At 40.4% G+C, this 144,179-nt stretch overlaps 3 protein-coding genes across 10 annotated transcripts; 1 reads left to right on the top strand and 2 right to left on the bottom strand.

Moving 5' to 3' along the window:
• Positions 1-51,568: 51,568 nt before the first annotated feature.
• Sat1 (spermidine/spermine N1-acetyltransferase 1) lies at positions 51,569-54,649 on the bottom strand. Of its 3 annotated transcripts, none has more exon segments than NM_001281591.1 (6): positions 51,569-52,095; positions 52,349-52,389; positions 52,484-52,585; positions 54,003-54,086; positions 54,197-54,248; positions 54,464-54,649. In NM_001281591.1, coding segments are annotated over 6 exon segments (516 nt in total). In that variant the 5' UTR covers positions 54,530-54,649; the 3' UTR covers positions 51,569-51,924.
• Positions 54,650-54,666: 17 nt separating this feature from the next.
• Positions 54,667-121,565, top strand: Acot9 (acyl-CoA thioesterase 9). 6 transcript variants are annotated; one of them, XM_005077975.4, is made up of 16 exons: positions 86,192-86,407; positions 91,448-91,545; positions 92,685-92,711; positions 93,628-93,673; positions 95,754-95,924; positions 96,183-96,220; positions 102,618-102,701; positions 103,045-103,148; positions 113,086-113,162; positions 118,069-118,136; positions 119,251-119,362; positions 119,518-119,608; positions 119,778-119,863; positions 120,407-120,494; positions 120,636-120,786; positions 121,403-121,565. In XM_005077975.4, the coding sequence occupies exons 1-16, from the start codon at positions 86,388-86,390 to the stop codon at positions 121,489-121,491; spliced, it is 1,350 nt and encodes a 449-aa protein (XP_005078032.1). In that variant the 5' UTR covers positions 86,192-86,387; the 3' UTR covers positions 121,492-121,565. The 6 variants fall into 6 exon arrangements, with proteins under 6 accessions (XP_040600090.1, XP_040600089.1, XP_005078032.1 ...); XM_021231757.2 differs by having other exon boundaries at positions 120,377-120,494; XM_040744156.1 differs by lacking the exons at positions 86,192-86,407; positions 92,685-92,711 and adding an exon at positions 54,667-54,785 and having other exon boundaries at positions 120,377-120,494.
• Positions 121,566-125,823: 4,258 nt separating this feature from the next.
• On the bottom strand, positions 125,824-127,143 carry LOC121139929 (E3 ubiquitin-protein ligase RNF168-like). Its single transcript, XM_040743948.1, has one exon. The coding sequence runs from the start codon at positions 127,141-127,143 to the stop codon at positions 125,824-125,826; it is 1,320 nt and encodes a 439-aa protein (XP_040599882.1).
• Between the last annotated feature and the right edge of the window lie 17,036 nt (positions 127,144-144,179).

Below are 144,179 nucleotides of genomic sequence, written 5' to 3'. Positions count from 1 at the left end.
CTAAGCACTCAGCTGAACTCAAGAAATCCAGTGACAGAGAGGAGGACTGATAACCAAAGGGATTATGACTGGGCTGGTTTAACCCCCAGAAACAGCTGACCTGACAAGGGTTAACTCTTGAATCCCAGGCTGATTCCTGGGAATCCATCGTGGGGCTGATCAAGACCCCCTGAATGGGGGTGTCAGTCAGGAGGCCTAGGCAATCTATGGGGCCTTTGGTAGTTGACCAGTATTTATTCCTGGCATACAAATGGACATTGGGTGCCCATCCCACAATGAGAGATGCACTCTCACCCTGGATTCTCGGGGGGAGGTTCTAGGCCCTGTCCTGGATGAAATGGCAGACTATGGACACCCCCATGGAAGAATTCACCCTCCCTGGGGAAAGGAGGGAGTATTGGGTGGGTGATGGGAGGAGGGGAGGGAAAGGGAGAGGGACGTGAGATTGACATGTGAAGAAACCTTGTTTCTAATTTGAATTTAAATTTAAAAATAAATATTTTTAATAAAAAAAGAAAAGTTAAATGAATAGTAAAAAAAAAGAAGGGAGGCTATGACCTGTTGGTGTGTTTCCCTTTAAGACCTGTCTTCTTAGTCATTTATAAACAAGATGTGAGACCTACGAAAAGCTTGTACCTCTTTTGCTTCCTTCTTTCATTTTATTGCAGGAGTCTCTCTGCAATAAATACGGCAACACCAATGAGAATGGAAGAGAGATGTCACTGGTAGACTGAAGCCAGGATAGCTGAAAAGCCTTGGTATGGAGTGCAGTTTGCAATCTCATTTTATACTCCAAAACTGCAAGGTAGGTCAAAGAGACATTTTACAGAAGCTTACATGAGCAGCAGCAAGTTGTAAGGGACAACAGCCTATTGCTTTGGCTATTTCTCCAGGTCATTTTGTGATGTCATGCTTTTCAAATAATCAGTACAAACAGTGCTTTAAGTAAATCACTAAATAAATTAATAAATCAGCATCTATTTTTATTTAAGCATATATAAAGTATGACTAGTGCTGATCATACAATAAAGTGTTCTTTATGTAATTTTTATTGAGCTAAACTTATAGATGCTTTTTTCTAACTTATTCTACTTCAATTTTCCCTTCATTCTCTTTTCATTTGTTGCTTGTTTGCTTGTTTAAGACAGGATCTCATGTTTCCCAGCATAGCATTAAACTCACTATGTAGCCAAAAGTGGCCTTAAACTCCTGATTCTCCTGCCTCCACTCCGTCAAAATTGGGATTAAAGGAAAGCACTACCACATAGAGTTTATGGGATACTGGGAATCAAATCTAGGGTTTTGTGAAAACAATTTCCTAACAGGACTATATCCCCAACCTATTGTTAATTGCTTTTGAAGTTAGCATGCAAACTTATGGTACTTTGAGAGACATGTCTGTTATCATAGTTTGTCATATTCACTCACCTCCTCATTTGGCCCCCACTCCCTGTCCCTCTCGTGGGTTCCCTTCCTTCCACCTTCTGCTTTCAGGTCACATGAATTTTGTTGTCCTATTTTTTCTCTCCCTTCCTCTCTTAGTATCTCCTCTTCCATTCTCATGGTCTCCTTTCTACTTTAGTGACCTATACACACACAAAGACACAAATCTTGATTCCATATTAAGACAAATGTGGGCTTTTTTTCTCTTTTTGAGGCATACAGTCCTTTGTAAAGAAAGCAGGCTCAGTCTACTGTGTTAAGTCTCTTATGTATAGGTACCACACCATTCATGTAAGTTCAGACTTTAGGTTTACTTAAGGAAACACGTTGTGGGGTATTTGATCTCACTGTGAAATTCCAAGACTGTGTTAATAGAATTAACCTTGGATCAGGGTGGGGGTGGAGGGGTGGAGCCACCAATTAGTTGGCACTTGATCACATGCATAAATGTTGACATTAAAATTTTGGAGCTCACATCTATGTCAATGCTTACATATGTGTGACATTTGACTGTGTTCAGAACTTGTATGTGTGTCGACATCTTCATATGTGTGAGATGTGACCATGCTTGGAATTTGCTTTCCTGTTAGCAAATGCATAGCCACTGATACATGATTGCTATTGGAACTTGCCCTCTTTCGTGTATCTGGGCTGCAATAATATTCCTCCACAGGGAATGGGCTCCCAAAGTCCGTTTGTACACTAGGGACAAACACTGGCTCCACGGTTAGAGTTCCCATAGACTACCCAAGCCTCCCAGCTGGCACCCGCATTCAGAGGGTTTGGTTCAGCCCAATGCTGGTTCCCCAGCTTTACGACTAGGGTTTCCGTGCTCTCACTAGGTCAGGCCAACTGTTTCTTTTGGTTTCTCCAGCACAGTCTTGGCTCCTTTGCTCATCCCTCCTCCCTCTCTATAACTGGATATCAGGAGTAGGGATCAGTGTTTAGCTGTGGGTGCCTGCTTCTGCTTCAATCTGCTACTGGATGAAGCTCTAGTATGGCAACCAAGGTAGTCATTAATCTCATTATAGGGAAAGGGCATCAAAGGTGGCCTCTCCAGCACTGCCTAGATTCTTAACTGGGGTCATCCCTGTGGATCCCCTAGCATTTCCCTATTTCCAGACCTCTATCTAAACCTATACTGGCTCCCTCTATCAAGGTATCTCCTTTCTTGCCCTCCTCTATTCCTTCCATGTCTCGGTCTTCCTGATCCCTCTTGTTTTCCTCCCTTCTCCTCTTCTCCCCTTCTCTTTTTCCTCCCTCCTTCCCCTCCCTCCATGCTTACCCAATTTGCTCAGAGATTCTTGTCCCTTTCCCCTTCTTCAGGGGACCATGTGTTTTTCTCTTGGGGTTGTCCTTGTTTCCTGGTGGTGTGGATTGTAGGCTAGTAGTCCTTTGCTCTATGTCTAAAATCCATATATGAGTGAGTGCATACCATTTTTGTCTTTCTGTGACTGAGTGACCTCACTTAGGATGTTTTCTTCTAGTTCCATCCATTTGCCTGCGAATTTCAAGATTCCATTGTTTTTTCCACTGAGTAATACTCCATTGTGTAAATGTACCACATTTTTTCCATCCATTCTTCGGCTGAGGAGCATCTAGGTTGCTTCCAGGTTCTGACTGAGTTTTATTGGGATTACTTACTGGATATGGGTTCAGGGTTACTTATAGTAGCATAAATGACTCAAAGACAGCTACATTACCTAAAGCCTACCCAGCTTGGGTGACAGTTCACAAAAGCTGGAAACCTGGACCTCACTGTACAATCTGCAGGCAGCTTGGCTGACCTGAGATTGTCTCTCATCCATTTTTTACAGACTATATTCCTTTGCAGAATGAACATCCCAGTGTATCTGGTCAGTTTTAGAAACATCTTGAATTTTTGTTTACTTCCTGAGCTCCAGTAACAAACTTCCCCCACAGGATGTAATATTTTACTCAGAGAAAATTGCTGTGCCACATCATGTGATCACAATTTCCAGCAAATTCTTGGATTCTGGGTCTTGTAGATAGTTCAGCATGGAAAGGTGCTTGCTAAGGTGATTGCTGCTTAGCCTAATGCCCTGTGTTTGATCCCAGAGTCCCATGTGGTGGAAGGAGAGAAACAATTCCTGAAAGTTGTTCTCAAAGCTCCACATGTATACAGCAGCACACATGCACACACACATTTACTCACATATGTATGTGAATGTGTGTATTCACATATAAATAAATGCAAAATATAAAATAAAAATAAAACCTTGGGTGCTAAGTCTGTCTAGGTGACACCTGCAGATATAATGAACATGGGCTACTATTTTTGTTGCTGGAGAAAGAAACATGTTATTTCTCCCCACCCCTGCCAGGCTAGAAGAAGAAGATAAAAGAGGAAAGGAAACCTGTGTAGAACCAGAAAAAGAGGAGATGAAGCCTGTGTCTTATTTTTACTCTGCTGGTTCCATTACGTGCCTTTTCCTATAATGAAACTAAGCCATGAAGGCAATTATACCATTAGTCCTGTGAATTACATTTAACAAACAGCCTGGTACAATGAGGCTTGTATAACTTATACCATCTTTCCTTTCCTAAAAATAAAAGAGCTATTTATGTTTACATTAAATATTTCCAGGCCAGAAGACATCAAAAGACAGTTTTGTTCATTCTCTTTTAACAAAAAGAAAGTAGTCTTTGAAAGACACAGAAAATTCTAAGCACCCTTGTTTAGACCAAATTAGTTTTTTGTGGGTTTTTTTGCCCTGATTCTCACAGAAGAATCTTTCCTCCTTCCCCCTACACCATGAAGGCAAGCTATTAGGGCTACTTTATAAGTAAATAGGTCATAAACTGCACTTCATTCAGGAGTGATGTGTTTATGAAAGCATTTATTTGTCCTACAGATTGAGCACTGGTTCATAATCTATTTGTCCTACAGAGTGAGCACTGTATCATTTCAAATATTGTTCTCAGCCGAGATCAGAATTCAAAAAGAGTACACATTGCATAGTTTGTTTTAAGCACAACAGGGCAATTGTTTCTAGTTTTTGTTCCTTTTAGTGATACTGATTGAATCCAAAATCTCATGCATGGTATTCAAATGCTTTCCAGTAGAACAATATCCCCAGTCCTAGTTTTTAATTTTAATTTAATTTAATGTGTATGGGTGTTTTGCCTGCATGTATGTCTATGCACTCCATGCGTGCCTGGTACCTGCAGAAGTCAGAAAAGGGCATCAGATAGAACTGGAGTTAAAGATGGTTGTGAGCTTCTATAAGGGTGCTGGGAATTGAACAATCATCATCTGCAAAAGCATCCAGTGCTCTTAACAACTGGATTCTCTCTCTCTCTCTCTCTCTCTCTCTCTCTCTCTCTCTCTCTCTCCCTCCCTCCCTCCCTCCCTCCCTCCCCCCCTCTCTCTCTTCTAGTTTTTGTTTTATAATGATGCTATGAACTTTTAGAAGTCTATGTGAAGTCATATACCTGGGAAGACAATGTAGGGGTAAATGTCAGGAAAGGAGTAAAGAAGGAACTTGATTGGTTGCAATTAAGCAGCTTAAAAAATTAAAACTGAACAAACAATTTGAAAAGCATTTTCAGAAAAGATACACAAATAACTAGTCAACACATGAAAAGATACCATAATTATTCATCAGGGAGATGTACGTGAACCACAGTGACATGTCACTTCACACCATGAGGACAGTTAAAATAAAAAAGAGCATGTGGAAAACTAGTCTGTTAGTTCCTCAAAATGTTAAAGAATGTGGGCCAACTGGAAGATTCAGTATGTAAGAATGCTTGTTATAAAAGCCTGATAACTTGAGTTCAATTCTGGTACCCAAGTAAAGATGGAAGCATAGAATGTAGAACAGACCCTACACATGTGCCATGGTATGCATGCAGGCAAACACACACACACACACACACACACACACGCATGCACATGCGCACACACACACACATACGCATCATAACAGTAAATCAAGAAATTTTTAAATGATAAGTGTTAAGTTCTATGACACAAAAAAATCTAGTCTTAGGTAAATACCAAGAGAAACAAAAGCAGAGCTGGCAAGTGGGGTAACTGACTAAAAGCACTTGTCCTCGAGCCTGATGACCTAAGTTTTATTTCTAGAACCCACATAGAAGTAGGAGAGAACTGACTCCTAAAATTTTCTTCTGACCTCCACAGCCATGCCTGTGTTCACATATACATACACCATACACATTCATCATCATCATCATCATCATCATCATCATCATCATCATCATCATCATAATACAAAACCTAAAAAATAGTAGCATGTTTACACCAAAACTTACATACAAACATTCATAGAAACAGTACTCAAAGTAGCCACATAGTGGAAACAACAAAACATGTGTTAACTGATGAAAATAGATAAATCAAACATTTGCAGAGAATAGAATATTATCCAGTCATAAGAGGAACAAGGTACTAGTACATATGCTCTATCAATGACACTTCAAACATGCCAAATGAGGGTCAGGTATGGTGGCAAATGCCTTTATTCCCTGTATTCCGGTGGCAGAGGCAGGCAGAACTCTGACTTCAAGGCCAGCCTGGTTGCAAGCTACAAATAATCCTATGGAGCTGGGGAGATGGCTCAGGGGATTCAAAGGGTCCAGATTTTCCCCCAGAACCTCCATAGTCTTCTCACAAGCATTTGTAACTCAAGTCCCCAGAGGTCTGACCTCTTCTTCTAACCTCTGAAGACACTGTGTGCATGTGGTATGCAGATATACATACAAACAAAACACGCATGCACATAAAAGAAAAACAATTTAAAATAAATAAACACATCTTTAAAACACTTAAAGACTTAGTTTTTATAGATGCCAAAATGAAAGAAATCAACCACCCCCCCCAAAAATACAGAGACTGTATGAAACAATTCATTTGAAATATCCAGAATAGACAAATCCATGGGGACAGAAAGGAGACAAACAATTACTTAAGACTCTGTGGTGGGAAGGGTTGTGAAGAGGGTAGAGCTCATCAAGGACTTCAACTAGTGAAACAGAGTAAGGGGCGTCTTATAAGCTATGTGTGGTGGTGCACACGTGCAATCCCAATGCTCCACAGGTAAAGTGGTAAAAAGTTCAAGGTCATTCTCTGCTACAACCCAGTTGCCGTTTCCTCCCTCCCTCCCTCTGTCCCTACCCACTCCCCTCCCTCCTTCCCCCTCCCTCCCTTCCTTCCTTCCTTCCTTTTTTTAGAAAAAAAAAGAGCAATGAGGTCGGGTGAAGGCTCAGTGAGTAAAGGTGCTAGCTACTAAGTCTGACAAACCAAGGCTGTGAGGCTGTTTGATCCCTAGAATCCTCAAAGTAAAAGGAGAAAATGAACTCCTCAAAGTTGTCATCTAATGAACTGTGACAGGCCACACCTTACACACACACACACAATGAATCAATCAATGAATGGGAAGAAGGGACAGAAAAGAAAAGAAGAGGTAGAAGTCATATACTGAGGTTTATTGCAAAAATGACTTTTTGGACCAACCTAATCCATAGGACAGGTAGTTAAAAATGACAGGTGAGAATTCACAGGCTGAAATTGCAGTCTACTTCAAGAATTTCTATGGAAAACCGTTCACTTGATTGAATCAGGCCCTCTTAGATGAACTCAATTAACCATAGACTTTAATCACATCTATAAGATAGCCTTCATAGCAGTACAGAAATTAAAGTTTTGTTTTTGTAGGGGTTTTGTGGTGGTCGTCATTGTTGTTTGTTTTCTTTTTTGTTTTTGGGCAGAATCTCATTATATATCCCAGGCTAGCCTCAAATACACAATCCCCATTTCTTAGCCTTCTGAAAGCTGGACATCACCGTGGCTGACTAGATTAGTGTTTAATTGAATACCGGAAACTGGTCAAGTTGACTTATGAACTGGTCATGGGGAAACAGAAATGGGGAATGGCTCTTTTTCTTCTTTTGTTTCCCTGCTATCACAGATGGAACGAATGACTGTTTTTGTTTGTTTGTTTGTTTGTTTTTGAGGCAGGGCTTCTCTGTACCCCTGACTGTTCTGGCACTAGCTCTGTAGATCATGCTGGCCTAGAACTCAGAGATTCACCTCTCAAGAGTGCTGGGATTAAAGGCATGTGCCACAACCACCCTGCTAGAGAATCATTTCTTAAGGTTTTTGGGGTGAAGGTTATGACTGTATGTCCCTAAATAAATTGAACATAAGTGGTAACATTGTGTGGTATGTGAATGCTATATTAAAGAAGTTTCCTATTTAAAAATGTGTTTTCATGGTACAGAAGTCAAGTAATAAACAGAAGCCAAATGTCCATCACAAAATCAATAAATAGGGCCAAATACCCCATCAGGTAAGGGCACATGCCACCAAGTCTAATGACATGACCTCAACACCCAGAAGGAGAGAACTAATGCCCACAAGTTGTCCTTCAGCTTACCCGTGTTCTACGGCACATCTACACAACTCTATACCACATGCACACAAAATGAGTAAATACAGATACAATAAAATTTTTCAAATGAGTGAATGTACATGTTAGCACATATGCACAATAGAATACTAATCTTAAGACAGGAAGAATTCCTATTCCATACTAAAAAATGAATGAGCCATGAGAACATCATGCCAATTCATAAAAGAAGTAATTCTGCCATGACTGCACATATGTGGGGTATCTATCTGAAACTGTCAAATTTCAAAAACTGAAAGTAGATGGTAGTTCCTAGGTACCCAAGTGTGGAACACAGAAGAACAACTGTTCAGTGAATACAGAGTTTTAATTTTACAAAATGAAAAGTTCTGGAAATTTGTTGCATGACATTTTGAATATTATTTTTTAAAAAGAATTATTTATTTTTATTTTGCATGTATGGGTATTTTGCCAGTATGTATGTCTGCATATGTACCAGCAGTATTCAGTGCCCACAGAGGTCAGAAGAGGATATCAGATAATCTAGAACTAGAGATCAGACAGCTGTGAGCTACTATGTGGTTGCTGGTAACAGAACCAGCAACCTGTACAAAAGCATCAAGTGTTCTTAACCACTGAGCCATCTCTCAGGCCCAGGAATATTCTATTACACTAAACCAAACAATAAATTGCTTAGTAGGCACAGGGTCCTAGGTTTGATGTCTACCCCTCAGGAAAATTGTTGCATCTATACAGTTTATGTTACCTTTTATTTATCACAAAAAAAGACTGTGTCATATATATATGTATATATATATATATATGTGTGTGTGTGTGTGTGTGTGTGTGTGTGTGTGTGTGTGTGTGTGTGTCATTGTCATTGTAGGTAGTCTCCAGAACAAGAGGGAAGGATTTCCTTCCAATCAAAATATTCTGAGGTATTTCAAGCTATATTTGTTCAATTACTTATTTCATTGTAGCCTATTTAATTTCATTAATCTGTTTCTAAAAGATGATAGAGACATTTGAATATAACATATATAACATAACAAAAACATGGGTTTTAAGTTCATTTATCCTCCACTTTTCTAAAATCTGACTCTGTGCCCAAACAAATTCTTGGGCTGTCTGGTCCTGTTCAGACTATAAAGAGGGGCAGCCAGCAGCTGACCTTTTTGGAATGAGGAAGTATTCAGCTCTCTTTGACAATCCACTTCCTCTTTTGTTGCCACTCTACCTCTTTGTCCTGGTAGACAAACTTACTCAGAGGGATAGGCAGCTCAAACTGCTGAGTCTCAGCAGACCTGCCTGGGTCCTTCTCCTTTGTAATTGCTGCTCTTTCTTTGGATAATGCCTTTGTCTGGGTCTGGTGCTACTCAATGAGCTGACTCCTACTCAGTGATGTCAATTTTGAGTTGTCTCAGTTTAGGAGAGGCCACTATTTGCATCCTGCTTGCAGAGCCTAGTGATTCTGTCAAACATGAAGCAATTCGCAGGACAGCCAGTAGCAAAGAATGGCCCAGTTGCGAGTGTCAGGGATACTAAGACTGGGCCCAAAGGCTTTTCATGGCTAGCTACTGTCTTCTGGGTCATGACTTGAAGCCACCCTTAGCTGAGTGGGTTCTCACCAGTCATTATGAGAAAAATAGTATAAAGATAGACAACCTATATATAGTGAGGGTTCAATAAGGGTAATAAAGTTTCTGCATGCTTTATTCTCCTTATTGAACTTTCACTATATATAGGTTGTCTGTCTTTATACTATCTCACCTTACTTTCTCCATGTACAATATACTAATGAACAACACTAATTTCTAAAATGCAAAGATTAGAAACCTTGCTGATGAATCCTCTCCCCTTAAACAGTGCTGGGGATCTAGTAGAATACAATAAATATTCTTCCTTCAGATGCATAGGATAATTTTACACCAATAGCAACTTGGCCTCCAGAGCATGCCAACTCCTCATTTTCATCTCAGTCTTTATGCTTCAGATCCTCTCTAAATGCATCCTTCAGATATTATCTGCCTTCACCAGGCAGGAGGAGGAATGAAACACTTGATGTGGATTCTTAAGGGAAACCTGTGTGTATGTATGTGTGTCTAGATATTTGTATGTGTAACCTGTTCATACAGTACTGGAGGGGGTACGTAAGACGGCATTGGGCTCCCCTGAAACCACAACTAGAGATGGTTGTGAGCTACCTGACATGAGTACTAGGAATTGAACCTTGGTCTTCATTAGCAGCAAATACTCTTAACTGCAGAGCTATCATCCAGAGCTCTCATCCAAAATGTTTAAGTGGAAAAGCATAGAAGTAAGGTAGGCTAATCCCAGCACTTCGGAAGTGGAAACAGGAGGATCAGGAGTTCACAGTCATTCTCCACTATGCCATACATTTGAGGTCAGATGAAAGTTAAGTTAGCCTCAGAAAAATAAAAATCACATTTTTTCTTATTTATGGATCCTAGATATCATACAGATACATGAAATAATATATACATATATATGTGGCATGAAAGAAGAAATGAAAGGGTTTAGGAAAAGATAGGGCGCTACCAGGAAGAAAGGTATAGGAATGTAAAGGTTGGGTCTATGGGGATAGAATATGCTCAAGGTACATTATACAGTTATATGAAAATGTCCTTATGAAACTCAGTACCATGTGTAATGAGCATATGCCAATGGTAATAACAATTAATAATTTAAAACACATCAAGAATCATATAAATATAAGACAAAGTAAGTTCCTATTAATAATTCTGAGATGAGAGCACTATAATTCATCACAATTAAGTGTTGTATCTAATATCATGAAACTAGAAAGTGACATAATTGAAACAAAATAAAGACTTTTGTGATTACAAATACAAGATATTTTTCCAGTGAACCATCTAGTTGTTTGCTTTTTTTGTAATTAATCCTTTGGGGAATCAGACAAGCTAGGCAAATCTTACAAAGTTTGTAACCTAGTAGTGGCTTACAAGACAGAATGTGCTAATAGTGTAGTAGATGTGACCCGTCACCATCCTGGAGGTCTAAGTGTCCCTTTCCTACAATTGAACTAATTGTTCAAACACACAGAGACCTAACTTATCAGGAAGTTCAGCTCCATGTTAAGTTTCTCAGCTTCCCACCAAATTGTATTTAGGAACCCTGGTTTTGATTTGACCTGAATGAATCAATTCTGAATGGAATGTGGCTATTACTATCCAGCTACTACTAAAAATTAGCCATTGCAAGGGCAGATGTCTGAGGTTACCATTGCTGATGGACTCACAGACTCAGCCATTATTCCAAAGAGAGAGAGTCCCATGCCATACATAGATGCTTCCCACCTTAGAGATATACCACCAAACCTACAGGCAATAAAATTGACCACAGCAATTTTTCTGGTTACACGTTTTTGTAAGACCTTGCTAGTCCTCTCCTCCCTTGCTGTTGAGAATGGCCTTAATAATTGCCTCCTAATGCAATGGTTCTCAACCTGTGAGTCGCAATCCCACTGAGGTCAAATAAACCTTTCACATATGTCAGATATCCTGTATATCAGATATTGACATTATTATTGATAATAGTAGCAAATTACAGTTATGAATCAGCAATGAAAGTAATTTTGTGATTAGGAGTCACCACAATATATGGAACTCTATTACAGGGTCATAGCATTAGGAAGGTAGAGAACTACGGCCCTAATAGATTAAACCCCCCCAAAAAATTGCATTATTTCTGAAAAAGAGGTCATAACCTTTTACCTAGTTGTTCTGCTTCTTAATATGCTCAGATCTTAATCACCATGCTGTGAGAAAGGCTAGACCACAAAAAAGTCACTTATAGGTGTGCCATCATTATGTGGTATACAAATCTAATACATAGTTGAGCGGATCTTGTACTTATTTCTTCTGGTAGTACAGTGCCTTCTAGTCTTCCACCAGAACACTGTGAGCCATGAAAACTCTTTCTGCCACACTGTGAAAGAAACAAACAGCATCAGAACATTTTTTTGAGAGAGGGTCTCAGGTGGCTCAACCCAGCCCTGAACACATTGTATAGCCAAGGATGACCTTAAATCCCTGACTTCAAGTGGTGAAATTACAAAGTGTGCCACCATGTCAAATTTATGAGGTGTTGGGGATTGAACCTAGAGTTTCATTCAGGCACTCTACCATGTGAGTAAAATTCAAAGAACTCAAAAGGTGGCTATCTTTCTTTGGTATGACAAACACGTTAAGTGACAGGTCAGAGATGATTAGATTTATGCTTCCAAATCTGGTGAAAATTTGTTTTGCAGCTGTAGTAATCGGCCCACCCTCTTTCCGCCTATGAGAATTTGCACCCAAACATTCCTGTCTTTATTGTTATAGGTCTGGTCAAAGATTAACATTAAAGCAATCTTTCTGGCGCCTTGTAGGGAGAATTTATCAGCTCTGTTGTTCTAAAGTAGCATTTCCTATCTTGTATGAAAGTCACAAGTCATGAACACTCTTGCAGGCACTGGAACATTGTATTACCTCCTTTCCCCACTGCTTGATATGTGGAGAGATTATCAACTGCCTAAGCATGAATCACAGATTTAAAAATTAACAATGTTCGCCATATGATATAGTTCCATATCCACGCACACACACACACACACACACACACGCAAATGTGTGTATTATTTTTCTTTAAAAACAATTTGTACATGAACATACAATGCCATATTTTTAATAAGCAAAAAGGGACAAATGCCATGATCCTACTAATGGGAGAAACCCAGACTAGTAAAACCGATGGAGACAGAGAGAGGAATGGTTCAGGCTCAGGGTGGAGCTCTGTAGGTATAGTATTTCCCTACTGTGCTGGAAGCCATGGCCTCCAGTACCACATAAACCTGGCATAGTTGTGATCTCAGCACTTGGGAGGTGGCATCAGGGAGAGCAGAACTTCGAGGCTACATAATGAGTTCAAAGTCAGCCTTAGATATATTACACACAATATTTATAAAGAGACAGAGAGAATGTTTATAAGATGGATGATGCTGATGTGAATGTACTTAATTTCAGCCTTACTACAAAGGGAGGAGCTTAGTCCTATCTAATTTGATATGCCATGCTTTGCTGACACCCATGGGAGGTCTGCCCCTTGCCAAACAGAAACAAGGAAGAGTAGATAGGGGTGCTACAGGGGAGTCAGAGGGAAGGAATGGGAGGAGAGGATGGAGGGGAAACAGCAGTCTGGATACAAAATAAATGAAAACATTTAATTAATAAAACAAAGTGCTTACTATGGGAGGGCTGAAGAGATGGCTCAGTGCTTAAAAAGCAATTGTTGCTTTTACAGAGCACCCGAGTTCAGTCCCAAGCACATATATGGTGGCTATCAACTCTCTGTAACTCCAGTTCTAAAGGATCTTACACCATCTTCAAATCTCCACAGGCACCGCATACAAACATACATGGTGGCAAAAAATACCTACACATAAAATAAAAATAAATAAATCTTTTACAAACAGTAGTTACTATGGGTCCGGGGATATGGCTCAATAGAGTACTTTACTAGCATGTATAAAGCCCAGAATTCAATCCTCAGTACTGGTTTTATTTTAAAAAGAATTTACAATGGCCAAATGTGGTGGTGATACCAGCATTCATGAGTCTGAAGCAGATGGATTATGAATTTGAGGCTGGCTTTGGCTGCACAGTAAGACCTTGTCAAATAACAAAAAGTGACTAAAATGTTAAATGTTAGGTTATGTGAATTTAACAACATAACTTAACAAAGTTCAGCTATTTTTTTAAATACCATTTTTATGGAGTGTTAGAATGGAAGCCAGAACATTATGACTGATGACCGTTCCACCACTGAGCTACACCCACACAGCCTTCCCCTGCCCCCCAGTTTTTACACAGTCTGTTACTTCTAAATATCACCAAGGAATTATGCAACCCATGCCTGAAGATCCTTTCTTGAAGAAGCTACACCAATGCCTTCTAGACAGTTTCATTTCTTCCTCGTGAGACTTCTATGGAAGGGAGAGAAGGCACATGCTCAGTGAACCACTTCTCTCTCTCATCTCATGCTGCTCAGAGACTTTGAGTTGCAAATTCAGCCCTCATATGTGTGTTCAGTTCCTGGACACTGAAGTAGCAAGGACGTTTTTTGCGTTCCAAAATACAACTTGTGTTCTTTTGAGGCAGCAATTGTGAAAGTTTTGCTTTCTTTGTTACTCCATTGACCATTATTTAATAGAAACTAGACATGAAGACCTGAGGACACTTGTTCTATTTATTCACTTAGAAAAAGTAACTTGGGGGCTAGTGAGACAGCTAAGTGACTAAGAGCTGATACTACTCTTGCAGAGGCTCTGGTCTGAGTTCTTGGCACCCACATCAGGCAGTGCATAGCCACTTTTTAAAATCTAGCTATAGGGGATTCAATGCCCTATTCTGGACTTTGCAGGTACCTGCACTCTGCACATATACCCCTACACACACACACAAACTCACACACACACACTTTAAAAATAAGCAGGAAATGGTAAACCTATGCGTTTTATCCCATCACTGGGAAGGCAGAATCTGGTGAGTGAATTTCTGTGAGTTTGAAGCTAGCCTGGATTACATAGTGGATTCCATGCTATCCAGTGCTATCTAGTGAGTCTCAAAATCTATGAGGCAACCATTTTTTAAAAAAGAAAGAAAAGGTGAGTTTTAAGTTTTTATTTGGGGGGAGAGGTATTTTGTAACTTGAAATTTTTCCTTATGTTCTTCTGTTTAAAACTATATCTAACTATTGGGACAGAGCAAAGCCACAGTGTTTAAGAGCTAGTATTTCTCTTGCAATGGACCTGTGTTCAGTTCCCAGAACCTATTTCAGGTGGATCACAGCTTTCTGTAACTCCAGCCTCAGCAAATCTGACACTGTCTGATCTTGAATATCCATGTACATGTACAAACACACACACAAAATCAAAAATAAAAAGTCTTAAAACATCAAATCATTCTACTATAGTGTGATTTAATGAGTTAATTGCATTGCTATACATAAAATAATTAATGACTTAAAAAATAGAAAGGAAGAAAGCTTAGGCCAAGGCCATCACCAAATGTTGCCCCTCCTGACTATTCCTGCAGTTTTGGCTCTGTCAACACATTCCAATTCAGGTTGACTCCTAAGACACAAGACTTCCTCTTTGTGTGCTATCCGTGCTAATTCTAGATTTTTTGACCCTGTTTTGATGGGAACCACCAAAGATATTTGCCCACCTTCTTTAAAGACAAGACTACTGAACTGGAAGCCAGAAGGTCTGTATTTATGTCTCAGCTCTGCCTCTCAACTGCTGTGACCTCAGCAAGTCCTTTTCCATTTTCCACTCACATGTCTCCATAGCCTCGCTATGCATTCTGTCTGCTGAGAATGGGTTCTGAATTATACACTTAGAGAATGTATGTGCTCCTATCTTACACCTCAGATTAAGCCTCAAAGTCATTCAATCTCTAACTTTCCATTTTGCCACATTGAGAAACGTAGGCCTGGATATCTGGAATAAAAGAAGTCAAGCAAGCAGAATTATGGGTAAGCACCAAGACTATGCTCCAGTTAGTGGGAGCAGGCAGGAGAGTCAGGCATTGAAGCTTGCCAGACATGTTATACAACTGTCATGGATTCTGTAAGAACTGGAAGCAACCTAGATACCACTCAACTGAAGAATGGGTAAAGAAAATGTTTACAAAATGGAGTACCACTCAGTGGAAATAAAAAAAAACAATGGAATCTTGAAATTCGCAGGCAAATGGATGGAACTAGAAAAAAACATCTTGAGTGAGGTAACCCAGTCACAAAGAGACAAACATGGTATGTACTCACTCATATATGGATTTTAGACATAGAACAAAGGATTATCAGCCCACAATCCACACTGCCAGAAACCTAGGAGACAAGGAGGACCATAAAAGAGACATACATGGTCCCCCAGAAAAGGGGAAAGGAACAAGACCTTCTGAGCTAATTGGGAGCACGGGGGTGGGGGTGAGTTAGGAGAAACAGAAGTGGAGAGGAGGAGGAGAGAGGAGAGCATGAGGGAGCAGGATGATTCAGTTTGGGGAAGAATAGAGGAGAGCAAGAAAAGGGAAACCATAATAGAGGGCGCCATTATAGGTTTAAAGAGAAATCTGGCAGTAGGGAAATGTTCAAAGATCTACAAGGTTGACCCCAATTAACAACCTAAGCAATAGCGGAGAGGCTACCTTAAATGACCTTCCCCAGTAATGAGATTGATGACTACTTTATATGCTATCCTAGAGCCTTCATCCAGTAGCTGATGGAAGCATACAGACACCCACAGCTAAACCCTGAACCAAACTCTTGGAATCCAGTTGCAGAGAGGGAGGAATGATGAGCAAAAAGGTCAAGACCAGTCTGGAGAAACCCACAGAAACAACAGATTTTAACAAGGGTGAGCTCATGGACCCCAGACTGATAACTGGGAAACCAGCGTAGGACTGATCCAGACCCCCTGAATGTGGGTATCAGTTAGGAGGCCTGGGCAGTCTATGGGGCCTCTGGTAGTGGATAAGTATTTATCCCTAGTGTGCAAATGAACTTTGGGAGCCCATTCCAACATAGAGGGATACAACCTCAGCCTAGACACACAGTAGAGGGCCTAGGCCCTGCTCCAAATGATGTGACAGACTTTGAAGATCCTCTATGGAAGAGCTCACCTTCCCTGGGGAGCAGAAATGGGGAAGGGATAGGGGATTGGTGAAGGGAAGGGGAAGAGTGGAGAGAGAAAGAACTGGGATTGACATGTAAAACAAGATCGTTTCTAATTTAAATAAAATAAGAAAAAGAATATAACAAGAGAATGTACCTCAGTAGCCAAACATTTGTTTACTATGTGGAAGGCTCTGGGCTCAATCACAGCACTGAGGAAAAAACAGAAAGAAATAAAGGAAGGAAAGAGAGGAAAGAATGAAACACGACCCAAGAGATTAATAGGCCCTCAGATTTTAGCACAACTGACTCCATAAAACTCAGTCTGTCAACTGTACCACCTGCCAAAATGAAAATAAATTGATCAAAGTCCATATTTCTAGGAAAGTCGCAAAATACACTAACCTTGCTTTTTGGCTTCTACAGTTTCACTTTGGCTAACTGTTCTTATTAACTGAAGTATGTCAATCCAGGAAATGGGGTTTTGCACTTAAAAGCTCACCATGCGAAAGGCTCAGGGCTGCATTGGAATTCCAAACACACCGTGTAGTCAATAGTGAGTTGACAAAGACTTTCTTTTGGCTTAAACCCTTGTCTGGGCAGTCATCTCTAGTGGATACCCCACAACAGGGACAGGATAGGATAGGATGGGATGGGATGGGATGGGATGGGATGGGATGGGATGGGATGGGGTGGGGTGGGATGGGATGGGATGGGATGGGGTGGAGTGGGATGAGGTGGGATAGGGTAGGGTAGAGTATTATAGGGTAGGGTACAGTGGGTGGGATAGGATAGGATAGGATAGGATAGGATAGGATAGGATAGGATAGGATAGGATGGGATGGGATGGGATGGGATGGGATGGGATGGGATGGGATGGGATGGGATGGGATGGGATGGGATGAAATAGGATAGGATAGGGTAGGGTAGGGTAGGGTAAGGTAGGGTAGGGTAGGGTAGGGTAGTGTAAAGTAGAGTAGGGTAGGGTAGCGTAGGGTAGGATACGATACGATACGATAGGATACTATAGGATATGATAGGATAGGATGGAGAAGAGAATTTAGTACGAAGATAGTCCAAGTTGGGATACATTATGGAGATACCCTTCTAGACTGTTTGATAACTTTGAGGAGGGAAAGGAGAGAAGGGCTTTGAGGTTTAAGACATCTCCACTAGTTGTATATTTTCTAAGGCTGCTGTTGTATCTGAGTTAATTATAGTTAAATGTAGTACAATAGCCCTAACTATTAGTTACAAAGAAAAAGTTTGCATCTTAAATAAAACTTTACAAATAAGTCACCCAGAGCTAATATGACACCTCCAAAGACGTAAAGGATTCAAGTTCTTCCTACCTTCCCACACTGTCGTCTACAGGGCTGGTACTTACTCCTTAAAGCTTAAATCTAGTTACTCAATGTCTAGCCATCCCATCTTACTTCCAAGCAGAAGAATGGAAGAAATACTTGTTATTTCTCTTCCAAGATGTCTCCTAAATTCCACAAAATACTTAAGGTTAATCATTGACTGTAACTTAACCTAGCTAAAATGTAGTAACATATATATTGGTTTTGCCAGGAATCAATATACTGAGTGAAGACCTGGGATTCTTTTAATTTAAGGAGACAATGCAGAGTAGATGTTTTTAGGTAGCTATAGCCTGTATCACAAGAATATGATAGCCTACAAGGTCTGTTCAATGGGAAATCCAATTCACTTAAGCATATAGGTAACAAATGTGTTTGTGGTATTCAGTCAACAAACTTTTTATGAGTGCCAACCATTACACTGAAGATCAAAATGTAAGGAGGGCAAGACTTTCAATCTTCAAAATCTCACAGTGAAGAACATATCTAGTATTTCTGTCTTCTCAAGACTCCTTTACCCTTCGTCTGTTTTCACTGAGAAACACATTGTGCATATTCCCACTGAGTATCATCCCTAAACTCCAAAGTCAGTTTCCTCTGAATTTAATCATGGTCAAAGCTGGAACCACGGTGGACTTTCTGCTTCTCTGGACCAAATACATTCCCTGTAGGCTCGGGCTCTTTGTGATAGGTTGTGTCATGTGCACCCACACATCCTATTTAATTAGTTATTTTTCCCAAAGGTGGAAGTTATTGCACAAAGGAAATGAGGATGTCCTGACTGTTTTTCATGGCCATCAGTTCTATTGTAACCTGCGAGTGGCTTACCCTTGCAAGTCTATTGGGGTAAATTTCAGCTATTCCCAAATGTGGACCTTTCTTTATAGTTTATACTTCAACAGTACTGCTTCTACTCAAGGCAGATTTGGGCCACCTAATATGACTCTACTAACTGATGTTCCTCAGGCTGCTGTGACACCCTCACAGAAGGGAAATCTCTGTCATAATTTGTGGGGGAAGAAAGGAGTTCATGACATTTACACCACACTGAGAACCAGAACATATATAGCATGCAGGGTGAATATCCATTGTTTCAAACTGATGGGAGCTGTTTTCCCAAAGTTTGATTCAGTACTAAGAATAGAGCAAGAGAAACACCGACCCAGTGCCTTCAGCTGAGAAATGAATTTCATCAGAGTCATGGTTATTGTCCATTGTTCCCACTGGTTATGCTAGTTGGGCTGAGATCTGATTTTTACTTTAATTCTCACAGTAGGCATTATTACTTCCCTTTGCACAACTTTTGGGAAAAATCAGTATGAATCAGACTTCGTTTTTAGCTTCCACCAAAGTGAAACTTTAAAATTACATAATGAAGGCCTGGCTTGGTGATGCATGTCTCTAATCCCAGCACTCGGGAGGCAGATACAGAGGCAGGCAGAGGCAGAAGAATCTGAGTTTGAGGCCAGCCTGGTCTCTGTAGTAAGTTTCAGGCCAGCCAAGGCTATATAATGAGATAATATCATTTTTAAAGGCTCAGAAAAAAATGCTGAGTATCTTTGAGACATGCTGATGAGCCCTCAACCAAGCAGTTTCATAATTTTGTTATTTAAATTAGAAGTAAGCTTGCTTCACATGTCAATCCCAGATCCCACACACTCCCCTCCTCCCCTGGCCCCCACCAGCCCCTTCACCTCCCCCACCCAATCCCCACTTCGCTCCCCAGGGAGGATAGGACCCTCCATTGGGGATCTCCAAAGTCTGTCATATCATCCGCGGCAGGGTCTGGGCCCTCCCCCATGTATCCAGACTGAGAGCATCCCACCACGTCGAATGGGCTACCCAAGTCGATATGTAAGCCAGGGATAAATACAGATCTACTACCCCATGCCCCATAGATTGCTGAGGCCTCCTCACTGTCACCCAAATTTAGGGAGTCTGGATCAGGCCCATGAGTCCTCTCAGCCATTACTTTGAGGTCCATGAGCTCCCCCCTTGTTCAGGTCAACAATTTCTGTGGGTTATACCAGCCTGGTCATGTCCCCTTTGCTCATCACTCCTCCCTCTCTAAAACTGGGTTCCAGGAGTTCAGTTCACTATTTAGCTGTGGGTGTCTGCTTCTGCTACCATCAGCCACTGGATGAAGGCTCTAGGATGGCATACACGGTAGTCATCAATCTCATTATTGGGGAAGGGCATTTAAGGTAGCCTCTCCACTATTGCTTAGTTTGCCAGTTGATGCCATCCTTGTAGGTCTCTGGAAATCTCACTAGTGCCAGATCTCTCCTCAAACTTATAATGACTTCCTCTATTTTGGTATCCCTTATCCTGCTCTCCTCTATTCTTCCCCCAACTCAACCTTCCTGCTCCCCCATGTCTTCCTCTCCCCTTCTTTTCTCCCCCTTTCTTTTTTCCAGTTTCTTCTCCCCTCCCCCCATGCTCCCAATCTATTCAGGACATCCTGTCCCATTCACCTTCTCTAGGACACAAAGCCTATCTCTCTTAGGGTCCTCCCTGTTTCCCAGAATCTCTAGCAGGGATTGTAGGCTGCCACTCCCCTGCTCCATGTCTAAAATAAATATATGAGAGAGTACATACCCTGTTTGTCTTTTTGTGAATGGGTCACATCACTCAGGATGTCTTTTTCTAGTGTCATCCATTTGCCTGCAAATTTCAAGATTCCATTAATTTTTTTTTTCTGCTGAGTAGTATTCCATTGTGTAAATGTACCACATTTTCTCTATCCACTCTTCAGTTGAGGGGCATCTAGGTTGCTTCCAGGTTCTGACTATTACAAATAATGCTGCTATGAACATAGTGGAACAGACATCCTTGTTGTATGAATGTGAATCTTTCAGGTACATGCCTAAGAGTGGAATTGCTAGATCTTGTGGTAGACTGATTCCCATTTTCCTGAGGAATCTCCATACTGATTTCCAAAGTAGTTGTACAAGTTGGCACTCTCACCAGCAGTGGAGGAGTGTTCCCCTTTCTCCACATCCTGTCCAGCATAAACTGTTATTGGTGTTTTTGATTTTAGCCATTCTGAAGGGAGTGCAATTATATATCAAAGTTGTTTTAAATTGCATTTTTCTAATGGCTAAGGATATTGAGCACTTTGTTAAGTGTCTCTCAGCCATTTTAGACTCCTCTATTGAAAATTCTCTATTTAGCTCTGTACCCCACTCTTTGATTGGATCCTTTGGTGTTTCGAGGACTTTCTTCTTGCGTTCTTTGCAAATTTTAGAGATTATTTACACAAAAATACAGGTAGACCAACTGAATTGAATTGAACACTCTGATATTAACCCGCACACTTACGAACACCCGATTTTTGACAAACAAGCTAAAATTATGCAACGGAAAAAAGAAAGCATCTTCAATAAATGATGCTGGCATGTAGAAGACTGCAGATAGATTCATGTCTATCGCCATGCACAAAACTTAAGTCTAAATGAATCAAAGGCCTCAACATAATCCAGCCACACTGAACCTCTTAGAAGAGAAAGCAGGAGGTACCCTTGAACAAAATGGTACAGGAGACTGATTCCTGAACATAACACCAGTAGCACAGACACTGAGATCAACAATTAGTAAATGGGACCTCCTAAAACTTAGAAGCTTCTGTAAGGCAAAGGACGAAATCAACAGGACAAAAAGGCAGCCCACAGAATAGAAAAAGATGTTCACTAACCCCTCATCTGGCAGTTTCATAATTTTCAATTGTATGACTTTTCATATCCCCCCAAAAGTAGGCTGTATCTCTAGCCCTAAGCTTTGACTCCTTTAAAATTGTGATTGTGTGTGTGTGTGTGTGTTTGTTTGTTTCTTTGTTTGGCTTCACGATGTTTGAAAATCTTAAATTCATCACAGGATGCTTTCCAGTCAAGGGAACAAATTTCCCAGTCTTCCTTGTTCTTTTCCTAAATTGCATTTATTTTATTATTTGTTTAGTGTGTGTTGGCATATGTTGGTGTGTGTGTGTGTGTGTGTGTGTGTGTATGTGTGTGTGTCTATGAATGGAGATCAGAGGACACCTTCCAGGAGTCAATTTTATACTTTTGCCATATGGATCCCAAGGATGTAAGTCAAATCATCACACTCAGTGCCAAGTTTTCCTATCAGCTGAGCCACCTTACCAGTCTTTTCTTTTTCTTATAGCCTGAATATGAATCTTCAACTTTCCCAGAGTACCTGAGAGTAGCTTGTATAACAGTCTTACAAAGTTTCCTACCTTAAAATACGCAGATTCTATTTCTGGTGCTTAAAACCAAGATTTGTTTCTTACTATGGAAAAAGAACACATAATATAAAACGTGCCATCTTTTTTTGTAGTGATCGAGATAGAACTTAGGGCCTTGCATTTTCTAGGCAGGTGCTACACCACTAAGTTATATATACAGCCAGTTTAAAAAACTAAACATTTTAAAATTACCTTGTTAATTAGTTTGTGTATGTATATATATGTACATGTGGGCATGTCACAGTACACATGTGGAGGTCAGAGGACAACTTTCAGGTGTTGCTGCTTCCCTTCCACTCTGTGGGTTCCTAGAACAGCACTCAGGTTGTCAGACTTGATGGCACATTACCTTTACCTGCTTAATCATCTTATAAATAACTCCCCTTAAACACACTAATACTGAGGCAGAGTCTTATTCTATCATCCAAGTTGTCCTGATACTCACTGTGTAGCCAAGGCTACCCTCACATTCACAGCAATTCTCTTGAGTCATTGTTGAGATCATAAACATGTGCTACCACTCCTGACTTGAGTTCATTAACTCTTGAATCCCAGGCATTAGCCTGGGAAGCCAGCATGGGACTGATCAAGACCCCCCTGAATCTGGGTGTCAGTGAAGAGGCCTAGGGAATCTATTGAGCCTTGGGCAGCAGATCAGTACCCATCCCAAGTATACACATGGACTTTCGACTCCAATAGAACAATGTGAGGTGCACTCTCACCCAGAACTCTTGGGAAAGGGTCTAGGCCCTGCCCTATATGAAATGACACACTATGGACACCCCCATGGAGGGCCTCACCCTCCCTGGAGAAATGAGAGGATAACGGGGGGGAGGGGAGGGCACGGGAGGAAGGGAGGGAATGGGAGAGGGACCTGGAACTGACTTGTGAAGCAACCTTGATTCTTATCTAAATTTAAACTGGAAAATAAAATTTAAAAAAAAAAGATATACGGAGAGGGAGAGAGGGGGGAGAGGGAGGGAGGGAGGGAGGGAGGGAGAGAGATATTCTTAAACAAAGAGATATAGTATGCCTCAATATTTGAGGTCCAAAAGAAGTAGAAGAATCCAAAATCTCTTCTATCTCCCTAAAGAAGCTGATGTCTGATTATGTCTTGTCAGAATAAAGAGAAAAGGAAACCCAGGACCAAAGCACCCAAGGCTCAGCATCTTGTTTTTACATATGTCGTGAAATACAAATGCCAACATACTGCTCTGAAGAAAAAACACACTAAGAAAAATAAGGAAGTGAAGAATATGATAAATTTTTGATAAAGAGAATAAAGGGAGCCAAAGAAAAACACTATGAGCAGATTGCCAAGACACATGTGCTCACTGAGAACTTCTATTTCTAAGTCGGAGTCCAGTCAAAAGTGAGAATTGTTAAACACCTACATAACTCGCTGACAATGGAGAAGTCCAGATGCAGCCTTCCCTCCTACTGACCAGTGTTCATGGTACTGGAAAGTACTCTGCACTCTACCAAAGGAGAAAGGTAAATGACAATCCAGCTACAAACACTTCTGTCTACAATGGTGACCTGCCTGCAAGATGCACTAGTGCAATAGTGGTACAAAAGTTGTCTGAGTAGCCAACAAATATCCTATTGGACTAAGTTCCACCCCCATGAGATGGAACCCAACATCTACACTTCCCGAGTGGCCAAGAACCTGAGACTAGGTAGGTCATGAATCTAGGGGAAAACCAAATACTGATGTTAAGCTAAAGGAATGTGACAATAAAATGACTCCTGATGACATTCTGCTATACTCATAGGTCACAGGCCATCATCAGAGAAACTTACTTCTACAGTAGATAAGGATAAACACAGACCACTACTTGACAATGTGCAGAGAATGAAAGACCTTGGAATACTGAGTCCTAAATGGAATGTCTCCATCAAATCCTTTCCCTCAGGGCTCAGGGAACGCTATAAAAGAGGAGGCAGAAAAAGTGTAAGAGCCAGTGGAAATGAATGACGTCAAAAAACAAGGCCTTGGTGATACAACAGAACTGACATACATAAGAAGTCATGGAGACTGTGACAGCATGCACAAAGCCTATATAGCTCTATGCCAGATTGGGTCCCAGTGCTGACAGGCAGTGTAGGCATAAGCCCCAATTAGCAACTTAGTACCTATTTTCAATTGATGACCACTTACAAAGAAAAAATTAGTTTTTGACAATGGAGACTCACTAAGCATAAAAACCAGAGATAAGGTCAGTACCAGACAGACAACACAAAACAGACCAGTGGTATTTTTAGAGCTTTTTAATTCACAATGCTTTGCGTAAGCATTTTTTCTTTACAGGTCATTTGCTTATATGTTATGGTTTCTAATTTTGTTTTTATGGGGTTTCTGTGTGGGGTAGTTGGGATGATCTGGGAGGTGCCAGAGGAGAAACCATGACCAGAATATACTGTATTAAAAATCTACTTACAATTTTAAAAAAGAGTCTTTAAGAGTAACAAAATAAGTTGGACAGTGGTGGTGCATGCCTTTAATCTCAGCACTCAGGAGGCAGAGGCAGGCGGACCTCCGTGAGTTCAAAGCCAGACTGGTCTACAGAGTGAGTGCCAGCATGGGCTCCAAAGCTACGCAATCTCGAAAAAAAAAAAAGAATCGCAAAATAAACGATCAGATCTTGAATCACGAAAACAAATAAATAAATAATTGTTCTTACTCTGATATTTACACAGCACCTGAATGGCAAGAGAATCTCTGAAAGATGAGATGGAGCACCAGTGGTTTTGCAAACATCCCCAAGTGTGAGAATTATTGAGCATCAGAGAAGAAAATTGTTAACATTTTCTACCATTGAACCAACACTATGATTTTATAATTTGCCATTTTTTTCAGAAGAATTGATGGAAAAATTTTAAGATCCAAAAGATCAAGGAGTTTACTGTGATTTGTGTCACCTTGTAGCAACAGAAGCTACTCTGAAAGAGTCTCACCAACATGACTACCTAACCCTGAGCTGAACAAGGATGACACCAATATACATGCCAAATTGGAGGGGAAAGGCCCATAAGACCGCTCCCCTACACAAAGAACTTGAGGCAACTGAAGAAGATTGGGAGCAGAAGAGGTGGTCTTTGCCAGGGAAGAGCACACCAATTGGGTGTCCAACAAACACTCCTGAAAACATACATGAAAAGTAACATTGTATGAACTAAGCAGATTATATTTTGAAATATATGTATATATGCATATATGCATGCAGTAGCAATTACTGAAAAAAAAGAGGCCATGAATTTGAAGAAGAGCAGGGAGTGGTATATGGGAGGCTTTGGAGAGAAGAAAGAGGAGGGGAAAAGGTTGTAATTATAATATAGTCTCAAATATTTTTAAATTAGCATTTTTTTTCTTTTGTTTTTGAAACAGTGTCTCACTAATATAGTCCTGGCTGGCATGGAACTCCCTTTGTAAACTAGGCTAGCCTTCAGCTCATAGAGCTGAGATTAAAGACATGTGCCATCCCACCTGGCAAAATATATGATTTTTACTCGAGCAACACACAGACTTTCATTCTAACATGAAATGCCTTATAATCTATAGAATTTGCAACATCATTAGCCTAATAATGAAGATTCTTAAGGATCATTCAATTAAGAGTGAACATAAAATATACATGAGATGCCAATCAACACATTCCCAAGTTAATTTCCACGAATGAAATCATTTTTCCATCCTCTGACTGGCCTTACTGTGGCACACAACTGCTCTCTCCCATTTCAGTCGCCACTCTTCAAAGTGCTCCAATTCTATTCTCCCTTGGGGTGTCTACTGGTTCCCACGCTGAGCCTGAATGGTTGTGACTCACTAAAGTGTTTACTCTTTTTGTTCTTTTTTCAGTTTACCTCCTGATCTCCTTGATGTTAACTGGCTGCATTTCCTGTTTTTTCCACTTTGGAATTAAATGCACACATGAAATCAAAGTAAATGAAAGGCCCAGACAACTGTCCTGTTTGGGACCACAGTTGTGGTTTTGGAAGGTCCTAGTCCACCAACTGATTTGTCCTTGCACCTCCCGTGCCCTGGACTGAGGCTGTCCTTCACAGGCCGAGGTGTCAAAGTTGACCTGCTACTCTTTGAACTTGCAGCTAGTTTTTCCTCTGTTGAAGTACATATTTTGCTGCTTAGGAAATAGATTTGATGAAATTTGAATGAAGAATTTGGCCCAGTGTATGTAGCATGTTCAGTTTTGAACTTGAGTGCCCCTTATCCTCCAGATTCTAGATATGACATGACATACATTTGTTTGTTGAGTGAGAAGAAATGGTAAAGAGGGTGAGTTGTGGGCAACTATTTTCTTGTGTAGAATTTGGAGCCAGAGAGACTGGTTTTGTTTCAATTCATGATTCAGGTAAAAATTCCAGTGTCATGAACTTGAATGTCAGAAGTTGATTATATTGATAAAATAAGATAGCAAAGCATACATAGTAATTGCTTTTCACTAAATAGTCAATTACCTTCTTTGTTAAAGGGCTTTCTAACAGTTTATTAGTGGACATCGTCTTCTTTAGAGAGACTGAAAAGGTTTTTGGAGGGATTCTGCTAGCTCTTGTGGACCCCAGTCACCAAGGTCCAGTAATATTCTTCAGTCCAGGAACATCCTTCCTTCCTTTTTCTTTATTTTTTAACAAGTTGAGAACACTCAGGTTGGCATCCACTAACTATTACAGGAACAATTATGGTTTGTTATACTTTCTGTTATCAGAAAATAATTCCAAGGCTGAAGAGACTGGGATAGGAGGGGAAGGCATTTGAGGCCAGTCCATGTACATAGGAGGATACTGTCTGAAAAAAAAAACTAAACACCCCAATAGCCTGGCATGGTGGTGTATGCCTGCAATCTCAACACTTGGGAAGTAAAGACCGAGAATTAGAAGTTCAGAATTATCTTCAACTTCAGAGTGAGTTCAAGGCCATCTTTGGCTGCATAAGGCCCTGTCCAAGAAGAAGAAGAAGGAAGAAGAGGAGAGAGAAAGAAGGAGACACACATACACACACACACACACACACACACACACACACACACGCGCGCGCGCGCGCGCGCGGGGGGGGGGGTGCAGTTTGGTTGACTTTATCAAGTCTTACCTAGTACCCTATTAACTGCATACCAGGCTTGCACCATAAAAAAGAGACTAAAGCAAAACATGCCCTGCTAGAGAGCTCTTTTAGGATTCTGGTGGGGAGAAAGTTTACCCCAATTCAACCTTATCATAAATATGAGGGACTGGGATGATGGTTCACTTTCCAAAATGCTCATCTAAAAGGCATGGATACCTGAGTTCAGATCTGTAGCACTCATGTGCAAAGTCAGACATGGTGATACACATCGCTGATTCTTGTTTTGGAAAGGTAGAGCCAGGAAGATCCCTAAGGCTCAATGGACAGCTAGTCTTGCTAAGCTGGTGAGCTCCAAGTTCTCAAAGAGACACTTGTGTCAAAACAAAGTAAAATAGAATGGTACAGGGAAAGATACCTATTAAAATCTACCTTCCATCTGAACACACATACTGAATACATACACAGACACACACACACACACATACACACACACACACAGTATAAACATCGGGCATTTGACAAACAGTGGTTTCAATTTGCTGGAAAGATTGCTTTGGCCTCAGGGAGCCCTGGACTGTGGAAGGGTGGGGGGTCAAGGACTTAGAACAGATCAGAGTTCCTGATAGGACAAGCATTGCAAGGCCCCTTGAAGTTAACACAGGGCTTAACTAAGCTCTGATTCCTGCCAGGGTTGATAGTGTAGGGGATGGAGTCAAAACACTCTCCTCTTTGGTCTCTGGCTTGGTCTAAGCATTAACTGAAATTCACAGATAAGCATACAAACCTAGTATAAATCTCACATGACATGGAGGTCCGTGGAAGGAAACAAATAAATACCCAGAGACATTGTACAAATCAATGTGATCATGCACTGGGTTGAACAGAAAGAGGCTCTTATGGAAATGTCACCACATTATATGGGAGGCTAAATGAAGGCAATTACTTAAAGTGTGCTTGTTCAGGATTCCCTTGGCTAGGGCTGCCAGTGAAAAAAAATGTTTCCTTTCTCCTGCTAACAAGAAATGCCTTTCCACCTGAGGTTTTCCCTCTTGTTTTCAGGGAGAGAGCAAAAATGAAAAGGCCTTCTTGTGTCCACTGTTTTTCAGGTGCCATAAACTGAAGTAATCTTTACATCATCTTAATTAGGTGGCATAGTACACCCCATTTTAGCTGCATTTTGCAGGAAGCACACTGCACAGACAAGGAGTAAAGTGAAAGACTGGGAGCCTTGGACTCCTTAGCTGCCTCTGTTTTCCAGACCTGGGTCAGCAGCCACAAGTAGATGACTATAGAGAATGGCAAAACATCACGGCTAGTTGTACTATTAGGTCACTATGCAGGCAACAGGGGAGGTTTACAAATGTGGATTGCAAGACAAATGTTGGACACAGGCTCAAGCCACTACAGGTTGACATTTGACATTTTATGTATTTTTTCTTTCCAGGCAGAACACTAAAAATCCAAACTACCTGATAAAACCAAACAAACAATACAAACTCCAAACAACCCTGAACTGTCCACATATTCTTCAAGGTAATTGTCATAATGATCCCTGTTGCTCAACTCTGTCTCTCGCCACTCCTATTTTCTCTGTAACTTCTCACAGCTCAGCTGGTTTTCTGCAATCCACTGCCCCTTTGCCCTGCTTGTAAGTCATATGATTTGATTTTTAAAACTCTTTCTCTTTCGTCTTCCTAAGCCTTGAAGACCTAGTGTCACATCCTTGTTTGGGACTTTGTTTAAAACACTAGGCCTGAGCAATCTACGGAGCCTTTGGCAGTGGATCAGTATTTATCCCTAGTGTATAAATGGACTTTGTGAGCCCACTCCACATAGAGGGATACTCTCTCAGCCTAGACACATGCGGAGATCCTAGGCCCTGCCCCAAATGATGTGACAGACTTTGGTGATCCCACATGGAAAGCCTCACCCTCCCTTTGGAATAGATGGGGTGAGATAGGAGGTTTGTGGGGGCAGGGGAGGAGGGAAAGGAGAGGGAACTGGGATTGACATGCAAAACAAGCTTGTTTCAAATTTAAAGAAAAAACAATAGGGAAAGGTTGGGAAACTGAAGCTAGGCTGAAATATGCTGTATGTTTACTTTGTATACAATTCTGTACTCTCCGAAAAAAAACTATCACAAACCTTCCCATTTCATGTTGAAAATTGCTTCCAAAGTCTTTGACACGTTTCTCAGTCAGAAGGTCAGCCCATGCTTCCTTTAAGTATGGACACCTTTGATGTGGGATGTCCTGTGATTATGTCAATAAAGCACTGTTGAGCCAATGGGAATCTAGATAGGTGCGACTAGGAGTCCAGGAGGATGCTGGGAAGGAGAAACACAGAGAGTCGAGATGTAACGCCATGGGGTAGGAAGCCCAGAAACTTCTCCAGTAAGAGATATACTTAGATTAACAGTTATGGGGTAATTACTTAAGTCAGAGCTAGCCAGTAAGAAACAAGCAAGGTCAACAGCTTCATAATTAATGCAGCGTCTTGTGTGTTATTTGGGGACCACAACGCAGTAGAGCCCAGGCAATTGGCAGGGGATAAACCAAAGCGGCTAGAAAGGAAAAGGCTTCCCTTTACACACCTTGGCCAACACACTACAGTGGGGATGATGCTGTGGAAGTGATCAGAGGTAGATGCAAGAAACTAAGAGTATCCACTTTCCATCCCTTGGAACCCAGTCACTGTGTTGTGAGGAGACTTTCACAGACTCTGCAGCACTCTCAGCAAAAAGCCAGTATTAGCCACCAGATGATGTCATGACAGTGAAGACCCTTCAAAATGATATAAATCCCCAGTCACCAAGCTCCTCCTGGTCTTCATATTTTGGGTTTGAAGCTCCAGACATCATGGAATAAGACAAGCTCTCACACTGTGCACAGCCCACATTCTTGAATGATGGAACAGGTAAACTAAATAAAATGTTTCTGATCAAGCAAAACAAAACACTGATAATGAAGACCTCCAATTCTGATGTCTTTTACAGTCTCGTACTGAAAAAACTGGAGTTGTTCCCTTAGCAGCCATCCCAAACTCAGCTCTGAAAGGACAGATGGAAATGCGTAGATTGTGATCTAGGGTTCTGTGACAGAGGACAAAACAAAGTTGCACAAGACTTCAACAGCATGAGTTAGCCCCACCCCTTCAAAAAGATTTGAGGACACTATTTCCATAATAGAAAGCAACTGCCAGTGTGCCAAAAAGCAGACAAGGGTGATCACTCGGTGATGAAATAATGTTGACTCAGTTGTCTCAAATATCAAATGGACATCTGTGTACAACCATTTTAAGACTTAAGTTTAAACCAGGAGTGGTAATGCACTCCTTTAATCCCAGCATTCAGGAGGCAGAGGCAGGCCAGCCTAGTCTACTGAGTGAGTTCCAGGACAGCCAGTGCATTGCAGAGAAAGTCAAAAAGTTTACCTGGAGATCATCTTGTTTTCCAAACAAAGTTATGCAACTGGTACAGTGTGATTTCATGTTTTAAAATATATTCCAGGCATCTCTGACTTCCAGCACTCAGGAGGTTGCTCCAGGAAGAGGATGAGTTCAAGGCCATCCTCGGCTCTGAGATCATGACTGGGGGTGGGAGTGAATGAATGTCATACTCATGTACTGATTAGAAAAAATGCAAGTCAGTCATTGGACATTTTGAGATGGTGAGGAAGTGGAAGCAGGAAGAGAAGTCTTTGAAAACTTTTAACAACAAGGAAGTGTCCAGTCATATACAGCACTCTTTAGCTTTGGAGAGTGTGTGTCTGAGTGTATGTGCCTATGTGTATCAGGTCTTGATGTGTGTGTGTGAGAGAGAGAGAGAGAGAGAGACAGAGACAGAAACAGAGACAGAGAGACAGAGACAAAGACAGAGAATGAGTGAGTGTGGGGGGATAGAGAGAGAAACAGAAAGATAATGAGTGTGTGTGTGTGTGTGTGTGTGTGTGTGTATGTGTATGTGTGTATGGGGAAAACAGAGAGAGAAAGGGGGCAACCTCACGCAGGTGTTCTTCCTCAGAGGATGAAGGTGTCCTTTCATCTCTTGTCTGAGACCAAATCTATAATTGGTCTGGAACTTCACCAAGTAGGCTAGTGTGGACAGCCAGTTTACCTGTGGGGAATCAAGGTCTTAGCTTCTTGAGGACTAGTATTATGGACAGGCTACTACACCCACCTAAATGTATGTGTGTTCTGGGGATCCAAAATCCAGTAATCACTCTTGCACGGCAATTACTCAACACACTGAGTTGTCTCCTCAGCCCCTCAAAGCACTTTCTTAAACAGAAATTTTTCCATTTTATTTACTGGGGGAAGAGGCTTACTTGCTATGGAGCATGTCTGGATTTACAGCAGTCAGTTCTCTGATGAAGTCAGTCACGAGAGTCAAATGCAGGTCATCAGGTTTGTCAGCAGGTGCCTTTCCTTCCTGAGCCACTCACCCAACCCCAAATTCTTGAATATATGCTTTATTACATTGCTTACATGTGGCTTCCTCCACTTGAGAAGCTAGAAAACAAAATTCTGGCATGCTCAGACTTCTTGTTGTTTAAATAGTACATGAATTATTTTTCAAATTTGAAGGAACCTTTTTTAAAAAATACTGGCCAGGCAGATGGACTCTGGCCAGTCCAAACCAAGTATCCCAGGAAAGCACCCATTTTTTGTTTAATTTTTTATTCATTTTACATACCAACCATAGTTCTCTCCCTCCTCTCCTTCTGCTCTCTCCCCACATCTCCATCCACTCCTCAGAAAGGGTAAGGCCTCCCAGGGAGTCAACAAAGCCTGGCACATTAAGTTGAGACAGGACCAGCTCCCCCTCACTCCTGCTTGGAGGTTGAGCAAGGCCTCCCACCATATGGAATGGGTTCCAAAGAGTCAGCTCATGCACTATAGATAGATCCTGGTCCCATAGTTAGGGGTCCCACAAACAGACCAGGCTATACAACTGTCACCCACATGCAGAGAGCCTAGTTCGGTCCCATGCAGACTCCTCAGATGTCAGTCTAGAGTCCGTGCACTCCCATGACCTTGCTACCACACTTCTACCATAATATGCAACATGCTCTAGGTTCTATCTTCAGCACCATTAAGAAAGGAGTTGAAGGGTGAAGGGGAGGGAATCATTAGATGTCCAAGAAGAAACATTAAGCTGAGAATCAAGACCGGTATGATGGCACACACTTGTAACCCTAGTACTCAGAGGAGCAGAAACAGGAGGAAGATCACAGGTTCTTGGTCAACCTGGGCTACATAGTGAAACCTTGTTTAAAGGAAAGAAAAAGGGAAAGCTAAGAGCTAAGCAAGAGGGGTCAAGTAAGGACAGGGAATGGAGTTCTTCAAAGGAAATTATATTTAATGAATAGTCATTGAAGAACTGAATATCTTTGAGTCATCAAATGCCAGCTCCATGGGTGAAAGCCTCCAAAATTAAGGGCACAACTGGATGAGTGGAAACAACAGAGGGACAGCTTTCAACTTTCAAGTTCACAGAATCTCTTAATAAGTACAATTTTGAAACAATGCTTAGAGCTACCATAGAAAGGAACTTCTCCATCACTGAATATGGCCTAACACTGCCAAAGGGAAGTCCTTCCTTAATGCTATGGCTGTACTATTATAATTACATTCAATTTTTTCTCATACATGCCTTAACTATATACCCTCTCATATGGATTTAGCTACTTAAAATTCCCTTTGGGAACTGGTCATAGTATTGTATACATCTAATTCCAGTACTTGGGAGGCTAAGGCAGGAGAATCAATAGTGCAAGGACAGCTTAAGTTACATAGTGAATTAAACACCAGCCTGAACTATATGAAACTATGTATAAATTAAACAAATGAATAATATAAAAATTCATTTGAGGGTTCAGGGCATACTCAGAAGTTAGATTCTATCCCTGACATCCCAAAGTAACAACAACAAACCAAACAACCAAATCAAACCAAGTTTTCAAAGTTATGCAAAATGTTAGCCTTCTCCCAGCTCACCAAAGAACTGTTGGCCTAGGATGCTGGAGAAATGCCTCCATGGTTAAGATTATTTGCTGTTCTTCCAGAGAACCAGGTTCAGTTCAAGCACCCACATGGAGACTTAACATTCCAGTTCCAGGGGAGCAGACCACCAATGCTGGTCATTCACGTGGTGTGCCTATAAATATGCAAACAAAACCACACTAAATTATGCCTTTAATCCCAGCACTCGGAAGGCAGAGGCAGGAAGATCTCTGTGAGTTCAAGGCCAGCCTGGTCTACAGAGTGAGTTCCAGGATAGCCTCCAAAACAATACAGAGAAACCCTGTCTCAAAAAAACAAAACAAAAACAAAAACAAAAAAACCAAACATACACTAAAAATATAAATAAAACTTTAAAAAAGAATTGTGACCTAAAACAGGCATGATTCTTTAAAAACTATTTATATATTTAATGTATATGGGTGTTTTTTCCTGCGTGTGTATCTGTTCACCACCAGTATGCAATTGTGTTTTTGTTCCACTATGAGGGTCTTTGAGATAGGACTCAAGTCACTTGGCTTGACACCAAACACTTCTACATGATCCTTGACTTCATGGAGTTTGTTATCTAGCAGAACAGATGCTAATCTGGGAATTTCACACGCAATCAGCAAGTCACACTGGGAAAAGTTCAAAGAAGGAAACAGAATGAAAGAGGTGAGTCATGACACTTAGGTCGAGAGCTAAGAGCCTCAGAGGGACCTCAGAAGCAAAGGCCCTTTATGATTTCTTGACCTTCTTTATCCTGGTCCCCTTTCTTTCTAAGGTAGGTCATAGAAACTAGACCCTCTCCTCCCCAAGGTGAGATAGAAAAATGAAAACCCTCTCCTGAAAAGCCAGCCATTAAACCCAGACATGGTAGTCTGAATTCCCTGCTTCTCTGTGATAGGGCTGGCTGTGAAGACAATCTTTGATATAATCTTGGCTGACACTAGGGCCATAAGATTCTTATGTAGTGAGATGACTCAGTGAGTAGGGGAGCTTACTACAAAGCCTAAGAGCCTGAGTTTGATTCCTGGAATTTACCCGATAGAAGGAAAAGTGCCAACAAGTTCTCTTTTCTCCACATACAATCTGGGGCATAACCCTAACTCATTCCCCTACCCTATCCTTCTCCACTTCACCACCTCAACAAAACCACGTGAATATAAAGTTGAGTGTGGTGGCACAAATCTCTAATCGCAGCATTCATGGAGGCAGAAGCAGGCAGATCTCTGTGAGTTCAAGGCCAGTCTGGTCTGCAAAGCAAGTACCAGGCCAGTAAGGCAAGACTACACAGTGAGATCATGCCTCAAAAATAGATAGATAGATAGATAGATAGATAGATAGATAGATAGATAGATAGATAGACAGACAGACAGACAGATAGAATATTTTCATTCCAGAATGGATCCTACTGTGTACCCAGAAAGAAAGAATTCTATGCAAAAAGAGCAAAAACAATTTGAGTGGGCAGGACTTGTTGGGGTCAGTCTCATGAGAGAGTATCTACCATTAGCCTGTGTCATTTTTGTTCAGCTATAGTTATATACTACTGTGTTTCATCTAATTTAAGTATAAATATGGGTCTTGTGTTGTGGTACATGCCTATAAATCCCCAAACTGGAGAGGGGTGGAACAAGACAAGCATATTACATGCTCAAGGCCTGCTTGAGCTACATAGTGAGATGAGAAAGAGAGAAGAGAAGAGGGAGGGAGGGAGGGAGGGAGGGAGGGAGGGAGGGAGGGAGGGAGGGAGGGAGGGAGGGAGGGAGGGAGGGAGAGGGAGGAAATAGGCAGATTTCAGGTCTTCAATTCTGAAGATCTTTCACATGCAAAAGTTCAGTTTAAACAAGTTTGCTCTCAACATTTGGGAGGTGGGAGAAGGAGGATCAGAAGTTGAAGGCAAGCTTTGGCTACTTGAGACTCTGTCTAAAAATGCAAAACAAAAAGAAACAACAAAACCCAAGCCCTAAATCCAAATATATTATATTTTTCTCTTTTCTTTTTTTTTGTAGGCAAGTCATAGGTGACACTAATGATACATAAGGAAAGGCCACACCCCAAGCCTATGTTTTTTCAGTGGCTCTTCCATGGAAGATAGAATGACTAGCGTGCAGTGGTTATTATTCCAGAAAGATCATGTGGTGCTCATTAAAAATAAGCTCCCAAAGGTCATCCTTAATGGAATTGACTAAAGAAACAAACTGTTCTAAATCTGGCCCATATGATCTGGAGCACATGAAACTGAAAGGCTAGTTTTAAGAGGTAAATCTCAAGGATTTATTGTCTGAACTAAAAGATTGTAGATATTCCATTAAAAGAAAGATATTTGTAAAAGAAACACTTTTTATTGTTTCTCTGCTACTCGTAATTGTCAACTTTAAAACCATGTTTCCTCTCTCGTAGTCCAAATCTTGGTAAGATATTCTTTCTCACAAGTCACTGGCAGGAAATTCCTACATTTAAAAAGGTACACTGACTGCCTTTTCCCACTGAGCTGTAGTTAAAAAGAATAATAAACCATGAAATTCAAGCCTACGACAATACACCCAGAAAAATACCAACACAATAACATGGTCTGCAAAACTTGTTTAGCAAGTTTCAGCTGAAAGTTAATGAAAACCAGCTTTGAATCACAGCCTGCAAGGGAAAGCACTACCTACCTAATGAAACTGTTCCCTCCAGAACTTTCCCCTCCCCACTTCCCTGGATTCCAGTTCGAACATTGCCTCAGCATTCCATTTAGTCTGGCTAACACCACAGGTCTGTGACCATGGCATAGCCTCCCCAACACCACATCCACCCCACTGAAAATATAGGAGACGAGAGAGAGGGAGAGAAGTAGAGAGGATAGAGGGAGTGACGGATGGAGGAGGAGGAAGAAAGGGAGGAGGAGATTAGAGAGAGAAGAGGAGAGAGAGAGAGAGAGAGAGAGAGAGAGAGAGAGAGAGAGAGAGAGAGAGAGAGAGGAGAGAGAGGAGAGAGAGAGACTGAGAGAATGAAAGGTTCAGGCATTAAGCTGACCTGCCCTGTTACCTGGCAGGATGCACTCAGGCAGCACTCTGGGCAGCCCAGAGTTCTGTGAGAACCAGTCTACACGAAGGTGCAAAGGACCCCTTTAAAGGACTGGTCCCTGTCTGCTTACACTCTCTTTTACTCCTCTCTTACTCTCATCATCTCATTCTCTTTTACTCTTCTCTTTTACTCTCGTCTCTCCCTCTTACTCTCGCCTTTCTCTTTATCTCCTCCTCTCTCATCTTTTGTCTCTGTCATGTCTGTACCGCCCCACTTTTTGGTCTCGCTATAATAAACTATGATATGGCTTGTGCTCCATCCATCTTACTGGTCCTTATTCCATATTTAACAACATTTGGTTCCAGGGACCCTATTCCAAATTTAACAATATTTGATGCCGTGACTTGACAGGTTTTCTGCATCTCCTCCTTCCTTAGCTTTAACTGAGATGCTGACAACCTGAGAACTTCAACTTGGTCGCTTTTCCAACTAAGGATCTCTGGATTCTTCCATCCACCATCGCTTTTTGGCACCCACATTCTACCAGTGATCCATGGTTAGAAATGCGGCCTTTACTCTTCCTCACTTATCTTACCTTTCTGTTCCCTGCACCCTAAAACTCCCACCGGCCACAGAGGCTTCCCTCTGCTTCTCATCATGGCTAAAGCTGTCTCAGGGCAGAACTGCCTTCCACCTGGGAGTGTCCTGTTTTGTCTCTCTCCTGTTCATCCCGGTTTAGCGTCTGCTCAGGACGCTCTTGAGAGTTTTTCATTTTTCCCCCACAAATGAGGTTTGAGGTTTTCAGGATTTTTACTGCTCAGACCCAGGAAGGGTCTCTCAGGTTTTATACCCTGGCACTGACCATTCATTTGTTTCTTAGACCTACGGTGTTCACACATCTTTCTGCCTCACTTTTGGAGAGAAAAGGCCACTTCTGTTGGCAGATGGAAATGTGCATATGGAGGCCGTCATCTTGTCGATCTTAACCATGCGGCCTAACATGCTGCCTAGCTTAAGTGTTTACTGAGGCTGCCATGTTTACCGAATGACCTAGCTGTAGGCATGCCCACTCAGTCCAGCCAGCTTCTGCAGGACAAGCCTACTGATAGATACAATTCATTTATTTTATGTCTCTTTTGTGCTTTTATTTTTCCTCTAATTTCTTCTTTCACTGACTCAGTTTTTCATGGCTTGTTTATGGAATGATGTGCCTTTCCAGGGTCTCCTGTTCTATCTACAATGGATCTGTCTTCTCGTCACTGACTGTCTCTTTAAACCTGTCTGTGTACTACAACCTACAAATCAGAAATTATACTCTGGTTCTGTCTTTTACTCTCATTCAGTCCTGTTTGATATCTACTTATCTCTGTCGACTTAAATTTAATTGTTATGTTTAATCAATTTAAATTTAATTATTATGTTTAAAGCTATAAAGGTCTATTTCAAATTAACAAAATGTTTATACCACCCAGTCATTCCTGTAAGCTGTTTACAAAGGTAAAGCTAATACAAAAGGGATTTTTCTGTAGTCACCAATGTACTTAAGACAAGTCACTAAAGATAAATTTTGTCTACTAAGACATACTAAACAGACAAACAGTCCTCAAATGCTCAGAGATCTAGAGAACATGACATTTAAATGTTTTATTTAAAAGCTTTTTATAACAGAGAGACAGGCCAGCTGCTGGCACCACCCCATCTCCTACAAGAAAACTGGTGGACACTGAAGAAACTCTGCCCACAAAAGTGGCAATGCTGGCCACTGAGCAATCCTGCCCTTCACCTCAACTGCTTCAAAGGACTCTTCAGGCCATGAACAAGAGGACACTGGAATCGATTTTCTCCACGTTGCTCAGGTCAACGGTAGGAAAGTCCTCCTAAAAATCCCCAATCCACAGGTCTCACTATCAGCAAAAGGCAGGTGTCTTTGGAACCTTTGACCTCAACAACTGTGGAGGGCCTTGGGGGTGGTTGTCCATACAGTCAGCTACTAAGTCTCTCATTCTCTAATCTCAGGTAAAATGTTATCCTTCTCAAGAACTCTGATGCTTTTGATGGCTGGTGGCTTTGCCAGCTTAAAGTAACAGACAAGCCAAAGCTCTGTCATAAAACAGATTTCAGGAACAGGTATTCTAAGGTTTATCTATATAATATGGTAGTGTAATAAAGTAAGTTGAGACATTAAAAAAAACAAAGTATGTTCCAGATTTCTCTTTCATTATACTACTTTTCAGTCTTAACATTAATCAATAAAGTTCTGATAAGCTACTAATCTAACTCCAACAGAGTACTTAATAATTATACCACTATAAGCTCAAAATTAAGGTGCTTTTCATTGTGCTAAAAATATCTGTCAGTTTTAAAAATGTTAATGCTTTCAGCCAAGTCTTTTCTAACACAAATATACTGCTGATATGTCTAATACTTACATTTTCACAAACTCAAAGGATTCTTGTAAGTTCTAAGAAGCCAAATTGGACTCATCCAAATAGGTCAGATTCACTCCAGATATTACTAAAACTCTTCCTAGTCCTGGGACTCCCTTCCCTCATCTTTTGACTCCTGGGGAACCCCTACCTCATCTTACAATCTTCCCCTCAAATACCAGGACTTAAGAAAAAATTTTAAACCTAACTTTGTCCTCTACTCTGCTAACAACTTGCCAGATTTACAGAGATGTCAGAGTTTCAGACAGCCAGGACTGCAATGGAGCAACCAGCTATCCCAGGATGTGACAACACCCCAACTTTCTCAAGTGCCCCCAAAGATGGCCAATGCCCCCAGGTCAGCAGGAAGCACTCTTAAGAACTCAATGTCTGCCGGGCATTGGTGGCGCACGCCTTTAATCCCAGCACTCGGGAGGCAGAGGCAGGCGGATCTCTGTGAGTTCGAGGCCAGCCTGGTCTACAGAGTGAGTTCCAGGACAGCCTCCAAAACAATACAGAGAAACCCTGTCTCAAAAAAACCAAAAAAAAAAGAACTCAATGTCCTTATTCCCTAACCTGCCACGTCAAACACCCCCAACTCTTTTTAATCATAAATAAAAGTGGGAACGAAAGGTTCAGGCATTATGCTGGCCTTCCTTGTTACCTGGCAGGATGCACTCAGGCAGCACTCTGGGCAGCCCAGAGTTCTGTGAGAACCAGTCTACACGAAGGTGCAAAGGACCCCTTTAAAGGACTGGTCCCTGTCTGCTTACACTCTCTTTTGCTCCTCTCTTACTCTCATCATCTCATTCTCTTTTACTCTTCTCTTTTACTCTCGTCTCTCCCTCTTACTCTCGCCTTTCTCTTTATCTCCTCCTCTCTCATCTTTTCTCTCTGTCATGTCTGTACCGCCCTACTTTTTGGTCTCGCTATAATTAACTATGATATAGCTTATGCTCCATCCATCTTACTGGTCCTTATTCCATATTTAACAACATTTGGTGCCAGGGACCCTATTCCAAATTTAACAACAGAGAACATGATTAAGCAGTTTCACTCCTCTGGATTTAGGTGTCTGTCTGGGAGTTAGGGGCTGGAAGAGTTTTCCCGAGCAGTTCAAAGTCTCCTTTGTCTTTTGCTGCTTTGGATTGATCCCCAGGGCCTGGCATATAGTTCTATCAGTGAACTACACACCCAGCCCATAAGCCTTTAGGTTGAAAGGTATAGAAGTAAGTGACATCTTTCTGGACAGAAATCAATGGCAGAATAGAAAAAGGTGGAATATAGTCCCATGTAAGCGGCCTGTAAGAAAGTATTTAACTGGTGGAATATTCTTGAACTTTAGCTGTGTATTCTGTCAGAAGTTACCGCTATTAGTTCTTTGGTTCAAGCTTGTTCAGAGTAATAGTCAGCTAACATACTCCTGGTGGTGGATAAGCATTTGTGAGATGTGCAGGAAACAAGGCCGGGAGTAATTATAACATAATGCTATAACAACATTGCTCAAGACTGCCTCGGATTGCCAGAGTACATAATAACCATCACACTGGCAGGCATTTGGATGATCATTAGACTTGGACCTTGGCTCAGAATCAGTCTCGAAGCCAGAGAAGCTGGAAAATGAGTTTTGTTTTTTATCTCCTTGGAGGCTTTTGTGGATCATTTAGAAAAAAAACTGTGTCTAATACCAACACTCAGATATAATTCAAGAACACAAACACAAAGTAGGATGGTTTGTTTATTTGGCCCTAAATCTAGTCTTCAGCAAAAAACTAAACTTTTCTTGCAGAATCCACAGATTTGGAGGTACCAGATCCATATCCCACCTCATGCCTCCAACGTCTTGACTCATAAGCAAAACTTTTTCAAAGAAATTGTCTCGGCTCTAAAGCACTAACAGTATTTGATGACCAAAGGCCACCATGGACTGGAGTGGTTCCTGAAATATATTTGGATTCTTGGTGCCGCCTTTTTCATTGTTGTTGTTCTGAGGCCTTATTTCTTATTTTTAACCTGTTTTTTTAAAGAAACCTTCATACTATGTATTTATTCATGTTCCCCCTCCTCAAATTCCTCAAAGATCCTTCCCTCTTCCATACTCACCCCATTTTATGTTCTTTCTTAAGAAGAGATAAAAACCAAAAACAGGAAACAAAAAACACAAAATTGAAAATAAAAATAAATAAGCAAAAGATGAATGAGACAAAAAATACAAAAATAAGACAAAAGGTCTACAAAAATATCATTCAGTTTGTTGTGATTTGGCTCTTCTTGCACATGGGGCTTGCACTGAGGAGTGGTCAATATACCCACTGAGATTCCATTGGAGAATATTGACTTTTTTTCCTTTGCCATTGAGTATCAACTGCAGACAGCATCTTGGTTAGAGGCAGGAGCCTGTGTCCACTTCCCCCATCCCAGTGCTGGGATCCCATCTGGCTTGAACCTGTATAGGCCCTGTGTGTGCTGTCATAGTCTCTGTGAATTCATACATATATCAGGCCTCTTATATCTGAAAAAATACTGCTTTGTTGGAGTCATCTATTACCTCTGATTTTTACAATATTCCACTTCATCTTCCAAATAGATTCCTGAGCCTTAATGTGAGTATTTTAATAAAGACAACCCACTTAGGATTGAGTGCTTCAAAATCTCTCAGTTTCTATACATTGCCCCATTGTGGGCCTCTGTGTTAGTTCCCATCTGCTGAAGAGAAAGCTTCTCTGACGATGCCTGAATGAGGTACTGATATATGAGTATAGCAGTATGTCATTAGGTTCCATTTTATTGCCATGTCCCTTTAGCAGAATAATAGTATTAGATTTTTCCCCAGGTCCATGATCTAATTTGTCTCAGGTTCATGGCCACTTGAGCAGTATCAGATATGGGTTTGATCTCATGGACTGGGTCTTGTATCCAATCAGAAAGTGGTTGGTTGTTCCCATAACATTTGTGCCAGTATTCAACCAGGATACCTTGTGGGCAGGTAGGTCACTCTTGTAGGTCACATATATGGATAATTTCCTTTCTCCTCCAGTAACATGCAAAGTACTTTCTGGCGCAATGAATGCTAGTCAGGATTAGTGAAGTTTCTACTTGGATATCAGCTGGACTCCTCCATGTTTATGTTTGATAACCTAAGTGTGTATTCTTCTCAGCAACAGGAACTTGCCATTGTAATGGATAACAAATAGCCTTGACAACAGTCTGTGGTTTGAGGGGTTTCTTTGGCCAAATACTCAACAACATGTGATCCATTCCTAGTACTGGAGCTTTACTCAGTGGCCTAAGATGTCTAGAGTAGAATTGACTCCACTATTATTTGGTGACTCTATTTGCTTTCTCTCAAATATGTGTGTATTTTAAGAAGCTTCTGGAGTAGTCGGTTTCCATAGGTTTGTCAGAAGGCCTTTAGTGTTAGTTGCACCTCCTCCATATTCCCTACTCTCTATCCCTTCTCTTCTATCTCCCTCCATACTTAATCTTATTCTACCTTCCTCACTGTCTCTCCATAACAATATACTCTATTTTCCCTTCCTTGGGAGATCCTCCCCTCCCCCACTAATCCCTTACTCTATACCTAACCTCTGTGGGTATTCAAACTGTAACACACCTATTAAAGGCTTAAAAGCTAACAACTAACTACATAAAAGAAAAACGAGCAGTATCTGTCCTTTTGAGTCTGGGTTACTTCACTCAGGATGATTTTTTCTATTCCATCCATTTACTTACGAATTTCATAATTTCATTTTTTAACAACTGAACCATATTCCATTGTGTAAATGTACCACATTTTATTGTCCTTTCATTGGTTGATGGACATCTAGACTATTTCTAATTTCTATCTTATGAGTAGAACAGCAATGGACATTGATGAACAAGTATCTCTGAAGTAGGATGTAGAGCTCTTTGGGTATATGCCCAAGAATGCTATAGCTGGATCTTGATGTACATCAAGTCTTATCTTCTTGAGGACAAACTACATTTCTGTTCTTTGTTTATATACTTTTTTGGCTTTTCAAGACAGGGTTTCTCTGTGTAACAACGCTGGCAATCCTGAAATTAATTTTGTACATCAGGCTGACTTCAAACAGAGATCCATCTGCCTCTCCCTCTTGAGTACAGGGATTAAAAGCATGTGCCACCACCACCTGGCTACATTTATTTTCATAGTGGCTGTACAAGTTTGCACTCCTATCAGCAATAAATAATTGTTCTTGTTTCCTTGCAAGCTCACCAGTATGAGCTGTCATTTGCTTTGTTGATCTTGGACATTCTGACTGGTATTATATGAAATATCAAAGTGGTTTTAATTTTCACTTCCTGGTGGCTAAAGATGTTGAAATTTCTTAATGTATATTTTTATTTTGTGTGAGTGTTTAGCGTGCATGCATGTCCTTACTGTGTATATGTAGTACACTCATAAGCCAGAAGAGTTCTAGAGAACTCCTAGATCTGGAATTAGGAAGAACTGGGAGCTGCCATGTGAGTGCTGGGAACAAAACACTGGGAGAACAGTAAGTTATCCTAACCACTGAGTAATCTTTCCAGCCCCTCCTGGTTCTGTCTACATAATGTAGAAGTCCTACCTCCCTATATTCTACCTTCTTTATGCAGAAGAGAAGATTAAATGACACAATCCACATGTAACACTTGAGATGTAGAAAATATCCTACAATTTTTAGATTTTTCCAGGCACACCCATAATCCTAACACTTGGAAAGTTCAGGCAGGATTGTCACAGGCCTGAACTACATAGTAAGTTCAAATCCAGCCTGGATATATAGTGAGACTATCAATAAAGGAAGGAAGAAGGAAGGGAGGGAGGGAGGCAGGGAGGCAGGCAGGGGAGAGAGAGCTCTGACCTCGATACATGCCTACACATATATTGGCGCACACACACATGCACAGACACAGAGAGATTTAAATATAATTTAAAACTTGGTCAAATTCAATTGTATGTGCCTAGTGGCTTGGAAGAATTTATCGTTGAAGTCAATCCTGAACATTTTTGCAGCGCTTTGTAGTAAAAGCTACTGATGGGGACCCAGTGTGATGACACCTGCTTATAATTCTAATACTTAGGTGGCTAAGATTATAGGATCTCAACTTTAAGAACAGCTTACACCACATAAGGAGACCCTGTCTCAAAACAAAAATAAAAACAAAAACCAGCAAACGAACAAAACCATTGGCATAACCTTGGAGGAAGTAGTTGCTCTTGGATAGCAGCAAATTCTAGAAATCAAGGATAACCTATCCCTATCTGATTTACCAGCACAATACTGAAAACCCTTACAATGTTGTTATGGGCACAAATCAGTGTCTAGTACATAATAGATGCTTAATATAGGGTTGCCACAAAAGCATCACAGTATGTTACCAATGAAGCAGTAGGGTAGTTCAGCTGATAGACTGCTTATTTAGCATGATCCAGGCTCTGGGTTTTATCTCTAGCACTGCATAAACTGGATGTGGTGACACGTGCCTGTAATCCAAGAAATGGGGAATAGACACAAGGGGATCAAAAGTGCAAAATCATCCTCAGCTACATAACAAGTTCAAAGGCAGTCCGGAGTATGCGGAACACTATCTCAAGCAAGGAAGGGAGGGAGGGAGGGAGGGAGGGAGGGAGGGAGGGAGGGAGGGAGGGGGAGGGAGGGAGGGAGGGAGGGAGGGGGAGGGAGGGAGGGAGGGAGGGGGAGGGAGGGAGAGAGGGAGGGAGGAAGGGAGGAAGGGAAGGATGGGTAAAAATATTAATTATGTGCATTCTGAATATCCATATTCGTAGTTTCATTGAGCTATCACTCTAGCAATTTATTTCTAGTTTCAGACATTTTTTTTAAAATTACACTTATGTGTGTGTGGGGGGTGGGGGCAACTTGTGGGAGTTGGTATTCTTCTGGACCATGCGGGCTCCCAGGGATGAAACTCAAGCTGTCAGGCTTGGAGGCAAGTGCTTTAAACCTGCTGAGCCATGTTAATGTTATTTTATTAGCATAAAGAGCTGGGGTCTAATTTAAATTTCTTTGACTCAAAGTCAAATGTTCACCTGACCCAAAGTGTTTCTGGACTACGTCCCTTCCAACAAAGAGAACTGTTGTTATGCATTCATTTAGCTGGTTTTAAAAAATGTTTTCTGGTGTTGCCACTGGTTTTTGTTTGTTTATTTGTTTGTTTATTGAGACAGAGGCTTTCGATGTAATCTCGGCTGGCCTTGAACTATTGAACTTCTTGCTTTAATCTCCATCGTGGTACAGGCATGTTGAATTAGCTGTTTTGAAACTTGACTTGTTGTTCTGGATTTGCTGGAAGAAGAAAACAGTTGAGTAGCAGGACAAAAGGCAGCTCTGACCCATAGTCTGTAACACTCTATCAGCAAGCCTGGAGTGAGTGGTTCCACTCAGAGCCTCCATTTGAAAGGATCTCCCTGCTGTGCCTCTGATATTATCAAAAGAGAGAGCTGTGAACACCACCTGCTCTCAACAAATGTTGTTTCCCTCTGGGAAAGGAACAAGCCATTGATGTCAGATTTGAGGAAGGAAATGTACAAGATGAACCTGGGACAACTTAAGGCCAGGAAGCTAGCCAAGGCTTCTGAGGTCACTTCCAAAGCACTCTGGAACCAACTTGAAGGAGCTTTCACAGACTGTTTAGGGAAATTTGAACTTCGATATGGAAAATAATGGCCGTTAATTAAAACAGAGGAATGCTAAGAGTCTAAAAGAAAACAAAAGTCTAATTGGAAGATGCTGGGTAATGTGGCCATTCTTTTGAAAATTAGTAAATAAAAGGAAATAAGTGAGCATTTGTTCAGAGTGAGCTGTACCTCAGAGTAAAAAACACAGGATGAGGAATGACTGAAATAGCATATCACCGTTTTGCAACTCTCTAATGAATCATTGGCTTACGTGTTTGCAGTCACTAAGCCCTCTAGCAACTCAGAAAGAGATGTTAACCATCATTGGCCTCTTGATGGGAAAATGTTACCTAACTATTCTTGACCACAGACAAACACACAAAAGCTAAACCTGAATCTGATGAAATGTTGACTTTTCCCTTTCCTGCTTCTGCTTAAATGGAAAACTGGGACCCCATATATTATAAGCACCCATTTTACCGTTGAGCTACCTGTCTGGTCCCCTGATACTTCATCTTAAACAAATAGAGGAAAAGTGTCATATAATTCTTACTTATAACGTTATTTTGCAAACTTGAGTAACATGGTCCCTTTACAGGAACTATAGTTCTTATAGACCCTTAGTAGTAATTAGAATTATTTTTATTATGTGACGAATAAACATACAACTAGATGTGAACATTTTATATCTAGTGCTCCCCATACAAGTTTAAAACAATGTACCTTTAAAGATTTGTTTGTGTGTGTGTGTGCTATGTGTGTGCAGGTGCCCAAGGAGGTCAGAAGCCCCTAAATTGGGTCACACATAGTTAGGAACACCCCAGGGTGGGTACTGGGAACTAAGCTCAAGTCCTCTGAAAAAAGCAGAAAAGCTGATGGACCATCACTGCAGTTTCTAAACCAACATACAGCTACATGTCAATATAATCAAAACTATTGGGTGAATAAAATTCGAGGGATCATTGATCCAAAGAAAGGAAAGACATTTTGCTGCAAGGAAGTTGTTGCTTAACAAGGAGCATGGTGCTGACTGCTGAGGAGGTGATCTGTTGGTTCCATATCCTTTGAAGCATTGGGATGTCCCAGATTTCCCAAAGTATCCTTCCATAAATCACTTGAGAAGGGTCTTCATCACCTGTTCATTCCTCCAAGACAGTGTCCAGTTACCTTTGTGGTCCTGAGATGGTTGGCGTAAACATGAGTTGAAAAGGTTACATTTCATTTATAAATTAGATTCAGGCTCAAGCTGATTACCCAGGCTGGTGAGACTCAGGTGTGTATCTTCCCTTTGAAATACACATTAAAATATCAGTAAATTAGGACCAGTGACACAGTAGCCATCAAGTCTGGTTACCTGAGTTCAAAGCCTGAAACCCATAGTGTGGAAGGAAAGGGCCAACTCATAAAAGTTAATAGGGAGACTCTGTCTCAAAAGATAAAGAAAGAACTAATAGTAATCCCCATCAAATAGGGTTTTTATGAGAAATAGACAATAATGTATGCAGTGTTAAACTTAAACCAAGTATGGGGGAACAAGCTTGCAATTACAGTACTTGGGAGACTGAGACAGGGGAATCACAAGATTAAGACTAGACAGGATTTTATAGGGAGTCCTTGTCCCCAAAAAGCAAAAAGAGAGGCTGGAGAGATGATCCAGTGGTTAAGAACTTTTGTTCCTAGCACTTACATTCAGTTTACAACTACCTGTAACACCAGCCCCAAGGGTTTTAACACCCTCTTCTGTCCTCTATGGGCACCTGCACTCACATATGTATATACACAGACATACATACATACACACAAAAGTATTAAACTTAATGCCTGGCTAGAGAACATTAGCTCTTATAAGTTACTGTGTTGATAACCAGCAGGAGGAACGTTGTTGAAACATTTTGTTGGGCATATTGAGACTGTAAAAAATAAATAGCTAAAAGCAAATAAGATGGTGGGAGATTATTGTGAGGCAGGACATCGGGTAGCCTTTTATAGGTGGGCCAACAAATGTGTTCATCAAGGAAGTGGGTTCAGTAAAACTGTGGGCTGCCACAATGCACAGGAAGAGATAATGAATGAGCAAGAAAACAAGAAGATACTAGTAACACAAATGAGATTCTAGCAAACACACTGCCTGCAACTCAGAGTGAGAGAGAGAGAGAGAGAGAAACAGAGAAAGAAGGAGAGGAAGGGAGAAAAAGAAGGGAGGGAGGGGAAGGGGAGAGGAAGACAGATCGAGAGGTTTGGTTAAGGAGAGGAAGGGGAGGCCTGCTCCTGTAAGGGATGAAGATGGTTCTCTCCTAGAAAAAGATCATGGTTGGTTTCCAGAGCATAACAAGCCCCATCAGTCACTGCTTGCCTTGAGGAACAGTAATTAAGTATCCTGTATTTTAAACCCTGTTGGAAGTCAGTTGAAAGGAAGGGATAAGACTAAGTCTAGAGTATTCGTGAATCATAAGATCAGATCTCTTCTGAGTTATCTCTTGAAGTTCTATGAAACTGGCTCTACTTTCAACTCTTAGAACACTTCATGAAATCTAAATATAATGACCTCAGACATTTTTTCCTTTTATGCGACAGGGTTTCTTTGTGTAATTTTGCCTGTGTTGGAATTTATTCTGTACACCAGGCTGGCCTTGATATCACAGAGATTTACTTGCCTCTGCCTCCCAACTGTTGGGATTAAAGGCCTGTGCCACCACACCCAGTTACTCTATTTCCTTTTTCCCTTTTCTATTCTCTCCCAAGCCTGCATATATTTTTAAACACACTGTAAACCCTTTAGAGAGTTTTCTTCATCTGTATCTATCTTTACTCTAAATCTTTCTTTTTCTGTGAGTCTTATCTGCTCATTAACACCACTTGTTTGTTTGGGAAAAGAGCCTGGCGCTTTTCTGGCAAACAGAGCTCACCTGAGAGAACTACTGCTACCAAGAAGCTGTACTTCACTTTGTTCTTTTGTTTTTAGAATCCCTTAAGTTTTTGTCAGGTTCTGCCTGGACTTTCTTACAACCCAGTCTGCCAGTGCCATTTTGTTACATATTGTTCTTCCTGCCATCCAGGTTCCACAGCCGCCTTGCCCCAAACGAACACTCAGAGACTTATATTAATTATAATATTCTTGGACAATGACTAGGGCTTCTATTGGCTAGCTCTGTCTTAAGTATTGACCTGTGACAACTAAGCTATGTATTTCCATGTGGTCTTGGCTTACTGGAGAATGCCAGACCTGCAACTCCTTTCCCTGATACATTGGGACTGTTCTGGCAGGTTCTCTTGCCTACCTTTCCCAGACTTCTCCTCTCCTAGTCCTGCCTATCTTACTGCCTCATTGGCCATTGGTCCAACAGTGTTTTATTCATCAAACAATAAGACAACATATATACAGAAGGACTTCCCCCATCAGATTCTGGTTCAAATAATGAGAAACCATGGCTCTGTTGTCAGTCTTGTAATTTGATCAGTAGTAAGAGGCTCCATGGCTAGCTATTCAGAAACAGATTCAGTATACTTCTCGCTTTAATAGTATGAAAAATTATGAGTTTTGGTACACCTTTGAGTACACCATAAATGGAGCAAATAAAAGCTATTTACAAAAAAAAGTAAACACCAAAATATCTTGATGTGATAATTGGAAAGTCCTTAGCCCTCAGATACTATCCCTTTCAAATGATGGTGTTGGGCATAATATTTAGTAGAGATAATTTGAAAGCAATCTTGTTTTAAGGTTCATTTTTATTTTATGTGTTTGAATATCTTACCTGTGTGTATGTCTGTGTACCATGTGAATGCAGTACCCACATTGACCAGAAGGGAGCACCAGATCCTCTAGAACTAGAGATACAGATGTTTGTGAGACACCATGTAGATGCTGAGAATTGAAATCTGGTTCTCCATAAGTGCAGCCAGAGCTCTTAATCCCTTAGCTCTCTCTCTAGTCATCACCCTCCCCCCTTTTTGTTTTTGTTTCTTTTTTTTTTTTTTGAGACAAGTTCTCATATGACCCAGGCTGGCCTCAAACTCACTGTGTAGACAAGGATGACCTTCAAGTCATGATCCTCTTGCCTCTGCCTTGAAAGTGCTAGGATTACAAGTAAGCACCAACACATTCATCTTAAGGTTATCTTTTTTTTTGAGACAGGGTTTCTCTGTGTAGCTTTGGAGCCTGTCCTGGCACTCGCTCTGCAGATGAGGCTGGCCTCTGCCTTCTGAGTGTTCAAATTAAAGGCATGCACCACCCCCATCTGGCTTATCTCATTATTTTAATAAAAGTTCTCATACTATAGCCCCTGCTGGCCTTGAACTCCTTTCTCAGTCTCTTCAGTGCTGGGAGTACAGTCATGAATACTAGGTGCTATGTAAAGTTTTCTTTACAGGGTATTTTTAACACAGACTCGCCTTTCATTTTCTTTTAGGATTATCATGGCTTGTTGTTTCTTTGTATATAATTTTCTCATAACCTGTTTTTATTTTATCCACATACTGACTTTAAGCCTTACATATATCAATTGCTCTCTTTTTCTTTCTTTCTTTCCTTTGCTTTTCTTCTTTTTTTGGCAGGGTGAGTTGTTTCAAGACAAAGTTTCTCATTCTGGCTGTCCTGGAATTCACTTTGTAGACTAGGCTGACCTCGAACTCACAGAGATCTGCCTACTTCCAGAGTGCTAGGGCATGTGCCACCAGTACTCAGCATAAATTTCTTTTTTGAGACAGGCTTTACTATGCTGAGAAAGTTGGCCTCAGACTCACGGGAGGAAAGTGATCCTTCTGCCCCTCTCTGTCAAGCAATTGAGATTACAGGCATGTGTTCCTGTGCCCAAGTGGTTTCTGTTATTGTTGTTTGATTTGTTGGCCTGATTTTGAGACAAAGTCTCTTTGTATAGGCCAGACAAGCCTCAAACTTGAGCCCTTGCCTCAGCCTCCCTAGGTGTACTCTGCCTGGCTCTGTAGCTGTTTGGAAGAAGTACTACTACAATAAAGTTGAATATTAAGTGGCCTGATGGGGGTCTGAGTTTCTAGATTTTTACTTTTAAGGGATTCCTCTAAAGTGTGAACCAACATTTCACAAGTGCTTCTGTCTTTCCAACACTATGTCTTTAAGGTGTGAAGACAAAAGATTAGATTGTAACTCACCGGGTTAATTTATTCATATATTTAACCAGTCAGCATGTAGTTGTTTTCCTCTAAGCAGCCCAGTTTCCAAAACACAACCTTCAAGATATCTTCCTTCTTCACAAGGCTCTTTGTATTCAGTTAGCCTTTGATTTTTGCCAGAAATTCTGTTACTTGCCATATGAGCAAGACCCTGACTTAGGATTCACTCTGTATGCTGGTTTTCATGACATGCTGAGCCACCAATAAACCCCAAAGCATTAAATGAAATGCACAATCACAATTTTCTGTATGACTGCCTTCTAATCTAGAACTGGGTAAAAGAAACTGAACCATAGGGATAAGGAACCAAATCTGTTTCCACGGAAGAGTCCAGGATTTCCTACTGCTTTGCAGGTATCCTATCATTGCTTTTGGAAAACACTAATCTTGAACACTTGCTTTCAGTGATTCTTAACAATGGTCATTTTATAATCATGCAAATTAGTGGGTTTGGGAATGCAGGTCAACATAATGAGTAATTAAAGTTCACAGATCTAAGAAAACTGTCTTTTTCTTTGCTATTTAAAGGCCCCTTTTCAGTTCCTGAGAAAAGTATTTGCTTGCTTCTCCCTAGTGATTTGAAAGACTCCTATTGTGTCTTTACTGTAGAATGACATTATGTTAACACAGTACCGCAATCTCACTCTGCATATGATTCCAATTCATGTGATTTGCTTGAAACAAACTTGTTTACAACCATTTAAAGTTGCAATATTCTTGCTTAAAAACAGCCTTTTGCTCCTGCTTGATTAACACAATGGCCCACTTAAATTGTACTTCAAAATGTATTTTGTGTGGGATGAGGTCATGGGGAAAAGATTTTTTCTTGATTTTCAGTGTTTCATAAACCCACCTTCACATTTTACTTGTACAACAATGAACTTATTCATTATGTGAATTACTCAGTTTCTTTCTTTCCTTCCCAATCCATTTTCCCCACCCCTTTCTTTATTTTGTGGCACCAGAGATGAAACCCAGGATATTGCAAACACCAGGCAACCTCTACCATTGATGCTCACCAGCTCCTGAGAATTGTTGGTGGGGTATTTTGATTTTACATATTATTTTAGTTACAAGAAAAATGAGTAAGCCGGGACTAATAAAAATTCTTATGCTGGATAATTAAATCAAAGAGTAATTTATTAAAAAAGGATCAAAACAGAAACTCTAAGTACCAGTGTGTACATTGTACACATTTAAATGACTCACAAGAATGAAGTTTTGTTTTTCATATATAGTAAGATCATATCACCTTGTTGTTCACTGAAAGATGTTCGAGAATTCTGCCTCGAAACCACATACATGAGTGCCATTTTAAACAGACTGCATTTCAAACATGCAACAACGCCACTGGTAATAAAGCTTTGGAATGGGTGCTCATTCGACTATTTCACTACAAACAAGATAGAGAGCAAGATAAGTTGAGAATGTATTCTAAAGTATAATGGAGGTTGTCACCATCTACACCAGCACTCCTCACTCCTCTGCTGCCATTTTTAGCAGGTACTCTTTGTCAATCTTGAAGAGCCTCCATCCCTCTTCACTGGACAGGTCAGAAGCACCTCTTCGTTTGTAGAAGTTGATAGATGGTTCATTCCATTCTGCTACCAAGAAGTGCATACTGCTGCAACGACACTTCATGGCAACCTAGTACAAGAGAGAAAACATAAGCCCAGTGACATTTCACTTGCTTGCCAAGACCCAATTTTGATTCATTCGTTACAATAACCCAATAACTCTTGCAAATTTGGAAGCCTAAATGCAAGAGAGCTGGGTATGTGTGATGGGTCACAACTATAATCCCAGCACTAGGGTGGTGGAGAAAAGTTTGAGGCCAGCCAGGGCTACATATGAATACCAGGCCAGCCTGGGGTATACAGTGAAATGCTGGTGAACATACCTGGCTTAGATTCTTCAAAATTTCTGATCCTATACCAAACCCTAAAAGAAAGCAATACAATTTAGCTTAGTAATTTTAAGGCCAAAGAGCTCTGATTTCTCTTTTAACTGCCTCCAATCCCAAATTAAACTATACCTCTGTAATCACTCATCACAAAGAAGTCTTCAAGATACAGTAATTTGCCAATCCATGGGTCATAGGTAAAATAGTACATGGCGAAACCAACAATGCTGTGTCCTGTAATAAGAGTATCCCATGAGATACAGAGAAGAAAAACAAAGCATTCAAGCTGTATTGGCAGAACCAGAAGCCTATCATAGATTTTAAGAAAATATACATTCATGCATCATAGAAACAAGTAGCCATGAACCAGACTGCCTCTTATGTTTACGCTAGTACAGTACAGACCGATGATGGACGATCTCTCTGGTCTCAGACATGTATTTGCAAAAAGCACACATTAGAGCTAGCTGAAGCTAGGCTACACCTGTGGACTGACTAGTCTGCAGTCTGCTGGACTCACACTCAGGAAGTAAGCACACTTTTCATTACTTGCCAGAGCAAAATTGCCATGAACTTAAAGTAAACACACACACTATTCACATCCTGATGACATACTGGTATGTCGGCTTGGCAAAAGTTGGGTTTACACAGCAGTTTAGAAGAGGAAATATTTGTAGTTTACCAACTCTTGCTTCCTTAAGGTCAGAACACCAGGGCAAAAGTACAACGTTTACTTTCAGAACTTGTCTTCCCACGCATAAATTTTCAATTTATTTTCCCCAGTCTTTAAAGCAGGAGAAGTGGCAGTAACAAGAAACGGGTGTTACGTAACACCCACGTACTTCTAAAAGCCAACTCATCCCTTGGGTGTTCTGATTACCTTCTAGTCTCGGGAACAGACGTCAGAAGAAAACTGAAGCAATCATCCACCCAAACAACTTCCCCTTTTAGCCCTCTTCTGACCAGTCAACAAGGGTCAGCAAAAAAGAAATACACAAATAAAAATAAAAACAGTTCAAAAGTGACTCCCTCAAAACGAGTGCCAACTCAATTCCAAATGGAGGCAATGGTTGCAAATTAAACTTTCTAGCCATTTTCTATTTCTTTGCAAACAGACAGGAAGCGAATATAAGTTTCTGATCTACCATGTTTTAAGTGTGCGATAATAGGACCTTACCTCATTTATCATGATCATCTACTTTATTGTGTAAAGGATCTTTTAGTTACCTCCCCGCCCATCCATGTACACAGAAGGGCCATGTACATGGCGAAGCTAGAGACTGTAACCTGAGGATTGGGACAAATTAAAGAAAAAAATGTGATTTAACACAATTACAAAAATAGGTTAGGTTAGGGTCAAACAAAAACCATTTTTATGAAACTGAATTACAACAAATGACATTATACCTAACTCTTCCGGGTTTCCACAGCACTCTGATACTTGCTCAAACAGCTCTCTTAACCCGCCCTATTATAATGTACTGCGCATACATTTTCTTCTTCCTCAGTCATTTGCACACTGGCTGGCTGTTATTTCTGACCAGCTTCTCAGTAACTTCTGCCCCTGTAGTCACGGGTTCTGCACAGTAGACTCTACGGTTTTGATACAATACTCGTTCTCTCTGGCTTCTAGCCAGGGAGAAGGGGTTACCTTCAGGGGTCCAATGCTCTTTAGGCACTTCCGCAATCAGGCAGTGGTAGAAGGGGTGTTCTCCAAAACCATCCTCTAGGAGATCTGTAAAATGAGCAGGAGGACACAGTATTGACTTTTGTAGGTGTCAGATAACAGCTTGGTTCCTCCCTGCTGCCCCCCCACGCCACCCCACCCCGCCACGACTTCGTTACCTTTCTCAGTTAACATTACTTGATCTTCCATGTATTCATATTTAGCCAGTTCCTGGGAATGATACATATAAAAGAAAGGACAATGAAAGTCCTGTCCTGCCCTGCCAGCTCACAGAAGGGGAAATGGGGTAGGAGGGGTTAGGGTTGGCGGGCTGAGAAAAGGGAATTCCTGACAGGCAACATCTCAGAACCGAAGATGTGAACTCCCCGGGGGAAACGGAGCCTCCCCTCCCCTCCGCCCTAAGGAGAGCCGGGACTTTTCCCTACCTTGATCAGTCGCAGGATGTCACTGCAGTCAGAGGCAGTGGCTGGACGGATCTTGAATTTAGCCATTTTCGTCTTTTGCTTTTTTTCCCTTTGCGCACCAAGCCCCTGTACTTGAACAGCAGGAGGAGGTGGTTCCTCATTCGTCTCCCGGGAGCGTCCTCTTCTCAGTCAGGCTGGCACCATGACCCGGCGAACCTCAGTATAAGACAGAAAACTGGCAGACTCGCTTTGGGAAGCTGCGCAGCTAAGTTGGGGCAAGACCTTGCCTTTTAAGTCCGCTGGAGCTCCTCCTCGGGACCTGGAGATGGAGAGATCACAACCAGTAAGGCTGCGAGCCCGCGGGAGCACCGCCCTCTTCCGGGCTCTCTCGTGACCCTGAAACCTATGGCGCAAACCGGGAGGGCGGGACAGGGCGAGGTGCGCCACTGCGATCTGTGGCCTGGCCTTGCGTCCTCTAGCGGTGCCTCGGGGATCCTTCCAGGAAGCCTATGAGTGAGTGCCCGAATGTGCCCTAGTAACCTCTGTAAATAGAAAATGCAGATTTCCCTTGTGTTCCCCCCCCCCCCCCCGACATTGCTGAGAAAAGCAAACTCAGAAAGCCTGGCTTTGGAGGATGACAGAAAGATTAGACTAGTCATTCTCAAAGTGTGGTCGGGAGGTGTGATTTTTCCCTTTCCCCTTTTGTTGTAATTTTCCACAGGCAGTTCATTACTATGTGGTGATGCCATCGTTTTCATGACTAAAGGAATGTGTGTGTCTTTGCATTTTTCTTTTGTTTTTGAGACAGGGTCTCTCTGTGTTGCCTTGGCTGTCCTGAAACTCTCTATGTACAACAAGTTATCCTAGAATTCACAGATGACAGAGTTCTGCCTGCTTCTGCCTCCCCAGTGTGAGGATTAAAGGCATGCACCACCATGCCCTGATCTTCTTGTATTTTCTCGAATTCCCTAAGATCAATTCTTAGGATTCCCCAGTTTCTTTCCTTCTAGTTCGGTAGTTTTCAAACTGTGGGTCACAATCCTTGCAGATTGAACCATCCTTTTACAAGGGTCACCTAAGAACGTAGTATTTACATTACGATTCATAACAGTAGCAAAATTACAGTTATGAAGTATCAATGATATAATTTTATGTCTGTGGGACACCACACATGAAAAACTGTATTAAAATGTCATAGCGTTAAGAAGGTTGGGAACCACTGTTCCAATGGCTAGATTTAAAGTATTTTCTTTTTACTCCCCCCTCCTTATTTCCTTCTTATACCTCCTGTGGACTTTCCTTCTGACTGAGCGGATACTTCCTAATTTCTTTTAATGAAGTTTTGTTTTTGTAAAAATATCTCGGTTTTGCATATTGTGTATGTCAGTTTACACTATTGAAGGATTTATGTCACTGCTTATAGATTTTGATGTTTGGAAGTTTTCTTTCAGCACGCTAATATCTAACAATTTCTTGCCTTTCCTTGCTGTTGTAACCCTTACTTGCTCCAGTCCATGTGTTTCTTTTGTTTCCTTTAAATTTTTATTTTGAAATAATTATAAACTTACTGAATGTGTGTTGGTATCATTACTATAATAACTACAAGAATTTGTGCCTCTTTGTTACATTTTCTAGGCTTTTCAGAGGTAAGCTCCTTGGAGTCACTAAATTTTAGATGTCCAGAGATCAAAATGTTTGGGGGAAGTTAGGTTTGCATATTCCTGGATCATGCCTACTAGAATAAGCATCCAAGTCTCTGAAAATGACTCTTCTTTTGCTATGGACTTTCCTGGACAGACCCTTCCATGGCCTTGCCTGGGTTCCATAATAATCAGAGGATTTTTTTCTTTGTAATGAGAGAAAACATCAGAAGTTGTCCACAGCCTGTGAGGTGTTGAACTGTTACCACATGGCCACTCCTAACATTTAGTAAGTGACTTTGACTTTATTAACTAGTAACATCCTGTATGTAGAAATGAAATCTGAAAGACATTTTCTGTTACCCCTCCCACTCTCCCATGACTCAGTGCATCAATGAGTCACCGTGAGAGCTTATGCAATGTTTTTTTCAAAGAGCTTTAAAAATAGCACCCATTCTACCTGAGTTAATGCCAGTTGTGACTTTCCTCACATGAATGACCATACGCTTCCCTCCTTTGCTTCTGTTTAGAATGCTGGAGCACGTACAGGAATTTCGTTATATATTTACTGCTAGCAATACATTAGATTTCTGTGACTCAGAATCAAGAATAGCTTCCTCCTGAAGCAAACTTTTCCATTTTGGTTGACAGTATATTAGAATAGTGATTGAACCTGGCATTTAGCAAACTTTTATTTGGTTAATGAGTCAACATTTCAACTTGTTGAATCTTATATGAGGTACTTGGGGATTATAAAAGATCACCCGGTATTATAATCCATTCTAAAGGTGCACAGTTTACTTTTAAAGATGTGTTTGTAGTTTACTATAGCGGATTTGAATCTTTATGAGAAAGGGGATTCCTATCACTGAGACTGAAAGTAGGAGGAATGAAAATGGCCAAAGTAGTGTTTTTTGTTCCTTGTCTCATTTCAAGGTTCCACAAAATTCAATGCCCCAAAGATTTTTAGGATATTTTATGTGGACCATGACCCCCAAGAAGTCAATTATTTGAAGACAGGTTGTCTTAAGCCATTCCTTTTGTATTGATTATCTGTTACCACATAGAAAATCACTGCACATTCAGTTGCTTAAAATAAGACACATTTATTATTGGAGAATGTATAGTTCAAGAGTCCAGGCATGGCCGCACTGAATATTTTGCTTATTGTGTCAGCCAAGCTGTCTTTCTATATGGAACAGTCCAAGTCCAAGTTCACTCAAATTATTGAACTTAGCAGTGTCCTTCTCTGGGTTAAAAAGATTTATTTTCTTTTTAATTAGGTGTATGCCTTTGGGTTTGAGTGCGTCTATATTTCAATGTGATTGCGGTGCCTGAAAAAGCCAGAAGGAATCAGATGCCGTAGACAAGTGGTTTTCAACCAGTAGGTCATGGCTTCTTTGGACCATATATCATATATTTATATTACAAGTCATAAAAGTAGTAAAATTATAGTTATGAAATGAAAATAATTTTATAGATGGGGGTCACCACAATATGAGGAACTGTGTTTAAGGGTCGTAGCATTAGGAAGGTTGAGAACCACTGCCATAGAGCTAGAGTTATAGGTGGCTGTGGTCTGCCTGAGGTGGGTGCTGGGATCAGAACTCAGGTTTTCTGAAAAAGGAACAAGTACTATTAACTACTAAGCCATCTCATCAAGTCCCACAGTATTCATTTCTTGATTGAAGGCCTTGGCTTCTTGCTGCCTGTTAGCTGGAATCTGCCCTCAGCTCTTACAAGTTGATTACAGCTTCTAGAGAGAGCCTGTGTTTCCTTTGCCATATGGTCTTACCCAACATGGCCATTTATAAGCCAGAAAGGTCTCTTGGGTAACTAACTAGACAGTTAAAAAATCTATTTGAGTAAAAACACCCTACATAAAATTCATTATCTTAGACATTTTTAAGTTGAGATTTGAGACAAGGTCTTTCTGTGACCTCCTACCTCAGTCTTCCAAGGGCTGGGATTAAAGTTGTTAACCACCATGATGCCCAGCTTTCTATAAGCTATTTTAGCATATAGTATAAAACCAGATGAAGCACTCCAGAGCTTTCTCATCTTGAAAAACTAACTCTGTAACCAGTAGTAATGGCTCCCCCTTTTCCCTTTACAATCAGCTCCTATTAGACATGTTTTACTTTTCCTTTCCAAGAGTTTGGACTACTTTTAATTGACTACGTAAGTAGAATCACAGTTGTCTCTTTATTTATTTACTTTGCAACTGGCTCATTTTACTTAGCATAATGCCCTCAAGGTTCATCCCTGTTTTAGCACAGGACAGGATTACCTTTCTTTAAAACTGAGTAATATTCCTTCTTGTATAGTCCTGTGTTGTCCAGGCTGATCTCAAACTCATGAGAATCTTCCTGCCTTAGCCTCATGACTATTGGGATCATAAGCCATCACACGTGGCTTTAAATTCTTGATATTTTTAGCCAAGAAGTGAGATTGTTCCATCTAACTTGTTTGGTTTTTAATATTTTGGAGGATTTACCACTGTTTTCCATAGTGGCTGCACAATGTATAGTCCCATCATTGGTGTACAAAGGTTTCTATTGTTCCATATTCTTAGCTACCACTTGACTTTTTTCTAATTGTTTCCTTTTTGATAATAGCTGTCTACAGGTATTAGGGTGCCTGTATTTTCTTCTAATGGACAGGTTGCCTTTTCATTATTGATTGTTTCTGTTACTTGAAGTTTTGTAGTTTGACGTATTACTGTCTCTTTTTTGCTATTATCTGACACATTAGAGTCTTAAATAATGGGCCATAATTGTGAGAATGGCAACTTATCATTCACACCACATTATACTAGTTAAAAGCAAGTCAATCCCAGTCTCATGAAGGGGAGGGGAGCATACAAAGAATTATGGAGTCTACTACTCAATCTATTAGGCCATGTTTTGAAAAGGCCAATACTTAGTTATCTATAAAAGATATTTAGTTGGGCCTAGCACTGTACTTTGAATATGATTTATATCTATCATTTGTTAATGCTAATAAGAAGGTAGAAACAAGGCAGGGGATGTAACTCACTGGTGGAGTGCTTGCCTTGCAAGTATGAAGCCCTAGTCAAAGTCAGAGGCTAGGGAGACCGTTTAGTCATTAAAGTGTTTGCATCGTGAACATGAATACCTGAGCTTGATCCTCACCACTTATGTAAGAGAAAAACTTCACAGGTGGCATGAACTTGTCATCTCAGTGCTGGGGAGGCAGAGACAGAAAAATCCCCAGGACTTACTGCCAGTGAGTCTAGCACAATCAAAGATCCTCAGGTACATTGAGAGAGACTGAAAAGAAGGTGGAGAGTGAGAGGAGAAGACAAATAACACAAACTTTTGCCTGCTCTCCAAACATATGCCTTTCAGGCAAAAAGAATTTGACTGTGAGCTAAAGATTGATACAGCCCTTTCAAGCGAATCTTGGCAGTCTTATAAAGAGGGGCAAAGATACCACACAGACACAGATAGATAACACATGCATTTATGTCGTAATGTAAGGCAGCCTATGGAGTCCCTTGTCAGAACTGTTTGAAATTCCAGCCTCTAAGACTGTGAACTAAATAAGTCTTTTTTTCTTTATAAAGTAGCCTGCCTCCAGTATTCCATTAGCATAATTCCTATTTTCTGGAGACTTTCAATTCAATAACTGAAGCTCTTGAGATTCTAGTTGTGGTGCAAAGGGATTCAGCCTCCTAGATGAAAACAACAGGTGTAATTAAAACTATGGTGCAGGACAGTTTGTAACCCAGCCAGTGTGACTTATCTCCCGTCTGATCATGCCTCCTGATGTAATGTCCTAAGGGTAAATTATTGCTCATCCATCAACTCGAGATCAAGGCTCTAAGTCCTCATAAATATGGAGGAGATCTGAACAGTGCAATCAACCTCCTTAGGCCTCCTAAAATATCAGCACTTTGAATCTGGATATGGAAGTTACCCAATAAGAAGATCATAGAAAATAATTGCCTATTAGTACTCAAAGAGTAAGACACCCCCACTTTTCCCTGTGGCCGCGGGGTACGTGTAACAGATTTCAAAGTTCAGGATCCAGCTTAACCGTCTTTGTACCATTTGCAAACTGGCAATTAAGTGTTAAGAGAGAATTCAGGAAAACAGAGGATACTTCAAAGAGGGAACTGCAAGAGAGTAAACTCCACCTAAGAAGCCTCAATTTTGTCTAAGCTACAAGGAGAAGCCTTATGTTTTGCTCTGGTGTTTGGCAGAGGCTACTGGCTAGCACAAAGTTATTGCCTGAGAAATTATTCAGGAAGTAGAACACTTGGATGTGAGTAGTTTCTCATGGAAGAATGATAGAGTTAGAAGCGGGAAAGAACAAAGGGGGCTCAAGACCTTAAAACTGGCAAAACTGGAACACTTCAAAGGTGTCCTTCAAAATTTATTGTAGATGCTGTAGCTGAAGAAGAAATTTGTGCATGCAGCATATTTCATTCATTCATTCACTCATTTGTAGTACTGAGATGAAACCCGATCTTCTTGCCTGCTATAGAAGTGTTTTACTACTGAACTACACACATAGCCATCAAACAGAACTTCACAGTGCTTGTCATGAGTGACATTCACTGCTTGTCACCTTAAAAATACCATTTTCCCTATTTATTTATTTATTTATTTATTTATTTATTTATTTATATTCTTCCCTTTCCCTTTGTATCTCCAAACCCTCCTATGTACCCTTCCATGCTCTTTCTCAAATCCATGGCTTCTTTTTATATTAATAACTATTCAGTGCACACACAGACATGTTCTGTCTGTATGTTACTTATATGCATGTATCCATGCCTTGGTCATGGTGTTCCTTCACAGAATTGAACACTGACAATCTTGTTGATGATCTGGTGTATGCCATTGCTTGGAATTCTTCTCCCTCATCTATGCCTATAATTAGGTTTGGTCTTTCATGTTGTCCCACATTTCCTGTATGTTTTTTTCTTGGTTTTTAAAGTTTTTTTCATGTCTCTGGCCTATTTTGTCTAAATTTTTTACTTTACCTTTGAGTCCTGATAGTCTGTCTCATGCTTGATTTTTGTATTTGTGAGGGTTTCCTTTGAGTTTTCTAGTTGAGTTATTGGGTTTTTCAATTCCAACTACATTCCAGCTTGATTCTTCTTCAATATTTCTATCTTTCAATTGAATTCGGTTCCTGAGTCTTGGATTGCCTTCATCTTTTCTAATGGTTTATGTTTGTGTTTTCTGGAATATATCTCCTTCAGGCCTTTATTCTTGGTTTTATTGATCTGTATCTTCAAATCTATTAAACGTCTTAAACTCTGTGATGAAATTTGTGATTGTTCATTTAAACTCTGTGTTTGGAGTTCATCTAGGTAATTCTCATTGGCAAACATTTGTACAGAACTGGTAAGTGATGGACAGAGGATATTGATCTTTAATATTGTTTGTTTTCTTGCAATGACATATTGGCATGTGAGTATTTTGTTAGTTCAGAGTTTGTTGTGGATAGAGTAGGTTGGGAAAGAAGAGAAGATGTGGGACATCAGTTGAGTCTAGAGATTGGAAATAGCTTGGGTGGCATGAGGTCAGGTGGACAAAGGGGACTGGGTTGGTGTACAGAATGTACTGTTGTTCCAAACCTGAAGTGTGAATGTAGATCTAGCTGGATGGAAATGATGTATATAGCATAAGAGAGTTCTGTTGGTTTGAGGATAGGCAGGGTAGGTTCTGCCTCAAGCTTAGAGCTCCTTTGTGGTGCAGGCAGGGGAGGCCAAACTAGGCTGGTGTACTTTATGTGGGACCCAGACACAGTCTGTTGGGATTGAAGAAAAACCATGGATAAGGAGGTCAGGGGTACTCTCCAGGCTAGACCCTGAAGGAGAATGTGGGAAGTCTGGGTAATGGGTAGGGTGGTAGAGGTCACCTTCTTGTTTGATTTCTTATGCATGATTTTGCTGTTTAACTGAGTTGATTTCAAGCTTGTGGGAGCCCATCCCTAGGAAGTGAATTGCCAGTCCAAATAAGGGTAATCTATATGAATATTATTTGGAAGTATAAGGTTTTTTTCCTTCAATCCTAGCAATCAGTGAAGAGACAAATGTCAAAACAAAGTCACCTTCTGTCTGTTTTGCTCCTTCCAGTGCCTTCAATGTGTGTTGTGGAGACTTCTGTCAGCATAGAAACATAAGAGGTTCATGATTGATTATTTCATCTAAATTCCTCATCAATTCTCTAAGGACAACTGAAGCTCAAAAACTGAAAAGTACTAGTCTGTGGTCACACAGTCAGAATGTGGCAAAATAAGAATACAGCTAGTGTCCAGACTATTATTTAACTGATCTTCTATTACACTCCTGTGCAATTGCAGCCCTAATATATCTCCTTGCAAGAAATGATAAGCATGTAAAGAGATATTATATCAAATACTGTACTGAGCTAGAGTTTAGATGAAACCCAAACAATCAACACACTTGGTCTGTAGTTCATAGATTAAGTTCCTCTAGTATATGTGTGGTTTTGTTATGATTATTTTTGTGGTGCTGACAGATTGATGCATGTACTCACATGCACCACAGAAACAAACCCTAGCTCTGTACGTGTCTTAGCGGGCTTTTTTCTAGATTTTGAGATGGGGTGCAACTATATAGTTCAGGCTTTAACTTGAGACTCCTTCCTCAGCCTCCCCAGAGCTGGTATCATATCTCACTATGTCCCACTTGTGCACATTTAAAAATATACCTCAGGGAGTATGGTTGACAGTTATCGTCTCCACAACTTCATCTTTCTAAGCCGTCTTCCTTTGCTTTACTTGCCTCCTACCACCCCAACATCACAAAATGAAACTGCTTAGTAGAATTTTGTAGTATGAATCATTAATGCTTATAGTCCAGACTGAGTAGACAGACAATACCAGTAGGATCCTGAGAGGCTGAAGGAAGCTGCACCTGCCCATATCACTTTACCGTAAGAGAATTCTGAAGGACACAGGGATCTTAGTTGAAGGGACATCTAGTTGGTGAGTCTAGGCATCACATATCCATCATTCTTTCTAAGGAGAACACTGTCCTGACACTGTGAAAATGGTCCACAGCCTTGACTTTACGTTCTTTTAAAAATGATTTTATTCATTATGTATACATTGTTCTGCCTGCATGTGCACCTGCGTACCAGAAGAGGGCACCAGATCTCATTATAGATAGTTGTGAGCTATCATGTGGTTGCTGAGAATTGAACTCAGGACCTCTGGAAGAGCAGCCAGTGCTCTTAACCTCTGAGCCATTTCTCCAGCCCTACTTTATGTTCTTGATAGAAAGTACATGCACGCTCTTCATCCAATGAAAGTGTGAGCGTTCCCACCCAAGCAAATGAAGTAGGTTTTGCAGAATGGAACTAAATGTTTTTACAATGACTGAAGGAGCAGGGAGCTTTGGGGTCAGGTAAACTTAGATGCAGATCTAAGTGATGCCAGTGACTGTGATTTGGATGAGTGTCCTGAATTTCATTACACACACACACACACACACACACACACACACACACATATATATATATATACATACATACATACATACATACATACATACATACATACATCACCCTGGGCTACAGTGACATATTGAACTTCCTCAGGCATAATAAATATGCAATGATTCTTATTTGCATGTCTGGCAACCAATGAGTTCTGTCCTAAAGGATGTACACTTGAGAATCATCACAAAGGTCACATAATCACTGCTATTGCCCTTTGCTTGGAGCATTTTGTCTGCCTGGTCAGACATCATGTGAACCAAGTCCAATCAAGAACACATCTCCTAGGATAAATTATTTACAACCTTATCTCACTTTACAATCATATCTTATCTATAATGTAATCAACCTCCAACTGTGAGTTACACTTGGAAATACTTTTAAAGAAAGTTTAGAGAAAAACAAGGGTAGCTGGATATGTTGATACATTCCTATAATCACAACACTTCGGGCTCAGAAGCAATAGGATGGTGAATTTGAAGTCCAACTGGGCTGTATAAATAGCTCCATGCCAGTAAGAGTTATTTTGGAGATCCTGCCTCAGATAAACAAGCAAACAAATAACGAAAACACATGCACAAAGGGCAAAGTAGGAGAGTATATTTAAAAGTCCATGATATGTAATATATCAATTCACCCAACTGTTTCCTTTCAGAGTTCCTGTCTCCACAAACAATAACAACAAATATATTTAAAAGTCGATGATGTGGAATATATGAATTCATTCAACTTTTTTCCTTTCTCTCATGTACTGTTTTTTGGGGGGTCTATCAAATTTTAGCTTGAGGTAGGAGTAATGTAGTTCTAATGTTAGAATGTGAGCAGGATAGCATAAAGAACAATTTCCCAAACTTTCGTTCAATTCTAGTCTCTGATTATATCTGTGTTTAAAAAGGAAAATTCTTATAGAGTTGTCAACAGAGGTTTAGGAGTCAAAAATATTTTAAATTATGGGTAGGTGTATGTTTGTATGTGTGTGTGTGAGTGACAGAGAGAGAGAGAGAGAGAGAGAGAGAGAGAGAGAGAGAGAGAGAGAGAGAGAGAGAGAGAGAGAGAGATAATACAGGTACCTGAAGAGTCGGATGTGTCAGAGCCCCTGAACTAGAGTTACAAATGACTGTAAACGGCCTGACATGGGTGCTGAGAATCAAACTCAGGCTCAGGTCCTCTGGAAGAGCAGCAAATGCTCTTAACTGCTGAGCATGTTTCCAGCCCCTTCATTTACTTTTGTTAATATATATTAATGTAGCACAATTCACACTTCCAAATTCATTGATGATAAACCAGCATAGCCAAGAATCCCAAAGAGTAGTTGGAGGTGGAGTTTTATTATAGGGAATCCCATAAATTTACTTCCATTTTGCTCTCTGTATCCTACTTTGGGGATGGTGTGATGACTCAGAGATAAAGGTGCTTGGTACCAAGCCTTATAACCTGAATGTGATCATTAGGATATGTTGGTTGAAGGAGAGAACTGACTACTGAAATTTGTCCTCTGATTTTCACATACATGATACATGTTTGTGCATGTACACACACACACACGCGCGCGCGCACGCACGTGCGTTCTAAGAGGGAAAAGAAACAGATGGAAGCAGTAGAAGTGAAGGATCATTGTTGTTACTGGTAAGAAATGACCAAAAGAAATTCCTAAATCAGTATGTAATTCGGAGGTAATTAAAATGAGATGAGTAACACGTATGTATAAGCATTTACACAAAAAAGTGAATCAATTTTGCTAATGATAAAAACAGCCACTTCGGATGACTCAAACAAGCAAATCAGATCAGTTATGTTTACCTGTTTCTAAAAGAGACTATCTGTGTTCAGAACTGACTACCATTGTGTATAATGTACAAAGATTTGAAACAGGTAACAGATCAGGGGAAGGGAGTCCTGAAATCCTTTGCTGTTACAATCAGAGAGGTTGTGTGGCGTTTGTAATGGAATTGGAACTGAGTAAAATTAGAACACTGCCTGAAAGTGATACCTTAAGATGTGTCTATGAAAGTATTTCCAGAGATTATTAGACCTTGAAGGCTTTGAACTAATGAGTGATTTAATCCACTCATGGATTGAAAATGTGCTATTATGAATCAGTGGAACTGTGGAGGATAAGGCATGATGAGAAGAAGTGGGCCCCTGGGGACATGTCCTTGAGTGCTATCTCTGCTTTGCTCTAGCCCCTTCCTGTTCCTGCTGTGATGGTCGTCATGACTGTCTTGAATTAAACACTTCTATTATACCATGCTCTGTTTGTCACGATGGACAAAACCTCTAAAACCACAAGGAAAGTAGTCCTTCCTCATTTTAAATTGTCCTGTCACAGCAACAAAAAAGCTAACTAACACCCATGCTGTGCGCATGCTGTATTACCTTACTGTGCTCCCAGATCAAGGATCCTTTTTTCTTTTTTAAATTCTGGGAAGTAATATAGGTCCTGAAATACCTCAGAAATCTTCTCTTTATATATCACTGGATACTACCAGATAACATGGCCATGCATGACTGCAAGGGAGACAGGGAAAATGAGTATCTGGTAATGATAAAAGGAGGTGTGAGGTATCTCACTTCATTTCTACTGCTGTGATAAAATATCCTGACAAAAAACAACTTAGAGAAGAAAGGGTTTATTTTAGTTTACAATTCCAGGTTATTGTTCATCATAGCAGGGAAGTCAAGACAGCAGGAACTTAAAAAAGTTTCTACACATCCACAATAAAGAGCAGAGGGAAAGCAATGCATGAATGCTTATTATTCAGCTCACTTTCTTCTTTCTTATACAATCCAGTACCTAATCACAAGGAATGTCACTGCCCACAGTGGACTGGGCCTTTCCCCATCAATGAACAGAATCAAGACAATCCCAAGAGATATGTCCATAGGCCAATCTGATCTAGACAATTCTCATTGCAATTCTTCCCTGGTGATTCTAGATCGTGTCATGTTGAGCTAACCATCACACTACGTAGGCCAAGAATAATTAAGATACTCGGTTTAGAAACATTGCAACATAAATGGAATAGCTCTGAAATAGACAACTAAATGTGTTTAGTAGGCTCAGTCCTGGAGGCATAGCAAAAGAACCTCAGTGTGTACAAAAACTATTAAACAAAGCTTTCCCCTCTGACATGACTATAACCTGAGACTGCTCCCCTATAGAGACCTCGTATTGAGATTAGCTAGCCCATCTCCTCCTCTTTCATGTGGTATATAATCAATGGGTTAAGTGTCCAGGCTGTTGCTAGTGTGCCTCCCTCAGAGCTCACAGGCCACATGAAAAGTACATGTGTCTGTCATTTCATTCCTCCATCACCCCAGTTAGGTAAATCCCAAAGTTGTGCAGGCTAAAGTGAAGTGTGTGTGTGTGTGTGTGTGTGTGTGTGTGTGTGTGTGTGTGTGTGTGTGTGTGTGAATGTGTGTGTCTGTACGAACATATGAGTGTTAGGAAAGCATACCATTTCAGCTAGGTTCACTGGCCATGGAACTCCCTGGATCCACCTGTCTTTTGCCCGCCCCCATCATTGGGGTTATAGATTTAATCAGAATCAAGTCTTGATGCTTTCACAGCAAGAGTTCTTGCCCACTGAGCAATCTCCTAGCCCTAGAATATCTGCTTTTTTAAACTCACAATGGGGTATGTGACTGCTTGGAATGAAAATCAGCTTTCTGGGTTGCATATATAAAGCTCAGTATCGGACTCATAGTAAACCCAAGAAGGCATTTCTACTCTGTGAGCCTGGGAATGCTGGGATTACACATATGTGCCAACACACTTGATTGATCCCTTTGATCTTTTTAGGTTTTTTTTATTTGAATAACATTTTTATGAAGTGAGTGTTTTGATACAGCTTTGTTTTTATAGATATTCACCAGGTCTATTTTCCCCCCTAACCTTTACTTTCAACACTACAGTGTTGTACCAAGAGAAGCACTGGAGTACTGGTCCTTTTACTTTGCAGACAACAAAAGCCTAGTACCTCCATTATCCACTCACATGCATAACATTCTGACCTTGAATGTCATGCTTACTTCTTTGCCATCATTACCTACTGCTTCCATGGTGGATAGGATTATAGTGTAGATAAGAATGACAGAAATAAGGATCTAGCCAATACATGAGACAGACTTGCCTAAAAAGGATCAAGTGAAACAGTAAAGAAAAATTTGCTATCTATTTTTGTTAAAGTGTACTAGAAAAAAATGAAAGTAAAGTCTCATTATTTACTAGTTTGAGATAGAGAGTCTAAGATTCATAAAACCAAAACACAGACAGAAATTTCTTATTTGTGGATCCAGTGCATCCTCAGCTGGCATCAAACTTGCTAGGTAGTTAAGGATGACCTTGAACTCTGCCTCTGCCTCCCAATGCTGTTATTATAGGTATATACCATAGTGTTCAGCAGACAAAAGGGTTTAAGATGATAATTTTCTTCCTTTTGCCTATCTGTTTTGGGTGTGTGTGTGAGAGGGGGCAGGGGATATCTCAATATATAGCTCAGACTGGTCTGGAACTCAGCTTCCCAAGTGCTAGGATTCCAGGCATGTGTCACCACATCTGAGTTGACATTTTCCAGAACATTTTATTTGTAATATGTGGATTGTAAACCATTGATTAGGATGGAATCACGTGTCTATTCATCACCTTATAATTTGCTAACGTAAGAAGACATTTATCCCTAAGCAGAAGCAAGTCAAAAAGAGAGAAACATTGCTTGAAGACCTTGAAAATGCTGAACATGTCTGCAAGAGAGGAACTTGAGGATTACAGCCTGAGACCCCATGATCATTTAGGTTTCTAGATGATTTCTTGTTTCCAAGTTTGGATCCACTGATTTTGCAGAACGCTGTTTCCAATGGTGATGGTTCTTGTAGACAGCTGAGGTCATGACCCTACCAGTTCCTCAGACCTACTGTCATCAACAGTTTCCTCTGAGCAAGTCTGGAGTACCAAGCCTGTATGTGCTGCTGGAGAAGGATTGTACATCTGATAAGAACTATTTGGAAAAGGCTTGCTAACCATTACTTGTTAGGCATATTGACTTTGGGGACCATAATTTAATGCCTTTGAGATACGATTTCTTCATCTGTAAAATGAGATGTCAAGTTTCTATGTTTAATTTTTGTGAGAATTACATGGGATAATTGATCAATGAGTGATCAATTAATAATACTGCCTACTGCTAATCCCCCATTTTCTTAACATGCCTTTATTATGTATTCTCAACATGTAAGCTCAGAGCTAAATACTGAACATATGGAAACTGTTGCTACTACTTAGTCATTTGTTTAATCCATATTATTGTTGTTACAATGTATTTGGGCTCTGAGTCACATAGAGAAGCCATAGTAGTAAATGAAAGGACATCTTTCTTTCTTAATAATTCATTGAATATCTTTGGTGAAATCTTCTCTTTGTGCTTGAATGTAGCTCTGTGGTAAGAGTACTTAGTGTGTACAAGGTCTTGGCTTCAATCCTCAGCATCACAAAATATAATGTTGGGCACTGTAACACACACCTATAATCCCTGTACTACAGAAATGAAAGAAAGAAAAATTTTAAACGGAGGCCAGTCTGGGCCATACAGGGAGATCCTGCCTCAGGAATCCAGCGCTGGGGATAGAGTTCAATGATAGAGTGCTTAAGCACCTAGTATATGTGAGACCCTGGATTCCACCCCTCTCACCACAATACAAAACAAAATCTTCTGTTTTGTGAGAGTTCATGGTCAGACACCTTTCTATGCCATGCCTGGTTCTGACTGACTAATGGGCCAGAACACAGGTTATCAAAATCCATGAAGCCTGTGCACACATAAGTAGATGGAGTTAAATGAGAGCTTTAATTTTCTCCTTTTTAGAGGAAACTAGTATACTAGGATTCTAGGGGAGAAATTCCATTGAAGAACTGAGGGGAGAGATTTTACTGTAAGCAGGAGGAAAGAATATAGAAGCAACATAGAACAAAACATCTGCTTCAGACTTCCCTCTAGACGCCGGAAGAAGCTAGAGAACTTGTCTTTCCCCAGCGAAGAGGGAAAACACAGTCTTACAGATGTCTTCTTATTTGTGGCCTTCAGTAGAATGTTATTCATCCAGTTCTTTCCGGCTGAGAGGAACTAGGGAGTGTAAAAGTGGTAAGGATTTCATTGAGCCTCAATCCTGCAAGTAGGCAGAAGAAAGAAGTCTTTATGGTCCTCTGTCGCAGAGAGAATAAGCTACAAAAACTGAGCTTTTTAGCACTGCCAGCACTCGAGTTCTCTCATGCATTATAATGCCACAGAGAACTGCTGTCTCTTTCCTTGCTCAATGCCCTCCTCTGTTAAACAAGCTTTTAGTAGGAGGCATTGAAGTTCAAGAATAGGAGCAATATAGAGAGAAAAAACATTCAAGGCAATAAGAAAATCAATTCTTTTCAATTTTAAAACACCTTGAAGATGTAGGTTTAGGATGAAGGGTTTATCAATTCAATTAAGGATGCTCTGAAAGCATGTAATGGACATGCGTTATGAAAGAGGATATAAAAGTCATGGCTTTTCTAGTTCTAATTATGTCATGGGTTTTTTGTTTTGTTTTTGGTGGTGGATAAGTACATAAATTATATTTGATATGTAAAAGCTAATGTGGAATTCCACAACATCAAGTCAAAATGCCTACTCTGTGTAACAGTTTATTGAGTTGTGTTGAATTTAAGTCTGGTTAATTTTGGTGTGTGTGTGATGCTTTAATTTATTTGTAACTTTATTTTTAATAATTACCTTTATATAAGTAAAACATCAGGAGGTTCTGGAGGGTACTTCTGAGGCTGACATACCACATAAGATGTTTTTTCTCATACAAAAATCATCCTTCCTGTCACTGTAATGGACCTAATTTTCAATCAGATGGAATGTGAAGGTTGTGTATAGTGTAGATTCTTCTGGTTTTATATAGTACTCATGGAATTTGGTTATTTTAATTTATCTACATGAGATTTGAAGACTGGGTTAGTGTCAAACTAACTTTTGAAAGTGAGAGAATTGTTCAGAATCGTTATCTTTCTTTATTAGCCTGTTGAAGATATGGTTTTCACCATGTAATCAACTAAGTATTGTTGTGGGTTTTTTCCCTTTACACAGTGTCTTGCCATAGAGACCATGCTGCCCTTGAATTGATCCTTCTGCCTCAGCCTCCTGAGTACTGGCATTACAGAAGCATGAACTAATGCCCAGTCCCCAATCAAGGAAATCTTACATATTGAGAACAAATTATGTGTCAGTCCCAAAGTTTAAAAGGTGACTCCTGCCTTTGATAAGTAACAGTATCGCTGCAGTACCAAGATGAATAATCCAATTATTAAAACAAGAATACAAAGCAAAATTACAACACGGCAAATTATCAGGTACAGACTTTTGAAATAAATTGAGGGCAAATAAAAGGTAATCATGAGTAAAGGAGTAAGGAAATCCTCTTAGATGTAAGGCTTTATTTGGGCCTTGAAAAAAATCCATAATTGCTGGAAAGCAACTTAATGATGGGTGTTCAGCATTATCAGACCAGAGGAAGAAATGAGAATTTCTGATTCAGTTTCCCATCTGTAAAATAAGCCAAGAAGCCAGACATAAGCTCCCTCTGTGGTAAAGACTGTTGCCTTCATTCTGTTATTATTATTGTTGTTGTTTGATATTATTTATGTGTTAATGTATGTGTGTGTGTTAGTGATGTGATGGAACTCAGAGCCTTGTCTATACTAGACAAGCCCTGTACCATTGAACTATACTGGGGAGAGCTGCTACGCTGCCAGAGGTGTGTTAGTTCTCCCAGATTATCAAACTAAGTTCTTCAAGATTAAGGCAAAGGAGGGTCTCTTGCTTTTCGCATTCTCTTCTGCTGAGGACACAGAGCTCTAGTTGTTTCCATGAAAGATTCATCTGGGTTGGTAGTTATGGTGACCCTGCTGTCAGGATTGGGGGACTAGGCTATAATAGTACAGGGCACCTGGCCATGTTTCATTAGTACCTTTAGTTCAAATGGCCATCCTTAATAAGCCAGGGATCTGAATGTATGATAGTGTGTGGCATGGCATATTAAGTGTAAAAAATTATTTTGGAAAGCTCTCTAAGTTTTTTAATAAAGACTTTAGGAAACTGGAAATCTTAGTTTGGATAATTTCATAATTTTTTTCTAAGTCCCTCAAATGTCACATTATCTTTGTGGCTTTCTAAGCCACTGTTCTGCATCATCACCTAGATGCCTCCTATGCTCTGTCATGATAGAATGAATTGAATTGTTTGCTGCTGCTTACAAGAGAGGGTGGCAAACTGTGCAGTGGAGTACTTATAATACATTTGGTTCCATTCTCACATTTTCTCTAGGTGATGCTGAGTTCCTAGATGTTAGAAGTTCTCCTTGTCCTTTTGTTTGTTTGTGCATTTATTTGTTTGATTTATATATATATATGTGTGTGTGTGTGTGTGTGTGTGTGTGTGTGTGTGTGTGTGTTTTGCCTGCATATACGTGTATGCACCAAGTGCCTATCTGGTGCCCTGTGAGGGTCAGGAGGGTGTTAGATCCCCTAGAACTGTAGTTACAGATGGTTTTGAGCCACAATGTGGTTACTGGAATCAAAACTCGATCCTCTGATAGAGCAAGAAGTTCTTTAAACTGCTGAACCATCTCCCCAACCCTTATTTTTAAAGTTACATTTGTATGTGTGTGCACGCTTGTCCCTCTGAACATGATAGCTCAGCAGATAAACGATGTTATTTTTAAACTAATATTTTTGTGGCCACTTTCCAAACTCTCCTTTTAATCTTTTCTAATTGCCAAGTATAAGAAAGGCAGAGAAACTTGTGAAGCATAAAGAACATGGCAGTGTGTTCTAAACTGAGTGAATGTTTAAATAGCACTATTCATGTAGAACTACAATTTTGGCTTCCCTTGAAACACTGGCAACACCAGCTCACTGAGCACAGCCTCCCACACAGCTGTGTCTGTGGCCTAAAGTTGAGCACTCCTTATCTGTGTTACTCTACCTCCCCTCTTCTCCATACCCTTATCCACACTCTCACAGCAGCTTGGAGACTTAATAATGAATTCCCATTTTTTGATCCATGTAGTCTCTGTACCCATCTTATGGCTCAACATATAGTGACTCAATAAATGAAACAGTAGAGTTGAATTACTATATTGTCTCTATATATTTTAAGGCACCGAAGATAGAGTTTTCTTATTCCTACATGCATTCTCTTGCTACTCTCTCTTTTCTCCCTATGTCTCTCTCCAATATCACAATATGTATCCCAGGCTGGCTTCAAACTAATGATTTTCCTGTCTCATCCTCCAGAGTTCTGGGATTAGAGGTATATGCTATCATCTATAACTCTTGACTAAATATAAATCATCCATTTTGCAGATGAATCTGAGAAGAGGAATGATGGAGGAACAGGCTCCTTGTGGGTTGTGCTCAGAATCCAAAGAGAAATTGAGAGTCAAAACAGATAGACTTGCACAGCACTGACTTCTATTCCCAGCAATACCCCATGTGCACACATGCACAAACAGAAGTACACCCCACCCTCCACACACACACACACATACACACACACACACACACAGAGAGAGAGAGAGAGAGAGAGAGAGAGAGAGAGAGAGAGAGAGAGAGAGAGAGAGAGAGAGAGAGAGAGAGGCAGGCAGGCCGGCAGGCAGGCAGACAGACAGACAGACAGACAGACAGACAGACAGACAGACAGATAGATTCTCATAGTTTTGACTGAATTCCATGAGATCAGGCATTGAAACACAAAAAAAACTGAGAAAAATCAACCCAAGATATACAAGTTGAAAATGTGGAGGATGCAAATTTCTAGATGTCATTGGAGATAATTATTTGATGCTGGAAACAGTACTGATTAATAGCTAACTAATTAACTAGTTAACTAATACATAGTTATATTAGCTGTATCACAATTCATCAAAATACTCATCCAAGTTTTAAAGTACAGTTCACATTATAGTGTTCATGTAAAAAATCTAAAATAACTTAACTTCTTCTTCTGCCATTAACAAGGCATAATAGAACTGACCAAGATCTTTAAGAATATCACCATGGTGAGATCCTCAAGTTATAGTTAAGAAATAACTTAAAAATTTGTGTGTGATTAGTCATAGTAACTTTAATCATGGTAGTTTCAAAGTAGAAACAACATGTCTATCAACTGATGGATGGATGAGTCAAATAAAGTATACATGGCATTTCATTTAACTCTAAAAAGAAATGGGGGCCGATGAGATGGCTTAGTGGTCAAAAAGACTTAATGGTAAAGCCTCATGACCTGAGTTAGGTTCTCAGAACTCACGGTAGAAGGAGGGAACCATTCCCAATAATTGTCCCCTGACCACTGTTCATGAGCCATGACAAATGCACATATACACTTACAAAACACACACCGATGCACCCATCAAACACGTGTATCTTTCTCTGTAACATACAGATTAAAAAATCAAAATATAAAATGGAATGAGTTACTGATAAATGCTATAATGTAGATGATCCTCAGAAGTGTTCTCTTAAGTGAAAGAGATGCCATGAAGGACCACCACATATTAGATAATTCTATTTTATGACATGCTCAGGATAGGATAATCCGTAGATAGAGAAGAAAACTTAATTGTTCAGGGAAAGAAATTGGGAGATGACTTCTGGGATATGAGATATGCAATTTCTTTTCAGAATAGAGAGAATATCCTGAAATTGGGTGGTAGTGACAGTTCTCACTGCTATGAAGGAACGGCTGAGAGGGAGTATTATAGCTTGGGAATCATGGTATAGTTGGACATAGGTAAGGGGTGGCCAGGGCAGGATATTTCAGGAAAATTGGTCAAGGAATGAGTGAATCGAAGGACTTTAAGGGATGCAATGATGGGTATGAGACCAGGATCTGGGAAGTAGGGGAGCCTAGTAAATTGTGAAGCTCAGAGAAGGCTAGAAGGAGGGGGTGATGAAGAGGAGGAGAAGGAGTAGGACAAGGAGGAAGAGAAGAAGGAGAAGACAGCAATGGCACAGGTCGGTGGTTGGAAGTGAGGGGATTAGCAAATCTCAGTGGTCCATGAAGAACAGTCTGGTTTTTATTCAAAGATCAGTGGACAGCCTTTAAAGTGGAAGAGTCAACCTTCAGTCATTCCGTAGGCACTGTCCACTTTGTTATTTTGAGACAGTGTTTCTCACTGGCCTGGAGCTTGCCAAGTACACTAGGCTGGCTGACAACTGAGTCCTAGGAATGCCTGCTTCTACAATCCCAGCACGGTGATTACATCAAGTACTATCACGTCTGGCTTTTAAAAACAAAAACAAGATAAGGCAAGGGTTCTGAGCTATCTCCCTAGCCCTCAATAGCTTCTTTTGCTCTGCTTAGTAGAGAATGTGAAATTCTGGCTGCAGAGATGGCTCAGCCATTAAAGGCTAGGCTCAAACTAAAAATATAAAAGAATGTGAAATTCTCATTCCCTCTCAACAACTCCCTCTACTCCCTGCAATATTCAATGTTAGGCATGAAGGGATTTTCTCAGTCTGCATGTCTTTCCATCTGCAAAAAAAAAAGACAGCAGATGAATCACTGAATCCATCTGTCATTCTACTTATGGATGCAAGGTCTTGTACTACTTTTTATGTGACTATGTCAGCCATTCACTGAAATGCAGAAAACCCAGAAGGAGCCCCTTTAAGAATAGATTTTTTTTTGGAATCAGACTCATATGTATTCTAGGCAGGCCTAGGACAACAATTCTAAAGTGTAGCTGATAATGGATGACCTTGAACTTTTTATCCTCCTGCTTCTGCTTCCTGAGCACTAGAATTGCAGCTTTTATAGGGAACAAAGCCAGGGCATTGTGGATACTAGGCAGACATTCTACCAACCAAACTATATCCAGACCAATTAATTATAAACTTAAAAATTGCTTATTGTGGCATTTTAAATGAGTTTTCTGAAGCCAACTATTACAAGTTCCACCACTTTAGAATGGAAAATCCATTGTTTTCAATTAAAAGATGTTAGACCATAGTGTCTTGGGACTAGCCAGCAATGGAAGATTCCAGCTATGTTTCCTCCATCTGTAAGGTTTGGCGTCCTTGTTTCTAGATCTATTTCTATCTGGTAGTTAGTTATGTATGTTCTAGAACAAAGCAGAAATTGGTCACTAGAGTTCATGTCTCTGATTTGAGGTGACAATCACTACCTTGATGACATTCAACAAATGCATATGAGGGTAGTATTTGTATGGAGGGGTCAGATAAACCTTTGAATTAGAAGCTATAATTTGAAATAAATTGTAAATAAGAGCACAGTGTGATATAACTGTAATCCTAGCTACTCTGGAAGCTGAGTCAGGAGGATATCTAGTTCAAAACCAGCTGGGATATATAATGATAATCCGTCAGGAAAACCAGTGTAACCTCTTGAATAATACAAGTTCTTGGCCTAAGCTATCATTTCAACTTGTGAAATGTAGCTAAGATTATGGTGAGAAATGTGTGTCATTTGCTTGTGTTGCAAAATTAAAGGGAACACCAAAAAAAATGAAGATTGTGTTGGCTAGTCTTTTGTCAACTTGACACATAAATGAGTTTTATCTGAAAGAAGGGAACCTCAACTGAGAAGAAGCCTCCATAAGATAAGGCGATAAAGCAGTTTCCTAATTTGTGATTGATGGGGGAGGGCCTGGCCATGGTGGGGGGGGGTGCCATCCCCTGGGCTTGTGCTCATGGGTTCTATAAGAAAGCAGGCTGGGCCGGGCATTAGTGGCGCATGCCTTTAATCCCAGCCCTCGGGAGGCTGAGGCAGGCAGATCTCTGTGAGTTTGAGGGCAGCCTTGTCTACAAGAGGTAGTTCTAGGACAGCCTCCAAAGCCATGGAGAAACCCTGTCTCGAAAAAGAAAAAAAGAAAGAAAGAAACCAGGCTGGACAAACCAAGTGAAGCAAGCAGTAAGCAGCACTCCTCCATGACCTTTGTATCAAATGCCTGCTACCAGGTTCCTGCCCTGTTTGAGTTTCTACTCTGACTGCTTTTGATGATGAACAATGATGTAGAAATGTAAGTCAAATACAACTTTCCCTCCCCCCATGTTCCTTTTGGTCACGGTGTGTCATCACAGCAAAAGAAACCTGTAGGCAAAGATAGAACTATTTCTTTTTTTCATATTTTTTTAACTTTTTACGCATGTCACTTTCAGTTCCCTCTCCCTCCCCTCCTCCCCCATCTCCCAACCCTCCCAACCCCTCACCCCCACTCCATTCCCCCTCCTCTCCTCAGGGAGGGCAAGGGCCTCCATGAGGGATTTTCAGAGTCTGTCACATCATCCTGGGAAGGGCCTAGGTTCTTCCCCATGTGTCTAGGCTGAGAGAGCATCCCTCCATGTGGTATGGGGTTCCCAGAGTCCATCTGTATGCCAGGAATAAATACTGGGATAGAACCATTTCTATGTATTATTTTTGACAATCAAAATTTAGAATCAAGGCATATGCCTCACTCACCTAACCCTAGTCCCAGCAATGCTTGGCACTGGTTGTTTTCCTACTGAGTAACAAAAGGAATGAATGATGAGGGCAACCATCAGCTAGGTTTTAAATACCAGGCAAAACCAGGGATGAACCTCCCAAGTGACATATGAAGTAAGAAATCAAGGGAAGTATGGAGTAGAGATTAGGTTGGGAAGAACTGTTCCTTTAATGTATTTCTTGAACTATTTGTCTAACATCTGAACTATCAGAGGCAGTGCTTTTGTTATTATTACAGTGGTGGGTACATCTTCTACAAAGCACATGTAATAGCATCTTGCATTTCTGTATGTGTGGAGTAAGTTTCTAGAACATCCCTTGCTGATATTACCCTGTTGTAGCACTTATAATTGCAGTGTAATTGAAATGAGCAGTGAAGTGGAAATGATGGAAAAGAAGTAGTAACATTGCAAGAACTTAAAGCACATGAAGGCCTGTATACAAAAATGGTACTAGATTTGCTGTGTATTGTTTCAAGGGTGGCTTCCAGAAAGAAGCTATTAGCTCAGCATTACTTTTAGTGACAAGAATGTTCCTCAGAGAGATGATTCAGTTGTTTAGAGTTCTGACTGCTTCTCTAGAGGATCTGAGTTGAATTTCCAGCACCCATCCAACTGGCCTACAACTACCTGTAAGTCCAGTTCCAGGAGAGCTGATTCTCTCATTGGGCCTCTATGGGCACCTGCACTCATGTGCACATTTCTAGACACACACAATCATATGTGTGTGGAGTCCCTAAATAACTGCTGTAAAATGGAAAAATTCTGGAAGAAAGGTCACAGAATGGCAGTTTAGATTTAAAAACAGTGTTTTAGAGTTCCTGCCAATTCCAGCAGAAAATACTTCTTCCTAGATGGATTCCCAGGAAATATCTTCTCCTCTATATCATTCATATATGTTTTATATTTATTCCATAAAATTTAGCCAGAGGAAAAGTGAAGATGGAATTTGTAGCATCTGTCTTTGCCCCAATTAGCTAATGAAATTTGCTCAGCTAATTCATTAAAAGGGCTTGATAAATTTTTCTCTATTTTTCCACTATATCTTTCATTTTTAAAGACATCACAACTTGATTGATTGGAAAGTGTGTCCTGTTTTCTCACCCAAATATTCCGTTTTGACTGTGAGAGACAGGGTTGGTGACTGAAAATATCTTGTTTTGGTCTTAGGATCCTTGGTACTGTCCGGTATTGCTTTAAGTAAGGCTTCTAAATTCTCTAAGCTATTTCCTTGTAAAAATTGTTGTAATAGTTATTGATGTTTATATTAGCAGGCAATTAATAAGAAAGGAAGTAAGTGGTGATCAGGAACCCCCAGGAACATGGGCAGTGAGGATTTAAGATAAATTTGGATCAGAACTTTGGAATGTAAAGGTTTTCTTTACAGCTCTAAAATTTAATTCATGCATGATTGCTGAACTGAGTCAAGCTAAAATCATTCATTTCTTGATTATACTTCTGCTCATCTCCACCTCCTGTCCAATAATGATTGACAGTATGGATTAGATAATCACTTAGGAAAGTATGAAATCTCAAAAAAATCATATTTAAATGGACTAATAGTCTCTTGAGCACGGGTGAAACTATTTATAGAATAATATTTAATCTAGGATTGTTATCAGATTAAATACTTGCTTTTCATTCTTTCTCTGAACTACCAGTTTGCATGTTGTGCTGGATACTGGCCCTCAAGCACAGTACAACCACCATATCTGGTAGTGCAGTTATGCATGTTATATATGCCATTAGAGTTTAGAGACATCCATAGCTCCAGGCATTGTCTATGAACTTTGAAACGTGATTTCTCTGCGTTAGAACACTGGCTTGATGAGAAATAAAAGTCACTTGATGATCTCACTAGAAGCTGAAAAAAAACCTTTGACAAAATCCAACACCCCTTCATGATAAACGTCTTGGAGACATCTGGGATAACAGGAACATACCTAAAAATAATAAAAGCTATATACAGAAAACCAACAGCCAGCTTCAAACTGAATGGAGAGAAACTGAAGGCTTTTCCTCTAAAATCAGGAACAACACAAGGCTGCCCCCCTCTCCCCATACCTCTTCAATATTGTACTCAAAGTTCTAGCTAAAGCAATAAGACAACAAAAGGAGATCAAGGGGATACAAACTGGAAAGGAAAAGGTCAAACTTTCACTATTTGCAGATGATATGATAGTTTATATAAGTGACCTAAAAAATTCTACCAGGGAACTCTTACAACTGATGAACGCCTTCAGCAAAGTGGCAGGATACAAGATCAACTCAAGAAAGTCAGTAGCTCTACCATATACAGACAATAAAAGGGCCGAGAAAGAAATCAGAGAAACATCATCCTTTACAATTGCCACAAACAGCATAAAATAACTTGGGGTAATGCTAACCAAACAAGTGAAAGACCTGTATCACAAGAACTTTGAGTCATTAAAGAAAGAAATTAAAGAAGACACCAGAAAAATGGAAAGATCCCCCACTCTCTTGGATAGGTAGGATCAATGTAGTAAAAATGGCAATCCTGCCAAAAGCAATCTACAGAATCAATGCAACCCCATCAAAATTCTAGAACAATTCTTCACAGACCTTGAAAGAACAATAATCAATTTTTTATGGAAAAACAAAAAACCCAGGATAGCCAAGACAACCCTGTTCAATAAGGCAATGTCCGGAGGCATCCCCATCCCTGACTTCAAGCACTATTATAGAGCTATAATCCTAAAAACAGCTTGGGATTGGCACAAAAATAGACAGGTAGACTAATGGAATCAAATTTAAAACCCTGATATTAACCTACACATGCATGAACATCTGATCTTTGGCAAAGAAGCTAAAAATATACAATGGAAAAAAGAAAGCATCTTCAACAAATGGTGCTGGCATAACTGGATATTGGCATGTAGAAGACTGCAGATAGATCCATGTCTATTTCCATGCACAAAACTTAAGTCCAAATGGATCAAAGACCTCAACATAAATCCAGCCACACTGAACCACTTAGAAGAGAAAGTAAGAGGTACCCTTGAACAAATTGGTACAGGAGACTGCATCCTGAACATAACACCAGTAGCACAGACACTGAGATCGACAATAAATGGGACCTCCTGAAACTGAGAAGCTTCTGTAAGGCAAAAGACACAGTCAACAAGACAAAAAGCAGCCCACAGAATGGGAAAAGATATTCACTAACCCCACATCTGACAGAGGGCTGATCTCCAAAATTTAAAAAGAACTCAAGAAGCAAGTCTCCAATACACCAAAGGATCCAATCAAAAAGTGAGCTACAGAACTAAATAGAGAATTCTCAATAGAGGAGTGTAAAATGGCTGAGAGACACTTAACAAAGTGCTCAACATCCTTAGCCATTAGGGAAATGCAAATCAAAACAACTCTGAGATATCATCTTACTCCTGTCAGAATGGCTAAAATCAAAAACACCAATGACAGCTTATGCTGGAGGGGATGTGGAGAAAGGGGAACATTCCTCCATTTCTGGTGGGAGTGCAAATTTGTACAGCCACTATGGAAATCAGTATGGAGATTCCTCAGGAAAAGGAATCCCACAAGATCCAGCAATCCCACTCTTAGGCATATATCCAAAAGATGTAAATTCATACAACAAGGATGCCTGTTCCATTATATTTATAGCAGCATTATTTGTAATAGCCAGAACCTGGAAGCAATCTAGATGCCCCTCAACTGAAGAGTGGATAGAGAAAATGTGGTACATTTATACAATGGAGTATTACTCAGCGGAAAAAAAAAAAACAATGGAATCTTGAAATTTGCAGGCAAATGGATGACACTAGAAGAAACCATCCTGAGTGAGTTAACCCAGTCACAAAAAGACATATATGATATGTACTCATTCATATATGGATTTTAGACATGGATCAGGGGAGTGTTACCCTAAAATCCCATTGCCAATGAGTCTGGGAAACAGGAAGTTTCCCAAGAGAGATATGCAAAATACCCCAGAGAAGAGGAATGAAGAAAGATCTCATGATCCGATTGGGAACATGGGGGGAGGGGAGTAGGAACCGGGAGAAAAACGGAGGAAAAGAGAAGAGGAGAGGGAGATATGAGGTAGCAGTAAGGTTGAGTGGGGGGAAGAATGGAGGAGACCAGGATGAGATATTCTATAATAGAAGGAGTCATTATAGGTTTGAGGAGAGCTAACAGTAGTGGGATTTCCAGAGATCTACAAGCAGGATGACACCAACTGGCAAACTAAACAATAATGGAGAGACTATATTAATTTCTCCTCCCTGATATAATGAGATTGCGGACTACTTTACATGCCATCCTAGAGCCTTTATCCAATAACCGACAGAAGCAGAGGCAGATACCCACTGCTAAACACTGAATTGAATCCCTGGAATCCAGTGACAGAGAGGAAGGAGTGATGAACAAAGTGGTCATGATAATGCTGGCGAAACCCACAGAGACAGTGGACCTGACACGGGGGAGCTCTTGGACCCAAGACTGAGGCCAACATGGGACTGATCCAGACTCCCCTGAATGTGGTGACAGTGAGGAGGCTTTGTCAATCTCTGGGGCTTTGGGTAGTGGATCAGTGTTTACCATAGCATACGAATGAACTTTGGGAGTCCATTCCATATGAAAGGAACCTCTCTCAGCCTGGGCACATGGGGTAGAGCCTAGGCTCTGCCCCAGATGAAGTGACAGACTCTGGAGATTCCCTCATGGAGGACCACACCCTCCATGGGGAATGGTGTGGGAATTGGGTGGGGGTGTGGGGAGGCTGGTAGAGGGACAAGGGAGGAGGGGAGGGAGAGGGAGCCAGGATCGACATGTGAAGCAAGCATGTTTCTAATTTAAATAAAAATATGTTGAGAAAAAAAAGAAGACTGGCTTGAGTATTGGTCACCCTCAGCAGACCACATGACTTATTTTTTTGCCAGGCTTAATGGATACAGGATAGTTATGGGTAACTTGTGGCCTCCTGTTTTCTCAGCTATCTCTTTAGTCCCTAGAGAAATAGTTTTTATCTAGGGAAATGGCACCTACATTTTTCCCTTTTTAATTTCATTTTGGAGTTCTGGAGATTGAACCCAGGACTTTGTATAATCTTGGATTTTTATTGCTGTGACCAATAAAAATCATGTGTGTTTTTATCATCATGACCAAGACTACTTATAAGTAAAGAATTTGATTAGGCTTATTGTTTCAAGAGTTTGATTAGGCTTATTGTTTCAGAGGGTTAGAGTCCATGATGTCAGAGTGAAGGCATGGTGGCAGGAATAACTGAGAGCTCACTTCTCATACAGCAAACAGAAAGCAGAGAGCACATTAGGAAAGATATGAGTCCCTAAAACCTCAAAGCCTGCTACCAGTGGCAACCTCCTCCAAAGAAAACCACACCTCCTAATCCTCCCCAAAGAGTTCTGTCAATTGGGTAACGAGTATTCAAACATAGGAACTTATGGAGGCCATTCTCTTTCGAACCACCACAGACCTTTCACATGTTTAGCAAATGCTCAACCACTGAGCTACAGTTTTCAGTTTTGTTTTATAAATCATGATCTGTGGTAACAAATGGGAAAGAATCCTGTTAATTTGGTTGCTATTTAATGAATGGGTTTGTTCACAATCCATCTTTGCCTAATAAATGTAGTTCTCACTCCTCATCAAAGAAGCTTCTCTTTGCAGCATCAAAGAGGCTTCTCTTTGCAGCAGATAAAAACAATAACAGAAAACCATAACTGGTCAAAATACACAGAAAACTTATTGTGGAATTCCATCCCCTGTGAATAACAACTCCTGCCCATAAGGCTAGGAACATTGAGGAAGAACGAACAGGAAGAATGTAAGAGCCATAGGACCACAAAGTCTGATGTGAGATTGCATCTCTTAATAATGATAGGGAAAGTGCACCCACATAGTACAACAATATGACTGCCTAAATAATGAGAACATTAATTGACATGCTAATGTAGGGGGAAATTTCATGGGGCCCCATCCCTAAACAAAAAACTGCAGGCAATTAAGGAATGCTGAGAAAGGGTGAATTAGTCTTTCCCAGGAATGAGCCTTTTAATTGGTCAGCCATAAAATCATACACATATAAGCAACACTAAATAAACTCAGCATGTTGTATTTATATATTTGTTTATGCATGTAAATGTTTATATGTGTGTATAAAATATACATATATTTGTGTGTAATGATAACAATCAAAATAAAGAGGCTGCGATATTGAGAGGGAGGAAGAAGGTGTGTAGAGGGATCAGAGGGAGGAAAATGAAGGGAGAAATGATGTAATTAATGATATTTTAATTCAAATAAAATTATATAAGAAACAAAAGAGAGGGTTGGAAAATGGCTTAGAAGTTAATGGTATTGTGGTATTTTGGATAAGAATGCTTTGTCACTAGTGAGTGACAATATTTGAAGGATTAGGAGGTATGATTTTGTCATTGGGAGTGGGCTTTGAAGCTTCAAAAGCCATTCCAGTCCTAGTCTCTCTCTCTCTCTCTCTCTCTCTCTCTCTCTCTCTCTCTGCTTATGGATCATGATGTAGAATTCTCAGCCACTTCTCCAGCATTATGTCTGTCTGCCTGCCATCATATTCCCTGACACAATGATTGTTAAAATACAGTGCATGAATGAATCTGTGTGAGGAGAATTCTGATTGCTTTTAAGGAAACAGGACAAGAGTTCTGCGACCTCAGGCCTCCAAAGCATTGTTCTTGGAATATACTTTTGTGCCCCTCCCAGGGTCATGGTGTTGCCTTGGTCATGTAGTCTCTTCACGACAATAGAATAGTGACTAAGACAGGCAGGCACTATTCTTACAAAGAAACTAAGTTCAGTTCCTAACTTTTACATCTGTTGGCTGACAATGGCTCACAACCACCTGTAACTCCACTTCTGGATTCCACAGACACCTGCACACACACACACACACACACACACACACACACACACACACACACACACACCTCTAGATACACATACATGATGAAAAACTTAAAATCTCTTCCTGTAAATAAATAAATAAAAGTTTGAGAAAGATAATATGTTTCAGAAGGGCATTCAGACCTACTTTTAAGATGGTTCATTCACATAGCTATTAATAGGCCTAATAGAAATTTAACTATTAACTTGTAACTAATAGAAAATTAACTTATAGTCTATTCTGCGCTCTTTCTACACTCTTTGGCATTAGGGCTCAAATACAGGACCTTACACTTGCTAGGCAAATACTACCACTGACTTAACATCTCAGCAACGTAGCCCCCCTTTAGTTTATTTTGAGACAGAGTCTCACTATTTTGTGGAGGCTAGCTTTGAACTCATTACAATTCCCAGACTAGCTTCAGAACTTGTGATCCTCTCACATCAGTCTCCAAGTAGCTAATATTTCAGACATGTGCCATCACATCACATGGGAAGTAAGCTAATTTTGAAAACCCGGTTTCTCTAGCCTATGAAATTATAACAAATTAGTTTGAAAGCTGATGATATAGTCTGTAAGGAAAATTCTTTATTTAAACCAGATATCCAGAATCTATATGATTCAGCATCTCAAGGAAATATGATTATTAGAATTTTTTGATCATATTATATGACTGAACTATAACATACTATCAGATTTTGTTATTTATTGTTCTACCTGTAGTAAAGACATTGATAATGTATCTGTCAATCTACCATTAGGTATTTTGAAATTTTCATTACATGTGGACACTAGTAAGAAAAAAGGTGAGTTGGCAAATGGGTTGTGTAAGGACAGGGTAAAAATCCATTACACAGTTGTTACATGTTTCCTGTCTGACTTTGTGACTACTTTGCCTCCCATTCCTGATTTCCAAACTGTGATACATAAGTGCCTAACAACAGCAACAAGAACAGCAATGAGACATCAGGGTTACTAAGACATCAAAATAATTTTTTAAAATTATTTTTATGTTTATGAGCCTTTGCTTGTATGTATGTAGGTAGGTATTCATGTGTACTATGTGTATGACTTGGTATGTGCAGAGGCCAGAAGAGTCCATCAGATCACCTGGGATAGTTTTGCACTGCATGTGGGTGCTGGGGGCATGGAACCTTATTCCCCTTTAAGAACAGCCAATGTTCATGGCTGCTGAGCCAGTTTTCCAGCCTGGTTAAATAAAAGAGATAGAGACATACATGAAAGATAGGTTGGTAGGTTTTAACATGGCTTCCCTGACTTTAGAACTAAGATATGTGAGCCAAGAATTGAAACTTTCCTCACTTTAAATATCATCTGCCGTGGAGTCTATGGGGTTCATTTCTCAGGACTTTTTTCTAAAAAAATGTTTCCTAGTCTCACCAATGATCACTAATTGGAACATCTATATTAGTAGATTGTGACTCAGCACCTGGTCATGGGACTGGGTGAGGGAATTCCTGTTAAGCAAGACCTTCTCACCATCGATTCCTCTAGGAATGTGCCATCATATCTAATTCCTGAAGATTTCATTTATTCAGTCTTTTTTCCTCCTTATTTGGTACAGGACTGGAACTTCCAGCTTCACTCTCCTGGGTTGCCTGGATAACAGGCACGAGCCTCCCTTCAAAAATTCTCTTTAACTTAATTTTTCTCCCCAAGTATTTTTTTTTAAACCAAACCTTCAAATAAAAACAGGAGCAATAATTCGTACGGCTTAGACATCACTTTAGCCCAGGCTGGCCTCTAATTGGAGGCTATTCTTTGGCCTCAGTCTACCTATTGCTGTCAGAACAAGCATGGTACTCAAATTTTGGAAAGCTGCTCAGATGATGCCAAGGGCAGGAACCACGGACTGGGAGTAAACCTGCAAGAGTCAAGAACTAAGGCATTCAGCCCCAGCAGAAGTTGGCCCAGCCGCTACATCATCACTCTGCTCTGACGAGTTTTGCGGAGTGGTTCATTTACTTAACAACGGAGGGAAGAGTCCCGTCTGTTAGTTAGTTAGTCAAGGACCCCACCTAGCTGACTGAATGGGAAATTCCATTGACTCCATCTCCGGCTGCCCGCCAATCAAACATCAGGACCTGCGTTCTCTACGCGGTAGTCCCGCCCCCCAGGCAGCGTAGCCCCGCCCTTCCGACAGTGAGGCCCGACCCCTCCCGAGCGCTCTTACCGCGTAGGCTCCTGGGTGGGGAAGCAAGATTCGGTCTTGCGCAGTTCTTGGTGTTTGGAATCAGGCTCACACTCAACGCTCTTCTGTCACTTGTTTGCCTCTGCCCAGGAGTGCGAGTGACTTGGTTGTCCACCCGTAGCTAGGCAGTGGATTGCCATGAAGCGGGCAGCGATGCGGTAGGTGGCAGTGTGTGAAAGGGCTTAAAGGGGCGCTGTCCTGGGATGCCCACGCCTTTGCCGCGTGGAGCGGGGCGGAAGAAGCCTTGGGCGGGACCGAAGCGGAGGTTGATTGGCTTTGCAGGAAAAGGCACCCGCAGCCCTGAGCTGGGCCCACCAGGCAGCCTCGCCTGGAAGAATGCCTTCCTGCTTTAGCGACAGCTGGCACTCCTAAAAGGGAAGACACAGGGTGTTCACTTGAAATTCCTATCCCTTTGCTCACCAGGGGTGTGGCTGGATCCTCGGGGTAGCCCCCTTTCCGAAAACAGTATTTTCGGTTCCACCCTGCCTTGCCTTGCCTTGCCAGCCTTTTTCTCTTTGAAAAATATTTTGGAGGTTACACACTTGACACACTTGGAATCTGACTTAAGTATGTTATCACGTGTGCAGCGATTGTAGAGTACCGTTGGGCTCTCATAAGCTGATTCATCTGTGTTTTTTTTTTCAGATTTATTTTTACTGTTCTATTATGTAGAGTGTCTTCCTTGCTTGTCTGTGCACCGCATTCATGCCTGGTGCCTGAGGAAAGGGTGAGCTTCCATGGGGGTGCTGGGATTCAAACCCAGGTTATTTTTCCAACAAACAAGTGCTCTTAACCACGGTGCCAAAACTTCAGGCCCCTGTTTATTTTTGAGACAAGGTTTCACTATGTAATCTTGGTTGTCCTAGAATTCCATATGTGTATCAACCGGACTGGCCTCAAACTTAAAGACATGCACCTGCCTACCGCTTTCCAATGCTGGGGTTAAGGGCATGTGCCATGCCAGCACTTCTGGTTCTCATCTGTGTATTTCTTCATTCGTTTGAGAGAAGAAGGCCAAGCAATACTACTGGCCGGCCTCAGACCCATGACAGCCCTTCAGCTTTCAACTTTTCTAAATTAACTGGGATTTTCAGATGTACATTATCATGGCCGGTTTAGAACGTGGCTTTGATAAGTAGAAAGGCACTTACAATGAAAGTGCTCTGTTGAACCAGTTTTCAACTGGCATGGTTAAGGACCAAGGTCTTTAGACTGCAGGGCATATCTGGCTGTCCCTAACTCACGACATGCAATTTTTTCTGCTTGCCTGTTTTCCAAGAGATGACACTTGCTCTAGGTGCAGAAGTCATCCTGCAGTTGGTGAGCTTGACCTTGAAATGGGTCCCACTAATTTGCTAGGGGTATTTGATCTGCTTTTATTCTTCCTAGTAATCTTGCTGTCAGGTGAACCAAGTGGGTTATCTCCCCATCCATCAGCGCCTAACCTTTGTCAAACTATTTGAAGAGAGGTTGAAAGTCCTTAAAAGAAGGGCATGATACCCTTTAGACTTCTACAGGTTTTGTGGCCTTGCCCTTGTGCCTTCTTCCACAAGACCTTTTAAAAGTGTTGCAAAACTTTATTTTTATGTGCATGAGTGTTTTGCTTGCATGTATGCATGTGTTGCATAAGCATGCCTGCTGCCAGTGGAGGTCATGAGGGCATGACATCCCCTGGAACTGGAGTTAAAAGTGGTTATGAGCCACCATATGAGTGCTGGTCTCCAAATCCAGGGCCTCTACAAGAGCAAGAAGTACTCTTCACTGAACTAGAGAGCTGGCTCAGTGGCTAAGGATAGTGGCTGCTCTTCTAGAGGAACCAGGTTCAAGGACTCCAGTTGCAGGAGATCTGACCTCCTCATTTGACATCTTCAGGCGCTGCTGCATGCCTGTTGTTCATGGACATACATGCTGGCAGAACAATCATAAAAATAAAATCTAAAAATTTTAAGAAAGAAGCGATTGTAATGATTGAGCTGTACCCCTAGTCCCCACAGCACCTTTCTTGAGCTCTTCTACCAGTCCAGAAGTCCTTCCTTGCACTCTATACCTTTGTGCTCCTTTCTTGTTAGTCCTATTGAACCTTAGCTTCTGTCAGTGTCTAGTAGAGAAGTAATCCTTATATGAGTACAGGCTGTCTGAGGTTATGAGGCTATTTGGTGTTTGCTTGTGTAGCTTCTTCCCAGACATGGATGAGTCATGTTACTTGATTCAGTCTCCATGTTGAGGTACTTCCTCAGAGTGATGGGCATATGAATAACTATGCCTGTGCTATTGTAGCTGAGGTGCAGCCCAGGCCTTCACTCATGCTAAGCAAGTTCTCTACCACTGAGCTAACACCCCCCAAGGCTCAAACTACCTGATAATACACTGACATATTTTTGCCATTTTCTCCATATTAGAACCTAAGATGGAGCCAAGTCGTTTCTTTTCATAACTGCAGGTGACTCTGTAGCTCCGTAGGCAAGCTGTGGAGAGGTTGAAACCCTCTGCCCTATTTCATTAGAAAGGTTCAATCTTCGGATCCTGTGGCCTGAGTATCCTAAAGGACCCATGACAATTTCCCCCAAAAGCCTAGGGATTTTGTTTTGGTGCTCTTGGGGGCTTATCAGAGATAAGGAAGAGCACAATGCTGTTAATAGATTTTTGTCATTATACAACATCATAGAGTGTACTTACGTACACAAACCAGATGACACAGCATAGACCAAATGTTATAACTTACAGTTCCTGGGCTGTAAACCTATAACACAGTAATGTATTGAATGGTGTGAGCAATTGTAATACACTGGTGAGTTATTTGTATGTCTGAAACAAAAAGATGGAGTGTTAATATGATGTGGAAAGTAAAAAAGGATGCACACCATTATCATTAAGGGAGCATATGGGACTAGAAGTTGGTCTAGGTGAGTCAGCTCAAAACACTAATATATGGTACAGCTGTTAAAAAGCCATCCTTTTTCATATCACTGTTCTATAAGCTCTTTTTCAAATTTTAAGATATATGGTTCAGGAACTAGAGAGATGACTGTGTGGTTAAGAGCACTTGCTGCTCTCCCAGAGGACCTGAGTTCAAATCCCAGCACCCATGTCAGACAGCTCACAGCCACCTATAACTCCAGCTCAGAAGAGTCATTGCCCTGTGCTAGACCCCACAGGCACCCCCACACATGTCCACATATCCACATTCAGATACACACCTCTTTAATGTTGGGACTGCAGGCATGTGTCACCACTCTTGATTTTATGTGTGCTGGAAACTGAACCCAGCACTCAACCAACTTGGCTATATGCTCAGTTCAAACATTTTATTTTTATAGTTTTAGAGTTGCCTTTGAATATATTTCCCATCTTTTACGACTGCATAGAAAACTTAATGGCTGTGAGACTGACTTTGCAAATATGTTGACCCAGGTGTCTATATTCAGTTACCCCTTTTTATGTTACTGGGATTTGAACTCATGACCATTTTGTCTTTCAGCTAATGGTAGCAATGCAAATGATTAGCTTTTCTTTTTGCAGTGGGTTCTTCATATTTATGTGTGCATGTAGAAGCAGGAGGAGGTCACTAGGTATCCTGCTCTATCCCTGGCCTTATTCCCACGAGACAGGAGCTCCTACTGAGTCTAGAGTTTATAATTTAGGCTAGTTTTCCTGTCTCTGGGAGTATAGGCACCCATACAGCCACACCTGACTTTTCATATGGTTGTGGACATCTGAACCCGTTAAGCTATCTCCCCAATCTCTTCAGTGGTTTTTATTTAAAAATATTATTGTGTGTTTGTATAGATACTTGCATGATGTATGTCCGTGTACATGTGTGACAGGGTGTGCATGTGGGGGTCAAAGATCATCTTTGTGGAGTCAGTTCTTTCCTTTTACCTTTCCGTGGGTCCTGGGGATTGAACTCAGGTTGCCAGGATTGCGACTTTATCACCCTCCATTCCCTGTATGTTCTTGAAAATTTGGTATGTTCTGTTGCAGAATCCTGGTTTATGAGATGGCAGGATATAGGAATGCATAACCTACTTCTACGTGTAATAGGTTTGAATCTATATAAAAATGTATATAATACTGAAAAACAGAAAATCTAAATCACATTGTTAGAAAATTCCAATTTGAAGATGACGATCAAGAAGACTAGAATATTAATCTGTGTAGAAAAGTACAGAAAAGGGAAAGGTTACTGTGTGAAAAAAATATGCCAAGTGACTAGCAGTCATATTGATGAAGAATAAAGAGGGCATAAAGACTAAAATCCTGCAGTGGGCATTTCTGTTTTAGTGGGCCAGTGTCACAGCTAAAGAAGATGACCAGGTGACTAAGGAGTTAAAATTCCCAGTGAGCAAGTATGCATAATTATATGTTCTTTTGCAGCTGAAATAATTGACTTGGTGAAAGGTCAAAGATTTATTCTAGCAGCACATAATCGTCAACTATATATAGGTAGATTTTTACAAAACATTTTTACTGAGTGACTTTCACTGAATGCTGTAACTCAGTAACTTGCTCTCAGAAAAGGTAAAAATGTAATGTTTTGGTTAGTCATTATCCTCACATTATGTAGCAAGAGTTTGCTAGTAACTTGGGCTAGAATGATTTGGTGGTATTTAGAATTCTTGATCCCTTCAGTTAGTTTTCAGCCTTCACAGATTAGTTTGTTAATTTCTGGTGTATGTGGCGGGGGTGGGGGAGGCGAGATGGGGGCGTCTCATTATTTAGCCCTAGCTGTCCTGGAACTCACTGTGTCATGATGGCCTTGAACTCATAGGGATCTGCCACCATGCCAGACTGATATATGTTATTACCAATATGGTAATAATGTGAGTATATGTAAGTGTATGGTTGTTAATACTTAAGCAACAGTGAGCTAACGTCAGCTTATCCAATTTATTTTTGAGAGGATTGGTAAGGCTCCTTTGGGTACATAGATTTTTCTTTTCTTTCATTAGAGTCCTAGGAAATTTCTAGACGAGTGTAATAAGTATTTTTGATTGAGTGCAAAGGGCTGATTCAAAGGTCAACGATGATTAGCTGGTAATTGAGTTGATCTTACTTATTGAGGAAATATGGTATGATAACAAAGAACAAAGCGTGTAGTAAAGCTGGTGTGGGACTGTGTACTCTGGAGGAGATGATGTCTTGCAGATTCCCAGAGAAGCAGCTCTGGAAACTTATGTATGCTTTCTCTTCCTTTCCAGGCTTTGTACCCTGAACAGGGGGCTTCTTATTCATGGCAGAGGACTGACTCAAGGATCCCAGTACACCCCAAAACAAGGACTCTTACACATACGTGAAGGCAAGCATGATGGTGTTTACCTCTTATGCCTCCATGATGAACAAACCCATTTCCCTTGGGCAGTGCGTGGAATCATAGCAGCAGCAATGAATGTGTTAAAGATTGACTTGTAATTAGTTACATGTACGTGTGGGTGGGGTGGGGTGTGCACAAAAATACATGTGCGTGCGAAAGTGTCACTTTTCTTTGGAGTTGCAGGTGATTCTGAACCACCTGATACAAGTGCTGGGAACTGAATTGGGGTCTTCCACTCGAGCAGTACATGCTCTTAAACACTGTGTCATCTTTCTATCCCTGAAATATACATGTTAAGTGTCAGTGCTTCATAAATATCACATTTATAAAATAATGAAGATAATTGCATAATAGCTTGAGATAGAAATCTGAGTGAGAATCTGAGTCCTGTGGGGACTGAGATGTTTCTTCTTTCCACTTCCTGTGTAGAGCTATAGAAGACTGGAACAGAGCTAGAGTCACGAGGAAGAAATAAGCCTGCCATTTGTATCTACCTAAAAGCTCGTTTGCAGTTTTGTTAGAGGGACCTTGTTCATTGTACTTAGTTTCACTTACTAAATATTATATGCAGACTATGGTATGTCTTAGAAATTAGAAATACTCATACAAATTAAAATTGTCCCCTCTTTAAAGGGTCTATGTGAAAGAGAGAACGTGAATGTGCATAAAATTGAAATTTTTTGGTTCTCAGCACCTACCACCCTTCACACTGACCAAATTAGTAAGAACTATTTCGTGTCAGTGAGCATCAGTAGTCTGTATGGTGTTTGGGCTATTTTGTATACATTCTTTTATTTGGGAGGAAATCAGAAATAAGACTGATGGTTACGTTTTACAATTCTTTATGATTTAGCCATGATTAGTGTGTGTACCATGTATGCAATGTACATACAACAGTCTGATAGAAAATCCACTACTTTCATGAGACTGCATGTTATTCTTACCATAATTTGGTTTTGATCGTTTAATATTGAAGGACCAAGTACAACTACATTCAATTTCCCATGAATGGAATGTTTATTTTGAAATGCTAGACTAAAAACACATTATTTGAAATATTGTAGGTTTATTTTCTAATTTCAAATTACTGCCAATCGTCTAATTATTTTCCCCTTTCCATATAGCATGTTCATCTATTCATGTGAATCATGGTGTGTGGTAATTAGTATCAATTTTTCCCTTCAGCGCTTACGTTTTGTTTTAAGCTAACTCACTCTTGCATAGTAGAATTAAAATCAGATCACATTCTTTGCTTTACCTTGACTTAAGTCTTTGCTTCATTTTTCTGGCTTAAACTGCTCTAATTAGAATAGTATGAACATATAAGAAATCAATTGCAATAAAGCTCAGTTTTGGATATTAGTATCAGTTGCTCAACTAAGTCCTTTGATCTAATACTGTCTATAAGATGATGAGTGAAGATCCTGTCATAAGTATCTTTGTTCCCAGGCTGAGAAGATAGTTCAGTTGGTAAAGTGTTGCCATGCAGGCATGAGAACCTGAGGCTGATCCCTAGTACCCATGTAAAGAAGTCATATGTGGTGGCCATACACTTGTAATCCCAGCACTGAATGTGGAATCATGGATATTCAGAGCTCACTGGCCAATTAGCCTAGCCAACTAAGTAAGCTTCAGGCCAATGAGAAACCCTTTCTCAAAAAAACAAAGTGGATCACACCTGAGTAATGATACCTATGATTGTTCTCTGGTGTGTACATGTATGCATACATGCACAAAAAGAGTTCTATCCTAAAGGGACTCAACACTTGACTTGGTAAAGACTGTTGGGTGAAAATTTGAAAATTTTATGATTTATTTCAATAAACCTCAGTAATTGGCAAAAAAGTATGTTCATTTGCACTAAGGAGACAATATAGTTGCTTCCCGTTTTGAGATGGCAAAGGCCTGATCCCATCCCTGAGCTGTTGTAGCACTGGATGGTAATTCCTGAATCTTGATACCCTTTGAGTGCATGAGCAGCTTAACTTAGTTCCTGAGCATCTTGCCCTAACCCATTTTTCCCTTTTTTTTTGTTTCATGGAGTAATGTCTTTGTTTTTTGTTGCAGTTCGGGATAAGTTACGGGAGATTGTAGGAATATCCACAAACTGGAGGTATGCATTTTGGTATTTCATCCCCAAGGGCTCATGTTAAGTGATATTTAGGCTCAGTGGCTGAGTTGGGAGCTCTGTGTGGCAATGGGGGGCTTTCCTGTTAGGGGAAAAGAACAACATCTTCATGTATTAATCAGTTGATGCATCATCAACATGAAAACTGGGATGTATTATTGTGCGTTTTCAAAACCTATATCCATTGATTCTCAGAAGAAAACTTGTGACATGCTTATGGCATACTTTTTTATTCCATTTTTTTTGAGCACAGTGAAACTGAAACTCACAGTCAAGCCTTGTGACTTGATTGAACTCAAATCTTCTGATTTTATTGACTGTTTTGTGTAAGTTGACTCCTTTGTTCAAAGGTATATGGCCTGGAAGAGTCCTGTGCTTTGAGCAATGGGTAAGGCAGATCTTGGCTCAAGCCTAGGGCTCCCTTGCTGAGAAGGCAGAGAAGGCCAGACTAAGTGGTGCACTGTCTTTGGGACCCAAGCTCAATCTGGGACTTTGGGAAAAAGGCTTGGATAAATAGGTCAGGGGTACTCACCAGGCTAATCCACAGAAGGGGCTTACAGATAGGATGCTTGCTGGTGGAAGTCTAGAGGTTGGCTGGGGTGCAGGTGTGAGTGGCCAGACTAGGTCAGGGCATTGTCTTTGAGACCCAGGGTAGATCCAGGAACTTCCAGAAGAACAAATATCGGGTTGTTGGGGTACTCACCTGGCTAGACTCTAGAGGAGAACTTCTGACATCTGGGTATTGAGTATGGTGGCGAAGATGGGCAAAGGGACCACTGTGTGGATGCAGGTGGTATGTATCCTGGTAGAAGTCTAGAGATTGCGTGGGGCGCAAGAGGAGGTAGCCAGACTAGGCCAACATCAAGATTCAACAAAAGTTTTAAAAGTTACATCTGGTGGTTTTTGACTCCTCATACCACCCTCTAGTCTAGAATAATTGGTAGTTTGCATCTGTTTTTCCCCATGAATTTGACTTTCACAGGGCTAAGCTGTTTGCATCAAGAGTATTGCACGTTCTCAGCTTATCTAGTACCATTTAACTTGTTTCTCTGCCTTTAATATTTTTTGTAGGCTAAGCTTTCTGGCAATAATAGTTTATCATTTCAGTTTGGAAGGACTTATTATGTAATGGTGCTTATACTTTAGTTTCCTGTTGTTTTCACTGTTGTCCTCTCCTTTGGTCTTCCCTTTTCTCCCCATTCTATGTTTTAAAATTGTTTTCTTCCATTTTTACCCTTTATCCTCCTTTGCATACTTCCTTTGGGTATCAATCATTTTTCTCAATTATCTCTTCTGAAATTGAATGGATGGGAGGGGTGAGGGAGACACAGGAGAAAAGAGAGAGGAAGAGGAGAACAAGAATATGAGAATGAACATGAACATGGTAGGACACAGAATCTGAGTTTTCCGCCTTTGCTTGCCTTTCTCCCCTCTCATGTTTAGTATTGACCTCAGGACTTTGCATATGCTAAGCAAGTGTTCTACCACTAAGGTATGGTGCTAGTGTGAATAAGGCTTTTAAAATATTTATTTATTTTTTATGTGTGTGGGTGTTTTGCCAGTATTATGTATGTGTACCATGTGTGTATAGTGCCTGAGGAGACCAGAAGATGGCATCATATCCTCTGGAACTGGAGTTACAGATGGTTGTGAGCCACCATGTGGGTACTGGGGATCAAATCTGAGTCCTTTGCATAAGCAGCCAGTGCTCTTAACTACTGAGCCATATCTCCAGCTCCTGAATAAACTTTTTTTGATCAAGTGAAAATGTGATCCATTTAGGTGTATTTCTATCACTGAATATGTGTTTCTTATGTATATGTCAAGTACCAGCTATTTCAGTTGGTACAGCGTAGAACTCATATCCAGAAGCCTAAAATTGTCATCAGCAATGTTTAATTGCACTAAGTGCTTCATGGGAAGGGAGTGAGGAACTGAATTAGGCAGGCATCGATCCCTCCTTTCTTCCATGTATTATGTCTGACTGACCTGTTTGAGGTAGTGGATACTGGGATTGTGGGAAAGCGCTGTTCTTGTTTTATGAAGCCTCGTCTTTTCTTCTCAGAGACCATGTAAAAGCAATGGAGGAAAGGAAGTTACTTCATAACTTGTTGGCTAAATCTCAGAAAGCCCTACCACCGAGGAAAATGAAGGATAGTTACATTGAAGTTCTCCTTCCTTTGGGTAGTGATCCTGGACTACGAGACAAATATTTGACTGTTCAAAATACAGTAAGGTAACACTGTATGATTTTCATTATTGTCATTTGTTGTAACTTTTCCTTTAAAAATAACTACTGGGAGATAAAATTCATAAACCTTACAGTCCACCTATTTGAAGTATATGACTGTGTAGTTTTAGTATAGTGAAAGACTTGTGTAACTATCACTGTAGTCAATTTTAGAGCCCGTTCTTTATCCCAAAGTACATTATGAAATTTTAAAGGGAAGTCATTGTGATTTTCATTTAATTCACATTTTGTTTTATTTCACAGATTCGGCAGGATTCTTGAGGATCTTGACAGCTTAGGAGGTACTGGATTTTGTATTCCTAAAAGAGTTACAGGTAGACAATGAATCCCTGATAGAAAGGGCGAGGGGGGGGTAGTGGGACCTGGGAAGAATAGAGGGGGTAAAGAGGAAGGGAGTTGGTCATGGGGGAACAGGAAGTTGAGGGGGTGGGGGTAGAATAGGGGGAAGAGGGAATCATAGGATCGAAGACAGATCAGGCACCAGAGTGACCTTGAGTGATCTAAAGGTATAACATCAATTGGCAAGCTAAGCAATAGTGGAAGGACCACCTCGAATGCCCATTCCTGATAATGAACTTGATGTCTATAACTATCCGGGAGCCTTCATCCTGGGACTGATGGAAGCAGAGGCAAACATACAACTAAGCACTGAACTGAACCCAAGGAACCCAGTGACAGAGAGAGAGGAATGATGAGCAAATTGGCAAAGAATGGGCTGGCAAAACCAGCAGAGACAGCTGATCTGGACAGGGGAGTGCTCTTGGACCCCAGACCGACAGTGGGGAGGCCAGAATGGGACTGATCTGGACCCCCCAAATGTGAGTGTCAGTGAGAAGGCCTGGACAACCTATGGGGCTCTGAGCTGTGGATCAGTGTCTATTCCTGGTATACAATCTGTCTTCATGTGCCTATAGCACAAAGAGAGATGCTCTCTCAGCCTGGACTCTTAGGGGAGTGCCTTGACCCTACCAAGAGTAAAATGATAGACTCTAGACATCCCCTATGTGGAAGGATTTGGCAATAGGGTGGGAGGGAGGGTGGAAGGGGAGTGCGGGAGGAGGGGAGGGAGAGGGAACTGGGATTGACATGTAAAACAAGCTATTTAAAATTAAAATAAAAAAAATTTGAAAAAAAAAAAAGAAAATTGAAAGCGATGTAGTATAAAGGAAGTAAACATCCAGCTCCCATATCTTTCACCTCCAAGTCAGGGGTGTAAGAATTCGATTCCAGGAATACAAACCAAAACCACATTGCCCTTCTCCATGCTCCACTACCAAGAATATGATACAATCTCTGCATAGATAGGCGCCAAGAATTTATTATTCTCTGCAGCTATATTTTGCAGCCTTGAACAAATTCCAGATGTTTTAGGCTTACTTGTTCTGAACCAGGTTATAATAGGGAAATATATTTAAGACGCAGTAGAAAACACTGAACATTAATTTATAGAACAGGATTATTGCTGTGTGAGATAACTTATACATGAGACCAGAAACTAATGGCTCCCTTCACTCTGTTGTAGAGGAAGATGGGACTCAGAGAGAAGCAGTTACTGACCTAAACATTGCACTGGGAATCTTGACATATTTGTCCAAACTCTGGGGCTCATTTTAAAAGTACAAATTTGTCATATCTACTTAAAGATAATTATTTTATTTATAATAGTGAAAGAAATTAAAGTTGAAAATTGAGGCAAAGAACATGTGGTGTTCTGAAAAGATAGGAAGGAAGGAAGTAAAAAAGAAGGAAGGAAGGAAGGAAGGCAGGAAGGAAGGAAGGAAGAAAATTAAAAAAAAAAAAAAAAGAAAGGTGCACTTTGCACACATGGGTTGCATTGATAGTTTGTCGGGAATAGATACTCAGCCTTTCCTTGGTTTTTGTAAGCTGATACTTTTGAAGGTTGTGGGATGCCTTTCTTTTTGATAATAATTTTTTATTTAACTTTTTACCCATGTTACTTGCAGTTCCCTCTCCCTCACCTCCTCGCCTGCCACCCCAGCCCCCCAACCCCCTACTTCATCCCCCCTTCACTCCCCAGGGAGGGTAGGGCCTTGCTTGAGGGATTTTCAGAGTCTGTCACATCATCCCGGGCTGGGTCCTCCTCCATGTGTTCAGGCTGATAGAGCATCCCTCCATGTGGAATTTCCCATTTTATCATTACATCTTCCTCTTTATCATGTTACTGTACTGGAAATGGAGCTGAGAGCCTTGAACATGGCAGATAGGTATTCCAGCACTGACCTACATTCTTAGTCCCACAGTTTACTGTTGAATTTGAAAAATCTTGCTGTATGGAATTGACCTGGAATTTGTAGCCCAGACTAGCTTCACTTTATAAAACTGAACCATCTCCATGGCCCCCTGGGTTTAAAAAACGTGTCCTCCATTGTTCTTTTAGCACTTTTAATTCTGACCAGTAAGACATTCTAGACTTATCTTATCCTTTCTGTAGCCCAGCCAGCTAATTAGCCAAGTCACAGAGGACTCTGGTTCTTTTTACTGGAGAATGACATTTAGAAACCAAGGTCTGTGTGCTGAAAGTAGTTGTTGCTACTGGTTGTCACTGTGCTGGGGTATTTATGTCCATGTGTGTACATTTACATTTGTTTACTTATTGATCTCTCTATGTATGTAGAAGCTATGGTTTTAAACAGGTTTAAAACTTTAGGACTGTATGGTTTGCCCTTCAATATTTATAATTCCCTTTTCCAGTTAGCTTCATTATTCTTAATATATTTACTAACTTTACCAGCTTCCTACATATAACCCACTTACATTGGACTCTGATACCTGAAAAAAATGGTCCTTTCTACATGCTCATTCTCCTCATTGTTTTTAACCTGCAACATGTTAACATTACTTTTGTTATCCCTCTACACAAGTATCCTGCTCATCCCACTTGAGATTATTGCTTTATGTTGCCCTTCTTACTCCTTCCTAATGGCTATATGTATGTATATATATATATATATATATATATATATATATATATAGAAACAAGGTTGCTTCACATATCAATTCCAGGTCCCTCTCCGTTTCCCTCCCCTCCTCCCATGCCCTCCCACCAACCCCCCCCAATATCCCCTCATTTCCCCAGGGAGGGTGAGGCCCTCCATGGGGGTGTCCATAGTCTGTCATTTCATCCAGGGCAGGGCCTAGACCCTCCCCCAAGAGTTCAGGGTGAGAGTGCATCTCTCATTGTTGGATGGGAGTCCAAAGTTCATTTGTATACCTGGGATAAATACTGATCTACTACCCAAGGCTCAATAGATTACCTAGGCCTCCTCACTGACACCCACATTCAGGGGTGTTTCGACCACCCTCGAGCAGCAAGAATGACTCGGCAACGAGGAATCTTCTTCTCACAGTTTATTCGGGAAACTTGCTTACAGGGAGTGGCCCCGACCCCAGGAAGCCGGGGCTTAATATACTCAGCGATAGCCAATCAATTACACCCAGGTGGCACGCTAGGATAGGTTGTCACCAAGCAGATCTACCTTATTAGGAGAAGGGTACGTGGCCTTACTCCTAATAAGGAGTTGTTTACTTACTGAGAGCACTCGCTGTTGGGCTGGTGGAATGCAGAAACCGGCGCCATCTTATAGGCCCAGTACTCTGCAGCTCCCAACACAGGGGGTCTTGATCAGTCCCATGCTGGATTCCCAGGCTTTTAGAACTGCTAGGAAATGACTTGAAGAAAGACTCCAATGTCTCTTAAAATACAGATGCAAGCCCACTTATATATAGCTATCCTTCTCTAGATTAGTTACAAATTCTTAGTCATCTTTAAAAGTTTTATGCATTTCTCTACCTTTGATTTTCTTAGCTGTCCTTGTATACACAAACTCCATTGATATTGCTCTCAGTTTTCTTTAAAAAATTCTTGTTTGTGAGTGTGTGTGTGTGTGTGTGTGTTTGTGGTGTGTGTGTATGGTATGTGTGTGTTGTGTGTGTGTATGGTATGTGTGTATGGTGTGTGTGTGTGTGTGTGTGTGTGTGTGTGTGTGTGTGTGTGTGTGTGTACAGGCAATCAAAGGAGTTGGTTGTCCCTTTCTACCATGTAGATTCTGCGGATTGACTTGAGGTCCTCAGACTCAGCAGCAAGTGCCTTTAGTGGCTGAGCCATCTTGCTGACCTTGTACTCTTTCTCACTACTTCCTGTCTATGGCCAATCCCCTCCACCTGTTCTCTCAGTACTTTTACCTCCTTCTTCAGCGAATGTGCCAGTGCCATATCATTTAGGCCTTTTCCTTTGTATCCCAAGCCTTTTCCAACTTTACTTTTACTAATAAACTTTTCCTACATTTTCCATCTCAAAATGAAAAGCAGGTAAAACCTGCTTCCCTTAAAAACACTCTCAGACTTTCTTTCGCCCTCCCTTCATTGCTGATTTTCTGGAAAGAATTGGAAAAGTCCTTTGTTTCATTATCCCTCATCACGAACTGTTGGTTATTTCAGACTGCTATGTTAAGCCTTTGAAAGTGTTCTCACCACACTCACTGTTGACTCCTTCTTGCATGGTCTACTAAGTAACCCCCCTCTCCCCACTTCCCTGATCTCTTTGTGGTTTGTGATACTGTTCCCCTCATTCTTGGTCTCTGGTGATATTTCTTCTTTTGGCTGCTCTTTTCCAGTCTTCTTCATAGGTTCCTCTTTCTCTGTTGATCCATTAAATGTTGACTATTCCAGGGTTTTTATCTTCTGCATTTTTGAAGGCTACCTTTGTACATGCTGGATAAAGAATCTCATCTATTTTCAGTCCTTCGGTTGCTATGTGTATGTTGAATGCCTTTCAAACTATATTTCCTGGCCTCCCTTGTGTTCTAGCTTTTCTTCCTGTCTCCTGGATGTCTTCCTTTGGATGTCCCATTGGGTTTCTCAAATTCAACTTAGAGCTATAGCTCAGTGATAGACTGCCAATTAACCATGGTTGGAGTCAATTCCTAATTCTGAACAAACAAGGAACAGCATTGCAATGCAGTTGCCCCATTCTGCTCTTGCTGCGTTTTCTTCCACTCATGTAAGCTAAAAACTTGCATCTATTCAGGTCGTGTCAGGTCCTTTTCTTACCTCTTGAATCTTTGTATCTCCCGTTCTACTACTATGACACAGGCCAGACTCACAGGATTTTGATAGACTTTTAAATGTGGTTTCTTGCCTTTAACATTTCATGCCCCATTATATCCTTTAAGGTGTATGGATGGGAGAATTAACTGTCATTCAGCAAGTATTTATTCAGCAGACTTTGTCCTGAAGGTGGGTGAGACACATTTGAGTGGATCATGGTAGGGAAAGCAAGGACACCAATCAATGCATAATTGTAATACAAATTTAAATGAGTTCATATTCGTGAGGCACATAGAACCATATTGACAAATATATAATTTGTATTATGATGTAGAAAATATACACAGGACTTCAGGACAGTGCGGGAGTCAAGAGCGTGGTTGGGATAGCTAGGTAAAACAGCAGCTTCATGACTGTGGAAGAATCAGGAGGCAAACAGGTAGTAGCTGAGACCTTGTGCTTAGTTCCTCTCTTCTGGGGATGTTTGCTTGATATTGTCAGTTTGTGCTAGGTTCTTACTCTCATTTAGCACTGTTTCCTTGGGATAGTGACAAGATCCTTGGTTGGTCTTGGCTTTGGAATTTGGTTTCCTTACTAAATTAAAAACTGAGGGAGAGTCAGATTAAAGGATCTCCAGATTGATTCATTTATAAAATTCTTTGATGCCAGCTATAGTAGAGTGGCCTGAAATCCTAGCACCCAAGAGACTTGAGGCAGGGGCTGCAGAGATGACTCAGTAGTGAAGAGCACTGGCTGCTCTTGGTGAGAAGCCAGGTTTAACTTCCAACAGGAACATGGCAGCTCACACTGTATGGAAATCCAGTGCCCTCTTTGAACCTTGTGCTGGTCAGTTTTATGTCACTCTGACACAAGCTAGAGTCATCAGTTGAGAAAATGCGTCCATATGGCAAGCCTGGGGGTGGATTTTTGTAATTAGTGATTGGTGTGGGAAGGCCCACTCTATTGTGGGTGGTGCCACTCCTAGGCCGGTGGTCCTGAGCTCTAGAGAGGAGCACTCTGAGTAAGCCAAGAAGAACAAGCCAGTAAGTAGCACTCCTCTGTGGCCTCTGCGTCAGCTCCTGCCTCCAGGTTCCTGCTCTAGTTGAGTTATTATCCTGACTTCCTTTAATGATGAATTATATTATGGAAGCATTAGCCAAATAAAATCTTTCCTCTCAAAGTTAATTTTAGTCATGGTGTTTTATCACAGCAATAGTAACCCTAACTAGGGCAGACCTCTACAGGATCCTGCACGAAAGCAGTACAAATACATACATACAAGTATGCACATATAAAAAGAGGGAAAATGTCTTTGCCATGCCTGGAGGCTCACATCCGCAATTCCAGTACTTAGGAGAATGAGGTAGAAGAATCACCACATGTTTGAGACCAGCCTGAGATATGTAGTGAGTTCCAGTTCAGCATGGGTAACATAGTGAGACCTGTCTCAGTAAACCAAAAGAAAAAAAAGTCTTGGGTTCTAGAATAATTACTTGAGTATTAGGGGATTTTATTGAAAACAAAACCTTTTGTGAATTTCAGGAAGAGAATTGTAAATGGAAGAAATAATTCTGCTTTTCTGTTATTTTGTATTCTTCTGGTTTCCTACAGTTCTTGTTTGCTACATGCACAACAAAAATGATTCTATGGCGATGTCTCCTTTATCAATAGTGACAGCCCTAGTGGACAAGATTGGTAAGCAAGATCAGCTTCTGTGCATTCTTAGAATTTTCAGTAATTATAAAGTATTATTGGGATTGGGGAAAATTGTTTCATTTACAGGGGATTTTAATGTATATATGAAACTATCTAGATGTTTAACACAATGCTTATATAACTAGGTGGAAGAGTTTAACTTGATTCCAGTTTTTAGAGTCTTTGCATGGTCTCAAATTTTTAGATTTTTTTGTATGTCGAAATTATTTTAGCTTTGAAGAAAAACAGAGTACAACTTGTCAGCTTTTCAAATGATATTGTTCACTTATAGTACAGATTTTGCTGATACGGTTTCAATGGCTATTGTCTTCCTGTTTTGCAGATATGTGTAAACAGAGCTTAAGCCCTGAGCAGGACATTAAGTTCACTGGCCATGTTAGCTGGGTTGGAAAGACATCCATGGAAGTGAAGATGAAAATGTTCCAGGTGTGTATGTACCTTACGATCCCTCACTTCAAATATAACCAGCTAGTCTCACTTGACTAAAAGCTGTCTATATTCATGGACAGGTATATAACTCACAGCTTCAAAACAATTAACAGTTCAAGGAGGGGTAGCATCTTTCATTTACACAAAGAGGGGCACATTATCAACTACTTACATTTAATATATATTACTTTGTAATCACGTACAGTAAGGTGCTTGTTTCTGATTTTTCCCAGGATTATTTCATGAAAGTCTGAGTTATACTAGATGTGAATTGGATTGATTACTGTATGACTTTTCTGGGGATGCTATACCACAAAGTCCCATGAACTGGTGGCTTTAAAACCTCAGCAATTTATGGTTTGAAATTGGAGATTCTGATTCCCAAAACAGGTTGTCAGCAGAGTCATATTCTGTGTGAATCTTGTAGGAAATTATCTTTGCTTAACTCTTCTTGGTTTTAGGAGGCTTTACTACATTTGTCATTGTGTCTTAGTTAGTGTTTTTATTGCTGCAATGAAACACCATGACCAAAAAGCAGGTTGGGGAGGAAAGGGTTTATTTGGCTTACATTTCAGCCTTGCTTCTTATCCCTGATTGGAGTCAAGATAGGAAATCAAACAGGGCAGGAACCTGGAGACAGGAGCTGATTCAGAGGCCATGGAAGGGAACTGTTCACTGACTTATTTCCCATGGCTTGCTCAGCCTGCTTTCTTATAGAACCCAGGACCAGATGCCCAGGGACAGCACTGCCCACTATGGGCTGGGCTGTCCTCCATTGATCACTAATTGAGAAAATGCCTTATAGTCAGATCTCATGAAGGCATTTCCTCAACTGAAGCTCCTTCCTCTCTGATGACTCTAACATGTGTCAGGTTGGCACCCAAAACTGGCCAGTACATACTGCATGGTTTTCATGTGCCTGTATTTCTATTTCTTTTCTCTTACTAATTTGCTAATCATATTGGATTGAAGGCCCACTCTGCTCCAATATGAACTCATTTTTTGTACTTTTTTTGAGATGAGGTTTCCTATGACCTGGGCTGGCCTTGAAACTGGTCCTCAAGAATGTGTGAGTATCCAATGGAAGGCTAGCTTGTAGTGGCTTTGCCATCAGTACAACTGGTGAGGCAAACTTACAGAAGCAGTTGGAAGTTCTTGTTTTGTTTTTCTGAGATAAGTTCATCTCCTGTAGTCTGTGTTAGCTTTGGGTTCCTAATCCTCCTGCCTCTACCTCTCAAGGGCTGAGATCATAGGCATGTGTTCCAATGTCTGGCTAAAGTTTTTTTGAAAAAGAGCCTCACTCTGTAGCACAAGTTATCCTGGAACTCACAGCAATCTTCCTGTCTTAGCCTAACAAATGCTGGAATTACATGCGTGAGTTACTATACTTGGCTTTCATTTTATCTAATGTCTGTAGTGTCCCTTTTTCCAAATAATTCCCAACTGTATGTCTGGAGGATAGGCCTTCCTTATACTTTTGGGGAGAAAGATACTTCAGTTCTTCTCTTTTCATGGTACTGGTGATCAAACTCCTGTTCTTGCATGTGCTAGGCAAGTGCTTTACAACTGAGCTACACACCCAGTGGGTTGCAGTTAAATCAGCTCCTCTCATGAGCACAACTCAGAGAATGATCAGTGCAGATACCAAATAATTTAGAGTATTCCCAGTATTTCACTGTGAAAAACTTAATGGTGATTTATTTAATTATGTTGTGGTAGTCAAAGGATGTATTATTCAGACAGATTTTTTTTCTACTCTAGAATTCTAAAGCATTTTATCTCTTGGTTAAAAAACCAACAAGTTTAAGACTTGAGAAAAGTGACGCTTGCTATGTATAGTCGTTGTTTGGCAGAACAGGTGAATTTGCTTTTAGAATTTTGAAAATTTATCCTTTTATAATTTTAAACATGCATATAAGGCATTTTAAATATATGTACCTCTATTATCCTCTTTTAACCACCTTTGAGTCCCACTGAACCATTTCTTCCCTTCTTTCCAGCTAGGATCCTTCATACTTTTATGTCACTTTTGTGACCCACTGAGTTTAACTAGGGTTGCTTGCTTGAGCATGAGTGGGGGGCGGGGTATTTACTGGAACAGTGGCTACACCACTGAATAAAATGATTCCTTCCACACTGGTATTTGTTAACTACAGTGACTGCTAAGGGAGTGGTGAGGCCTCCCAAGCCCCTCCTCTATCGCTGATGGAATGTTTGAGGGACCAGTCTTTCGCTGGTCTTGTGCAGGTAATCAGGCCACTGTGACTTCGTGAGTGCGGTGGCCAGATACTGAACAGGAGACAGCATTGTACAGTACTTTTCCCCATCCTCTGAGTCTTAACAGGTTTGCTACCTCCTTTCATGGGATGGTCTTCAAGCTTTATGGGAGGGGGGTGATATGGATATCTCTGTGTAGGGCTGCATCCTCAACAGCTACTCAATTCTCAGCACTTTTGACCAGTTAAGTATCTGCATTAACTACCAGTATAATTTTAAAAATTAAATACTGTATCAAAGTGATTGAATTGTTTTCCCATATTTATGTAATTGACAGTAATGCTGGATTTTTTTGTCCTTTTCAGGATACTAAAACAAAATACTTACAAAGTTGCTGTGGATGCTTTTATGATTTGTAGACACTTAACCAAACTACTTGGTTAATTTCTATCGTACTCCTTGCTGTGCAGAGTATATCTCTGGCCTAGGGCCTGCATTCCAGGGAATCACAGCTATTTGACTCTTGTATAAGTAAGTTATAAAAAAGATACAAAATTGAGAGAGAGAGAGAGACAGAGAGAGACAGACAGAGACAGAGACAGACAGAGACAGAGAGAGACAGACAGACAGAGAGACACAGAGAGAGAGACAGAGACAGAGAAAGAGACACACACACACACAGAGAGAGAGAGAGAGAGAGAGAGAGAGAGAGAGAGAGAGAGAGAGAGAGAGAGAAGTCAAGTCCTCAAGTCACATACCTTTCTCTAGCCTGTCCTCTGGGTTTACCCATGTTTAGCAGGTACAATTTCCAAAGCTAATCTTAGATCATGTCATTCACTTTCTAAAATCCTTCAGTGACCATTGAGTTGGAATGCATATTCCTTTTATTAGGTGGTGCCCAGGGTGCTTTATAAACTAGATGTAATCTACTTTTCCAACTGTATTCCCTTTAATTTACCATTTATGTGTCTTCTTTTTTTTTTTCTTTCAATGCTGAGTTTTGAATCCAGGGCCTTGCGTATAACAGACAAGTGCTGTACCAATGAGCCACATCCCAGCCCCGTATACCTTCTTGGTGCTCACTGATGCTCGTTGAGTAGTCTGTAAGGAGGAAGCTACATATCTCTGCATTCCTAGTGTGTGACACTAGGAACTGTTAATTGTAGTAAATCACAATGTTAATATTTAGCAAGCAAGTGTCTGTTAATGCCTTTTGCTTTACCTGAAATGCCTTGTGCTCTGATTCTGTACATTCCCACTGTGCTTTAGGGTCACATCTTGCTCGACCCCTTCTTTGACTCTTCCAGTTTGGAGCATTTGTTCCCTCTTCAAGACCTACTCTGTCTGTCTTTCCTGGCACCTGCTGCTCTCTGCCCTACAAAACGGTATACAAATATCTTTTCTATTCCACTAGATAATATATTTATCTACAGCAGTACATGGGTTTGACTCAGCTAACCCACTTCCCAGTGTGTTCATGAAGTCAATTTGGCCATCAGAATTATTGAGCATCTCTTTTGTCTTGGGTATATGACAGTGAGCAAGACACACAAAGTTCCTTTTTCTTAAAGCTTGTATTCAGGAAGGGCCCACTCATGAAATGCCCCATTCATTAATTTTTGAAACATTAGTTGCATATCTACCTGCCAGTATTTGTGCTTAGTATTGGCAACGCAAATGTGAAGGAAAATGTTGTTAGTCCACAGGAACCTGACTATATTGTAGGGAGACAGCCACATAAATAAATGACTGCTATATATTTTGCAGTATTTCTCAGAATGGGCATTTTGGCATTTTATTCAGGAAATTTCTTAGTTCTGAAGATTTGCAGGTGCATAGTGAGATGTTTAACTCCCTGTTTACCCTCAGTATCAATTACTGTCAATGAGAAATGTCCCCCATAGTTCCAAGGACTGGGATACTTGGTTCCCAGTGTGGTAGCACTGTTTAAATAGTTTTAGAAGGTGTGGCCTTGCTGGAGGATGTCACTGGGGGTGGCCTTTGTGAGAAGTAAAGACTGGCTCTCTGTTTCCTGCTTGTGCTTCAAGCCTTCAACTAACTATTCACCCACCATGCTTGTTGCCACGCCTCTCCTCCATGGTGTACTCTAATCCTTTTGGATTCATAAGCCCAAATAAACCCTTCTGTAGGTTGCTTTGGTCATGATGCTTTGTCCCAGCAACAGAAAAATAACCAATACAATGACAAAAGCAACTTAAAGTAGAGAGGATGTATTTTGGCTCCATTTCAGAGGCATTTCAGTCCATCATGCATGTTAGGATGGTAGCATTTTTGTCAGCGAGAACATGATTGGTACTTCTCATGGCAGCAGGTAAGTCTGAGAGCACAGTCCAGATGCAGAAGTGAGGATCATCTTCAGAGCCCACTCTAGTGAAATAATTCTGCTGCCTAAAGTCCACAACCCAAGGCTTCCACAATGTTCCAAAATAGTGCCACAAGCTGGAGATCAAGTGTTTAAAGACATGAGTCCTAATTAAAGCAGCAAGCACATGAGTCTGTCAGAGGCATTTCACATTCTAACTCTTATCATTTCTCCTGTGATCCTCTAATGCTCATAGCTATGACATAAAGCAAAATTCATTTAGTCTAACTTAACAGTTTCAGTTCTGTTCTAAAGTTGCATCTCAGGAACTTTAGGGGTTGGAGAGATGGCTCAGCAGTAAACAGTGGTTACTACTAGAGAGGATCAGGGTTTGATTTCCTGAATCCATTCTGGGTATCTCACAATGTAAGATCGATGGTTCTGGTTTCTGCTGGCATCAGCAGTCATTTATACACACATACTCTCCCTCCTCAGCACACACACACACACACACACACACGAGAGAGAGAGAGAGAGAGAGAGAGAGAGAGAGAGAGAGAGAGAGAGAGAGAGAGAGAGAGAGAGAGAGAGCTCCAGGAGGATCTGATGCCTCTGGTACACATGGAAACACACACACACAAAAATTAAACAGTTTTTAAAAATTTGAAGCTGTGAACTGATGTGAAATAAAAAACAATACTTCTATTGTAAAAGGTACATGCTAAGCATTCCCATTTCAAATTTCAAAAGAGAAGAACAAGAAAGTAGCAAGACTGAAACCCAGCAGAGCAACCATTAAACTTTGTAGCTCCATGTCCAGTGCCTGAGCTGTGGTGGCATCTTTGTACACGTTATATCTGCATATAATGCATTTTGATCACTTTTACCCATTTTCCTGCTTTTCTTAAACCTCCTTTCAAAAGGCCCCTTTCCTTTATGACCCAGTGTTTCATCAGAGTTGCTTGTATGAGCATAGATGGGGGGTTATTTACTGGGGCATAGGCAACATACTAGTGGCTATACCCCTGAAAATAATGGTTCCTCCCATGTCCAGGGCTATTAAATGCTGGAAGATCCTCCCCATTGATGATCAGCAGTGTTGACAGCCAATCTTGTATAGGTAACCACAGCTGCTGTGAGTTCACAAATGCAACAGTTATGGCATGTCTAGTGTTTCACAACATTCTTCCCTACCCTCTGGCTCTTCCAGTCGTTTTGCCCTTTTCTTCTACTGTGTTCCTTGGGTTGAGTGATGACACAGATGTCCTATATAGGGCTGGAGCTCATTAATTTTTATTGTTGTTTTGCTTTTCTGTGTCTCATTGGTTGTCCTGTAATTCTCTAGGTAGACCAGGCTGTTCCCAAACTCACAGAGATTCACCTGCCTCTGCCTCCTGAGTTCTGGCATTAAAGGTGTATGCCATTACACTTGTCTTTATCTCATTACTTTTAAATTTACAGGGGACACACACACACACACACACACACACACACACACACACACACACACACACACACACACACAGATTCTTTGCCAGAATGGAACATAAAAGGCCTCTAGTCTGGGTCCTGATAGAAGACTTATTTCCATGTGAAACTCCATAAGCATAGTTTCACTATCCACAATTCCAATATCATTCTGGTCTGCTGAACTCTTACCAGAATGGTCCATTAAACAAGTCTGATGCTGTAAACATTGTCAGTTCTTTCTGTAAGCCATTTCCAAACGCCCAAGAACAACATGATCTGGTTTGTCTCAACCATCTTTCTTCTTGATACCAGTTTTCTGTATTGGCTACTTCTGTTTTTATTTTTTTAGATTTTTTGTTTTACTTCATGTGTATAAATGTTTATGAAGCTTTTGCCTTTGAGCATATATGTGCATGCCTGGTGAGTCTCCTGGAACTGAAGTTATGAATGAATGATTTTTGAGCCACCATATCGCTGCAAGAGCAAGTGCCCTGAACCATGGAGAAATCTCTTCAGCCCCAGTTATTTTTCTTGGTATTTTGACAAAATACCTGAGAAAATCAGCCTCATGGGAGAATGATTTATTTTTGTTACTAGAGAACTGGAAAATCACTTCTCCTTGTATAAGGCGGCCTAATGGTAGAGGACCCTTCCCCATAGTGTTTCTTCTTTCCTAGACCAAAAGAAAAACAAAACAAAACAGGTCACTAGAGACCAGAAAGAAGGTTTAGGAAAACTAATGAAACCAGAGTTCAAACAAGGCAGTTGAGTCAGGAAATAAAGAGCCAGTTGTATCAGCCCACCTCAACACACATTAAATTTTCATAAAAAAATATAATGTCTTCAAGAATTTTGATGATAGTTAGTAAAAGGATTTACCTGATGGAGCACAGGTAATGGTGCACACAAGTAATAATAATAATAATAATAATAATAGTTCCAAAACTAGGAACTATGAATCCCAGGTCCGCAGATCATCTGAACTGGTCCCCCTCCTTTCATGTGAGTTTTGGTTACCCACTGGGTTTAATTAAGGTTACATGCGGAAGCATGGGTGGAGCGTTATTCACTGGAAAATGAACAACTTAGACAATGGCTATGCCGTGGAGACATATGACTACCCCTTCCACAGCAAACATTAATGGCCAGTAGCCCCTTATGGAGAGGTGAAGCTTCATGAGACCCTCCCTTGTTCATGGTGGAATATTGATACGTACACTCTTGTGTAGTCACCAGCTCCTCTTTGAGTTCGTGGAAATGGCAGCCATGCCATGGCCAGAGGATAGAATTCCAAAGTCTTCCTTTCCATCTTCTGACTCTTAATTTTTTTCATCTTGTCTTCCATGATGTTCCCTGAACCTTGGACAGGGTGATACAGATGTTGCCTTAAGGGCGGTCTCTGATTTTTAAATTCATTTATTAAATAGCTGAGGGTGTTGATACCTGCCTGTGATCCTAGCCCTGGGAGGCCAAGGCATGAGGATCATGCGCTCAAGATCACCATTGGCTACATAGCAAGTTCAGAAAGCCAGCCTGGGCTACATGGGACCGTGTCTCCAAATACAAAACAAAAGAAATTTATCAAAAGCATCCTTGTCCAGGTGACAAGACTCATGAACCACTTTAATGAGCATTTATTTACCTAGACTATACATATGTAGCCCTCAAATTAAAAACTGGAATTTTTGTCTAAGAATTATCTGAGCTGTCTGAATGACTTTCTCTAGTTGTTTGAGGAGAAACCTGGAAAATGTAAGCAGCTTTAGTCCTGAAATGGGTGCAGTTACTGAACTGAAGACACTTCCCTTCAGAGGGAAGGCATTTTTGCATAAGTAATTTCTCTGTTTATAGAGAGGTCTTACCTGCTGAGCTATCTTGCCAGCCCCATTTTCAATCAGAATTGTTTTTGTTGTCCTCCCACTGCCTCCTTCTTCTGCATTATTGCCTTCTTTTGTTCCTTCCCACCCTTAGTAGTTTCTTTTTCATTTCTTGTTTTTTCTTTTGGTTTTTCAAGATAGGGTTTTTCTGTGTAGCCCTGGCTGTCCTGGAACTTGCTCTGTAGAGCAGGCTGGCCTTGAACTCACAGACATACCCTTGCCTCTGCCTCCCAAGTACTAGGATTAAATCTGTGCATCACCACTGCCCAGCTTTCAATTTTCATGTCCCACAATGACCTCTTTAATTTTTGTTGAGCGTTAATGGATTCTCCTACTAGTCTAGTAGCCATTAAGGCCATTAAGGGATCCTAGTAGCCTTTATGGAATCCTTTTAGTTTCCCTGAAAACAACAAGTTTTCTAACTCTCTTTTCTCTTTGGGTTTTGATGTAATTACATGAATATCTTAATCTCAGACCATTTATCTTTTGCTTTTTAAAAATATAATTATAACAGGCTATTTTTTTTAATTTATGAGGTTGAGTTCTCTACTTTAACTGGATGTTTTGGGTGTGTCCCACATACTTTCTGAAGAGGTATACAGGAAATAATTAACATAGCCAATAAGAAAGTTTTAGGATGTTGAACATCGTAATTTTCTCTGTTGTTTGAGATAGGCACTCTTGCCTATACATTACAGTTGTGTTGCTTGGTCCTCTTGTGGGACTCCTAATAGCAGGAACAGGGGCTGTCTCTGACTCTTTTACTGGCTTTTTGGGACGCTGCTCCTTATGCTGGGTCACCTTGCCCAGCCTTTGTACATGGAGAAGTTAGTCTTACTGCAACTTGGTATGCTATGCTTTGTTGATACTCATAGAAGACCTTCCCTTTCCTAAACAGAAATGGAAGAGGAGTGGATTGGGGGTGGAAATAGAGTGGGGATGGGGGGACTGGGAGGGAAGGAGAGAGAGGAAACTGAGGCTGGGATCTTAAACAAATTTATTTGAAAGGAATTAAATAAAGAATAAATAGGGAAAAACTGGAGGAAGTTTTAGGATCAAGACAGGAGGGCCTGGAGCATTCATCAGACACAGAAGTAGCCATTACTTGTATGTTTATGAAAATAATGGTAATATAATAAGAGTTGAAGAGCTAGTAGGATAGAGAATCTGGACTTTTTATGGCTTATTAAAATACCACAGACTTGACCAGAGACTACTGGAATGCGTTGCCTTATTTTTTCCTTTAACAGTATGTTTAATGGTATCCATTTGAATAGATCCTGAAAACTGGCATAGTACTCAGAGTCCTTGTGTCTGTTTAGTCCAGTTTAATTTTACCAGTTCTTCCACCCTTTAGTTATAGTTTCCCTGTCCAGTGTCACTTCATTCTGCAGGATATGCACTGGTTCCAGTCTAACCCCTGGATTCCCTGTGACCTTTCTGATCATAACTGGAGTTGCAAGGCCCTTTTAGAGGGCTTCTGTTTTCCTTTGAGCCGTGGTTGCCCTTGAAAGTCATGGGTCAAAATACGAGCTATCCTCTTAGCATTTTTTTTCTGTTTGGATTTTCTGTCAAAGCTTTGACTGTTGAACACCCTGGAAAGTTTTTCAGTCATTCATATATATATAGAGAGGGGGGGCGGGGCACAGTCACACAAGGTTATAATCATAACTCAGTGTAGCCTGAAACCCACCAGGGTAGCCGCAGACTCACAGGCCATGTTCTGCCTTGACCTCCCAAGTTGCTAGGATGACAGGCATGTGCTGCCACACCCAGCCAGTTTTTTTCAGTCTTAAAGAGGTAGTAGTGAGTTCTAATTTTGACATTGGTATGACAATTGGATAATACCTCAACCTAGAGTACTTTTAGTTCTTAGGGGTATGACATTTTTAACCATATTCACACAGATCGTGTTGACTCTACTGTATAATAACCTAAGATAATAATAATAATAATAATAATAATAATGAGAGCTATCAGAACTGTCGTCGGTCTTCATAGTAAATTCATTCCTTATAACTTTGTTTTTCTTTTCTTTGTTCTTTAGCTGCACAAGGATGATGCATTTTGGCCTGTTTTGGATGCAACCTTTGTAATGGTGGCTCGGGATTCTGAAAACAAAGGGTAATTGCTGCTTTTTCATGATTCCTGAATTTGAAAATTTTCAAAACTATATAACACTGCAGAGAAAGCTAACGAATTTCCATAGTACCCTGAGCCTGCAGTGACTGATAGAGACACATCATTTAGTGATGAACACTCAGCCATCCCTTATTCTCTGCACTTTGAGTGGTAATGGGTCTCCATTAACCTTTGGCCACTACGCGAAGAATCTTCTTTTTGTAGGGCTAAGAGGAGCGCTTTTCTACTGCATTAGTCCTTTATACCTTCCTGCCCTCTGGTATGACAAGATGGTTTAGGCCCACCTTTTCCCGTTTATTCTCTCATACATTTCATCCTGACTGCAGTTTCTACTCCCTTCACTTCTCCAAGTCCCTTCTCCCACCTCTCCTCTCCCCAAGACTTCCCATTCCTCTGTTTCCCTTCCAGTGAAGAGCAGGCCTCCCAGGGATATCCACCAAACATGGCCTAATAGGATACAATAAAACTGGACACAGACCTTCAAATCACAGCTGGACTTGGCAAAAGGGTCCTGAGTGCAGGCAAAAGAGTCAGGAGTCAGAGATGCTCCACCACTCCAATTTTTAGGAGTCACACAAGAACACCAAGCTACACAACCATAACATATTTGTAGAGGACCTAGCTCAGACCCATACAGAGTCCATGTTTCTTACTTCAGTCTTTGTGAGCTGCTATGAGCTGTGGTCTCATGGTGTCTTGATCCCTCTGGCTCTTGGAATCCTTCCTTACCCTCTTCTGCAGGATTCTCTAAGTTTTACCTAATGTTATGCTGTGGGTTTCTGCATTTGCCCCAATCAGTTGCTGCATACTGTTGCTCTGATGACAGTTGAGCTAGGCACTGATCTATGAGTATAGCAGAATACCGTTAGGAATCATTTCATTGACTTATTTTGGCTAGTTGTGTTTAGTTCTATCCTAGATCTTGGGCTATCCAGCCTCTGATTCCTGGCCATCCATGCAATGTCAGGCATGGGCTGCCTCTTATGAAGTGGGCCTCAAGTGGGACCTGTCAATGGTGGGCCATCCCACAAGTTCTGCACCACCATTACCTCCTCAGCACATATTATAGGCAGAACAGATTATAGGTCAAAGATTTTGTGGCTGGGTTGATGGTTCAGTCCCACTGCTAGAAGCCTTACCTGGCTAAGGAAGATAGATGGTTTGAGATCTGTATCCCCCATTACTAAGGGACTTCAGTAGGGTCACCCTTATGGATTCCAGGAAATTTTCAATTCACTAGGTTTCTACATAGTTCCCCCTCCCCACAAATGCCCCACAATTCCAGTCATTTCTCCCCGTACTCTCTCCCTCATCTTAATACCCTTCCTTCTGAAGCCCTGGAGTTAACCATTTATCTAAAGTTGGGACTCCTTTTGGTGGGAACTGATATTTGACTTCAAATATGTAGGCACTGGAAGTATATTGATAATATTTTGTCACTTTTTTCTATGCCTCGGTATATAGAGCAAGCATTTATGTTAAACAAACAAAAAAACCTCAGGAGTTTAAATGGACATTTTGGTGTGAAATTTAACTATACAGGCCTTAGGGTTTTTACTCTCAAATTGAGTACTTGGTTTACAGAAACGGTTACTTGCCCAAGACTTGCAAACTGAGGGCTGTTTAGTTGGGTATGGGGATTGTTGCTCTATTACTATTTGCTCAGGACAACCTGGTGACCCAATTACATATGTATTAGAAATACAATGTGGGAGTCAGTCATGAAATTTTTTTTCCTGTTGTATAGAAAGCTTGTTTGGAACACCAAGTTAAGGTTAAAAACTCCCTTAAGCTAGGGGTAGTGGCACATGCTTTTTGTAATTTTAGCACTTGGAAGGTTGAGACAGGCAGATTGTTAGTTTATGTCCAGCTTGGGGTAAATGAGACCCCTTCTAAAGAAAAAGAAAAAGTGCCTTAATACCTGTGTGTTCCTGTTAGCTCCAGCTGACCTTCTGTGACCAGTGGCTGGCCAGAGTCTCATTTGCAAACACTGAGGGTATTGTTTGCAGTTTCTCTTCCAGCAGATGCATTTCAGCTTCCCAAGTTTCCCATTTCAGTTCTCTTGTTTCTTCAAAACAGTGGTTCTCAACATGAGGGTTGTGACCACCTTTGGGGATTGCATATGAGGTATTTATGGTTCATAACAGTAGTAAATTTGCAGTTATAAAGAAGCAACAAAACACATTTATGGTTGGGGGGTCACCACAATATGGGGAACTATATTAAATGGTCACAACATTAGGAGGTTTGAGAACCACTGTTTTAAAGCATTTTAAAATTTTATTTATTGGGGCTGGAGAGATGGCTCAGCAGTTAAGAGCACTGACTGTTCTTCCAGAGGTCCTGAGTTCAATTCCCGGCAACCACATGGTGGCACACGAGCACCTTGAATGAGATCCGGTGCCCTCCACTGGCATGCAGACAGAAGACTGTATACACAATAAATAAATAAAATATTTAAAAAATTTTTTATTTATTGAAATGTATATGCACATGACGTGGCACATATATGGAAGTGAGAATACAGTCAGTTCTCTTCTTCCACCGTGTGTGTCTGGGGACTAAAACTCAGTCATCACACTTGTCAGCAAGTTCCTTTACAAACTAAGCGACGTTGCTGATCCTATACAGTGTGTGTATGTGTGTGTGTGTGTGTGTGTGTGTCTGTATTGCACAATATCTTAGTTACTTTTCCTGTTGCTACGGTAAAGTGCCCTGACAAAAGAATTTAGGGGAGAGAGGGTTTCTTGTGGCTCACAGGTCAAAAGAGTACAGTCCATCATAGTAGGGAAATAAAGGCAGCGGGAGATTAAAGCAACTGGTTACATTGCATCCATAATCAGGAGACATAACAGTGAATGAATGCTAGTGTGCAGTTTACTTTTTCTACTTTCTGTAATCTGGGATCCCAGACAGGGAACAGTGCCACCTATAGTGGGCTGCTCTTCCCACCTCCATTAGTGTAATCCTCCATAGGCATACCTAGACACTAACATAATTTAGATAATTCTTCATGTGTCTATGCAGGGGCCTGTCTTCCATGTGAGACCAAATTCGGTCAAAGTGACAACACTAACCATTGCAGAATACATTCACTATAAATAGTGATGAATTTCATAAAGATAATTTTGTACAAATGTACTATAGACTTCATATTGACTTCAGCAATCTATTTTCTTCTCAATCCTTTCTCTACATTTTCCCAGATAGTCTCATTTCTAACTTCATGTCGTATATATGTATATATTATATATAAATTTATGTTTTGGTTTGAAATCTAATATTCACAAATGGTGCATATGTTGGATTCTTTTACTACAGTGAACAACTCTTTTTTCCTTAATTTTTTTTTTTTTTGGTTTTTCGAGACAGGGTTTCTCTGTGGCTTTGGAGGCTGTCCTGGAACTAACTCTTGTAGACCAGGCTGGCCTCGAACTCACAGAGATCCGCCTGCCTCTGCCTCCCAAGTGCTGGGATTAAAGGCGTGTGCCACCAACGCCCGGCTTTTTTCCTTAATTTTTAATTATGAGGAATTCATTTTTTTTATTGTGAAAAATTTTCATTTTTTGTTTTATTTGTAATTTATGTTGATTAATTATAGCTGTTATTTGTTTTATTCTTTGTTTTTAAAAATGTTGAATGATGCAGTGAATCCTTATATGCATTTTACCTAAATTCCCCAGTCAGCATGGTACTACATTTATCTTCCTTCCTTACCCTCTGAAATTATACACATGGGTCATTTAAATGTGCATTTCTGTTGACTTCAACTCTCAGTAATTTAGTATATGTCTCTTCAGAACAAAGTAATTCTCACTGCCTTTATATCGCAAAGTTCCCAACTTATTTAATAGCAAAGCAGTTATATTATCTAATATATGATCCGTATTTGAATTTCGCCAAAGGTCCCTAAAATATCCTTGTGAAACCCCAGCCCAGATTCAGGATCTACTAAAGCAGTGGTTCTCATTCTTCCTAATGCTGAGACCCTTTAATACAGTTGTGGTGATCCCCAACCATACAATTATTTTTTTGCTACTTCATAACTATGGTTTTGCTACTGTTATGGGTAATAATGCAAATATCTGATATGCAGGCTCTCTGATATGAGACCCCTGTGGGGTCAAGACCCACAGGTTGAGAACTGCTGCACTAAAGGGTCCTGCATTTCACTTGGTTATCATGTTTGCTTATCAGAAGTACCTCTTCTATCTTTGAAGACATTGAGAATTTTGTAGAGTCCAAGTAAGTTGTCTTGCAGAACATTGTAAACTCATATTTGTGTTGTAATGAGTAGAATCAGGTTAACTTTGTGGCAAGTACCTGTATCCTGTTTTTTTTTCCTTTTCTTTTTGTGAGACAGGGCCTTATGGAAGTCAAGCTGGCCTCGAACTCATTATGATGATGATCTTAGACTCCTAATCTTCCTTCCTCCCTCTATCTCCCATGTGCTAGGATTATAGGCATGTGCCACCATGCCTGACTTCTGTATCCCTTTTATAATGTGAACTTTCTCGTACATAGTTCGGTCTAGAAGGAGAAGGCTTTCTTAATTGTTCCAGTGTCCATGTATGAGACTATATGTAAGCATTACCTAAAACAAATGACAAAATACGACCTTCTCATGTTGGCAGTCCTGGCTCTCAGGGCCTTACATATGCCAGTCCAGGATCCATCATTGAAATATAACCCTAATGAAGACTTTTAAAATGGTAGGCAGTTGTTCATCTTAGTTTCTTATTAGATGATAACATAAATAGCATATGCTTTTTTAAAAGTAGGTTGGCCTTAAGCTTGACAGCCTCCTGTCTCAACATACCTAACATTGGGATTACAGAGGTGACCTATCAAGCCCACATATTAAACTAAATTTTTCTCTTTTCTTTAGACCGGCATTTGTAAATCCACTCATCCCTGAAAATGCAGAAGAAGAAGAGCTCTTTAAACAAGGAGAATGTATGTTAACGTATTTAAAGTAAAATAAAAATTTAAAGCACATTAATTTTACTGTGGAAGGGAATATCAAAGATTATATGGCTCCCTTATAACAGTCAGATGTCTTACTCATATCAGGAAGTTTTATATAACAAAAAATATAATGTAATTCCAGTTCCAGGGGAACTGACACTCTCGTACAGACATACATGCAGGCAAAAACACCAATGCACATAAAATTTAAAAAATCACATTATTATTAAAAAATCTTTAGCTGGGCAATGGTGGCACATTCCTTTAATCCCAGAAGTCAGGATGCAGGAGCAGATGGATCTCTGTGAGTTTGAGGCCAGCCTTGTCTACAGAGTGAGTTTCAGGATAGCCAAGGCTGTTACACAAAGAAACCTTATCTCTAAAAACAAAGATAAAAAAAAGCAAAAAACCAAAATTCTTAAACAATAAAAGAAAATATTCGCTGGATAGGGAAAGATTTCTTTTGTGGTTTTGGGTTGGAACCCAGGGCCTTGTACATGTGAGGAAAGTGCTTCATCACTGACTTGATCCATTTCTGCAAATTTTTATGCAGTCTCTGCAGCCTTCTCTTGGGAAAAAAGATAGATAGATAGATAGATAGATAGATAGATAGATAGATAGATAGATACATACATACATACATACATACATACATACATAGATAGATACATAGATACATAGATAGATACATAGATAGATACATAGATAGATACATAGATACATAGATAGATACATAGATAGACACATAGATAGATACATAGATAGATAGATAGATACATAGATAGACACATAGATAGATACATAGATAGATACATAGATAGATAGATAGATACATAGATAGATACATAGATACATAGATAGATACATAGATAGACACATAGATAGATACATAGATAGATACATAGATAGATAGATAGATACATAGATAGATACATAGATAGATAGATACATAGATAGATAGATAGATACATAGAAAGAAAGAAAGAATAGAATACAATTCTGGTGGGTTTTGAAACTTAGACATACTTTGTGTGCTACAAAGCACCCTAGCTGCTGTGGGGTGACTCTCCTGATCATACTTCCTCTTTCGTGCATACTCCAGTGAACAAGGGACGAAGGATTGCTTTTACCTCCGCTTCATTACTGAAAATGGCTCCCAGTTCTGAGGAGAGGAATACCATACATGAGATGTTTCTAAGCACACTGGATCCAAAGTAAGTCAAGACTGGGGAGACTGCAAGTTGAGAAAGTATTCAAGTCCAGGGTCTTCTCCAGAGCCACACTTGAGTGGGAAAGTGTTTCTAACCTGTTTCCTCTTAACAGTGAACGCATGACAGTAACTGGGTTTAATTCATCTCCACTTGCACAGGACTATAAGTTTTCACAGTCGAATTTTGCCTCCTAACTCAGTGTGGATGGAGAATACAAAACTCAAGAGCTTGGATATTTGTCATCCTCAGGTACTTTGTGAGCAGTTTTCTGAATGTACTGAATTGCATTCATTTCATAATTGTCTAAAATTTGGTACAGCTTTAAATGGACCTTTCCTGTGGCATTGTTAATTTCTTTGTTCTCTATATAAGGGTAGTCACAAACTTTTGTTTATTAATACTAATTTATTTTTTTTAGGAGCGGAACATTTTCAATCGAATATTTGGTGGTTTTCTTATGAGGAAAGCATATGAACTTGCATGGGCTACTGCTTGTAGCTTTGGGTGAGTTTAACTTAAGTTAACTTCTGAGAAGCAATTTATTTTATTCCACTGAAACGTTTTAAACCACTCTGAACTACACCTTATGATTATACTTTTTATAAGAACTATGAGTGTGCATGCTCACTTTGTATGTGTGTGTGTGTGTGTGTGTGTAAATTTGAGATGACACTGTGACCATATAGGTCCCAAATCACTATTTCTTTTCCCTTTTTTATTGTTGTAATCTTTCAGGAGGTCTTTAATTAATGGGCGAACATTCTAAAAGCAAAGTCATACGTCTCAGACAATGTGTTTTTTTAATGAAAACTTTTATTATATATTCCTAGGTAATGCCATACACGAATACAGTATATTTAGAGCATATCCAGTGCCAGAGCTTTGCTTTAATGAATATCACCGTCATAGTAGATGAATTTTAATTTTCCCTTTCCTTTACATTTCTTTTTTGACCATTGTTATTTTGCATCAGTGAATTAATTGCTAAGAGAAACATTTTAGACTTGAATTTTTCAGTTCACTCCAATTTTGGGCTTTCTCCATTAGTGGATCCCGGCCATTTGTGGTAACAGTAGATGATATCATGTTTCAAAAACCCGTCGAAGTTGGCTCATTGCTTTTTCTTTCTTCACAGGTAGGTGTGTCATGAAAGGTGAAAACTATTTGTTTTTGTCATTTGGGTTTAGAAAAGAAATTTTTACCGTCTGTGTTTATTACTGGCTTCTTTCATCTCTCCCAAAGCAACTGATTAAGTCTTATGTCTATAATCCATTAGGTGTGCTATACTCAGAACAATTACATTCAAGTCAGAGTACATAGTGAAGTGGCCTCTCTTGAGACTAACGAGCATATGACCACCAATGTCTTCCATTTTACATTCATGTCAGAAAGAGAAGTACCCTTGGTGTTCCCCAAAACATACGGAGGTAAGTTGTGATGATTGCTTCTTCCTAATGAAAGAAAGAAATTCTCAAGAAAAATAATTCATTTTTTTTCCATGCCAGGGGATGGAACCCAGGGCTCTTCATATGTTAGGCAGGTACTCTGCCACTGAGCTATATTCCGAGCCCTCATCTTTTAAATTATCCCCAAACCCAGGGATTCACATGAGCTAGACATGTGCTCTACCACTGAATTATATTTCCACCCCTCTTCTTTTGCATTATCCTCAGCAGTGTCTCCAAGCCTGTTAGCCCTGGAACATGTCTTTGGGATATTTGGGTTTTGAAGTTCTGTAGCCCTGAAAGCCAAAGATGCCTTTTGGGCCCCAGGAGTGGCTGTTGCTGATTTGCACAGCTGTTGTGCACGGAGCTGGTGTGAACTGCAGACAGCCACTGATAATGAAAGAGTAGAGCAGCTAATAAAACGGATGTGGTCACAGTCTGTTCTCTCAGGATCATTGTATAGTCCCAGGTCCAAAGTGCATTCCTGTTGCTGGCTTTGCACATGCAGTGCCGTCCTAGTATTCCAAAGTAGGCATTCGTCTGTATGATTGTCCAGGGTGCTGCAAATTTCTCCAGAGGTGTCTTTCTTGTGTTTCAGAGTCCATGTTGTATTTAGATGGACATCGGCATTTCAACTCCATGAGTGCCCCAGTGACCTTGAAAAAGGACTACCCTGTGGAGCCCTAGGAAAATCTCACTTGTTGCAAACCAGTACTCCCTGCATAGAGGCATAGTGCCTAATAAAGTCATGCTGAAAAGTGTTGATGTTCACATTGCTTTTCATCCTCCATAAAGGGGACTGTATTTAGCCTTTAGAATGATCAAAAAAGTAGAATGAGTGGCTGGATGAGGCTTAGGGGTGAAAGAATGATTAAACAATAAATCCCTTTACAATGATGTGAATTGAGAGCCTACCATGTTACTTCTGAGCCCTGTCTGCTAAAAATTACAACTATACAGTTCTTTTAAGTGACAGTTTTTAATCCTGACTAGCTCCAGTATATTGTCTAAATTCCCATCAATTCTATATGATAGTTTATTGTTTTATTTCAGACAGGGTTTCTCTAGCCCTTCCTGTTCTGGAACTCACTCTGTAGACCAGACTAGCCTCAAACTCACAGAGATCCACCTGCCTCTGTTTCCTGAGTGCTGGGATTAAAGTGTGTGCCACCACCGTCTGGCTTCTGTAATTGTTTTATGTTTTCCTCCCCAAGATTTGTATTGCTGATAGAAGGTAGATGGAAAGGAATCCATGAAAGTCTGTGGCATCTGCAAAGATTTATGGAAAGGTTTAAATCAGAAAATATCATAAAGAAGTCTCCAGGGATAAGATACATGAAGAAACTCAGAACCATTTGTTCCTTCTTACATTTAGTAGATATCCCATGCTACAAGCTGGGCAGGGTACATCTAGTTTAAAAATAGTAACTGTTTATGCGTCTGGAGCAACTGAATGCTAGTCAGGCTTATGAGCTGTATGAGATCATATTTCTTTCAAGTGTCGTGGTGAGGCAGAATCTGTAACTCCCCATAGGGTTAGCCACTCAGGAAACTGAAGTACATGCAGGGTAAGTGCCTTGCTCAAGGTCTAGCAGTTCAGAAGTGGCCTGCTGGCAGTTTGAGTGTAGGGTACTCTTGAGATGTAAGCATACATTCAAGGAATATAGCAGGAGGTTTCACACCCACTGGGAACTCAAAGGGAAGCGTTCCATTTTCTTCTTGCCTTCCCTCATTCCCAATTCCTCACCCTTCTCCTCACCTCTTAATTCTTTTCCCTTCACCCATTCTTTTTTTAGTATCATAGATTAAACCCAGGGACTTGCATGTATTCTACTACAGAGATTATTGTCTATCATGCATTAAGCCCTGGATTCATTCCCAGAACCATATAAATTGGGTGTGGCGCTGCATACATGTAATTCCCCCAACCCAGATGTAGTCAGGAGGATAAAGTTTAAAGTCAACCTCAGCATTGTGATGCATGCCTTTAATACCAGCACTCAGGAGGCAGAGGCAGGTGGATCACTGAGTTTGAGGCCAGCCTGGTCTACAAGGTGAGCTGTAGAACAGCTAGAGCTATATAGTCTCAATAATAAAGATGATGAAGATGATGAAGTCATCCTCAACTACATAGTAAGTTGGAGGAAAGTCTGGGATGAAACCCTGTCTCAAAGAAAAAAGATAGATGAGAATAATTTTATTTTTATTAATTTTATTTTTATTCCTTTAATATTCATATTCTTAACATCTGCACAGCTTTAGTATTCACTGAAAAATCAAGCATTTTTACATTCTACCAAAGTGACAAAGTTATCAGTGCATTATAATAATTTACACTGATCTCTTTATTAGCCTAACAAATTCACATATGGTAGAAAGAACAAGACTAATAGAGAAAAATATATCCTAAAATGAACTTCAGTCATGGGGACATCTTCACAGACAAATATATAAATCCTAAATATATCAAAGTAAGCCCTTTAAAAATTTTAGTTATGATCTGGTCTAAGAAGATTTAATTACAGAAGTTTTATTTTGAGGAGCTCCAAAAATGTCTACCCTGAAATACTGCTCTTAGAAACCATACTGACATAATAAGAAGATACTTATTTTTGTTTTAGGCAAATTTTGTTAGCTTCCAATTAATGCTACATTATCATCACAATCATTGCTCAAAGGACACTTTTTTAAATGAGAAAAGACAAATTAAAATTGAAATTGGCACCAAAGGACTGGCAGTATAGTTTAGTGGTGGAGTGCCTGCCCAGTACCTGCAGGGTCCTGGGTATGTTCCCCAGCTGTGCTATATATAATACTGGGTATGTATATTTTACTATATTTACAATTATATATATATATGTGTGTATGTGTGTGTGTATACAACAAAATTGATATAGATAACATTAAGTATAGAAACATTAACAATCTCTTTACAAAATTTGGAGAATGACACATTGACATAAGAACTGACAACTGTAAGGTAGATTGGCCATAGGGCATAAAAGACAAACACTGCATATATGAATTCTAGTTTCTAAGTTTTTTGTATGTGAATTTGGGACAGAGTAGGTGTGTATAGTGTCCTGGAAACTAGAAAGGGGCCCATTAGAGGGAAGGAAATGAAGCTTTTAAGGTGAGGGGGGCACTAGAACACCACCTGATATGAAAGTGGAAGGGGGAATATTGAGGGTGTGTGTGTGTGTGTGTGTGTGTGTGTGTGTGTGTGTGTGTGTGTGTGTGTGGCACGTTTGCGGGGAAAGACTAGGGAGATGAAGGAGAGGAGGGAATGGGGTAGGGGTCAGGGATGTGAGGAGAGAAGAGGGTAAGAGTGGGGTAAACCAAAACTATGAAAATATGAGGAAACCTACAATGTTTGTAAGTTAATTACAATTTATTAAAATGTTATATATCAAAGGAAAAAAGGATAAATGACTCTTAGAAAAGTTAGAACTGTCTGCTAAATGTTCATATTAATTAAACACAACCAGTAGACAGAATGGTGTCCTCTGGAAGCCTCTAGCAGTTCCCATCTGGTGCTGAAGATCTAGATGTTCGCTGGAGAGTTGCTATTGTCAGATTCATGTTGACAGGTGGATGCTGGAATCTAGTGTCTTCTGGCTTCTTCAACTTTTTCCATCTGGGATCCTAGTCCATTTAGTCAGGTCTTTTCCTTCAGTCACTCTCCCACATCCTAATCCTCTCTGGAAACACTTAGAGGTATACTTCACTAGCTCAAAACCAACTACCACATTTATTTTTTCTATGTTTTGGCACTAGGAACCAAACCCAGGGTCTAAATGCTTTATAGTCAAGTGTGCTACTTCTGAACTAAATTCCCAACTCCTAGTTTTTAAAACTTTTTTGAGACAGGGTCTTGCCATAGAGCCCGGATTGGCCTTGACTTGTGAGTCCCTGTCTCAGTCTCCCAGGTACTTAGAGGCATGTGCCACTAAACCCAGCCCCTACGTACCTTACAATTTCTCTCTCTCTCTCTAATATATATATAAATTAGTATCAACAGAAGGAATACTATGTGGAAATAAATGTAACTATTTCAGGTTCCTTACCATAAAGTATTTTGCTATTACTGTCTTGGAGTAAATTCCTATCTTCCTATTCTTTTATTTTTTTCTGTTTCTTTCCAAACCAGTGACTAAACTCAGGGCACTTTCCTACTAACTTATACCTATACTAATTTATATCTCTAGCCCTTCTATCACATTTTAAGTATTTTGTTTTCTTTAGTCTGGTTTGCCTGAGACAAGGTCTCATTATGTAGCTCTCTGGAACTTACTATATAGACCAGGCTTTTCTCAAACTCCAGTGAGTTCTACCTGGCTCTGTATTCCATTCAAAACAAAACAAAACAAAAAACTGTTAACCAGCTTGTTTGAGTAGCAAGCAATTAATGAGTTGGTGTAACAAGACTTCAAGAGTAAACCAAGGCATTTTATATTCCTAAGAACTATCCAACTTAATTATCACCCCTGCTAATAACAGAACAACTATGAAAAACATGACGGCTAGGCACCCTTGCTCATGACTTGAGTTTTACAGAAAAATACTTATCTTCTCTGTAATCATAAGGTCCATTAATGATGAATGCAGGTTGATGTGGTAGTACACATCTTTAAATATAGTGTGCTCAGAAGGCTGGCAGGAAGATCTCAAGAGAACCTGTTCCAAAAAAAAACAGCAAAACAACAAAGATAGTGAGAGTGTGCCCATCAAATGAAAATTTTAAATATTTAATGATACATTTATCTATCATAGGAAAGAACTTCAAAATGCAGTTTTAGGGGTCTAAAACATTCTATCCTGCATTATTTTGTTTACCTCTCAAGACATTTGTAAAACACTCTTCTGCAAATTATTTGGCATTGAAAACTTTGTTTATAATTCTCATTCTCTGTAGCAGTTCGTCATCTTTTCCCCCACTAACATTAGCTAGATGCTTCCACTGCATCTTTTAAAAAGGTGATTAATTTAAATCTTAAATATTTTATATTACTTTACCTTTCATATGGCCTTTTTTTTGGAATTCTCTCCTTTTGCTGAAATGTCTGGATGCTCGGAGGCAGACTTTTCACTCCTCATTGCCCTTCCTTCTTCATCCAACACTCTTTGAAGCTCCAGTGCAAATTGTCTATCTTGTTCTTCTTGTTGATGCTTCTCAAAATACATATTCTCTAAATCTAACAGCCTTTTGGTAATTAAGAGCTGTGTTTCGTCTTCATCTGCAGAAGATTTGGGGGTCATTCCACAAGAAGTGCCAGGGTCATCGGCTGCTTCAGATGAAGATACGTGATTCTTTCTTTTAGAAGTGTGCTTACTGCTGGAAGGGTGATCTTTTGCCTCAGTTGTGCTGTTTCCAGTTTCCTCTGTTACACCTGATACACTGCTTCCAGTCTCTGTTTCAGCAGAACTCTGAGCTATGGCTTCTTCTGGTTTAATGTTCTCCGGTGGGCCGTAAAGGTTGTGACTAGAGCAGCTTGGTTTTGGTGCCTCGTTTTCCAAAGTGCCCACTTTCACATCATACGCATAACATAAATTTGTAGTACCTTGGTTTGGAACCTCAGGACCTCTTGACACAGTAGCTGTACTTTTCTTTTCTTCTCCTGTAGGGCTCTTCCTGTCACTGTCAGTTGTCACAGATGCTTTCTTGCCATCTTTCACAGTGGCATACTGTGATGCTGACTGAAGCCAAGACTGAGGAAGGGAAAACTTTGGGACATTGTCACAATGTTTTTGTTTGCTTTTTTTCTTTCTTGGGGATGTTGCTGGTTCAGCCATGCTGACTTTTTTAGCCTCTTCCTCCTCCCTTAGACTTTGTTCTTCCAGTTTAAGCTTTTCTGCCCACATTTTTTCCTCCTCCATGTCCTGTGCCAATAACTGCCTTATGTATTCCTGAGTAGCTCTGTTTTGTTGTTCCTCAGTGGCCTTGCACTCAGCCTCCAACCTGATCATCTCCTCTTCATATTCTTTCCTCAGTTCCCCGGGATTACTTAGCACTCGAACCGGCATATCATCACCGAAAGCCAATGATGGCAGTTCCTCCCCAGGGCCCCTCTGTTTACATATCTCTGGATACTGAGCTTGAATTGTCTTCCACAGTTCCATATTGATAAGATGGTTTATATGAGAATGACTCCGAGCCCATGAAGAGACCCAGGTGCGGCAGAAGGGGCACGACAATACTGATTTTTGGAGAAGTACTTTAAAGCATGACTTGCACACCGTGTGGGTACAAGGCAGAGTTATAGGCTCAATGAGGAATTCCATACAAAGGAGACACTGGCAGTCTTTTAAAGACAAAGCCTTGGCTTTAGATAAAGCCATGTTAACAGATAAACAAGTCCCAATTTACACCAGTACCTCCGTGGCTTGACAGGACGCTCCCGGCTTCGCGGCAACAGCAATGGCGCTGAGAGAGAGCCCAGCACTTCCGCCGTGTGTTAGTGATATCCGGTTACAGTAGCCGAGAGGCCTCTGTCACCCACCTCCTAGGAATGTTCTAGATCAGCCTTTGTGTCTGTCAGCCTTAAGTGAGAACTTTTGACCAGTCTTCCTACTACCTAACTATTGTAATGCATCCCTCTGAGGGGACTTGGAATTTTTACATATTTATATATAAAATATATATTTTTATATAAAGCGTCTGACTTTGTGGTCCAGACCAGTCTTGAGTTTGTTGTGATTATCGTATCTCCTACATGCTGGGATTAAAGGCATACTGCCACCATTCTGAGCTCTAAATTTTTAGTTTTTCTTTAGGTTTTCCTTCAATATGCAGTCTCTGAGAATGGTGTATTAGTGATTTTTCAAAAGTTCTGGTGTCTTGTGCTAGATGGCAAGGGACTGGATTCATTTTTCATTTCAAGTATATATTCTCTCTCTCCTCTCTCTCCCTCTCTCTCTCTCTCTCTCTCTCTCTGTCTCTCTCTGTCTCTCTCTCTCTCTCTCTCTCTCTCTCTCTCTCTCTCTCTCTCTCTTCCCTCCTTCCCTCCCTTCCTTCCTTCCTTTCATTCGAGAAAGCATTTCTCTGTGTAGCTTTGTAGGCCAGGCTGGCCTCAAATTCACAGAGATCCGCCTGCCTCTGTCTCCTGAGTGAAGAAATTAAAGGCATGCACCATCACTGCCCAGCGCATGTATCTTTTCCCAGAGTGAATTCCTGATAGTGTTATGATGTCGAAAACCAGGAGCTAACACAAAGATATTGCAGAGTAAAAAACTTTCACCGCTGGGACCCTCCTGAGAGCAGGAAAATGTAAGCAGCCGTTAGCCACAGCGGAGATAAACTTACATAGGTCTTTCATGACCTTAGCAAGCAAGCATCTTACACAAAAGCAGAACTTTTTGCTGTTAGCATTTAGCACAAATATATTTTCAGAGTTTTTGAGGACCTTGTGATTGGCCAGTTTTAGAAACCCTCATCAAGTCAACCTGATTTTTCACAAGATCTTTGTGGTCTGTTGGTTTGAAAAAAAAAACCAGCCTACACAATAGGAACATGAATCTTACTACACCTAAGAAATACAAGTAAAACATCAAGATTTTGGAAACAGGTCTAGGAGCTGAATATTAAGAGGAATGGAGGCTCTGTTATTTTTTAGCAGATGAAGTAAATTATTTTAGCATTATTAAAATCAATAGTGAAGGTAGAAATGGGGAAGTCAGCTTCTAACATTAGCAGAGCTTTATTCACAAGTCACATTGAGAAACACTGACAGACCTGACAGCATCTTCCTTGGGTATATTATAATGCATTTTAGCTTACAAAAGATCAAAACTAGCACCTGTGAAACTCTTCTTCACTGTTCTTGAGCTATGGATCAGGGTTTAAGAGCACTGGCAACTCTTTCAGAACACCAGGGTTTGATCCACTGCACCTATGTGGCTGCTCATAACTGCACAACTTCAGTTCCAGGAGATCCAGTGCCCTCTTATGGTCTCCAAGGGCACTGCATGCACATAATGTGCAGACATTTATGCAAAAATATTCACATAAAATAACAAAATGAAATTTAAAAACCCTGCTCCACCTTATGATACCAGCTCTTGTGAATTCTATATGACCACAGACACATTTCTATAAACGTCTGCAAGCACATTAAGCAAACTAGGAATTTCTGTAGTTTTTAGGAAGCATCTGATCATACTCTATTTTGTAGCAAGAAAAACATTATCCAAGAAATAAGTTGGTATCTTCTTTTACTATAAAAATAAATTACTAGTTTGTTTCTTTTTAAATATATTCACTTTTAGTTGTGAAATTATGATACATAATTATGGGAAAAACTTTATATTTCAATACATGTATACAATGTGCACTGATTAAATGAGGACAATTGGCATATAAGCCTCCTCAAAAGGTTATTCTTTCTGTGTTGGAAGCATTCAAAAGCCTACTTTTCTAGTTATTTTGAAATGTGTGTTATTAATAGCTAACCTGTTATGCTGTTGGACATCCGGCTAACCATCTTTCCTGCAAGCTCCTCTTCTTCTTCTTCTTTTTGTTTTTTTTTTTGTTTGTTTGTTTTTGCTTTTCGAGACAGGGTTTCTCTGTATTGTTTTGGAGGCTGTCCTGGAACTTCCTCTGTAGATCAGGCTGGCCTCGAACTCACAGAAATCTGTCTGCCTCTGCCTCCCAAGTGCTGGGATTAAAGGCGTGTGCCACCAACGCCCGGCTGCAAGCTCCTCTTCTAAAGCTCTCATAACCATAAAACATTACATGAATGAGATCACCTTTTTAGCTTTCACATATAAAAGAGAGCACGTGGTATTTGTTTTTCCTGTGCCTGATTGGTTTTATTTAGTATAATGTCCTCTGGTTATATCCATATGCAAAGAATTTAATTTTTTTTACATCCAAATAATATTCCAGTATACATCACATTTTCCTTATCCATTCATATGGCTGTTGTGAATAATTCTGCAATACTCATTCATAAGCAGATGTCTCTTTCAGGTATTGCTTTCATTTCTTTTGGGAAAAAATAGTAGTGGGGTTGCTTGATCCTATATATGGCAAATCTGTTTCTGTGATTTTTGCGAAATGTCAATATTTTCATGAAGGCTGCACTACTCTCTATTCTAGCTAATTTAAAACAAATTTAGAATAACAGTTCAGATACAGCTGACCTTTCCAACTTTTAAAGGCTGTCAGTCTTTAAAAAGCAAAAACCAAAACTTACCAGGAGTATAATTGCTTGCTGTTGCTGCTGATGTTTTATAAAACATTAACTTGTAATAATGTACTTAACTTTACCAAAAAACTGAGTAATAATTTTTAGCACTATGATTCACTCATTCACTCATCTTGTGTATAAGAAGAGAAAGATGCAAAGGACTAGTTCTGGAGGATGATAATGATTAGTTTATAATTCATTCTCTTCCATATTTAGGATACTCTTTTTACATTTTAAATTTAAATTTGTGTGTGTGTGTGTGTGTGTGTGTGTGTGTCCACACACATGTATCCCAGTCTGCATATAGAGAGGACAGACAACTTGTAGGAGTCAGTTCTTAATATTCACCATATGAGTCATTAATTCTGGGGATTAAACTTAAGCCATCAAGTTTGTAGGCACCTGTATCTCCCTTCCCATCTCACTGACCCATTTTTCTCTATTTTGATGAGCATAATTTGTTGCTATTTCTGCTTCAGGACAATAGCTTAATGTTGTTTTTTTTTTGAAACAAGATCTCACTGTGTAGCTCTAGCTGTCCTGAAATTCACTATGAAAACATGGCTGGTCTCAAACTCGCAGAAATTCACCTGTCTTGCCTGCCAAATGCTGGGATTAAAATAGTGCGCCATCACACCCAACTTAAAGCTAATTTTTTAATTAAAAATTTTTGTGGTGACTGTATCATGGCATGTGGTGGAGGGCAAAGGGCATCTTTGTCGATAGAATCAGTTCTCCTTTCATATTTCTGTGAGTTCCAAGGATTGAACTCAGAATGTCTAGCTTGCATTTACAGCCAGCAGGTGCTTTTAATAATGCTTTCCACTTTAACATGAAAACATTTATAAATTGAATTGAAAGCCTCACATTTTGTGTACAGACCCCAACAATAATTTGTATGTTACCAAAATGTGGCACATTTGATTAAAAATCAGTTTATAATAATAGAATAGGAAATTTTATATATGGCTGGTTGACAGATATTTGGTCTTTACAGTCTGTCAATTATTTTGCTAATAACAAAATGTAATTTATCATGGAACTGGAGGGATGGCTCATCCACTAAGATCACTGCCTGCTCTTCCAGAGTACCTGAGTTGATTTCACAACACCCTTGTTGGGTGGCTCACAACCACCTGTGACTCCAACTCAAGGGGGATCTGATAGCTTCTTCTGACTCAGAGGACCCTTGCACACATGTGCTTACATAAACACACATACACAAAAATAGTAAGTCCTTTTAAAAAGTGGGGATTTAGGGGCTGAGGAGATGGTTCAGTTAGTAAGTGCTTCCTTGTAAGAATGAAAACCTGCTTTTGATTCCCAGTACCCTGATTTTTAAAAAGTGCTGAGAGTGGTGACCTTTGTTTATAAGATGCAGAGACAGGCTGATTCCTGAGGCTTGCTGGCTAGCTAGTCTAATCAGTGAGCTCCAGGTTCAATGAAGAGTTTGTCTCAAAAAATAAGGTAAAGTCATGGAAGAAAACACCTACCTGATGTTAATCTCTGTCCTTGTCGAACACACCTTCAACCACAAGCATGTACTGCATATGCGTTCACACTCACACACTAAAATAGGAATTTAAACAGGATGTAGTGGTACACAGCTATAGTCCCAGCACTTGGGAAGCTGAAGCAGGAGGATTTTAAGTTAACAGCCTGCCTGGGCACCATGGGGAGACTGTCTCAAAAGCAAACGATGGAGATTTGGTAAGTTAAAAGGTGGGTATAAACCAGGCAGTGGTGGCTCACGCCTTTAATCCCAGCACTCGGGAGGCAGAGGCAGGCGGATCTCTGAGTTTGAGACTAGCCTGGTCTACAAGAGCTAGTTCCAGGACAGGCTCCAAAACCACAGAGAAACCCTGTTTTGAAAAACCAAAAAAATAAAAAAGGTGGTTTAAGGTTCTTATATTGCATGATCTTCCAAGCAGAGCAACTGACATCATACTACCCATGGTGTCTGCTTGCCAAAGCTCAGTACAGCCAACCTTGCTGACTACTGACATTCACTAACAGAGGGGTGGGGAGGTTATTGGACCCTCACCTGAATATCCAGACACCCCTCTCAGCCAGGTATATATAACTCTGCACTTGACTTCACTTCAAGTGGATTGAGGGTCTGGGTTAGGGGCTATAGTATTTAGACTGCAGGTTAATTGAGAGGGGCTCCAACAGCATCAGCCATGGGAAAGCCATTATGTATTCTAGGTGGAGACCTTCCAGTGAAACTGCTCTTAGGGTCACCATTGCTCTTGTTCAGAACCCCTCACCAGTACTCTGTAAGTAAACTTAATAAACTCCTTGATACCTTGGGATGAATTTAAGTGGAATCAAACTCTGGCTTGCCATTGGACCTTATGAGAAGGAGGTAGACATTGCCTAGCCCCCCACTCCAGGGTAACATGCTCACAACAAAGGGTCTTTGACTGATTGTTTTGCTTAGGATTGTTGTGATCAGAAGGAATCAATCTGAGGTGTAATTTGTGTCCTTTGAACCAGCAAGTGATGTCATAGCTAGTTGATATGAAATGTGAGAAAGGGTGGTAGTCTAAACGCTTATGGCAGTGAGGCCCCCTCTGCCTCTCACTCATCTAGTTCTGAAACGTGGGTGAGGCTTAACCTCTTCTGATCTTATTCCCTCCACCGTAATTAGAAGGCATCTTTCTTGTTTCAGGCTTCTCTTATGTATCCCCTCCTTCCCAGGCTGCTTCAAACTTGTGATCCTTCTGCACCGGCATCCTGAGTGCTCAGATTTCTATCCAATACCACCACACTTGGTTTAAACCTAATCATTTTCTTCAGTGTCTAAGTGTCTAAGCATAACAAGAAATCTTGGTCAAATTCTGGCTGGGAATGATTAACTCTATCCCCAGGGTTTCCCTGTTTCTCAATAGGCAGCACTTGGAATCACATGCCTTTAATCCTAGTAGTCATGGGAGGTATTTAAGATGGGAACCGAGTCTCAGTATCAGGCATTCATTCTCCAGTCACATTGAGGATAAGAAAACACTGCAGTCTCAGGATTCTCCAGCCACACTGAGGAGAGGCAGCAGTCTGAGGTTTGGTGGAGCCAGGATCACCTTTCAGTCTGAGATAGAGTAAGAGCTAATAGCTGGTTGCCTTGCTTTTCTGATCTTCAGCTTAAAGCTTGACCCCAAATGTGTGACTCTTGGCCTATTATTTTTTGTGTTACAATGGAAAGCTTCTACCCACCTAAAAGAGGTAACTATAATAACTGATAAGTACTTTTATCCTCTTGATCAGGCTGGATCTTGGTGAATTTAGTTTTCCTAGAGTTCATGAGGATACTGGTCTCTTATTCAGACCCCTTCCTGTGTAAGGGCTATTGGTTTTGGATTTACTTGAGCAGAAACCTGGCCTCTGCTGAGACATCCCACACTAGGTTGTCTAGTCTAGGTATAACATACCTTTGTCTGAGCAACTCAGAATGTTTTAGAACTCCAGTTGAGTAGCCTTGTGAAGGTCACTTATCAGAGTCCTGCTGGTTGTTTCTATGTGGATGATGTTTCCCTCTGTTGTCTACCATTGATCTGAGGGTTTGAGCTATCTGTTTCTTCTTTACCGTCGAGTCTCAGGCAGTGCCAGGTTGGTGTATGTTATCAGAATATCAATAGGCATCACTGGTTTTAGGTCATTTTTCAGGCAACCAGGTTAGCGGCCTGACAGTGGAGGACAGCAATTTGTAGGGGAAGTCAAATTCTAGGAGGGCCAAGATTTTTCTCTTTGTTTTTAAGGTCCTTTACCTCAGAGGTGAGAAGACTTCTTTCTTTATTGATCATATCATAGATTTGTGAAGTATAGTGACTGTCTGTGTATATGGTGGTGGACTTTCCTTTTCCAAACCATCTGAAAGCTTGGACTAAATTGATCAGTTCTGCTCTCTGAGCTGAGGTACCTGGCTTGGACCCAAACTGTTTCAGTTAAAGAAACTACTGCAGCTCCCATGTACCTGATTTCACCGTTCACCCTGTAACAGTCATGGGCAAGCACCTACATCATCAGGCAAGAGGTTAGCGAAATTATTAGTGGTGGCTTTCTCAAACTGGTTCAAGAGTGATCCAGGAGTAGGGTGTAGTACTGAGCCACAGTCATTAGCTAGCCAGTGTTGTGGTACACTTCAGAGGAGGGCCTCAACTACATTGTAGGGGTACAGTGAGTAGGAGCTCTTAACCCACTGTTACCTTGCGGTTTTTGTTATTGTTGTTTGTTTTGTTTTTTTAAGACTAGCAGTAGTCAACACAGACAGGTGGACTATCCAATGGCTACAGGGTTTAATCATGTTTGAACAGAAAAGTCATAGGGCATTTAAATGGCTCCAAAGTATGGGTGAAAGCTCCTTTTGTAATATCTTTTGTTTTGTGGGCAAACAGATGGAAAAGTTTTGAGACATCCAGAAGTGCTAAGGCTGGAGCTTAAACCGGAGCTGTCTTTAAACCCTCAAATGTCTTTGTTTAGTCTCCATCCAGATTAGAGGCTCAGTGTCCCCCTTTGTGCAAGTATATGAAACCTTTCTGTTTCCAGTACATAGAGGGTTTGCTATTTCTGAAAACTATAGAAACCTGAGGCAGCAATACATACCTGCACCTAGGAACTCTCAAACCTGTCTCTTAGTCTTTGGAGTTGGGATCTGAAGGGTGGCATCAATCCCACTCTGAGACAGGCTCCTTTTGCCTCCTCTTGGCTGGCAGCCCGCATAGGCAGTCTCTGATATACAAAGCTGGGCTTTCTTGACTGACATTCTGTAGTTCAAGGTCTGTACCTCTTGCAGCAATTCCTCAGTGGTCCTTTTATAATGTGTTTGCCAGTAAACCTCTGATCTTCTATCAGTTGATGGGAAGTCAGCTCCTAGTACCTCATCAAACTGGGTTGGTGAACTTTTAGATCTTTGTGGCAACCTGGTCCATTTAAGTTGCCAGCTGTAACCTTGCACTGAGTCAGTTCATTTAGAAGCAAAAATGGGTTGACTCACCTCTGCCCATGGAATGATGAAGAATGAAACCTTCTGATCCAAGAGAGTGTACACCTGTTTCTCTGGAAGACCCAGACTCATGAAAATCAGAGGTCCCAAGTTTACTTACAGGCAGGAGAGGTGTACTCTAGGGTGACTGGCTTGGCACTGGGATGACTGTCTCTACAGGCCCAACGTTGTGGACTGCAATTTCTCTTTTTGTTTCCAGGGTCATTAGGTATTGTTTAATCTCGACTGGGGGGAGCCGAACTGGTTAGTTAAATAATTGTAGGAACTTGGTGTTATGTCAGTCCTGGGGGGTTGGTTTCTGCCCATACCTCCAGGAATCTTTATTGTCAATCTGAAAAATAGTCCAACTAGATCTTTTGACTGGAGGCAGAACTTTCAGCTAGGGGATATTCTTCTGACTGATTGTAAGACACTAAAATTTTGCTTGGTTATCTGGGTCTAACTGTGTCTCATCATCAGAGAATGTTAGTTACAGTGATGGTGACTTTCAGTTTATGCAAAAGTTCTCAGTCAGTTCTCGGCTGTTAAACACTTTTTGAGCTACCTCCAGCAAATGGAATCTATTTATACCTTTCAAATTTGGGGTTTTTCTAATGTCTGATGCCGACTGGGTGACAAAGGAAATCTTTGTAGCAGCTGTTTTTAATCCTTTTTAAAAGGACCTAGGGAAAATTGTTTAAAGACTCCTTGGTAAATGTTAGACAGAAGGAAAATCTGTTCTGTCCAGACTGTGTTGTCCAATAGCAATTCCCCTGCCTGGTTCAGGGGCAGTTTTTCTGATATTTTCAGAGAGTGGTAGGTTTTGAGTTTCCCAGTTATACAGATTGTGTATTTCAAGGAGATATAAATCATAAAGGAGAAAGGAGTGGAGCTTTCTTTTTTCCTTTGGCTCAGCCCAGGGGATCTTTTCCCCTTTCACAGAGCTGCTTAGAGCAGATAACTCTTTCCCTCTCCCTGTGTGCATTCTGCTTAGGTGCCAGGGGGCCCTGGATGAAAGGTCTAGCTCTTCCTTCCCTCTACACAAGGACTAACACATGAGCAGGATTCAAGCAATGAAACAAGTAAGCACCCCTATTCCCTGACTAGGAAGGACAGTTGGAGGTTTGGGGGGGCGTTCTCTGGGAAACCTGTCAAAGACAAAAGTATTTGGATCTCCAACAGGATGGGGCACAGGTCTTAAGCCAGGGTGTTCTCACATCGGAGAAAACCATGGATCAATGCAGGGAAACAGAGCACGCACACACACACACACACACACACACACACACACACACACACACCAGTGTGTGGATACTCCACGTTCGTACATCTGAGCAGACAGGAAATGCAGTTACATTTCACATAGTTCATGGTTTCCTGCACACTAGATAAGTGGCCATATCTGACCTCTCTGATGTGTCCAAAGAGAGGTACTTTAACTGGACTTATCTCCAGAGGTGGCAGACCATGTGACTTTTTAATTATTTTCCTTTGGGGGTATAGGTGTCAGACCCCCAAAGTATTAGGCGATTATTGATCAAAGGGAGCCGTGGGCACCTGAAATATCTCAGGTTGCACATCCTTAGAAGCCCCCTGACCACCGCATTTTTCCTTATTTCATGGAACTCTTGAGACCCACAGTGTCTCAAGGTCTGTGTTGTGGTATGTTTGTATATTGTGTAAAGATATACTGCTGTGATTGGTTTAATAATGAGCCCAATGGCCAATAGCTAGGCAGAAGGTATAGGCAGATTTCCAGGGAGAGAAAGGAAGAGGAGAAGGAATGGAGGGGAAGTATAAGTCAGGAGACACAGAGAGGAAACAGGAGGGGCAAGATGAAAGAGAGGTAATGCCATGTGATAAATGGGTTAATTTAAGTTATAAAAGCTAGTGAGGAACAAGTCTACGCTATAGGCTGAGCTTTCATAATTAATAAGAAGTAGCTGTGTCATTTTTGGGAACTGGCTGGTGGGACAGAAAACTACTTGTTACAGGTCTGGCCTCTGTCACATACTGCCTATCCTGCTCCCTCTGTGTCTCCTTACATCTCTCTCGAGTGCCTAGATTCCTCTTCTTACTACCTCCCTCTGCCCAGAAGTCCTGCCTATACCTCCTGCAGAACTATTGGCCATTCCGCTTTTTATTATACCAATCGCACAGTGTACAAATATCCCACAACATTGGTGTGTGTCAGAGAGAGAAAGAGACAGACAGAGAGACAAACAGAATGTTCATGAATGTGTATGGAAGTTTATAAAATAGTAGGTTTTGATATGGGCATTTCAAACATCTGTAGCTGCTATTATTCCCTCATCCCCTTTCTCTGCACTGTCTCTGTGTCTGTCCCTCATGAAGGGTTTTTTTCTATCTTTATTGAACAGTACAGAAAACATCACAGGAGACAGGAATGGGATACAGAAATCTTTAACAGAGTTTTACAAGGAATTACATCACTGACTCCAAACTGACCCAAGTAACAGTGTTACAAACACCATTATTTACCAAGCACTATCTGAAGGTTACATTCAACACTTATGGCGGACATTTTATAAGACTGATTTCGAACTTTATTTTTGCTGTCGTCAGAAGATAATCATCAGATCACACATGCCTTACTGTGATTCAGGGGCATGGAAGAGTTCACAACTTAAGATTAAAGCTACGTGTTACCTTAGGTTGTAAAAGTTGATTTACATGGGAAATGAAAGACAAGTTAAACAAACAAGCTTAAAGCACAATAGGATAGCAGTTTTCAGTCTTAAGTGACCTCAATGAGTACTATTTTCATTGTTCCTGAGGTCTAGCCCAAGTTCCAGTCTTTTAGAATGAGAGATTTTCAGAGTACTGCAGTGCCACAATGCAAAAGTCAACAGTCTTAACCCAGTGGTGGATAAGACTGAGTGCTCCAATAACGACCATCCTGGAAAGATGCGCCATTGGTGTAGCAGTGGTATGAGTGCTTTCAGGGGCAAGCAACCGCTTTCTCAATTGGATTTAAGACGTGTTTCACATGGGGAACCCAGGGCTGCTACGGAAATATGACAAAGAACCCATGACTGGGAGATCATAGTCTAGGGAAGAGCTATTTTGCTAAATGGACATATCACCAAACTGCCTTCTCAGTATGTATATCGAAACCCATAGATTAGTATAGTTCTCATCCCTCATCAGAGAAACATGTTTGTGCAGTGGTCAGCAGTTAAAACAGAGACCACTGGTCAAAGTGCAGAAAGTAAAGGCTTGGGAAGTGTTTAACCATAAAGGAGACATCTCTATCACCCTCCCTCATTCAAAGTTCAGGTAAAATCATGGAAGAGGTTGCAGAAAGAGTATCAGATGCCAGAAAGGACTGGGAGGAAACAGTGTCTTCTGGATGTGACAGGCTCATTGCACTGATGGAATCACAGCCAGTTAACATGGAGGGCAGAGGAGTTCATGTGGCCCTGGTCATAGTTGAGATTCTGCTGAGGGAGGGAGAGTCAGTTTTCTTCAAGCATATGGTACCTGGTAGGTTGACTATGCTTTAATAGATTGACCCGTATGCATAGGCATATGGGCAGCACTGATGAGACTCTGAATTATTTAAAAAAAACAAGACATGAAGTAGTCAGGAGGATTGTATAGTAAGATGTGTACAGAAGGTCTGTGAGGAATTAGATTTGGGGAAAAATAGGGTGAATATAATCCAAGTTCATTGTATGCTTGTATGAAATTGCCCAAGAATAAATAAAAATATTCTATTAACTACCAAACTCCACTTAAGATATGGATGCTAAAAACTGAACTTCAGAAAAAACAAGTTCTTTAAAATTTTAATTTACAATTTATTTCACATTATGTGTAAGATATTTAGGAGGAGTAAATGTGGAGGGGAATGGGAGGGAAGGATAAAGGAGGGGTGTGGGTAAAGACAATTAACAATAAAGACCTTTTGAAAAGTCATATGGAAATCTACTGTAGACGCTTCCTAAAATGTATACATATAGACATCTTAAGCCACCAAGTAAAACCTCCAGTTCCAAGAATAGGTTACATCTTGTCGAGTGATAGGCCTCCCAATAATCACAGACTATTGCCAAGATTACTGGTTATTCTGCATAAACTCATAGTAAGGCCCTATTGCTGCAAACGCAATATACTTATGTTATCAAACATGGGAAATGGAGCTGGTACCAAATTAGAAGCTTCATCCCTACTTACAAGCGTTCATGGTGCTGGAAGGTACTTTGTATGCTACTAGAGGAAGAAATCAATCATCAGTTTCACCTAGTTACAAGTAAAAATCCTGTGATTACAACGGAGACCTACCGGAAAAATACACTGATGCAATAGTGACCAATATGTTATGGGAGTATCACACACTTTTTGATTGGACTTAAGTTCTATTACATGAGACTGAACCCATACCTGACATTTAGTAGCAAAGAACCCGAGACTAGCTAGGTCATGGTGGGCCTAGGGGAAAACTACTACTATTATTCTGCTAAGGAACACAGCAATAAAATGACTGCTGAAGAGCATATTACAATAGCCACAGATAGAAGCATGGCTGAACCCTCATGAGAAGCTTCTTGCAGTAGATGGGAATTAAGTCAGACCCACAACTAGACAGTGTGCAGAGAGGGAGAGACTTTGGAGCACTACACCCTGATAGAATGTCTTCATCCAATTCTTCCCCTCAAGCAGGGATTTATACAAAAGAGGAGGATACAAGAACGATAGTGAATGACTCCAAGGAAACATCATCCTTCAGATGTAATAGTACTGATACACATATGAACTCACTGTAACAGTACACAAAAAACCTGCACAGGTTCAAACCAGACAAAAATCCCAGCACTGAGATGGGGAAGCAGACACAAAATCTATTTGCAATTGATACCTGCTGGGAAAGGAGAAAAAAGCAGTGCTTTCTAATAGAATGCCATTGAGTATATTGACCACAATCCAGGGCATGCCCCTGTCCAAGAGCAGTGTGGACAACACAAAGAAAACACCTTGTTTTGTTTTGTTGTTGTTGTGCGTGTATTTTGTTTTGTTCTGAGTTGTTTGCATTGTTGATTATTTTTAGTTTGTCTTGATTTTCATTTTTGTTTTCTTTTTGAGACAGAACGTGAACTTGGGTGGTGTTGGGGGAGAGGAAAGATTATCAAAATAAAATTTATGAAAAATTTTGATTTTTTAAATGAATAAAAATTTATTTCACAGTTTCTTGATCTATTTAATGTAGTTTGATCATGTTCAACCTCCATTACTGTCTCATATCCATTTTCTGCTCCCACTGACTGAACTGTTTCATCCCAACAAGACTACCTGTTAGGTTCCCTATTACTTTTAATTAGGGTTGCCTGCATGAGTATTAGTGGGGGATATTTATTTGAGTAAAAATAGTCAATTGCTCAGTGGTACACCACTGATGGATATGACCCTGCTCCTTCCCTGGGCAAATGTTAACTGCCTTTAGTTTCTCAGCTAAATGTGGAACCTTATAAGCCCCTCCCCACACATGATGGAATGTTAATGGGTTCAGCCTCAGTCTTGTGTAGGTCTTGTGCAGCTAACCACAGTTTGCTTCCTGGGAGTTCTTAGGTGCAACAACCATATCATATTCAGAAGACAGCATCTCATAACACTGCTCCATCCTTTGCCTCTTATGTTCAAAACCAGATACCCTCTCAGCCTAGATACATGGGGAAGGCCATAGGCCTTGCCCCAAATGATATGACAGACTTTGATGACCCCCATGGAAGGCCTCAACTTCTCTGGGGAGTGGAAGGGCAGTGGGATGCGGGGCCGGTGGGGAGTCATGGAAGGATGGGAGGGACATGGAGCTGGGATTGATATGTAAAATAAACTTGTTTCTAGTTTAAATAAAAAATTTATTTTAAAAAAAACAGAACCACTCAAGGCTTCACTATACTAGAAAGGATTAAAGTAACTGAAGAAAGGATACTATGTGTGTATGTGTGTGTAGTACAGAAATTGTGTACCTTCAATAGAGTGAGTGATGGCTAAAGCAAATAAACAGGCTAGAGGTATGACTCAGTGGTAAGGGTGTTTGCTGTGCAAACCATGAGTATCAAATTTCAAATCCTAGAACCTGTATAACAAGCTGGGCATCCTGTGTATACCTATAAGCCCAGTTCTGAGTGGAGAGGATACACAAAGATTTCTGAGATCGCTGAGAAAATGTGAGCCCCATGTTCAGAGAGAGACTCTGCCTCAAAGGAGCAGATAAAATAATAGAGGGGGCATTGATGGCTGATTCTGGCATCTGTACATTGTCCACAGACCCATGTGTCTGCATAGCCATACATGTACATGCACTCACACAAACACATATATGCATAAAACTAGGAAATCTTTAAAATATGACAAATGATCAAAATCATAATAGTCATAAGAAGAAAAGTTACAATTGCTAAAGTATTGATATACTAGGCATTGGTGTGTTCTGTCTTTGTATCTGTTTAATATACCCATATATTTGTAAGATGTATTTTTTCAAATTTGAAATTGCTGGATCAAAATTTGGTGAATAATCTGTAAATATTTAAGAACATCAGAACATGCCGTGCACAGTAAATGTTGTGTGGCATTTTTATGTATGAATAGTACATATACCATATTGTCAGTAAGTAGGTTATGATAGAAAATGGACTTTCAGTTAGGTCATGATAAACATAATTGCTCTGACATGGATAGTATGTGCTCAATACAAGTTAAGGTGCTTCATTGAATTGTACTTAGTTTTGAATTATTCTCATTTTAAGTTCGCTATTTGTAAACAAACAAACACAAAACCTCTGGAGTTTTTGGAAAGTAAAGACACAAGTATCATGAGCTCAGGGCTAGCTTCAGCTACATAATGAGTTGGAGGCCAGCCTGGTCTGCATGAGACCCTGTCTCACAAGGGAAAAAAAATCATTAGAGACAGCTGTTCAAACAGCTTGAATAGGCCTCTGGGCTCATTAATTCACTGTTCATTTCGTTGTGCTATGTGCCATCTAGTGGTCTTTGAGTTATAGCACAGTGTACTTCCTTTAACTGAATTCTCGTCCTTCTCTCCCTTCTTCCCTCACTCCCTTCCATCCCTCCTTTTTTCTCTTCCATTTCCTTTATTGCTCAGATCTGGGGGTGTAGCTCAGGGCCATGGGCATGCTAGGTAAGCTTTATAATGATAAATGTCCTCATACTGGGATTCTCCTGCCTCATCCTCTCCAGTGATGTGATTACAGGCATGCACTACTATGCCCAGTCATAATAAGTATAATTATACTTTTTCCTTTTAAAAAGATGGATAATCAACTTAAGTATCTATGGAAGTATTTCTATATGTAAATTATGAAATATAAATATATATATGCATGTGCACATGTGTGTGTTCTTTCACAAAGACACTTTTTGAACCCATTTTCCTAAAGAATATAGCTTGTATTTTATATGTTAAAACACTGTATACAAAGATATTTTATAGGCCTGGAGGACTGAGGATAAGCCTCAGTGGTAGAATAATCATGGTGGCATGTATGAGGTCCTAAGTTTGAAAACTAGTACTGTTTTAAACAAGACTTCAGAGACATAATACTGTCACAAAGCTCACAGGCTAACAAAACAGTATACGGATGCCTTCTGTGTTTCAGTTAGGATTAAGATATAAAACTATCATTAATAAAATAGTGGTTAGTGTTTAACAACAAAATATTACAATCTGGAAGCCTGTACAGACAGATGGGAAGTTTAGCATGTAGCATTAGATGTACCCTTTGACAGAAATGCTGCCAGTGAGGGTAGAGTGTGGGAAGTGACCCATTTTATGAGACTCTGGAGACTAGTAAATCCCTCAATGAACAGTCCTTCATGATCATTGGTGTTGATGCAGAAATACAGCTCTCCCTTCAAAGGGGAAAATAATGCATTCTGGAACCAAATATGAGCAACAGTAATCTCAGAACATAGATTTAGGTTACCCCAAATAGCGTGCTTTGATGAGGTAAAAATTTCATGTACTTTTTATAGTAACAGAACAAATAAAAGTAATAAATCAAAGCACTTTTCAGATATATTGGTGGGTAGGCAGGTTGTAGCATGACAAGGAGAACTTTGTTATGGAACTTAGTTCAGTGATTCTCAACTTGTGGCTCACATATCAGATAGCCTGCATATCAGATATTCACATTGCAATTCATAACAATAGCAAAACTATAGTTATGGAGTAGTAACATAAATGATCTTATGGCTGAGGGGGTCACCACAGCATGGGGAACTATATTAAAGAGTCACAGCATTACGAAGGTTGATAACCACTGCCTTAGACATTATCTGACAGCCCTCTAGTAAAAAGCTAGGGTTTTGTTAATACATCCCAAAAGGCTTTTAAAAATCTGTCACAGGGTGTTAGCATCAGTAGGGGTCAGGTTGATGGTTGACAAGAAATGCTTAGCTAACATAGGGTGAAGTTAGCTCAAGATAAGCTAATTAGATTCTGGAGCCACAAAATTCCAACCTCTCCACGTCATTAAAGTTTTAATCAAACATCCTTTGCAGACACAGCTTTTCTTTCTATGAATTCATGTTTACATTGGAAGGCTCAGAATGCTGGAAATACTTAACTAGAAACCACATATTTGACCGAACACCTGAAATGTTACCTATTAATGCTCTAAAATGAGATACCTAATATATTCTCCAGTCACTTCAGATCACCTATTGAGTGAAGATTTGGGACGAGATCCTGTCATGGTATGGTTCTGACCTTAATCTGCACAGACAACTATTGAACACTAGCTTCCTATTTTCTGTGATGTATTAGCAGCTAACTTTAGGGATTTTGAGCCTTGCAACTACTGATATCTTGGTCCTAATATTTTTAATGTGCTTTGACTGCATGAATGTGTGTGCACCATGGTACCCCTGGAGGCCAGATGAGGATGTCAGATCACGGGGAACTCCAGTTTCTGATGGTTGTGATCCACCATGTGGATGCTGGGAATTGAACTCTCATCCTCCATAAGAACAGCAAGTGAGCCATCTCTCTAACATGGGTCCTGATTCTTTTTTAAACAGCTTTACTTTTAGTAGGATTTATTAATTATGTACAATAATAGGTTTGATGACATTTTCATACATGACTATAACACCGTGTAATCATATTCACCCCCAATCATACTTTTGCCGTTTTCCACGTCATTAAGCATTGTTTGCGGCAA

Source organism: Mesocricetus auratus, unplaced genomic scaffold (assembly GCF_017639785.1).
Source record: "Mesocricetus auratus isolate SY011 unplaced genomic scaffold, BCM_Maur_2.0 Super-Scaffold_100003, whole genome shotgun sequence".
Classification (NCBI taxonomy): domain Eukaryota; kingdom Metazoa; phylum Chordata; class Mammalia; order Rodentia; family Cricetidae; genus Mesocricetus; species Mesocricetus auratus.
The sequence above is the reverse complement of the archived record's forward strand: the minus strand, read 5'-3'. Positions and strand labels throughout refer to the sequence as shown.

Bases quoted from the DNA above. Each gene is read 5' to 3' on its own strand.
- Acot9 (XM_021231757.2), top strand. From the start codon at position 86,388: ATGAAGCGGGCAGCGATGCG. The intron at 102,702-103,044 runs GTAAGCAAGATC...CCTGTTTTGCAG, and splicing joins AGCCCTAGTGGACAAGATTG to ATATGTGTAAACAGAGCTTA. The intron at 119,609-119,777 runs GTACTTTGTGAG...TATTTTTTTTAG, and splicing joins TGGATATTTGTCATCCTCAG to GAGCGGAACATTTTCAATCG.
- Sat1 (XM_040743747.1), bottom strand. From the start codon at position 52,691: ATGAATGTATATTTTCTTAAAATCTATGATAGGCTTCTGGTTCTGCCA. The intron at 52,390-52,483 runs GTATAGTTTAAT...GCTTTCTTTTAG, and splicing joins TGTGATGAGTGATTACAGAG to GGTTTGGTATAGGATCAGAA. The intron at 52,096-52,348 runs GTATGTTCACCA...CTCTTGTACTAG, and splicing joins TTTTGAAGAATCTAAGCCAG to GTTGCCATGAAGTGTCGTTG.
- LOC121139929 (XM_040743948.1), bottom strand. From the start codon at position 127,143: ATGGCTTTATCTAAAGCCAAGGCTTTGTCTTTAAAAGACTGCCAGTGT.